The sequence below is a fragment of the Rhea pennata genome, chromosome 3, assembly GCF_028389875.1.
Source record: "Rhea pennata isolate bPtePen1 chromosome 3, bPtePen1.pri, whole genome shotgun sequence".
Classification (NCBI taxonomy): Eukaryota; Metazoa; Chordata; class Aves; order Rheiformes; family Rheidae; genus Rhea; species Rhea pennata.
The window spans coordinates 122,642,472-122,786,650 of NC_084665.1; the positions used below are offsets into that span (position 1 = coordinate 122,642,472).

Genomic DNA, 144,179 nt, shown 5'->3' on the forward strand with positions numbered 1-144,179 from the left:
TGCACGTAGCCCATTCCTATGGATCTCTGCATTGTTTGCAGGTATCCTCTGCTCCCACTAAAGTCTTAAAGTAAGGCTCCTGTTCACAGCATTTTAGTATTTGTTTTTAGCTGCTGTTCCAGAATAGTAGTAGTACTTATTAAAACTATAAAAATGACATGAAAAGCTGACATGAAGGAGGAATAAAATAAGAAGGAACACAATACTCTTTAAATTATCCCCATTAAACTTAGATGTTACATTCTAAAGATGCCATCAGCGCCAATAAAAATGAATCAGACCGAGAACTGTGAATCACAACCCCAGTAAAGCAACCACTCTGTAATTAGGTTTTCTTCCTCATGGCAGGCTCACTAAATAACTGGTGAAAGAAACACTAGCGGAATCGAGTGTCCGTGCTATCGCCACACCATAGCTACCCTGCCACCATGCAGCAGGATCTGGAGGTTACATAATTAAGGTGATATCCACTATGAGATGTAGGTTTTGGGTTGAAATCAGGCATTCTTATGCAGAACTAGCAACACTTTAACAGGCCACTATCCCTCAAGCTCTCTCCTAGCTATCTTATCTGGGATGATAACTGGTCATTATAGCAGTCCTACTGCATTTCAGTCCGAAGTGAACTCTGATTTTTAGAAGTGCCTGTCAGTCCTTTCAGTACTTTTCAGGGAGAAGTACCCAGCTATTGCATAAGCAAATATTCATTGTGTGTATTTACTGTAGCATCAATAAAGTTAATGTAGCTTTTTAGGTCGTATGTAGTGACTTTCAGACATAAGCTGGAAATGATGTAAGTCAAGAATAGTAACAGATCAAAAAATCTACTTAGAAATTTAAATGTGTGTTACATTGTATAATTAGTAGCTAGTTTACGCTCAAAATTTAAGTTTTACACAAAAAAGTGGTCAATGTACTGGAAAGAAATCTTAGCTAATTGACCTGAGTTCAAAGACTACTTTTGAAAGTTTTCAGAAGATCTGCAAATAGAAACCTCAGCCTAATCACAAGTTCAGTGCCAGAAAAGGACGTCTCAGCATAGAAGCCTTCTTTTCTTATCTTATCACCTAATATAAAATCACCTGAATCTATGTGAAATAAACAGGCGTTATTCGTACTAATATCTTAATCTGTATACAGAAGATACAGATGCAGCCATTATGTTATTCTGAAAATAGTAAACAAGCACATCTCAAACAAGTTGTCTTTCTTAACTCTACATGGGAAAAGCCCCAACCCATCACTTACTTTTGAATCTTTTCACTTCCCATGTTTTCTTGCCATCTTCATTTCCTCTTGCCTTGGCTAAAGTAAGAGCTTTTCACTGACATTTTATCAAATTATTTTCCATATTGTTAACTTAAGCTATTTCTAATGTTAGAAATATATACTGGTTAGTATATGACGTGTACTAAATGAACTAAGATTAAATGATAGGTTGATATACTGCAGATGCATCAGAAAATCAATAGAAATTGTCCTGTAACACATAGTTAAACGCATTTAAACAACACAGAAAATAAGCACAAAATTAGTCAGCTAATCTTCACTGACAAACAGGGTTTCACAAAAATGTTATTCGGAAGGCTGTAACAAAGCTGGTTGATCTGAAATTGAGACCACGTGATCTTTCTGGGGCAGCATATGCATCCTGCATTCATTCCCCAGGAGATGAACAATGTAGAGCTCTATTAATCATAATAAGGATTGCAATAAATCATAACAAGGATTCTGTCCTAGCTAAGGAAGGAAGCAAACTCTGAATCCAGGGCTGAATGCGGAGACAAGTTAATTCATCAGTGAATTGTCAACAATGAATGTTCTTTAATCTTAATTACTGATAGACCACCATGTCAGAGCCCTGAAACATGTCTGGGTGTTAATACAAAGAGCAAACAAGGTGTCAGGACAGAGTGATGTTCTAATTTCGCATCCTGAGGTGATGCTGGCTATGCTCTGGTGTGCTTATTGGATTCTTGGGCACATTTAGCTCTCAAACAGCTAGCGCCCTTTATGTGCTAGGCTGCCTCAGCTGTAGCTTGTGGGCCAAGAGCAAAGTCCTTCCTTGTCTTCCAGGGAGGACACCTACAGATCTCAAGCTGCTAAGGAAATGGTATTTTCCAGTATTCCTTTGAGCGCAAGAGAGGGCATGTATGACAACGTAGTCTGTGCAATTTTGTGAATGGGTACCTGGTGGGGTATTCAGGTGAATGTAATTGACTGTAATGATTATTGTTACATATGAAACAACTATCTAGATTCCTTTTATAATAACGGGAATGGGAATGGGTCATTGTAAGGTGAAGTGCACCTTATCCTAAGGCAAGCATTAGAAGAGTCATGTCTTAAAAGCACTTATTTCTCTCCATGGGTAGCTCAGAGGCAGATATGTGCACAGATAAAGTTCTACAGTTAGGTGAGATGAATCTCACTTCTGGTTTCTTGAAGACTTTTTGCCTTTGACAGCGAATACTAGGTAATATGTTTACAGTTTCAATAGGGAACCACACTACATAGTCCAATGTTCCCACGACAGACAGAGAAATGCAGAGGAATGTCTCTATCTTTGTCTATCTCTTCACTCTTGGAAAGGTAAGACAACCGTTTTTTTTACTTGTCAAGTAGTTCTTAACAGCTAATAGAAGTCAAATTCATATATATGCAAATTCTACTATTTATTATCTGAGGTCTGTATTCTTTCTGTGACCAAAGTGATGCTAGCAGAGTAGGCCTTAAAACTGCTGTAGTTTTGTCTGTGTAAAACAAACATTTTTCTGTAGTCCTCAGATATCTATTCTTTACCTGTTTTTATCTCCAGTGTGCTAAGAAGGTCACTGAAGTATGATGATCTGGAGGCATTTAATCATCAACCAACCTGATTGCATCTGAGGGTAGTTTTCATTCAGGTGAAAAGAGTCTCCTTGATCTGTGACTGTGGAATAAAATTTTGCAATATGTATTTTTATCCCAAGAGCAAAATCTATGAGTCTGTGAGTGTTAAATACCTGAACTGTCACAGAAACCAGCTACCACTAGTTTCTGACCAGATGTGCTTTTTTCATAAAAGAATTAATCAGTCAATTCTTCTGTGCTTTCTCTTCAAGACCTTCCTCTTGACTAAATGCTTTCTTCAACAGTGAATTGTCAATGTCATTTATTTCTTTGTCTAAATAGTATACCAGAAACTTCTCTATCATTTTGGACTTTAATGTCAAACATATTCAGGAGATCTGAGTTGACTTATCAATTTCTACCTTATACACTTGCCCTTTTGGATATTAAGGGCTGAAAGCTGATGCAAAGCAATTATAGTACTTCTTTTAACTTGGGCATTTTTATTTGTACTTCACACTGTTTTTCTTTAAAATCTTTTTTTCCCTCATAACTGCATTGTTTATTTTTCTGAAGATTGAGAGTTGTTCCTTTTTAAGGTGACCTACAAAGAATTTTTTTAATTGGACTTCTACTTTGTCTCTTTCTGGTGTAAAAAGATATTCTTTCTTTTTGTTTATTTATTCACAGCAATTATTTTTTCTTGGCTATTTCAGGAATGTCACTGCTGGCCTTTTCTGATTTTTCTGGATGCTACTTTGAATTTTCCCAAGGACAGTTATTATTAGCTCTTACATTGCAGCCGATTGGGTATGGGTGCTGAAAGTTTAATCTCTAATCCCCAGAAACTATAATTACTTGTACCCACCAACCTTGAAACTAGCCCACATTTATATAAATTTTTCAGTGATAGTAAAATTTGCCAGCTACCCTTTATCTTCCAGAAAATTCTCCAACTTACTAGCTTCGTTAGATATATATCATGACTAAAACTCACTTTTTTATCCATATACAAGTACCTGACATATTAATAAAGTAAAATCTTGCAAACTTCCATTTCCTATTCCATAAAGAGTAGGAATATTGTATCTAATTTCTTTAAAATCTTCTCAGATGAGATTTCACTGACACTGTAGCGGTCTAGCTTGGAGTCTCTTGTCATAACACTAGTGTTTAAAACAGGTCAAACGAATCATACCTTAAACACCTATTTCTCTTCCTTGAGTATGAGGAGGACTGCTGGTTCTGTTTGCATCTTGTGAGGTGAGAAGAATCCCCCCTTTTGTCTCCATCTCAGGTTTCCTGTCCCCTGTATGCTCTCCCTACCCTTCCTGGGTAAGGATACATGGTTTAAATTAGATCATGCAGTATGGAAAGTACTCCACTGGTATTGACCTCTGTGCTGTCAGAAACATCATTCAGCTTGTGTATAACCTTGAAAATTTGATGGACAGTTTCGCCGACATACGTAGATGATATACAGTCTTTGCTACAGGAGTCCTATAAAATATGTGGCCAGGACATGCATTCCCTGCAGGCAGGCAGAAGTCAGACTGACCTGTCGTCCGTGTCGCCACAGTGAAACATTGCCTGAGGAAAAAGATTGCAGCTCCTCATGATTTTTGGTGACTATTTGGGAATTTAAGTTAAATAGTTCTTCTCACTCTCCACATTTATAGTTTGCACTGATGGATTCTCATCCCTCTTCTCTATTTTATTACACTGAATAATAAGCTTCTCTAGCTTCCTCTTAACATGGAGACTCTTTCTCTCATCTTTCTCGCAAAAGTTCCCTGGACCTTTTCAGCTTCGGTTTCTCTCCCTTGGTGATTCGTGACCAAGGACAGTATTCCAGATAAAGTTTTACATGGATTTCCTGCAGTGACATTATTATGAAATACCTCTTAAATAATATTGATACTTAACTAACGCTTAACTTTTCAATAAGAAAGTGGACATCACTGATGAAGAAATGTCTAGGACCGCTCCACCCAATGAAATGTCTTGTTGCTCTCCTCAAACCTTGCTGTTTCGATGCCATGCTGCCATTTACTGGAATAAATAGCAAACCTATGTTAAAATCAAGGAAGCTGCGTCTCTAATACCAGTGAAGAGAAGTAACTGTTGAATTATGTCCTCGGCTGCTGTGGTGGACAACCTCATTGATGGAGATAAATGTAAGTTTATTCAGTGTTACTGGTTCCACATTTTAGCCAAAATTGAAACCTTGCTTCTGACATGGCTGTCTGGAAGGATAAAATGTGAAGTGCGGGATCCATTCTCACCCACTTGCTTTGCTGAATGGTCTACAACTATGTTGGTATTCTGCATGCCAGGAGAAAGAGCTCCCTGATGTAGAAGCTAATCTTCTCAGAGGAAAAAACAACCTAAAACTGACCAAAGTCAAAAGCTCTGTAAAGGACAGTGAGCTTATGGCAAAAAAGTTGTTTTGAGACATGGGCTGGGCAATAAACAACATCAGTCAAACACAATTTCTTAAGGCAATCTAGCTCTTAAGAGTAAATGAAGAGAAATAGGAATTTTCAGGATATGATTCATTGGACCTGTGTTTATTTTTCACTTAGATATAAGGTTAGTAGTGCTGTAGAATCCCACCTCTCTCCACCAGTGGTGAAAGGAGTCCAGAATAATTAGCTTGTATGTGGACATCCATACTGCAGACATTTCATACCAATTCAGTTGCCTAAATGTAAGTGTCCAGTGCTATCTGGGATGCTCTGGGATACCCTGTCTGGCGTACAGTTACATACCCAGAGGACTGCATGTTTCCTCTATATCCTGTGTAATACCTGTCAGCCCATGCTAATGTGTTATATGTTCTGAAGCATCTCATATATCACTAGGCACTTACGTGGTAGAAAATGACTTGATTCCCTAATATACCGGACACCTAATTGTAAACTGTTAGATTTCAGTTTCTTTATCTCAGATTGAACCTCACCACTACACTTGGTCAGGCAAACTTTACCTCATACTAATGATATTTTGGAGACTGCTGCTTTGGAGGATACTCTGAGTCCAAACCTGACCTATAGCTCCTTCCTTGCATGGCCTTAACTGGAAGGAACATATTATTTGTTTATATATAGGATTATAAATGATATTTATGGCCAAGATTGTGGCTGTTTTAACCCTGTCTGTTCCAAGAACAGGTTGATTAGACAAAATATGATTCATTTTGTAAAATACTTCTTTTCTGTTTTATCTTAGAAAAACATTCATCCATACATTAGGAGAAACCCTAAAAATTTTCCTGCATTCCCAGAAAATCCTATCTGATCCTAAATAACCATTTCATTGCTAAGTGATGAGCATTTTTAGATACTATCCCCTTCAGTCATGGTTCTGGGTGCTCAGCTATTCTGAAAATTAGGCACACATTGCATGATGGAGAAAGTCCTACTTTATTCCTGTATATGAAATGAAGTGTCAAGATAGTCCATATTGGCCAGGCACTGTTTCCTATATTTTTGTCCCTTTGTCCATAATATCCATTGAGAATTTGGCTATATTTCTCATATGCTAAGTGTCCAATCGCTTATACTAACACTAATGCTGATATCAAATGCTTTGAATGTGATAAACATAAGCCACTATTAGACATAACCTATAGGAAAGCCCAGCTGAAAAGGGCTGAAGCTTTACATTGAGCTGGAGAGAGTGGTGAGGTAGTGCTAATACAGTTGTAGTTCTTCACCATTTTCCAAAGCTAGGATCCCTTTGTGTTGCCTGTTAGGTGATTCTTCAGTATTATGTATTACCTTTAGCTGTATTCAATTTGCTCCCATATGACCAGTGTCTGACAACAGCAAAAATGTGTTCTCTTAACAGCTTAGCCATTACGGTATCTTCTTTTATTGTCTGCTAGCTGCAGCGTGCTCTATTGCATTGCATGAAAAATAGTCTGTCTCTCCTGTGATTAGATAGAGAGGGAAGATGGGTGTTGTATTTTGTCAGAATTTACAGCAGCTGATAGTGGTAAATGAATAAAATATTCTAAGCCAGTGTTTACCTTTTTTCTCCCTTTACTGAATACGAAGCTTGCTTCATATTCTTTTCAGTTATATAATAGACATAGCTAAATGCACATTTTTCTAATCTTACTTCATCTTATTTAGTGAATGCCAGAACTTATGACAGTGAATCTAAACCTTTCATCAGAAAGCTCCTTTCTGAATGGGCTGGAGGAAGGGGAAAGGATTTTTTTCTGCATTCTTTGCAATAGACCATTTAAATAAAAGGGGTACAACTGATGACTAGTGCTAACACTTAAAATAGTCAATTTAAGTTAATCGCTTAGGATCATCACTGTCAGAATACTGTATTCTATGCTGATCTGCTTGTGGGCATGAAAGTGGAGTTGTTCTGTAACGGGATAAATATAAAGCCAAAAAACAGATGTGAAGATGTGAAACATATTTCCCCCCCCCCCCCCCCGAGATTTACTCTTAAATCAATGCATCATCTTCCTGTTTATGAGAAGGCTTTGGACCTCTTTCACATAAAAGCTGCCACAGTAAAGGGCCATAGGAAAAAAATGTAAGTCAAGTGTTCCTGCTATCTATTACCAACTCTGCAAGATGCTAGCCCAATAGAAAAATAACATGGCCTACATTTCCAAAGGAAACTAGTAGTTTGGGTGGCTCTAAATTTCAAAGCATCAAAAAATGCAGCCAAATTCCCTTAGAATCATTTTTGTCACCTCATCGTCAAGTCATATGTGTCTTCCTGTGGTCATGACACTATTTTTTTTCTCAAGCCTACAAAACAGATACTGCTTTGCAAATGTAGGAACTTTGCTGACTCTCAGGAGACAAAAGATTCCAGTCATGTAATGCAACTTCCCCCCCTCCCCTAAACTAGAAAGCAAAAACTCAAAGAGTAAAAAAAACTCAACTCTATAACCGAACCATTAGCTGTTTCCCATTTCTGATTAAGATGTCAGCCTGTCTCTAGTCTGACTTATGTCTCGGTTCAATTCCAACATTACTAAAACAACATTCCTAATCCCCAGCCTGCCCTGTACTTATGTTCTTCTCTCCTTTTCAGTCATTCTGAAAAATAACACCACCATCCATGTCAATCAGGCTTATCATTGGGCATGATATTTCACCCAGGCTTTTCTCTCTAAGACCTCACATCAAGCTGTTTCCAAATCTTGCAGACACTCCCTGAATAAGATGCATCTTTCTCATCCATCTGTGCAGTTAAAATGCATCCAGGCTTTAAGCATCAGATGTCTCAAGCTTCAATAAACATACTTTTATCTCATCATTGTCTATCTAGAATTTGACTGGAAAGGTCATTTTTCTACTGCATTATTTTAACAGTATAATTTATTTCTGTGTATATCTTTAACTATGCTCTGTCTTTTGTGTTGTTGAAGACGAATAGGAAATTTCTCTTGCTTTTCATGGTTTTAGCTCTCTCTAATTCACCTATTCTCTTTCACTTAATGGCGAGAGATTGACTTTCCTGCCTCTGTTTGACACATCAATGCTAACTGCCATTTTTATGTTTGTCCCTTACTTAGGAGAAGCTCCCCATAAAACAATCTTTAGTTTCATAGTAGTCTGAGTGTGATTAAAAGTCCAGAAAGCCAATATGACACAAGTCAATGAGTTAGATTAGTACTAGGGAGACTGTGATCAGCCAATGACATAGATTATATTACCAAATTCTGGTCTGGTATGTGGCACAGTGTCTGAAAAGGTAGACCGTTTTAGCACATGATTTCAGACAAAAAGAGGTTTTCATCTTGTTTATAGCACTGAGTTTAATAGAATAACCCACTCTCTACTTATGTCTGAAAAAAAAATCAGGCATGCAGACTATTTTTTTTTACAAGTGCTCATGTGACATATTATGAATATACAAACAACTGAGCTGATACACAAAGGAAAATGTTATTCAATAATTCTTATATGGCCAGTTGTGGCACAAGGCTATAGAAAAGGCTCACCTGATCCGTTAACATAATTGTGTATACAACCTAACACTATAAAGATTATCTGCCGATGACCATAGAAGCTAAAATAATATACCTAAATAGCAGCATCTGCCAATAATTTGCAAGGTCATGTCATTTTTCTCCTTTAAATTCTTTCTAACTCTCTTCTTTGCTGTGATGTCTATAAAAACTCGATAACATTTGGGTTAGTGGGATGCTGAAAACCACTGCCTATTATATCATCTGCTTTTATGACTTTCTACTCTCCTATTAGAGATTACCTTTTTTAAAACTTTCAAAAAAGGAATTTATTTTTCTTATGTATTTGTACAGTATCTGTAGGGACTAATAAGATTTAAAATACAACAATTGCATATAAACCCAGTTACTCAAGTCATTTCTAGAAGGGAACACCTTTAAAAAAATGCTAGAAAAACCCCACCTAGCTCAATTCTACCTCTTATGTCAGAGTAATCTTATGGGGGTAATCCCCATTGTTATTGAAGATAATGACCTTCAAATAAAGGAAAATCTGAAAACATTTGGAGTCATTCATCTCTGTAAAACTCCAAGGCACATATTTTTAGTTGGATGAATGTTTACCTCTCATCTTTACTGTTCTGATCATTTACTGTTTTATTCCAGCTTGGTTACTCTATAAAATGAAGCTAATGCCTTCTAATAATGGTTGGCATAGAACACTGTGCTGCCTGGACATGTTTACAGGAATTTTACATAAATGAATAAGTAAAGTAATGGTGGCTGTCAGTGGAATATTTATCATCACTTGCCGAATTGTGAGTGCATGTTTTAAAAGACATAACTTAGAGAGGAGCACAGGCTGCTCTAGAAAATGCCATCTTTTGTGATTTTAGCTTCAGCTGCAACCTAGTGGCTGGTTTTAAAAGCTATAGCTGGTTAAAGCTATAATTTATTTGTCATTAAAATAGAAAAAATCGAAAAAAAAACCCCGATGTCTGCAATATCATTGCTCTCCAGTATTGTGTCATTATGACCCTGAGCTAAAACCACCCTGAGCTAAAACCACTCTGGCATGCACTGAGTGAGGCTGGTGCCTCTCTGGAGCCCTCCCCAGGGAGAGGTGCAGAAAGGCCCTGGTGTCCCCTCAGGCCTCTGTCACATCTGCTAGTGCCATGCGCATGCCTGTGATGCTCCAGGGCATTTCTAACGCTACTATAACCTGATGTGTGAACCACTGTGTTGAGCTTCTGGGTCGTGCATAGACCTACCTGCCCATAGACACTCATATCTAAGCGCACTTCTAGATTGAGATACCATACTAGAAGTCTAGACCATGTTAACAGGCATGAATGACAGGTCTGAATGATAGTGGAAATGTAGCTATTCCCTGAAAACAAACCAGTTCCTCCTAGGATACAGGGAACGATCTGGGCATACACTGAGTTTTACATCTAGTTGACTAGGCTAAACCAGCGGTCTAACTGTTAGACATATAGCATTTGGAGAAGTGATTCCTGACCAAAAGCAAATAACAAGAAAATGGAACTCATTTTTATCTAAAAAAAATCTGACTGCCAACACAGAGACAACAGATAGAAGCAGGGGTCGTCAGTGCTGAAAGTGCAAGACTCTGTCAGATGAGCTGCAGAAATAGCTCCTGTGTTAGTCTGAGGCAGTTTTAATGGCCTAGAGGCTGTGTATAAGGAATATGTTTGCATGTGCTGAAGCCCAACATAATATGTGTGTATTCTCTTCATGTTGTAGAATTTCCCAGGTACTTGCAAATGTCTGAGTGGGACTCATCTTAAAAATGGGTATTTATATAACTTTAGAAGTCATTCCTGATGGGGTGAGAAGGTGAAAAATTAATCTTAACAGAACTTATTACTGAATCTAAATATGTATAATTTGAGTAAGAGAGTGAAACCAATCCTCCAGGTGGTAAGCCCAGCAAGAGATGACAGAAATTGATACCTGAACTAAATCTAACCTTTAGCAGCATTTCAGAGGAAAAATTACTGTCTAAAGTGTAGCCAAATATCCACCTTTTCTGTTGTGGTTGTTTTCAGTTTCCTTGTTTAGTGTTTCATAAGCAGAACAAGAAAGGCAGCACTAGCCCAGGTCCCAGAGTATATGCTTTAAGGACAGGATTCATTTTACTGAACTTTTGCTGTCCAGTAGTTATAGTTACCCATATAGTTTAAGGTGGTGGTCTCAACTTCTGCAAACAGTTTACCTCCAAGTAAGGATTTATTAAACTCCTAACAGCAACTGAGCTAGAGCTAAATAAAAGCCTGCAGCTCCACTTAAATGTACAAAGCTTGAGTTAAAAAGTGACAAACAACAGCGGATTCGCATTAATAGGATTTTCTTCTGTATATTTCCAAATGACATGGCCTGACATGATACTTAATAATTCTTAAATCTTTTTGCTAATTAAACTCTGAGTTGCCAAACGCCGGGACAACAGTCATATTCTCATTGACTCAGGCAAAGTCGAGAGAATATTGTGTTGAACTTGTCCCCAAGTTACATCCTATCTCGAGCCACTTTTAAGTTTAGTTCAGGTAGTTAATAAATCAGAGTGGAGTTTTAAAACTTTATTTGAATAGCTTGTTTTGATGAATAAGACTACTTCTTCTACCTGTGTAAACTGGAACCACTTGGGCTGTAGGTCAGTAATACACCAGGTGCTGAGATGTTCTCAGCCGGCCTGAGCAATGATATTTACACCCGCTCAGGATTTGTTCCTTTGAATATAACCAGAGCCTCTGTTTTCTCTGAGAACTGTAACGACTTGCAGTTAGTAAGGCTTTAGTAGATGTTTCCCTGGAAGCAACAGATTTCACATTGCTGCTTCCTATCTATGAACTAAACAGTCACATTTATTAATTTCTGTGCTATTAGGTTTGCAGTTTCAGTTCAGACAAGAAGTGCACCCGGAGCAGGAAGTAAATTTGTCATAATTCTCAGATAGAAGAAGAGATGCTGAGAAGGACAGATTTGTAGGCAGTGTCTCTGTAATTTTCTCTGCATGCAAAATGATCTGCTCTGAGTTACGTTGTTTAGCTGAGACATCACATTCAAAATGCAGAGCCAATATTTGATTGCACAGTTTATCACACCCCTGAGTTTAAATCAGGAGTAACACTCCCCTGTGCTTGTCATGACCACTGTGCCGCATATAAAGCCTACGCAGGGTCCTCCTCCCTGATGTAAAAGAAATCCACCTAAACATCAGCAATCAAGGTGGCAGGCCCAGCTGTGCTCCAGCTGTTCGTTAGCTCAAAGCTTATGCTCTTGTATAGACAAGTAATAAATAAGATCTCGTTATGTACCTAGTTAAACACAGAGTGTCTTCATCAGCCTTTCTACTGACTTACCTATGTACCTCCCATATGTTTTATTCTTGAAGGGGCAAGTGTTTTGTGGTCAACTGTATTTTGCATGGGGTCTACAGTATGCACAGCTGTGTACAGCAGTTCTTTTCCCCAGGAATTGTATTTTGGTCATATTTTCCTTCCAGATAACACAGAAAAAGGTCTCTCTGAGATTCTCTGAATACTGTTTGTCCACGGAGCAATATAATCCTCTCTACACTTTCTCGGTGATCTTTCCTGGATGTTCCACATTATGTGGAGGGCTCTCTGCAACAGACTGGGACAAATTATGAGACCCAGCTGCTGCAGGAGTAACCTAATCAACATACAAGGTCACTTTCAAAAGCTTGAATGCTACTTCCCAATTAGAGATATGTATCAGAAGGAAGGCAAGAGATTAAATATTGATGATTTTGTTCATTGGCTAGTGATCTTTTTTTTCAGACACAGTTACAGTTCCTTTGCAGGCTTCCATGTACAAGACACATTCTTCCACTGCATATTTTTCTTCCCTTAAGCTACTAAAATAAACCTCGGAGAAATTTTGAAAAAGTACCCAGCATTGGAGACAAACTCAGAGGTGAGTTTCTACATTATTCACATTGCGAGTTGAAACTGCAAAAATAATTGGTTACATTCTGTTTCCAATTACTTGTATTTCTATTCCACTGATACAGTTAGGGATTTCATAGATGCTGCAGAACAGAACTAAGTTCATAGCTTTTCAAGGTGGAAGGTGATCTGCACCACCTCATGTCATGTGCCAGTAGGCTGTGGATAGGAGAGGTTTCTGAGTAGGGAGGAGTAAATAGGATTTAGAGGCAAAACTGATGCACCAAAAACTGGGCTGAATCTGAGCACAGTGAAAGGCATTTGGTGTAAGGATGTTGGACCACACTGGCAGCAAGTGTCTATATTCCAGCACATGGGCATTTTCTTTTCCTCACTTCCACAGCAACATGACTTTTTTCCTCTTCTGCTTATAAAAGTGATATGACCAAGTATTTCAGTGACCAGAAGAGACTTTCAGGTTGTTTCTTTTATAGTACCTATTTCTGGGCAATGACAATCATCTATCTAGTGCTAACCTAGACCTGCTACTCATTGTTTTCCTGTTCTTTTGCCCATAATCCCTAATTTCCTGCCAGCTCTCAACATCCCTCATTTGTGCCATAGAAGAACAGGGTGATATCTTTCAGTGAATTGTAGACTCCTTGAGCAACAGCTCCAGAATTGTTTGAAAATGTGGGTACTATTTGGAGAACAATTTTTGACTAAAAACTTTGACATTTATTTGAAATTATTTTTTTGTTTTCAGACTGAAGTGTATGAAAAAATCAAAATGAACTTTCTGCTCCAGCCAGTCTTATGAAATAGTCTTAAGGAAATGACTAGAAAAGAATGCTGTAAATGTTTTATTTCAGGTCCACCTAAACTGACAATATAGCTTAGTCACAGGCCAATAGCTGAACTGAAAATTCTTGTTTGCAAGCTCTCATTCTTTGCTAAGACTCTTTGTTTGTTGATTACTGGGTTTTCTTGACGTAATAACTTGCTCACTGTGCAATTAATTTTACTGCACAATTCATTTGCACAGTTATTGCTTTGCATTACTCAAATTAATTCTCTGTAGCTGGTTCATGTTTTTTGTATATTCCCCATATTACTCCTGAATTGTCTTCACCTTGTTGAGGTGACTGCAACAGTCCTCTTCCCAGCCCTTTCTCATCTGTCCCTCTCTCATCCCTCTCTTTTTGTGATCTGGTCCTCAGCCCTTCAGCACCCTCCAGTCCTCATTCCTAACAAAGCAAAGATAACTTGTGTTCCTTGAGACACAGCCAGATGGATCTAATTGAAGGACATAGAGGAATGAATGGATGAGGCAGGCACAAGCCTTACTGGAGAATGGTTCAAGCTAATGCCTAGCTGGCTCTGAGCTTCTTGGCAATGGGAGAGTGGCTCCCAGGGAAAGCAGGATGAGCTGAAAATAAGGGTTTAGGAGGTCTGAGGTTAGGGGCTGGGAGGATTTTAGGAGACCTTATGAGCTTCCAAAGACTAGGAGTGAGTGAAGGGACTTAGGAGGGGACTTCAAGGTGCCCAGGAGAGGAAAGACAGGATGAGACCACTTAGCGGGTTTTCAGAGGGCAATTGGTAAAAAGGAGTCATTTCTTTTTCTCTGCTGCATAGGTTGAAGGGGAGAGAGGAAGGAGGGATAAGACCAGATGGAAACTGCTCCTACTGCCACCAGAAAATGACAACTGCTGCTCCTTGCAGAGGCTGTGCTCTCATTTCTTCTTCCACTACATTTGCTACATATCCCCAAATGCCTTCCTTCAGTGGAAGAGCTGAAGCAGAAGAAGAGTGAGGAAGTGAGAACCACTGAGTTCAGCAGCACTGTTCAAACAGCCAAGACCCTTTTTAATGCCCAGGAGAGACAAAGTATGTATTTTACCATTCTGTACCACTAACAACTCTGCCAAAGCCTAGGTAAATGACTGTGAACAGATAAACTGTGAAATCTCCTTGCTATGAAGGGCTTCAGAGCAGAGCAAGTTTGGCGTGCTCACTTCTAGGATGTTCAGCAAATATCTTTTTTTCTGAATCAGAATACTCAAGTCTGCTTTGTTGTGGTTTTACTTAAAATTTTGATATTCACAAAGCTTGCATTTGTTTCGCAAGACTGTTTGTTTCTCAAGAATAGAATTAAATCTCCTCTATATCTGTTTCTTAACTTCACAAAAATCAATTATCTACATTGTTACATTGATCGAGCATTACAAGTGAAGGAAAAATAGCTAAGAAACAATCAAATCAATGGTAGGGCAACAATTCTGTTTGTTTTTTTCTGTGTGATACTTTATACTGATCACTGTTAATAAGCAAATGGCTGCTTTGGTACAAACAAGAGTCATGGATGTTTTTGCTTTTTGGATTTTCAGAATTGAATGAGCTCATATACTTCTTGCTTTGGATAGGAGTTGTGCTGCTGTTACTCAGAGCAGACTTTTCATACTCCTTAGATGGTTACAGTTAGGTGAGATGGATCCTTCCAATGGTCTTATACAAGAATTTCATTAGTGAATTCTCATGTTTACAGGTTTGTGGATTTGTTTTCTGCAAATATTTTCTCTTTCCCCTTCAAACTCACTTTCTTCATGAAAATTTATGCCCTAAAGTTTGCTTGCTACAACATTCATCTAAAGGAAATGACAAAAAAGAAATCTCAAAGAGCAATATTTGCTGATTCCTTTGCTCTGTTCAAAGAGCATGATCCAAAGACTCCTGATGACTTTATTTGCCTTTGGATCAAGTTCTGACCGCAAAGCTTGTTTTTTCAGGCATATTTCTGAAGCAGAAGACTGTGTTCGAATCATCAGCTCAGAACAGATCCCTGCTTCAGGGGAAGTCAGTCAGAGATCAATTAAAAGATAATGTCCAGATTCTTTAAGCTTATGGAGACTATTGTGTTAGGGTAGAACTCACATCTCAATACGTCAGGGCTCATCTACCTTAAATAGTCCCTGATATTCCAAATATTAGGTTCTGAGTTGCTCATCTGAAATATTCCCAATAACCATCATTAGAAAAGTAATATACTTTTTAACTATTAATTCAAATATCACTGAAATTACTAAAAGTTTTAGGTTGAATACATCAGATCAGAGATGCATGCAATTAATCTTCAGTCTAGTCAGCTTGAAATGTGGACACAGAGTGAGCTCAGGTCTGCCTGTAAAAGATGCCGCAGCATCTTACACATTGTCCTCCATCAGCATTGTCTCTTATCAACAGGCAGAGGTCAAACATTTCTACAGTAAACATTTCAACTGCAAACATTCAGCCTCATCCTTTGAACAGCTCTGGAAAGACAGCCTCCTGTCAGTCATAGAGTACAACAAAAGATCTAATCCTTGGCTCTAGCAGAGGCACAAAACCTTTGTCACAGATACTGCTTAAGCAGACATCTTGATCAGTGCATTAGGAAGACTCATGATGCTCAGAAAGTCTGTCCTTGCTTATCCCTCATTAAAATAAGGTTTAATATTAAACTTATTTGAATGCATTAGCATACATATATTACCATTATTCGTTAATATTTTATCATGATAACAAATAGGATGGCTATAAATGGTGATTGAATCTCTGTTAGATGGAATTTCCTTGAACAAATACACTCACGCAGGACTCAAGCTTTCCCTCATCCCTAGGAGCATAGGCTACAGTCAATGACATTAAAAAAAAAAAAAAAAAAAAAAAAAAAGGTGAAAAAAGAGTGAAGATGGAAAAACAGAGGGCTTATGCTTGCTTGCCATGGAAACAGAAATGAAATTTTCAGTTCAAGAAAATTATAAATAAACAAATAAATAAATAGGAATCACAGAATCACAGAATGGCTGAGGTTGGAAGGGACCTGGCCCCATCCACTTGACACCCTCCCTTCAGGTACTTGTGCACATTGACAAGATCCCCCCTCAGTCTTCTCTTCCCCAGGCTAAACAGGCCCAGCTCTCACAGCCGTTCCTCAGAGGAGAGATGCTCCAGTCCTGTAATCATCTTTGTAGCCTTAAATGAAGAAAGCAAGGAAGTAATGGAAGTTTCACATTTACAAGTGAAGTCACAATTGCAATTTGTATAGATACCCATTTCTGGAAAGAAATATTTTTTCCTAGAGGGCAAGCTCCTATTTTCATCAGGAATATTGAAGCCATGTAAGCTCTTCAGGAGAAATCAATTTTCAACAAAGAATAAAAAATGAATTCCTGTGATAGTCTGTATTAACAGTGATGAAATTTGAGTTATATTTTGATTTTAATACAACCACATATTCAAAAGGAAAAAAAATGTTTCCAGTCAAAAAAATGTTGTTCAGTTTTGCTATTAACTACCAAAGTCTATCTTCTTTTTAACTTTTGGATTCCATTCAGATTACATCGTTCATACTTCTTACCATCTGAATACTCTGAATCTGGGAATAGCTATGACCTCCAGGAATGTCAAAACATATGGCTTCTTCATTAAAAATCCACCTAAAATTTTCATCTCATCTTAATTACTTTCATTTTCATAGCTAGCTTTTCAAGGGAAAATTTTTAGAAGATGTGAAGAAAACATTCATTTCACAGTCTTTATTCCTTTCTTCAAGACATGTTTTAGGCAGTGATGTTTTCTTCCTTCAATAGTCTCTCTCCCATGCTCTTCATTTACTTCTACATGACAAAATCATGTAATTTGTTACAGTTATTCTCACCAGTTAGGTGTGAAAACATATCATGGTTTACATTTTTGGTTTAAATATCCACACAGTATGGAATCTGATGCTTTTTGACATGTATTGATCTGTTAGTGCTTTCATGCCAGAAAGATTAAGAAGAAATCAGAGATTGGTAGCCTAGAGCTAGATTGTTTTCTTCCACACTCCTCTACTAGCTGTTTTGCATTATGTATTAGACTCTTTTAATGCATATAATCTTTACTGTCACAGGAAAGCTAAGGAGGAAGAAAAGGGAATATGTTTCAGTGTTGGATGGCAGCCAAAGTTTTGGCAGACCTGAATTGAGAAAGCTAAAGAGAATTTTCACAAATCTCTTTTTTAGATAGATGTTCTTAAAAAATTCTTTTTTGATTGCCTCAGGATATTCAAAAATACCAAAACTTTCAGAAGTAAATCCTGTCTTCGTTGAAATCCACAGCAAAACTCCCACTTTGTTTCAGTGTAAACTTTTTGATCAAGGAGGCTTTTGGCTGACAGAAGTAATTGCAGATGATCTATTAATTTGGATAGATAGCAATCAATTAAATGATGAAGGATGGCATAACGTTCTGCAGCCCAATGAAGAAAAGATTCTTAGTCTGCAAAAGAAGAACTATCAAGTCAGGTTTTCCATATGGAGAGCAGCTCTTCAGAGAAGGACCTGGGAGTGCTGGTGGATGACAAGTTGACCATGAACTAGCAATGTGCCCTTGTGGCCAAGAAGCCCAATGGTCTCCTGGGGTGCATTGGGAAGAATGTTGCCAGCAGGTCGAGGGAGGTGATCCTACCCCTCTCCTCAGCTCTGGGGAGGCCTCATCTCGAGTACTGTGTCCCGTTCTGGGCTCCCCAGGACAAGAGAGACATGGAGCTGCTGGAGAGAGTCCAGCGTGGGACTACAAAGATGATCAGAGGACTGGAGCACCTGCCCTATGGGGAACGGCTGTGAGAGCTGGGCCTCTTCAGCCTGGGGAAGAGAAGCCTGAGGGGGGATCTGATCAATGTGCACAAGTACCTGAAGGGAGGGTGTCAGGGGGACAGGGCCAAACTCTTTTCAGTTGTCCCATGTGACAAGAAAAGAGGCAATGGGCAGAAATTGAAGCACAGGAAGTTCTGCCTGACCGTGAGGGGGAATTTCTTCCCTGCGAGAGGGACGGAGCACTGGCACAGGTTGCCCAGAGAGATTGTGGAGTCTCCTTGTCTGGAGATCTTCAAGGCCCACCTGGATGTAACCCTGTCTAACATGCTCTAGGTGACCCTGCTGAGTGGGGAGGTTGGACTAGATGATCTTCAGAGGTCGCTTCCAATCTTACTGATTCTATGATTCTATGATATACAGCAAAATTTACCTCACTCAACCTTCAGTCTTTAAAAATCAGGCCTCTACTCTAAGCTTGTCATATTGACTGGGCTTTAGTTCCAGATTCAAACATTTAAGCGTAGGCAGCTGCATGTGGGTGCACAATCTCCATGTAAGTGTCTAAATTGCCACTATGCTGAGTAGAAACCTAGTCCATGCTGTCAAGCAACCTGCAAAGCGATTCAGCTCATGCTACACTAGATGATATAATGCCATTCCCACTCACTGGGAGTAAAGAAGTACCACTGGAGGGCAGTTCATCCCACCAACTTTGAGACGAGATGGATCATGCTCCCTGGCGGGTCATTCATTCCTCCACTGACCATACAGAGAGCTCAGACAACTAAATTGAAATTAGATTCTTGGCTTCTTCATGCAAAATCAAAATATCTTGACACATGGCAGGCTAATGCATCAATCAAATTGATTCCTAATTGTCACAAATGTACTTCTCTCCAATTGCTTCTTGGCAGATAGAAGATGGTGCTGGGATAACTGCCCAGGGCATAACCTCTGGCTGGAATAAACAGTATCAGAAAATTACTGGCATTGAAATTTTGAGATCATTAAGATGCTTGAGATTTCTGTGAATGAAATATACATGAACGTGTGTGCTGCCATTGAGCATCATAGCCACATAGCCTTACACTTTTTCCCAGGAAATATGGCTTAATCCTTTTCTCATGTTTGTTACCACCAAAATTTTGAGTATTTTTGTCCCTTGGTATGGGATTCCTTTTGTGTGTCATCTGACACCTAAGAATGATTCCTTAGTGTGTTTGAGAAGAGAAGATGGCTGAAAATAGAAGTAACATTGTCTTAAAAATAGGAAAGTTATTAAAAATAGGACACTACACCTTGAGTCAGGAATAGTTTTATAAGTAATAGCTATTTGTAAAAAGGTGACTCCATGAGTCTGACATTCACAGACTCTTCAATCTCAAATGCAGGAAATGAGGGATGTGGTACAGAAATAGAGTTTAGCTGTACATAACGAATGGATCCTGAAATGAGAAAAAAAGTAAAATAGACAAAACTCACCTTGTAATTTAAAAACATCACATGATATTTGATATCCAAAGAAAAACTATGCATTTTATTCACAACTAGACAAAACTACAAAGAACTTAGTGCCAACCTGTCCATTTCTTAAGTTGAGGAAAAGCAATCCTAAGGTGGTCAAAGAAAAAGGTACTACCGAGGTGCTAGAAACTAGAGCTGATGGGGGCAAGTATGCCAAGATTACCACCTTAGCAAGAAGGAAATGGCATGAAACTCTAAAAAGAAGATACTGTCGAGCTGTCAAATTTAGACTCGTAGCCTCTTTACTGCGGCAGCATGTCATACACCAGAAATACGGTCTCTCAGCAGGAAAAGCAGCTTTCCTAATAAAACAAGAGAACATTGCCTCTGCTTCTAATGAACATCAATAATGCTAATAGCAGGGCACCGTGGCTTAGTTGGTTAAAGCGCCTGTCTAGTAAACAGGAGATCCTGGGTTCGAATCCCAGCGGTGCCTCTGTGGGGCGGTGCCAGCCTTTGGGGTTAGGTTTAGCTGAGTTGGTTAGAGCGTGGTGTTAATAATTCCAAGGTCACGGGTTCGATCCCTGTACGGGCCAATTGTTTGAGGGTTGGACTAGATGATCTCCAGAGGTCCCTTCCAACCTTATCAGTTCTACGACACTCTATGTTCTGGCTGAAGGCTCACAAGCCTCTATGCATGGATTATGAAGAGTAGCAAGAGCAGGAAACTCAAGCTTCAGGTAAAGCAAAAATGCAAGTGGCCAAACTAGAGTGGGAACAGTTTTGCGAGGCTGGATATTAGAACATAATAGGAGGTAGGACTCACTCTATAGAAACTATGGTGCCTTTCATGAAGGAGACAGATGATCAAAAATATTCTCAGCACTGGAAGATTTTTGCTTATCTCTCTAGCTAGGTGATTCAGTTTATGCATTTTATTACTTGTCTGCAAAAGCCTGTGGTCACCACTTGTCATGGATTTGTTTTATTATGATGCCCTGCATGCAGTTCATGTGAGAAATCAGTAGTTAGGCTAACATAGCAGAAATGGAACGGTTCTTAAGCACTAGTGAACAGAGGAGCTTCTCTAAAACAATATATCTTTGAGATATTGAGAAACTGTTGTTTCTTTCAGGAACATATTTCTTGATGCATATTTCTTGATGCTTTAGCATGCTAAAAACGTGGCTTTTTGTTGAATTCACAGTTTAGTAGGTAGATTTGAAAGATTTTGTTTTTTGGCATTGGAAACAAAGCAAATACAATGAACATCATCCCACCATCTTCATTTTGTATTGGGCTTGTGTGGTCAGAAATAGTATATTATTTTTGTTGTACTGAGATGCTTAATTCTCAGTTGCTCTTTATGTGTGAGAGCAACTGGAATGTATTGGGCTCTGCCTAGGGGTGGATGAAGAGTGAGTCGAGAGCTTATGGGTAAAGATTAAAGTGCAGGCTAACACGGGGGACACTGTTGTGGATATCTACTACAAGCCACCTGATCAGGAAGGGGAAGTCAATGAGGCTTTCTACAAACAGCTGGAAGTAGCCTCACAGTCACAGGCCCTGGTTCTCATGGGGTACTTCAACCACCCTGATTTCTGCAGGAAGGAAAACACAGCTAGATGCAAACAGTCCAAGAGGCTCCTGTAGAGCATCGATGATAACTTTTTGACACAGATGATGGAGGAACCAACGAGGAGGGGTGTCCCGTTGGACCTTATACTAACAAACACAGAAGGACTGATTGGAGATATGAAGGTTAGGGGTAGCCTTGGCTTCAGTGACCATGAGATGCTGGATTTCAGGATCCTGTAGGAAAGAAGTAAGGCAACAAGCAGGATTGTAACCCTGGACTTTAGGAGAGTGGACTTTGGCCTCTTCACTGACCTACTTGGAGGAAGCCCATGGGTTAACACCCTGGAGGGAAGGGGGGTCCAGGAGAGCTGGCTAGTACTCAAACATCACTTCCTCCAAGCTCAAGAGTGGTGCATCCCTATGAGTAAGAAGTCCAGCAAAGGGGGCAGCAGACCTGCGTGGATGAGCAAGGAGCTCCTGGCAAAACTCAGACAGAAAAAGAAAGTACACAGAATGTGGAAGGGGGGACAGGCCACTTGGGAGGGTTATAAGAATGTTGTCAGAGTATTCTGGGACAGAAGGGAGGGTGTCAAGAAGATGGGGCCAGACTCATTTCAGTGGTGCCAAGTGACAGGACAAGAGGCAACGGGCACAAACTGAAACACAGGAAGTTCCACCTGAATATAAGGAAGAACTTCTTTCCTGTGAGAGTGACGGAGCACTGGAAAAGGTTGTCCAGAGAGGTTGTGGAGTCTCCTTCTCTGGAGATATTCAAAACTCATCTGGATGCAACCCTGTCTAACATGCTATAGGTGACCCTGCTTGAGCATTGGGGTTGGACTAGATGATCTCCAGAGGTTTCTTCCAACCTCAGCCATTCTGTGATTCTGTGATATACGAGACACAGAACTTTCAATTCTGATCGACTCCCTGCCCAATCTTAAAATCTTTTATCTTCATGCAGAAGTTAATTGATGCAAATTAACTACGTTTTTTGTTTTACATCATTTTTAAAATTTTTAAAATTTTGTTCCTGGGCGCATGCTTAGAGTGATAATCCCACATAAGATGAACAATGTTACAATAGTGATATGAAGTCACAGAGCCAACTAATATATTCTTGTGCTTTGTATCCAAGCACAGTAAAAGAATTATTAGCATCTCTAGGGATACTGTTATTCTGAGGTGACAGAAATTTGTTCCAAACTGTTTATGGCACAGAGAAGCAGTGTAACAAGCTTTGATGTGGTGCAAGGAAGGAAATAGAAGTGTTCTTTCTACCCAATTGCCAGCATTTTCCCCACCAGCACTTGTTTTCCATTACCATATAGCTGAGCTGGTCCTTCTGGTGAACCTTAATGCCGTGACATCGCCTGTGTATTCAATGGCCTGCCCTGCTTCACTCCGAGCTTTCAGCAGTGCAAGGCTGAAAATATCCACAGAACTGTAAATTCAGTATCAGAATTTGCTAAAGAGATAATGTCAGTGCAATACAACGCAATGACAGGATAATGGTTTCCTAACACAATAAACACTGCCAAAAAAAAGCCAAGCAGTTTATAGATAATAAATGTCAAGATGGAGGTAGATGTTTATTTTCAGAGAAACTCAAGCCTGTTCTCCTGTCAGACCTCCTGTTTTGATTTCTTTATTTCCATTTTACTAAATGAACAAGCCAGTTCAGCCCGATGATGCCAGCAGTTCACTTCTACATGCATCTTTATTGAGAAGCTGCCTTGCTTTGAACGGCTGATATGATGGTCTTCAGATGAACAAAAGTCCTGCTGCCTCTTCCAGGAGCTGTTTAACAGCCAGCAAAAAAAAATCAGTGCTGTCAAACTCATCATTTCGTGGAAGAGGGAAACGTGGAGGAAACAAGGAGAAATGCTTTCTCCCTGCATTACACTGGCGTCTGCGTCAACTTGGCAGACATCAGCATTAGATGGATATTTGGAGGTGGTTTGGAGGGTTATAGCCAGAGCCAAATAGACATATTTATGTGGGTATAATGGCCACTAATTACTAGAAGGGGATAACAGATATCTTCATTTATGTCCAGATGTTAGTAGGTATGGGTTGAATAGATCCAACACCATCTTTTATCTTCACATATATTTCCTCAGATGAGCATTTTACAGCATTCACTCATCTTTTGTTCTTGTCGTTGTTATTTTGCACTAAGTACATGTACGGAATTGAGTGGAAAGAATAATTCCTGCTTGAAAGATAGTACTGTCTGGAAGTGAAAGAAATCTTATATATTGCTGCAGAAATATATACCTTGAGGGCACAAGGAGGTGGTTGTGCTTTTTATTTGTTGTTGCATTTAACAAATAAAATTCAGAGGTCCTGTAGTGGGTAAGATACCATGAAAAGGCCACAGTGAAGTAGGTTTTGAGAATGGATCTAAAGGAAAGCAAATAGGAGTACCTGGAATGGGTTAAAAAATGTTTCCAAAGTAAAATATACTGAGAAGGAGACACTTCTTGCAAGTAGAGTGCTGTGGAGTCATTTGGCCTCACAGATATTATTTATTTCGTGTGCAGCTTTCCATTTACCAGCTAAGTGAAGTCAAATGGCCTCCAGAAAAAGCAGCATGATAAAAGAAACTTTTGGCAGCTTTTCTGTGCAGAGAATGCCAAGGGCATGGTATTACCCTTCAGACTTCCTGCTGGTCCCTTCCTCCTCCATTGCCTGCTTTCTTGAGGCTGCTCCACTTTCACTCAGGAGAGTGGCATTACACTAGCATTTTTACTGTCCTTCTTTCTTTATGACTGAAAAAAAAAACCATCCAAAATAAAAAACCTGCACAGAAAAGCACTCATTTGGAGATGAGCCCTGATCTTCTCTGGACAGCAGACTGGGCTTTAAGTCATGTTCTGCCCAGGAATGCCTGGATGTCCGATGATTGACATGTGAAAATGTGTTTCTGAGGGAAGACTGATATGGGGACCAAGGAAAAATGTCAATCTGTTGCGATGAAGCTATACCAGAATTATTTCGTGATAGATACATGTAGTCTATTGGATTTGCTGCAAATTATAATAGTTTCTGATCACAGAGCTGTCTTACATCGACACAAAAGGGCAATAGACTTGCTGAAACACTCCCCATCTTTCGTGCCCATCCTGATTGGGATTTTTATCCTTATTGCAGCGAGTGATTTATTTGGTAGAGCACCAGGCTAAATGACGGGTGCTCACAACAAAAGTGATGCCTATATTCCCTATGAGTGAGTTCATCTTGTCTGTCTTCAGCCATCTGAAAGTCAGGCACCTGGTCTGAACTAGCTGTCCAAGCTCCACTGACCCTACACACAGACAGACATGCCCAAGGGCTATTCCATTCCATATTGACAAAAGGGTCTCTAAAAAGCCTAAGATGGATCTTCTCATGAAAATTTCTTCTCATTGATTATTAAGGGACCTACCTAACTGGATGAGACAACTTTTAAATAGCTGATTTGAGGTGAGTGGTATCCACTTCAAATGAATTGAATGACTACATATTATATATTATTTCAACGTTGCAATATAAAATACATCATATATTGAAATCATGAGAAGAGATAGATGATTAAATGATAAATTATTTTAGATAAAATGATTTTTAAATTATGTTGTTATTTCAATAATAAATGTCCTTAACATTTAATACAAAATTGTAAAAACCTCTGTTAAGCTACTCTGAATAGCCTAGAATTGAGATATATAGTTATTGACATTTATATAAATCATGTAAACTTAAACAATTTCAAGCAGTGCAGAGTTTTTACTAGAGTCATAAAAATGTGAAACCATTTAACCTGTGAAAAGCACTAAACAGGCAACAGGAAATGGGGTTTGTTAAAGAGCTAAATCAGTGCTGATGCCAGTGAGCTTTGTCTCAGTGCAGAATATTTCCTTCCTTCCACTAGTATAGCCAGCTTGTTTAGGTGCTCTGTCTAGTTTGTTCAAAATTAAGAAATCAACTATGAACCAAAAAAGGGGAAATTTCTTTATTCTAATCTGAAAGGATGAGATCTAATATGTTTAAATCTTGCAGGGTGTGAGGTTCAGAAGCAATCAATTCAATTTTTTTGTACAGATAATAGTTTAATTTCATCCTGAATGCAAAATGTTATTAAAAGCTATTCTGGTTTACTGGCTCGTTCTAGTATAGTTCAGATAATTTTGTTAACTAATAAAAAGTTATTTTTAAGATCCTTGGTTTCTGTACTTTGATTGAATTCTAGGATCCGTGTGAAAGATATTTGGCACATATTATAAATGGGGAAAAATTAACAAATTTTTCTAAATACAAGATTTATGATTTATACTCTTTGGACAAAACAGAAATGAAAGAAAAAACTAAATGTAGGCTACTCTGGGTTATTCTATGTATTTGCTTAAATAAATGAATATAGATAGAGAATATCCAATATCTGCAAAAGTGTATCCCAGATTTTACTGGTCATTGAAGACAATCATAATAACATATATATTATAAATGGAGTTTTCTTTCTTTTCCTGCTTTGGAGGAGGACTGCCATCTAGGTTTTCAGTTTTGTATGCTGTTATTTTGTGTTTTCCTGAGAAGAGCGAGATTGAAGAAATGCGTTTTGACTGATGGCTGGTGAGTTTTGCACCCTTACTCCTTCATTAAGAGGAACGTCAAAAAAGGTACTCCTAGGAAACTCACAGTAGGCTCATAAAACCCTTGAGAGATGGAGGTTGAACCACTTCTCGGAGCAGTCAGTTCTAGTGCTTAACTGTTCATGTTAGAAAATTTTGGTACAGTATCTAACCACAATCTTCTTGTGAAAGTTTAGTAAATAGAATCAAATGGACATGCAGAACATAGTCATCCTTACTTCTTTTGCAGCTAAGTTGCACATATTTGAAACCCATTATCATGTCTCCTTCATCTTTTGCCTTTGCGTATGCATACTGCAAGGAATATTTGCCTAGAGGGAGTAATATTGTCTCAGGAGGGAGGTAAATATGTAGAGCATGAAGAATTGAGAAGCTTGTAGCAGGAAGAAGATTTAGAGTTAGGGAGAAATCTCATAAGTATTGGGGGAAAGAAAGGGGGAGTAATGGAAACAGAAGGGAAAGGAAGGGAAGTGATATTCTCAGAGTATCATGGCATATTTAAGATGTTGGTCCTAACATGCAGAGCACTCAGGATCTTGGCATGGCATTCCTGAAGGACAATATAATTTTCTTCTTCTAGCAAGCTGGAACAGTTCACAGCACAGAGAAGGCAACCAGGGCAGCTTACAGCAGAGCCACTGTGCAATTTGCTTACTCAAATTCTGCTTCAGACTCCCTACCCACAGGACAGTTAGTAACCGGAATCAGCTCAACAAAGTTTGAAGAGGCAACTAAAGGGTTTCATAGCTACTGACATTTCAGTAGGGCAACTTGACTTCACAGGAAGCAGAACCAGATATATTTAACAGAGATAAATTTGCTTTTGAAAACTTTTATTTATCTTTAATGCAATTTAATTAAAAGCCATTGATACCAAATGATGAGGTTTCTGCTCTGATGGTTACTCAGGCAATCATTTTCATGCTGATGATGACAGAATCTTGAAGTCAAACCCAATAATTAAATTCAGCAAAGAACATCAGAGGAAAAATATTGACTGAAGCATCAATTCATGTTTTTTTTCAGGAACTACAATATCTCATGCACTGCAGCAGAATCTGCTTGTAGTGAAGTCAACTCAATGCATATCTTGGGTAAGCATTGTGACAGAAGTGGGTGCTGATTCCTGAAACTTCCTGTTATATGGACTTGATTTGCAAGGGAGAGAGGAAGAAGGTGCTATTTGAATGCAAGAGGTTTCTGCAACTTCAGGACAATAAGGACACAGTGATGCTTTGTGTCCTCTTTGGGATTCAAAAACGGAGGTAGTCACATTGCCTAAAGATAGACACCAAGCTTAGTGGTTCCCGTATGGTTTCTTCTGTATGAGCAACAGAAACAGTCCTTCAACAAATGATTCAAAGGTGAGTCTTTTTTTTTTTTTTTTTTTTTTTTTTTTTTTTTTTTTTTGCCAACAGGTAGAAATTAAAGCTCAGAGTAGACCAGCTGTTGTGAAATGGCACTGAGGATCTTTCATACAATGTCTTGGCCTTGAATTGTGCCCTCAGAATTAAAGCTCCAAGTCTGGACTGCTTTCTACAGTGGCCAAGACAAAAGTATTCCTGGTTCATCTCTTTGTGTGTTAAACATCACTGAGATCAATCCATATCAGGCTTTAAATCATCGTGTACGTAGAAGGAACATGTGACATGTCTTAGTGACACTTCCCAAATGATGTTTGTCCATTTTGAGAATTGCCTGAATTCATGTTAAAACATGTCCAGATTGTGATGCACTACACCACCCATCTTCAAAAATACTTATTCATCCAGATGTTCTCCATTCTGTCTGTAGTTATTAACTTTATCTGATTATACACATGTGCATTTATTCTACATCAATTGCATGTATTTCTTCCAGTCTATTTTGATTTCTACCCCATTCTCCAGTCCTTTCAGTCCCCATTCAAGTTTGGTGCCATTTACAAATCGTATTTTATCATATTCATTGTTTGATCAACAAAGGCATAACTGAAAATATTCAGTAATATCTGACCAAAGAGAAGGTCTTGAGAAATCTATCATAACAATCCATTTGGAAAATGAGCCAGTCATATTTAATCTTAGTTAGTCATTTTCTAACCAGTTTTTCACCCACCTTACTATAATTTTATCAGGAAAATTCACAGAGTGCCTAAGGGTCGCTAGACATTCATCTTGCAAAAGCATAGAATCCAGGAGATGTTCCAAATGGTGGAAAAACTGCTTATGTGTGTCAGTAATAAAAAAAAAAAAGATGAAGGACATGTCCTGGAAAAATGAACATAACATCAATAATAGAGCTGATAAAGGGAAAAAAAGGTCAAAATTAGTACAAGATTAATAAGATTAATAAAGAATAAAGAATTAATAGGAAATATAATTAATTAATACTAGTCAACAAAATTTTATAGAAAATACATCTCATAAAATGAATTCAATTTAAATCTTTGATGATATTCCAAGGCTGGTTAATTAAGGCGATACCACAGTTGTAATACATTTAGACTTTGGTATGGTGTTTGACTTTTTGCTGCCTAACATTTTGATTAAAAAATTAGCTTCACACAATATCAATAAGGCACATGTTAAGGAAATTAAGAACCAGATAATTCAAGAATCTGAAAAAGGTTTATATCTTACATGTTATACAGCTAACAGCGAGGAGGGATGGGGAGAAGTACTGTCAGGGGTTAGCAAGTGCACAACTCAACAGGAGCAGTGGTGTGTCAGAAAGCAGGCTGTGACCTTTGCAAAGAGGAGACTATCAAATAGGTGTAAGGAGGTGAGTCTTTGCTGAAGGACATACTTCCCCCTTCACTGCCATCCCAATACTTACATGTGATTTTCCTGATACACCTTGTCCTCAGGATGAACCCGGTTTGTCTGGCTTGACTGTCTAAGCGACACCTCTGTTTTTGAGTCCTATTAAAGCAGTCTTAAAGCAAGTACCTAAGTTTCCATGCTATCAGTGATGATAGATGCCTTGAAGGCCTCCAAAGGCCTTTGTCTGTTGTAGGTGATTAAGCTCAGATGGGCAAGGCCTCTCCTCAGATACCTGCAGAAGTCACTGCCTTTTTCCTCTGACTGCAGAGGGAATTTCAGCTCCTTGGCTGGGAGGATTGCTTTATCAGGAACCTGGCTCTGAGTCAGGAAAACTAAACCACTCTCCACGTGGAGTCATTTGGCCTATAGAAGATATATAGTATATATATATATTTTTTTTTCTCTACCGACATGGGGATCTGCATTGTTTATTCACAGGTATTGGCTAAAGTAGCCTTTGTTGTTATAAAACCACTAAACGAGTCCTATGAAACAAAATCCAGATCCCACACATGAAAATCATCTTTACTATATACAGTGCATATACTGTATCAAAAGTTATGAGCATTTACGAATTTCCATTATCATCAACAAATGCCATGAATGAAATTCATGTTTTTCAAGCAGTTTGGGCCCTGAAGACCAAATTTCCAGCTGGTGTAAACGGGCTTAGAATCACTGAGTTCCCTGTTTTATGGAGATGTAGTAAGTAATGGTGTCTCTTTTTTTTAACCATATGCTTTCCTCTTTACCATTCTCTGAGTTTCAGTCATTCATAATCTACTCTTCTATTTTTCTGTTTTATAGCTATCCCACAGGAGTAATGTGAAACATAATCAATCAGTATTTGTAAAGCACTCTGAGACTATCAGGTGGAAGGAAGAGTATAAATGCAAATTGTTATGATTGCTGTTACACTATTGCCAAGGGACCTGCAAACAGAATCAGGCCCTGGAATACTCAGAGATCCACAGACCTAGTCACTCCTTCAGAAAGCAGCCAGAAGATGAAACTTAAGGAAGCAGTAGGAAAACAGAAGTGTAATGAAACGTAGGAAAGGATGATTTGGGGACTGTGTAACTGGTTTAAGATTGAATCTTTTGCTCTGCCACAGATTTTGGCCTAGTTTTGTGTCTATCACTAACTAAGGTACCTACGGATGTAGGTAATTACTCTAGGTTTTCTATATTGGTCTACACTGTCTGTACTAGATGGCACTTTCAAAAGATCATTCAGGTCGCTTAGGACTTCAGGAGCCCTCCAGAGACGCCCCCTTCTAAAGAGGGAAAGGAAACCTGTGGTCTCCATGCTCCTCATCTAGGCACTTCAATTAGGTGAGAAAAGTAACGTGGGATGACACCAGACCTAGATGTGCGTTTTTTTATGCTCTGACTTTAAAGTAAAGATACTTTGATCTGATTTAATACAAGGCAGTTACCCTGATCCTGGTCACCCTAGGTTTATCTATTGTCAATGAAGAGAGATGTCTTCAAAGGGTGGTTTAATCAACCCATCTATCTAGTGGGCCTACACTAGATGATAACTGGGGGCATGAATCTGAATCTTATTTATTTTTAAAATGGAAATAAATAAAACTTTCTTACCTCTTATGGGTGGTAGTGAAGATATATTTTCTTAGATAATGCAGGATTTCTTATGTGTATGCTGAAAGGCTTATGGTATTTATAATAGCGTTAGTATATTATCTCTTGGTAAAGTTCTTTGTCAATTCTTATAGTAAGACTCTGTCTTCAGCTGCTACAATCTTTCCTGTACTTTAGTCATTTGGGCTGAAATTTTTCATGACAGATATTTGTTCCAGAATCTTCTCAGAAATTTTCTGTCAAAACGTTTTCAGACAACTTCTGCAGCACTCAGTGCTTGTAATAAACACAGTGCCCAACTAATGAGCAACTGCCCAAATACTTTATTTATTTATTTACTTATGTTCATTAAATGTTGATAAGCCTCTCATACTGCATACTATTCAAGTGCTTTTTAAGAACCAGAGTGATTAACTTTTGCAGGGGTCCAACGTCCAAAGGAGATAATGGTATTATGAATAATAAGAATGTGGTTTCAGAAGGTCCTCTGAGGTTAGAGATGAGATTGGCTCCGCTTTACAGGGGAACCAACACACGTAAGGAAAGGTCTAAAACCTCTGCTAGCGGTAGCATCTCCGTAGTTCACCTGAGTTTGCATCGAAAGTGCAAAAAGTAATTGTTTGCAGACAGCAAGTCTGCAGTGAGCCCTTGGAGCTGGGAGGGTGGAGTAAGGATACAAATATGGGGAGAGGTAGGGGCAACAGGGTGAGCTGGTCATAGTTCCTTGTGTTACCTCCTATGCTATGCTTTCTGTAAGACCATTATACAACCGTATAACATGCTGGAAGCAGGAGGTGGGTATAATTCATCTTATTTTAGAAGTTCATAATGTAGTACCTCGTCTTTCTGGGTTCCTTTTACAGTCAATGTGTCTGATGCAGTTTTTATGGTGTGCTTCAGGTGAGCTTTATTAGATATCCACTGTAGAATAAATAGATCTGATATGATGAGATCAGTTATGCCCCAGGTGTTTCTCTCTTTTGACTGTAAGGTAGACCCAAACAACTGTCTCAAATATAAGCATCTATATTTGATTAAGCAAATCTCATCCTATAATCACCTCTGTAAGCAAACTGAATAGCGCCAGGGAACATTCCCAGGCACTGGAATGCACTCGTCTATATCCTTCAATTTTTAGAATTGTCTTTGGGATAATTTTGGCCCAGGCCATCTCGTACTTTCCCAAACAAATACAGAGCATGGTTCAGGATTCAGCACCAGCCAGGGACCATTCTGAATCGTCAGTTTGAATGCAGCTACCCTATTCTGGAGACTAAGACAGTTTAACACTATAGACACAGCCAGGCTGTGCCAGCTGTCTCCAAGGATGGAAAATGGGCCCTGGCACTGCTTAGTTTACTAGCACAATCATATCCACAGCACAACTTCCATTTTAACTGTAGCTGAGAGTGCTCAATGTTTCGTCAAAATAGACCTGATGTTCCCAAGTTGATAGGACATTTAAAGCTTGGCTGGATATAAGCCATTTGAGTAGGCTAACATAGGACCTCTAGTAGAGGCAGGACTAGAATCTGGTTCCCTCCAAACAGGATTCAGTTGTTTCTCATTGCTGCAGCCTCCCCCCTCCCTTTCTTTTCTTTTCTTTTCTTTCTTTCTTTTTTTCTTTCTTTCTTTTTTTTTTTTTTTTTTTTTTTTGAATTCTACAACAGTGTATAAAAGGCAGAAAGAAAGAAGCTGGACTTAGACATTTTGGCTGGATTCATGATCACATAGGTTTGTTCTTCATGAAACATGTCCTACTTGACCCCTACTGTTGTGTCTTAAGGCAATGCAGCTTTTGGAAATAATAAAGGGCTTTATCTTGAATAAAGGTAATAAATTCATTAATCTTCATGCTCCTTTTCCCCCCTTTGTTGAAAATACTGTACTCTTCATGGCACTAAACAGCCAGCAACATCACTAGAAGAGCTTTATTGCATTATCTCTGATTTCATGTCAGTGTCAGCGTAAAGAAATAAAGTTCTAATGTTGACCATACGCTCCTATAGAACAAGTACCTTTACTTCTTCGCTGAGAAGAAGTTTCTGTACCATGCTGCCTCCATAGGAATTGCAGCAAAAGCCAGGTTGGGCCATCTCTGAAAAAAAGGATCGAAGCTGACAAAATTTGCAGAGGCGGTCTCCAATATAGAAGTACAAAGTGCCTTAGGAGAAAGTTTTATAAGGTGATCTCTTCTACAAGACCTATAGCATTGCATTTTCCTTTGGAACTCACTTTTGTAAATATAAAATAACAGAGCTGTCTTGCACTTTCCTCTGAACTGGGCTAAATAACAACACTACCCTCAATTTGGAATAGAGAAGTCAAATAATTCAAGGAAAGTCAGAATCAGGATCAACTCCTTTTACTTTCTTACCGGAATTCCTGTACTTAGAAATCTCTTTTCCAGCTTCCTTCAGATCTGTAGCATTGAAAATGCATTACATAGCATCACAGGGTTGGCCTGAAAGCCCACAGGACGGATATAGGCTGTGTATGGAGCCCTTAGGAAGAACAACAGAGCAGGTAGACTTTGTAGTTCCACAGATTTCAACCTAGATACGGGCTGTAGCAGACACCTTTGTTTTCAAAGCAATAAGTACTTTTCCAAATAGACAGGAACATGAAAATAAAGACATATGGTGACTGAAGAAATGAATATTCATTGTTAGCCTTTTATGATAACAGAAAGCATAGTAACAAGAGTTGAAAAGGTGTGTACTAATTTTTGCAGAAGTGATAAGGAGAAGCACATCTGGGAGCATATGTGTTTGATTTTTTTTCTCGCATCTGAGGTGGCTTCTTCAGTCATTTCCATTTTCTCCAGCTGAATCCATATTTTCTCTCTTACAAAAGAAAACAAAACCACAACCTAACCTCTCCACCCACACAAAACATATTACTTAGCAGTTTTTACTGCCTGCTGCTCCCAGCTATCTTTGCAAGCTGTATTCTTTTAGCATTTAATTCCTCAGTTCTCTCAAGAAGTATAATATGTTAACATTATACATCTTACGATGCTCTTATTTGTAACAGATCTCACAGCTCCTTGTTAACACTGGAGACTTTTAAAAGGTAGCAGTGTGAATTAGCTATATCTGCTTAGAAAATAGGAAAGCTCGACAGGAGCAAAAACTATTTATTTCTAAAAAATTTCTAATAAATTTTCCATTTTTGGTGAAAAATAAACTTTAAATAATATATTTTAATCCTCTCACAAAAGCTTGTTTTTTTTGGTTAATAGTTTTTGCTTTTCAAAACAAAAACATTATTTTCTGTAAAAGAGACAAACAATCCAGTGAATATAGACTGAAATAATAGTTTTAAACAGAACTTAATACTTGTTTTTCATATGTGAAAATGTTGTCTAATTTTATTCAGCAAATACTCACTATTTTAAAGCCCTGACTTAGAAGTCTTTACTTATGTGAGTAGGCTGTTATTCTTTTTATGAATAAATGAAATGTTATTTCATTTTAGCTTCTTCACCAGCTGCTATGTAGATACTTAAGGAAATAAAACCCAGTTTGAAGAATAAAACTTTTATAATAAGAATGAACATTCAAAAATAGATCAATATATGTAAAGGATCTGACACTTGCTTCCACCTGTACAAGAATTTCAAAGACTACTAAGTACCTACTTCTGTAATTTCCATTACTTCCTTGTATGTCTTTCCTTATGTACCTCACTCTCCAGGCTTTACACTAACCTCAGGTGCTTGTGCATAAGCTCTCCAAAATTTTTGGTCATGTTTTCTCTGTACTGTTAGAGTCGACAAAGCCTCAGAAAGACATGAAGCACCTTTATGTTTCATACCCTATTTCTGCAAATGGGAGGATTTTCTCCACTATTTTCAAAACTACTACCATACACAAGACCAAAAGAGCAAACACAACCACTGTAACCACAGCCTTTTTTCCTGGAGTTTTGTCCAAACTTTTACATTCTTTCTTCAGTGCCCTTGTCCTCTTGTATCGTGTATGGGTCAACTCTGACTCTCTTCCCACTCCTGCCCTCCCTGCCCAGCTCCTGGGTACTGCAGGCCCTGTGGTTTGAGGGAGTTTAGAATTTAATGGAGAATTTTTAAGAACTGATTTTCTCTTAAAATACATATTTCTAAAATTAAATTCACAGCCAAGCTGGAGTTTTTCTCCACTCTATTTTGAAGGAGAAAGCATTTAAACATATGGACACAAACTGTAACATGCCAGTCGGTCTAAAGTCTATTTTATTTACTCTAACATCCACAGCCTCTGTGGCTATTCTAAATCATTCCTCCGGTTCTTCACTGTTGAAAGTCTTTTAGTATCCTTAATTGTTATTATATCCACCCAGCTATTAAACTACAATAACTTAAAATCACTATGTCAATAAGACTATTTGTAGCTTTACTTACTCTCTATGAATAAACGTATGGCAATCTGACTCTCAGGCATCAGACTCAACTTTCTTCTGTACCTAATCAGTGCACCTATGTGCACCCTGCAGCCCCTTGATGATTTTTATTTACGCTATCTGCAGGTTTCCTGCATCTCATGGACACTCTAATACTCGGATTCCCTTTTTCCCAATATTGTCTCTTTTTTTTGGGGGGGATTATTTTCCATACTTTACTCCATACTTTAGCAATGCCATAGCTGAACTTTTCACCCCTCTATCCTGTTGGATAGAAAATGACCAAGACTCAGAGAACCTCAAGACAAAAGTCAGTCTTGCTACTTTAGGGTACCTTATTTAGAGGGACCTATCCCACGGTGATCCAGATTCCTTGTGTGAAGCTTCTGAACTCTTCATGTGGTCAACAGGAAGATCTGGCCAACCTGCTGAGCAATGATCAGTTCTGTGGAGAGCTTGCTGGGCATGGCCACGGCAACCAAGAGGTGCAACTGCAGCTTTCTCCCTCCCAAACTAGGCACCAACACTGTATAAGCCATAGAGGTAATGAACGAACAACAGGTACCCCAGGGCTCCAGGCAGAGCTTCTTATGCTGAAACCCACAGTGCTAAGCTTTCATTGATGATCACACTCATAGCTTAGATATGGTGCCATATGCTGTCAGAGGCTATTATAAGCCTGCTTGTGCAGTAGTGAGGAATCAGGTTCTGATTTCTCACTCAAGGTCTCACTCATGTGTGTAAGTACAAAGGCTTAATAAAGCCTTTACATTTAGACTTTATTCACTGGGAGCACTCAACCATTGGCCTAAGTGCATCATAAAATAGATAAAGAACTGTAATTTGTACCAATGGAGATCAGCGTTTTCTGAAGTTGCTGAGGCAGATTTCCATCATGGGCAATGCTTTAAGTTGAGCAAGTGGGAGACTGACAGGGTCTTTTGTACAAAATTTCCCACCTTCAACCATTTCTTCTTGCTCCCTGTAGGAATTTCAGCCCACATTTGCAAGTGCCTTCAGATCTGGATATCTAGGCCACTAAATAAAAACAGCCTGAATTTGAAAAGCATGCTGTGCTTGCAGCACTCATTCAAATATCTAAAAACTAAGTCGGTTTTACTAAGGTGCTGTGAATCTTGGCCACTGACTTTAGCCAGGTAGGTTTCCAAGCCAATCCTTCCAGTCTCCCTATCACATCACCTAGAGGAAGTTCATGTTTCCGTTTCCCTCAGGACCTTGATGGCCTCCAGCTCCCAAACCATGTCACTGGCTCTATGACCAAACACAAGCCCTTCAAAACTCTCACAGATTAACTCTTTTTCTATATGTCCTGTCCATCCAAACAGAAGGGAGAATGGAGGGAAGTCAGAATGAAAGGGATTGCTGAATAAACTGTTTTTCTCTAAAACACTGACAATTACCTCAAACTGAGCACAGACACTGCTAGTCCAGCCTTGGAGCAGGCAGAGTCTACTAACTAACAGTTTCAACTGACAGTCTCAAGCTCCTCAGTTTCCAGTCTCCTTCCTTCTGTTTCAATATTTTTTTTCAGAAGAACCTTGCTCTCTCAGGCTTTTCACAGTGTCCTTGGACCAGTCCCAGTTTTATTTGGCAAAACTAGCTAAAATGTAGCAGGAATTTGGTAGAGGGGGAGGCATCAAGCAGATTTTTTTTTAATTATATCACTCTGACATAGACTTACGAGCTAAATACAAAGCTCCTGCAAAGCAATCCTGCCTTTTCTCTCACCTGTCCTGCAAGGGGCTGTAGAGCTGGACCTGCTGTCCCATGCACTCCTCACTGAAGCTTCTGAAAGAGCAGAGCTTTGTGTCTGTAGAGTTGGTGCGCAGCTGCCCTGCTGTAAACACATGCATTTCTCTGCTGCTTTCCTCTGGTCCTGGGAGCTGCAGAATTTCTCTGCTCTTATGTAATGGGCTGCTGGAGGCTTTCTTTGGAAAACCTCTTTTCCAGATGGAGGGTGATAGGAGCCTGGTCCTATCCTTCTTGGGTCACCATTCATGAAGCTGCAGGCAGATCGAGGGGCAAGAGCAGTTAGTCTTTCTAACAGCAGAAGACAGTAGCTGGGGAATGAACTCTCTTTTCTCCTCCTTACCCCAGGTCTTTCCTAGAGCGGCTCTCCCCTTCTTAGGAGCATGGGGCAGCTCTGGCTGGATGACCTCAGGCTGTAGATGGGGGAAAGGGGGGAGATATCTGGCTGTGTGGGCGCTTTGCCCAGAGAGGTGCGTCCCCCTCCAGCCACAGCAGGGCTGCGTGTAGCGGGGGGATGCAGCAGCGGGACCGCGCTGGCGGGCGGAGGGACGGGGAGCAGAGCTGGGCAAAGCGCAGAAGAAAGTAGCGGGGCGAAGCCCGGCTCCGGCAGCCGGGGAGGAGCGGGAGCAGCTCACTGCGGAGGGGCAGATGCACGGCGGGGTCGGGAGATGCTAAAATGCATGATCATCCTCGCCCCCCCTCGGCCCCCCCGGCCCCGGCAATTCCCCCCGTGCGTGGGTCGGAGTGCGGGGAGGAAGGGAAGCGGCGGCGCTTGGCAGCGAGGAGGGGGCTCCCCGCTGCCGGCACGGCTGGGAGAAGCCCGCGGCGACATCCCGGCGCGGCCGTGGCCGTGGCCGTGGCCGCGGCCTCCCGCGGGGCTGGGCGGAGCGGGCGCGGGCGCGCAGCGGGCGCGGCCCCGGGCGCGGAGCGGGGCGGCCGCGGGCACTGCAGAGCCCGCGGCGCTGCCGGTGCAACGCGTGAGCCGAGAGGGGGGCACCCGGGAGGGGGTGTGTGTGTGATGCTGTTTGACTGGGGGGCGGGGGGGGGAGGAGAGAAAAAAGAAAAAAGAGCCGAAAAAACCCTCAAGGACCCCCCCGCCCCAGTCCCTTCCACTCCGACACACACACACACACACACACACCCCATTGATCAATATTTGGCTGTCTTGCTGCAACTTGCTGCAGTCTTTTAAAGGAGTAGTAGAGGGAGAGAGGGAGAGAGAAAGGGGAACTGACAGGAAGGGGTAAGGAGCTACACATGTCACATGTGCTTTCTAAGACGACCAGGAGCATCTGCAGGCTGGATCTGGTGGAGGATGCTGCGGCAGGTGATACACAGAGGGCTCCAGTCGTTTTTCTACAAGCTGGGCTTATTCGTGAGCAGGCATCCGGTGTTTTTCCTCACTGTGCCCGCAGTCCTGACCATCATCTTCGGCTTCAGCCTGCTCAACCGCTTCCAGCCTGACACTGACCTGGAGAGCCTGGTAGCCCCCAGCCACAGCCTGGCCAAGATCGAGAGGAGCTTAGCCAGCAGCCTTTTCTCCCTCGATCAATCCAAAAGCCAGCTATATTCGGACTTGCACACCCCGGGGAGGTATGGCAGGGTGATTCTCCTCTCCAAACCCGGAGGCAATATTTTGCATCAGGCTGATGTGATCCTGCAGATCCACCGAGCTGTGCTGGAAATGAAGGTGAACTACAAAGGCTATAATTATACTTTTTCCCATCTGTGTGTGTTGAGAAATCAGGATAAGAAATGCGTGCTGGATGATATTATTTCAGTGCTAGAGGATCTGAGGCAGGCTGCCCTCTCCAATAAGACAACAGCCAGGGTGCAAGTGAGCTATCCCAACACTAAATTAAAGGTATGCTCTTACTGCATGCTTTTGCCAATTAAAGAGGCAGCACTTCATTTCTTGTCCTAAACAGCAAAGAGAAATATAATCATATCTATCTCTCTATATATAGATATGTGTAATATGAGCTTTCCTCGGGAAGCAGCTGAAACTGGTGCCTTGCTATTGTTCGGTACGAGGAGGGAGGGTGGGGGGACCGGACGCTAACAAACCCGGAGAAGCAGTAAGTGGAGAAGAGCTTTGGGACTGTGAGACCTTGCAATGTGTTGAAGGGTTAATGCATCACGAAAAAGGGGCAGGAGGTCTGTAACTTGGTGGAGGATTGAAAGCTGGGGGCTTCACTAACACCTATTCTGATCCCCGTGCTGTGGTAGCATGATTTGTCTTTAACATGGCCAGAAAAGGCTTTCCTCAAATGCACGGTGAGCTCCTGTGTCTCCTTGCCTCTGTGAGTGCCACAGAAGCAGCAGGAGGCTTGACCAGGAGTGATTTCAGGTGTCCTGCTGTCTTTTTCTTTTTCTTTACCTGCATGCAAAAAAAGGGGAAGGGAAGTGGAATTTTTTCTCTCAGTGTGAAAGTAATTAGCTCTGCCACTGATGGATGGGGTGGAGTTTTGGGACGGAGCCCATCAGGCTTCCGGCAAAGGCGAAACAAGGTAAAAGGTAAAAGAAGTTTCAGTCTTTCTGATTGCAAGAATAGACAGTTCAGTACAAAAGATCTTGGGGGTGCTTCCCTGGCACGCAAGACTACACCAGCTTTCCCTCTCATTGGGACCAATCTGGTTCACTAGGACTAACCTGCTGTGAGCAAAATAGGTGCAAAGTTTTGCAGGTGACTGGTGGAAGACGTTTTCACAAATTATAGCAAATCTCCAGCCTCCTCTAAGCACTGCACCAGCAGCAGGTTTTATTTAACTGAGTTTAACAAAATCCCGTGGCACACAGTTAGGCATGGATCAGGTCCTAGGGAAGGGGATATTGTCCTTCTAAGCCAGAGAAGCTCCTAGTGGGTACCTATCCCCTCTTTTGTCAAAGAGATCTTTGGGGATGAGAGAGGTAGTGTCGTTGAAAGTCCTGGTCAGATCCTGGAGTTATCATTTATTTACTACTGCTCAATTATCAGTTAAAAAAGACAAGCCGTTCTCAAACCACGTTCCAAGAAATAGATAGATTTTATTGATCTTTTGGAGAAAAAATGGGTAGAGTGAGACACTTGGGATTTGGTCGCATTGTACTAGATGTTCCAGTAGTTGCTCTGTGTGGAGTTGTGACCGAGTTGAGTGTGTGGAACTCCAAAGGTGTCCTTGCTGCTGCCCGAAAGTCCTGAGTGCAAGGAGTGCTAGGAAGCACAGGGAGTTATCTTGGATTAAATATCCTTGAATACATTGTGTCTTTTAATTCACTGTGAAGACAATCCTGCTATTACATAATAAAAGTGCCTTCTTTCTGTTTTGATTGCTTTTAAAGTCAAGATTAAGCTAATTCAGTGGAGACACCGATAATCTGGACAAACTTTGTCAGCAACTGGCCTTATAAAGAAATGATCATTCTACCTCTCCTAATCCAGATTAATTTCCTTGTGCAGAGAAACCCTAACTGAGCATATGAAAACTAGATGGCATCATCTACTATTTGTTTTTTTTTTTTTTTTTTTTTGTTTGTTTGTTTTTTTTAATTAGGGCAATGTCTATAGCTTCCTAGATTTGAAAAGAGAAAAGAAAGACAGAAAGGAACATGTCTTGGATTAGAGATTTAATGGAATAAAAGTGATAGGTAGACAGAGGAAGATTTTCCCAAATCATGAAGGTCTGACTCTGAGGGATGCTAAATATCAGTCTGACATTTCTAACCCCCCCCCCCCATAGCTATTGCATATCATTTTCCAAGTGAGGGAATATATGCCTTTAAGTATCTGCCTTTAAAGTTGGACAGAGCTGGGAGCTTTCTATCCACTTCTCAGTAAAGGGAGGTAATGCAGCCAAAATCTGTGACTGCACTTCAGAGAAAAGCTAATGGTTACAATCAGTTTGTAACTGAAACACACTTTGGCAGGGCTTTCTCTTTCCCGTTTGGTAAGGACTTGTCTGCGGTGCTGTAGCCAACCTGGGCTGCCTTCAGTGACCGAGCATCCAGAAAGCCACTTCCTCTGGTCTCTCTGGCTCCAACTGCTGCCAGTAAATTATTTTTACTCCTTTGCATGGATAATTTGCTTGGTGAGCCCCCTTTTCTGTCATCTCTGTGCCTTCTATACCAAGGCGGTAGGTTAGGAAGCTGTGGGTGAACGTCTCTTGATCTCCTTCAAGCTATGGCCAAGATCCTGGTTTGAGTGGGGCTCCTGGGCGTGTTTGCTGCTTCCTCTCTGCATCTCCGAGCAGAGGCCTCTGCCGCTTGCCCTGGTGTCGTGTTTAGACAGAAATACTTTGGATGCTGCACCTGCAAGGGAACAATGTCTCTGGCAGTAGTTACAAGAGGTTTGTTTTAATTTATTTTTACCTGAATCATGAAAGGAGAAAACAGTTACAGTTGGACCTAATGGGAATGCAAAACAGAGGGCTAAATCTGGCTACCTTTACTCAGTGTGGAACAGGGCTTGTCACCCATGTCCCTGGGATCTTTCTCAGTTAAACTTCCAGGCAGCCATAAGGACCCATCAGGGTCTTCCAGGCTCATTCGTATTCTCAAAGGCCATGCTACTTATTTAATACTCATAGATTTTACTATGTCTTGTTTTCTAATAATGGCCTCAGATAGAATAAAATTCTCCTAAGAACAATACAGTGAGTTCATAAACTGGGAAGGTGTCCCAGGCGTGCTTATTCTGCAGCCAACGTGGGGCAAGCGTTGGTCTGTACTTGTCTGAGACCCAAAACGACAATCTCAAGCCACTCTAATCCCTCTTCTGCTTCCTCTGAGAGTTGTAGAAGCTTCTTGTAGTTTTGGGGATTTTTTTCCCCTGAAGTGCTGTGAGTCGCTCACACCTAGTCCCTCTTTTTGCCTCCTGCTGGAGCCCAAGTGTATTAGATCAGCTCAGGTAGGTGAGGACAACTGAAGGCTGATTGTAAATGAGCTCTTGCCAGATCTTTCATGGGAGCTTTGTGTGAGCAGTGTGAGCAGGTTTCAGCAGACTGCTCTGGTTGTGAAACAGCTGTTTTAGGGGCTGCAAAATATAATGAAAGTGCTTGGATTTTCCTGAGAAAATCTGTTTGTGAAGGGTAATGATCATTTAAGTGTTACTTGTTGTAGTATCAGAACAGCTTACTGCCTGAATATATCTAGCTTCACAAGCCCTCTGTCAATAGGAAAGTCCTATTCTCTCCATTTGACAGTGGAGTGGAGGAGCAAGGTACTTCCACAGTGCAGACTGCAGCATAGTTTCAAATATCTGAGAAGGGTTTATTTCTGCTGTGGCAATGGAGGGGTCACCATAGGCTAGTTTATTCTTCTGAGAGGCCAAATAAACCAAGCTGTACAGACATGCCTGCTCCCCTTGCTTTCAGGGCCCAGGAAGCTTGTTTATGGTTATTGCTATGCTACGCTGCAGTCTGCAGCCCAGCCAGAGGAGTGACTTGCCCAAGGTCACACTGATAGCCTGTGGCAGAACAGGAAACCAGAGCTGGATGTCTGGAGTCTTGGATGGAGCCTTTTCCTTAAGTCCTGGAGCAAGACTGTGTTTTCCCCAGCCCAGGCAACAGCAATATTCTTGTACTTGAAGTCTGGATTGTTCCCTAATCTCAAAGACAGGATAAATCTGCACTGAGCACTGGCCCCCAATCATCAAATTGTTAAATTGCAAGTGTGGTCCCTGGCAGAAATTTTGTCAATGGGCAGTCTTCCAGGATATTGGCATGGCTTGGGAGCTAGCATGCATCAGGGTCCGATCCCAGTGTGTCTACTCTGTTCTAGGGATAAAAGAGTGCATCTGCATGGTTATGTTGTGCCCTTGCCCTCAGGGCCAGAGTATGGTCTGTAGTACATTTTATTTATTAGTATAGATGAAATTATTGATTATAGTGGGATTACTTTACATGTGCTCTCAGATACCAGGAAAGGGACTGTTTTTTCACTCTGATTTGTCAGTGACCCCACCAAATTTGCTGTCCTTTTTTGGTAAAATAAAACACTAAAAACACAGTCCGAACCTGGAGAAAAATGCAACCTCACAAGCATTCTTTTTTCTTGTATTTCATCTTTACTGTTTCTCTTTATGTTTATTTGTTAGTTTTTCTGAGAAAAGATGATAACTTAGAACTTCTTACCTATCTGGGATCAGACTGAATGGGGCAACCGCTAGTTAAAAGGAGCTTTTGTAAGCAGATTGGTTTTTGTAATACTGCCTCCAATTAATTAAATATCAGTCATTTATGAGCACTAGGCTAAACAGCAGCCAATAAAAGAGACATCTCTATTACCGCAATTGCGATAAGCACATCAGCTGAATATTGAATCCTTTATTGCTAAGTAGAAAAGTAGCTTGCATTCACTCAGCATCTCAAAATCTACAATTGTAGATTCAGTACTGGCCAGATTCTCAACTGTTCTCATGCTAATAGCTGTAGTTTTAAATGACTCTTACTCCATTTGCATTTGAGGAGTCTTTCCTGATGGTCTAAAATTAGTCCCTCCTTAGATGACTCTGAGGCACCAGCCACCAAAATGGGGTGGAGAGTATGTAGATCCTTTGGACCAGAGTAGGCATATGCATGTAAGTAATACAAACTGATTACTCCCTCTGTGAAGCTGATCCAACGTGTGAGATTGAGCTCACTTCAGAGACAAACGTCTGGGCTGGGCAAATGTCCTCCAGATGCTTCCTCTGAGGCAATGAGGCTCTGAACCAGCTGTGATACCATCCGTCCCAAGCCAAGCCTATGGCTCAGGATCCTGCGAAATGCCCTGGTGGCTGACAAAAGCCACTAAGTCAAATCGTACTTACAAACTGTGAGCAGGGAGAGGATCAGGAGAGGAAAGCTGGAGGCAACAGATAGTTTTGATCTCAGTCTTTCAGATCAAGACAGGATCAAGCAGGCTGAGGACAGAGTGTGAAAGTAAGACAGAAAATGTTTGTCGGCAAGTAGCTTCTTCTGGTTCACAAAACCCTCTTCCTCCTCAAATCGTGTTTCTGCACTCTCCAACAGCACTAACACAGGGTCCTCTGGTATGCGATATGGCAAAATGAGTGCTTGGTGAACCTCCCCGCTGGGTAGGAGCGTCCCCGTGCCCACCTTGCCACTGGCGCTTGCATCAGCTTAGCTCTCCGCCCTTGCTGGGAGAGCTTTTTACTACAGCTAATGGCTCTTGAGGACACAGCCAGACAGCCTGCCTGCTCTGTGTGGGCAAGAAATGAAGCATTTCCTGGCAAGGTTAGGGAAATTCTCCTCTCCGTTCTTTCTTAGCTCTGCTAGACCAGCTGTTAAAACATTATCCTTGCCTAAAAGGAAGGCCAGGCTATCGGCTCTGACTGGGCTGAGGGCACCAAACCGGACTAACTTGTATAAGGACAAGCTGCCAGAAATTAAAGAAACCTTGGAAAGACAGCAGAGCCCTATTGAAGCAACAGTGGAATCTGGATTCTAGGGGGCTCTTTTTGCTCTGCCATTCCTCAGGGAAATCTATTACAAACTTAGTTTTCCTTACCGCTCTGGGGTAAATTCCATTTTCATCCCACAGGGCTGCAGATAGCATATTCACTGGGTGTGTGGCTCTTTCCTTTCCCGTTCATAGATGAGATTAGTGGCCACGTTGATGTCTGGGAAGAAGAAAATTCTCCATTTGTTCAGGGCTTCCACAATGCAAACCTTGTGTGATACCTCAGTTTCTTACATGAAGGGCTGACCACAGGTAGGTACAAAAGTTTTAAAACTCCTTCAGTCCTTATAACTAGGATTACTAATAGGATCCAATTATATGATGATCTCTCAACCTTATTATTACTGTTCAAACATAGTACACACTATGCAGGTATGTAAAGAGACAAAATTTGAGAATTAGGCAGCCATGAGATGTACTGTAACGCAGACAGGGAAGGGTATGGAGGTCACAGTCCCATCTAATGTGGCAGACACTGGTTTTAACTTTGTCTTTGTCCTTGGCCTTTCAGATGTCCTTAGTCAGGTGCTTCATGCCTTCCCATCCCAGCTATTCCACTTTTTCATTAGCTCTCCCTGGGAACGATGGCCTTTTATGCTGTGCCAGGCCTTCTGGAGACCTTGCCATGATGTGAATAATAATAATAATAAAGAAGCAATTGGAAGGTTGTTTGGGTAGAGAGGGAAAAAAAAAGATTTAAGTTCGAGTCTCATCAGCTGTAGAAACTGCTCATCATGAATCTGGGCTAGATGTCAACCAGTTGCCAAAAGTTCAGCAACAGTTTAACTTCCAACAATAGCTATTCCTCTGTGGACAGAAAAATCTTTTTTTATCTCATTTACTAAATATTCAGAGTTAAACTTTTGACTTGGTCCTATAACGCTCAGGATGCTAAAAATGCCTGCACACCTCTGGGTGTGCTCAACCTGCACTTCTGCTCTAACATAACAGCTCCTCCTAAGCTCACGCCCCCCTATTCTTTTCTTTCCAAAATCAAAGCCCTTTACTGCACTGGTTATGTGGACTGATGGAGGGCTCTGAACTCCTTCTTCCGGACTGGTGCAGGTTGGATCTGCAATGGTTGCTGTTCTTGCTGCCTGGTAATTTCAGATTCCACCACGCTATCAAAGTGAGAAAAGACAACTGATGAGCTTTAGTAGAGAAGACATGTAATCTTCCTAGCTAGAGGAAAGATGTTTTGAGGAGCAGAGCAGAGTGGAGTGGAGAGGAAAGGAGATCCTTAAAACAACATTAACTGACATTACCTGATGATCAAATGTGCAGTGTGTGATAAAAGTGGAAGGAACATTGTAAAGAGAATACTGGAAAAAATAAATACATCCAGAAAAAAAGTTCATATATTCTTTAATGTTCTTTATATGTATATGTGTATGCATGTGTTTCACACATATCTTTCTTAACTGGTTAGCGGGAAAATGATGTAGATAAGGTGTGTGCTAGACTTTTTGAAAATACTAATCTTAGAACAAAAACCATATTAAATCTTATCAGCTGTTAAGAGATAATAAAGCCCTATGCAGAGCTCTGCATGGTTATTACTAAAGAAGTCATGGTGAAAAAAACCCACTGCCTGGTTTTATGAGAGGAGCGAAATGAATTTTTAAGACCGATCTTGCATTTCAACAGGAAGCCTTCAATTTTTTCATACTCCATGCATGCTCATGGTGAGATATGCTGTGTGTGACTGAGACTCTAGGACTGAAAAGCACCTTTAAATAATGGATAAAAACAAAGTATTTAGCATCTTAGGAAAGCTTGTGTAATGGAAAAGAGAGGGGGCAACAAGATGGGGAAAGGGTTAGGTATAAACCTTTATACCTCTGTTGCTCACTACATTAGTGCTGATCTCTGATTTCTTACTTACTGTGGTGCAAGACGCTCCCTCAGGGAATAGGTAGAAAAGAGAAGTGCTGGATAGGTTGGCAGCGGGGCCGTGAAGCAAACTAAGATGGGAATGAGCAGTGAAAGAGTTCTTCAGTATTGCAGGGTTCTGGGAGCCGGGGTGTTTCCGAGATGGTCACACGCAGAATACCGTTGCCCTGATGCCCAGGATTCATCTGGTGTGTATTAGCCTCACATTTTCATTGCACAAGCAGGTTTGAGAGTTTCAGTTGAAGTGCTTGGAAGACTGATGATATGAAGCAAGTGTGATCTGGGTGGCAATAGGAAGATTTCCAGCTATAAGGAATTATTACGGAGCTGACTCAAGAACAAACAGTATTAATTGTCAGTAGACCACTCTGGTAGGTCACAGAGATTTTGCTGCAGCTTTGTCTCTCCTTAGCCCCACTGACATCTCGATGCTGCATTCCCAAACGGTCTCAGGTCTGCATGGCCAGGAGCAGCTCTATGAGATGGCAGCCAGGCCTTTCACAGCCTTGAAATGGCCAGATCAGCCTTTCACACTGGTTTTGCTTTCAGACTCAAAAAAGGACCTTATCCAGTACACTCTGCTGGCCAAGTGGCACAGCCCCGAAGGAGCTGATGAGGAGACCACAAGCTATGCAAACTGCACGTTGGTACCTGACTTAGAGTACAGAATGGTTTTGGCCTGATAATGGACTGCAGCTAAGAGGGAAAAAGACAGCCCCATACATCTGTGATGTTTCATATATATGCATGAGGGCAAAAATGTAGGCATCTCACAGAGCAATTCTTCTTTAAAAATATCCATTGCTCCTACACCGAGGCTGGAGTGCTTGCCAGCACTGAGAGCATCTGGGAAGACAAGGGGCACTCCTGCCTGTCTCACCTGTGGCAACAAAGGCAATGCCACACAGCAGGGATTTGAGTATAATCCAAACCACTAAATTAAGGTACCTAATTTGGGATTAAAGATGAAGCTCCCAGTGAGTCAGTCTGCAGTGTGCAGTTACTGAGAGATCTGGGAGGTGCCACTGAACAGCTCCACAGGGAAGCTGAGCCCAAACACCTAGCCAACATCCTCCAGCAATATAGGGAACATAAACATCACCTATAGCACTGGTTCAGTAGGCACATAGAACTTAGGCACATTAGGTGACTAAACAAGAGAGAAAAGAAGCCCTTGAATGAAATAGAGTCTCACTTTTCTTGCACCTTGTGTAGTTGTTTCCACCAGTGTAAAACAAGTGTTGTCATGCTGCTGGGGAAGTGCTATATTTACCACTCATGGTGCATTTTAGCACGGGTGTGAACAGCTACACAAAGCGCACTACGATTCGGAAGTGGTCACAGGCTGTTTTGCTGCTTTTGTGCTAAATCACTTGCCCGTGTTGCACGTAGAGTGAGCCCACAAACCCTCAGCTGGATCATTTTCTATCAGAAGTTACAGTATTCTTGAAATCAAAACCTTCTGTAAAATTATGTCTATCTTGCCCTTAATTTTGTCTTGGAGGGAGAAAAGAGAACGGCATGTTCTGATAATCCTTCATTTTGTTTATTGTTTATAAAACACATTTTCCACCCACTACCCAGGCCTCGCAACCAATATCTAGCGGTCCAGTTTGGTGTATGCTGGCCCAGCATACAGCGAGAGACATCTCTGTCCTGGCATGACAGGCGAAGGGATCCTTGCATCCAGATGTCCAAACATATTTAGTTTGTGAAATACTGCAGTTCATTACATGGAAAGATTTTGTTAGCAGTGCTTCATTATGCAACCTGATATCTTGTTTGAAGGGGCTTGAGACTTAAAAATAGATCTCCTTTTTCCTAAGCATTTTCCATGATTAGTTTTAACTCATTATCTAAATACATTATCAAATTCAATGTTGAGCAAACACAACACAGAGATATTAATCTGTTTTTTTCTCCATAAAACTGACATTTGATTGTATTTTTGATTCATGTTCCACTGAGTGAGACTTGATTCACAGATGAGTACAAAATATCCCCCAGAAGATACTGTATCATACACACTTCATGACCTATACGGCAAAGCTGCTTCTCTTCAGGAGTATTTGTGTGGTGTGGTATTAAAGCTTTACCTGTGGTGTTTCTTTCTTAATAGTGTTTCTTTCTTAACTAGTATTAATTTTCCTGTGCCTGGCTTATTTTCCATCTGTTGCACAAAAGTCACTGGTCAACCAGCTGATGCACAGCATATCAGTCATTGCAAACTACATAGAAAACTGGGACATCAGAAAAGAAATGTGCATTTTGAATATTTATAAATGTCTTTCCAACATATTCTTTCATCAAGCTTCAACAATAGCAAAAGCATTAGGTTTTACGTACATCCCCAAAAATAAAATTCACAAGTCTGATGAGTTTAAGAGCTCCTCTGTTCTCCTGAAGTATTTTGTGATGTTTTATTTTTTGTGGAGAATTTAATTTTAAAGATTTTTTTTTCCCTTAAGAGATTAACGTTTGTATTGTTACAGCTTTTACCATCTTCTTACCCCCTACTGTAACATTTTGGAGGTACGAGGAGGAGACATATGACATCTTTGAAGATAAAATATGTTATATAAATGCCAGCTGCACTTGCATATGTTCAATGGTCTTTTCATCAGAATACTCACCTCAGAGGAGTCATTTGTCACTACTTAACAGATCTGAACAATATTCCTTTAGAAATAATTTGGATACTTTTTTGTGGAAAACCCAACCACTCTTTGCAGTACTAAAAATGACAGGGAAAGAAAAAGGGCCAAATAGAACATGTTTTTCCTTACCTTAGAGCAGCTAAATAAAAGGTAACCAGAATAAAGAGCAGCCCAGAAAGAAGCTCAGGGAACCAAGAACACCCTCAGACTGCTCTTTCTGTAAGATCAGTTTGACATGAGCCTTTCCTATTTCAAGGAGAAAAGAGTGGACAGAAAGGACAGCACTTCATACGCTGTTTTGTGAAGGGACACGCTAGAGAGTGGGATGGTGATTCTGACGTGAGACTGAGTATTCAAATACTCCTATTCTGCCGTGACCCAGATGCTCCTCTCCCGTATGTTGGTTTTCCCCTGTAAAGGCCTGTTGTGGCGCAGCTGGAGAAATTCAGTCAAAGAGGGCAATTGCACACCTCTTCATCATAACACCGAGAAGTTAGAAATCTAAAAGGTTTATAAACTCAGACTAGCTCATTCCTTGGCCAGTGTAGGATTATGAGGAAATTCTAACTGAAAAATTAATTCAGATTGACTTGGATGGGAAATCAGTCGTGTGGGTTGGAAACTGGCTGGAAGACTATAAACAAAGAATCATGATAAATGATAATGTAACAAGTTTATGGGAGCTATCTTTCAGGGTATCTAGAGAATTTGTGTTAGGTCTGGTCTCATCTAACATCTCTATTAATTATCAGGAAGTGGAATTGAATTGCACAGGAATGACATTCACAGATAATATTAAACAGGGAGGAGTTGTCAGCACCAGCTGGGTCAGTGAATTTACGCAGTCAGAACCGGAGCAGTTAGAAACCTGAGCAGAAAGTAAAACAATTTTCTGAAGAGCTTTCTTTAGCTTCTGCTCCCCACAGCGCTAAGACCCTCGCCATACACCCTTTAGAAACAAATTCCTATTAACTGAATTTTCCAGGCGCAGAATTCAAGATACAATGTTTAAACGATTTGACCAAGGTCAGAGATGAGGTTGATGTTGGAGTTGGGGTTTTGCAGCCCCTACAGATAGGGCACCTGATCCTATTTCTGACTCTGACGCTGCTTTGTGATTATGGACATCACTACTTGGTGCTGCCCTTCATCCTTCCTCTTTTTGAGCCCACTGTAGGAAAAGACCAATCTGTATCTTAAGTTTGAACAGTGGAGTCTTTAAATAACATGTTGAATAATCAGTGGAGCCTTGATAAATTTTGTGTTTCCTTTGTCTTTTTGTTATCTTTCTGGAATGAAGTCAGTCTTCTACTGTAGTTCTAGGTTGATTAGCAGTATCTTAGATGGGCAAGACTTGAAGCTGTTTTGCCATGTTGTGCTTTCATGCTAATTTTCCTGGTCTTGCTCACTGGATGAGCTGTAGAGGACTATTCCCCAGGACTCCAAATTCAAACACCTTCATGCCTCTAAGGTCAGAAATTAGCTTCATTTTGTCCCTGTTGAATTTTTTCATTCATTACTGAGATTGTGCTTGTGCCAGAGAAAAATTCTCATAGGCAGAGTCTTAAAACTCCGTTGAGCAGGGTGGTTAAAAGCGTCAACTGGGACGCTTCTGCTTCTTCTCCTTAGCAAACATGCACAACATCAGCACGTTTGCTGCAGTGGATGGTCCACGGACCAGACCACAACCCTTCCCTGCCACCAAGTGTGCATCATGTACCAGGTTGTGGAGGCTTGTATGGAAAGTCAGTGAGGGAAACCCACCTCAGATACGAAAGATGGGATACATTTCTCCTGGTCGTAGCCTTTTCGTATTAGTCATCTAGGGGAGAGGGAAGGATACAGCCTTGAAGCAATGCATTCCCCCTATTCTAACTACCTACAGCAGGAGGGGACGGACTTGCCCTTTAAAGACATCGTGGACCACAGAGGGAACACTTAGCTTGTTCATTTAACTTTCAGTTAGTTCAGTTGGTTTCAGCCAGTTCAAATCACCAGAACAAAAAAAACAAACAAAAAAACAAACAAACAAAAAAAAAAAAAAAAACACCGAATTTACCAAAGCACAAGAACATGCTAAATCTGGTTATCTTTATAGCACACTCACATTGGGTAAAATGTCTCTAAATGACCTAGGGGATAGTCTGTGTTTGTACTGAGTTGAGTGAACACCTCTTAGGGTTATTTCACAGGGAAAGTCCAGGCTCTTGCTCTGCCTCTCTACCCCACTGCAGCATTGTCCCTCACTTGCCTCTGTGACAGGGCTTTAGAAGACTCTCTTGGAAATTTTCATGAGACAGTTGCAAAAGATCTCAAATATATTCATCTGAATAAGAAATTAGCTTCCACAGGAAGAACTAGAATTAAATGCGATGCCATCCTCCCACAAAATAAATTGTCAGATATTGGCTGTTTATTGCAGTGGGGAGACTGAGATTATGCAGATAAACACTGAGATTCTCTCCGGCAATATTTTACTATCTGATTACTCTTTGGCTTACTTCATCAGTATTTTCTCTAAATATTTGCTTCTTTGACATCCAAAGGTGGCTGGTTTACCACAAAGTCCCACCATCTACAACATTTTTTTATATATTAATAGGCCAATTCTTCCTGTTTTACCAGGACCAAAACCTTTCCAAATAGATTATGCTAATATAAATTGCAAAATAACTTTGCACTCTAGGGGACTTTGAAAAGCCTTCTTTTTTTAACATATATAATATGAAACTAACTTTAAAATGCCTATTTGGGAAAAATATTTTGAAGTCTTACAGGGAAATGTCCCAGATAAGTTCAAAACTTTTTTTTTATTATTGTTACTATATACAATGAACTTTTCATCAGAGGCGCTTATGGCAACTAAATACTCATCCTTCCTGATATCTTGAAGTCATTCTTAACAATAGCACTACATTAGCATAAATGTAGAAACATATATAACCTAAAATTAAGCATTTAATGAAGGTACTTAAATTAGGGTTTGAGTCATCCCAAGCTTTAGGGGACTAAGCACCGTAAGTGTGAGATTCAGCCCATATAAAATGAAAATTGCCCTCTGGAGATGCCCCATTTTTCTGTTCTTCCTAAAAGGGGGCCCAATAGTGTTGACATTTCTAACTTAGAAGGCTTAATTAGGGAAGGTGATTCAGAGTCTCAGAATCTAAATCCTGGCTTTTCATGTTTAAAGTCTGGTTCTGGTTGAAGAGACACATCCCAATCAAAAACTGTGCTTGAAGTTAATAGCAACTGTGCACTTGCACTAAAGAACAAATACTCAGCTGTGAAATATAGCCACATTGAGAATGAAATTATTTGGGTGTCGCAAAGCAGATACCACCATCTCCAGACCACCGGATCTGAGGACAAGAAATAAAGAACCCCTGAGCCAGCTGGCAGGGTGGAGGAGACACAATCTTGTCTTCCTTCCCACTGAGTTTGTGTTCGCCCAGATTGGTTCACCAGTCCAATTCACCACATGCCACACAACCTGCTGCTCAGGAATGAGAGGGAAGGGACCCCTCTTTTGAAAGCACCAGCAGCTTTTGCTGTCAAATATAATGACTAATGGGGCTCCAGCATCAGATGGGAAGATTTGAGCATGGGCAACTCCTCCAGTTGGGTGTTTGCACAGCACCTTGTGCAGCAGAGCCCTGGATCATGCCAGACCTCCATGGTGAGCAGTCTTAGTAGGGCCCTCAGCATTTGCTGTGTCTAATGTGGGTCCTCCAAGACCCTCTGCAGTGCAAAAGCAGCATCAAGATAAATTTCTGCTAGCATGCAGAGTGTGATAAGTGGCAATTGTTAGTAGCTCTAGCAACCTCTTGACAAGGGTTTTGATCTGATGCAAAGTTTGCAGGTTGTTGTTCAACACTTGCTTATCATTGCTCATCAGGTCATCTGATCCTTGGTGTGAAAGATGATACCCTCTCCCATGGATTATGGCTGAAAGAATAAAGAAATGCTGGCCCTTGTAATGTCAGCAAACTTCCAGTGGGAGACTTCTCTATGGTGGGAGACAATGAGGAGCCCGGAGTGGAGATGCCACTGCTTTCTTTTTTTCAAATCAGGCTAATAATTAAAGATAATATATTAGGGAAGTACACTTGACACCACATTCAGCTCTATGGGCTAGTACGAACAAAAGATTTTATAATGGGGGTGTGCTTCATGGGGTGATCTTGGGATAGGTTTTGTAAAAATAAAAATAGCTTGCTGATATTCATATTTAGGCTGAAAAATCTATTTGAACTTGTTGAATTCAAAAGTACCTTAGGTGGGAGTAAGCTACCTCATATGCAGATCCAGAATCACAGCATAAGTTATATTTTAGCACATAAATATAGACCAACTTAAATGCCTTATTCTCACTCCTCCTTTCAAGATTGTGGTCCAATGTTCACGAAAAAAAGTTGAAAAGCATCTGAAACTAGACATTTTTTTGGCTTTCCATGGCTAGCCAATGGCCAAACTCATTAAAAATCAGTGTGTGCAAAAAGGGAGAGGGAATGCTTTAGAGTTGAGAAACTGCTTCACAATGTCCTGTTCGAGATTAAAAAAAAAAGGGGGGCGGGGGGAAGGAAGATTGATTAATTATCCCCTAAAGAGGAGGACTTTTCAACTAGAAGTGTTAAACATCCTTAATATTAGCTGCTTTGTGCAATACCTTGTTATACTCTTATTGAGTACCGTAACTATGATACTTCCTAAGTAGGACTTGGGGTAGTAGATACAACAGCAACCAGCCTTCAAAACCAGGGCTTTGTTAAGCCTGCAAACTGCATGATGCTTGGCTAGAAGTTAACCTCAAAACCATGCTAGCCCAGAAATCTCAGCATCTCACACTTGGCTCTGTCTGATTCTCAGTGTTTCCTCTTTTCTTTGATAAAACATTATCATAACATTTCAGCACTTTGGCTGCTGGTCCCCAGAGAAATCAGGAAGAGCAGAGACAAGAAAAGAATTAGAGATGTTTGCCAGCATAAAACATAACTTAAAAAGAAAAAAAAAACTCATTATTGAAACTTCAGCTTTACTCCTCGCTTTTTCTTCTCTGTTGTTTACTTTTTAATGTTTTCTTCAGATGGACTAATAAAACCAGGCAGATCTGTTTCTTTTTGTTTCTGGTTTTCTTCCAATTTCTTGTGTATATCGGACTTCAGACAGTGTAGGGAAAATGATTAGAAGAGGGGCATATGGAGATACACACAAAGAGAGGGGGTCTACGGACCTGTTAGTGAAAATACGTGACCTGTTTTTAGATCTCCTTTTAAGGACAACTACTGTTTCCCATTCTTGTCCCTCAGACTGTATTCGTGCTCTAGATTCCTACGGTTTGGCAAATACAGAAGTTGGTAAAGGTGGTCTTTGTATCCATGCCTGCATAGGTGCACGAGTGTATTTATTTTATATATATATGTGTGTGTGTATATATATATTTATGTATGTACACACATAAATATTGGTGTTTTGCACATCTTCCTTGGGACATGTTGCAAGTGCTCCTTCCTTAATGATTCATTCTTACATTTCTCCTCGGCACAAACAAAGTCTCCTGGGAGAAGCAGTAGTTCTGCACTCAGCTTAAGCCCAACTTTTTTAATTGGATCTGGGTAGCTGAGTTCTTCCCGGCTATGCACCTGGCAGAGGGTGGGAGGTGGTCCTAGTTTTCATAGCTGGATAGCCATAACCATGTCCTGCAATGCAGGAGCTTGCGTTTCCCCTCCTAAAGCCAAGCAGCACTTTCCAGCAAAAGTCTGTAGCAAAGCAGGAGGTAAATATATAAAAAATATGAATGCTGCTCTACTTGGTAATGTGGAGAAGTGCAAAGGTGCTGGGATAGCAAAGTGGTTCTTGGGGAAATCCCTATACCTCAGATGGTGGTGGGAAAGAAACGGAAAAGGAGAAACATCGCTCTGACAGAGTAAGAAGTACAATTACTGCTGGTAGTAATCCCTCCAGCTACTCTGCTCCATTATCTCTGCTTCAGTGCAAAGCTCCAGATCGCTGCTGTTCAGAGGCCACACATACCGCAGGAAGAACCACGTATGCAAATCTCCAGTGACAAGGCTGTGGCTCCTGAGCTTGACTTGGCCAGAGGAAGCCACTGACCTGTGAACTGAGTCCCTGCCTCTTCTCAGATCTGAGACAGAGCCTGAGTTACTGGTGCCACCCCTTCCCCCTCCCCAGCCCGTTAACCCTTTGTAGGTCAACCTATTACAGGACATGGGGGAAGCCCTCTGGAGCTGGGATGGGGTTTGGACACTCCACGCTGTTTCAGTCCCTCCAAACATGGGTTCTGCAACGGGGGTTGCAGCGCTGCAGGGGACACGAGCTAGAAGTCTGGGAGCAGATAGGTGCTGGTGGGAAGAAATAACACGTGTGCTACTTGCAGTGTGAGGCACAGCTCCTGGGGCTGAAATGCCTGAAATTGCCCCTGTTCTGCTGGAGAGTGGGGGTCAGCTGAGGATGGCTCTGAATGACGGGTTTCGGCGGGTGCTGCTGCGCTGCCAGGAGCAGTGCTGGGTGGTGGGAAGGAGCGAGGCTGGAGGGGGATGGGAAAGCAGCGGAGCCAGAGCGGAGACTGCAGTGCAGTGCGCTCCTGAGCAGGGCTGTGCCTGGCTGCTCCCGCCCGGCATAGAGGCACGGGGAGCCCTGCAAGAGAGCCAGCTCTGCTTCGTGCAGCCGTATGGCAAAGCAGCCTGCTCCCTCCTCTACAGCCCCTTTTCCCACCCTTTTCCCAGGTGCTCAGGTTTCCACAGCAGGCTGCAGTGATGACTGCTGCTTTCATTATTCCTCAGCCTATATTTTCTCCCTTGTTGGTTCCCTCTCTTTTCCTGCCTCCAAGCACCTTAACCCCCCCACTTTTCTTTAACCACCGCTGCCACCCCCACTTCATTGCACCGCTGACCATTTTCTTTCTACGTAAATACCTCCTCAGTGCACACTCCTCATCTGCTTAATTTTTCCATAGCAATGCCTCGGACATTAATTCATTTATGAATGTGTAGGGAGATCTCTGCTGGTTTGTGATGATTATTTTTACCGTCATCCTTCATCTTGGGGGATTTAGGGGCTATGGTGCTGGGAAGCAACGTGACATTTTTGCTCTGTGATACAAGTGAAGCAACACTCATGGAAGAAGGCTGTCAGAAGGAGAGGGCTGAGCGCAAGGTGACTGCCTTGAGGGCTTGCAATCCTGGATGAGGCAGAACGTGAACTGGAAGGACAATATACTGGCGAGGACAGAGCTGTGGCTCTATGCCTGCTGGAAAAAAGAGGATAGCAAATTTTCAGACCTGACTTGGTAGATTTACACATGGAAACTCACCCAGGATTGGAGAGGTCCTGCTGACACAGACCTCCTGTGTAAGGTGGCCTGGTGTCACTGAGAGCAAGCAGTGCTGAGTTACCCACCACACGGCTCCCTCTTCCACCTTGCAAACCATCTGGGTCATTCTCCCATCTGCTGAGCACCTGAAACCAGTCTTGTCCTTCACTCTTGGATCCTTCTCTCAAGACCAGGTTGCAGCCACCCATTCTCCTGCCACTGCATGAACTATCAGCAACAGAGTTATTTCACTGCTGTGGTTGGGATCCTGCTCTCTGTTGAGGGCACAGGAAGACAAAAGGCAGATAGGTCAGCATCCCCCAGGAATCATCTCTCAGTGCTAGCCGTCCTGACTGTACCATCTGTAATTCCCATCTTCTAATAACCCTCCCCACAGAGGGTGTGTGTGTAACCACAGCCAGCACAGGTATTGCTCAGCATCTTCAAGGACACGACTGTGTCCTTGCATGCATGGGTGCAGTTTAGGACAACCAGAGATAAAACTGTGCTGGGGCCTAAACTAGGCAGTAAATCCATCACTCTTCTGTCAGAAAAACCAGGATCTGAGATGGATCAAAGAGGTGTTTGACCTTGGAAATGAATGAGTCAGTCAAGCAATGAAGAGCTTGAAGGACAAAGAGTGTAAAAGACTCATAAAGGGTATAAAGGTGAAATATAATCAAGCAGAGAAGCCATAGTGTGGTGCAAGCAGGTGTTGAAGTGAGGGGGCTTATCCTGGATTTTAATTCCTAAAGGGATGGACAGAGGGAGAAGAAGATAGAGGCCTGGCCTTTTCCATTTTCCCTCTGGCTTCCTCTCTTGAAAGCCTCCTCTGGACAGAGGTCACCAGCTTAAAAACCCTATGGGAAAATACTGATAGAGTAAAGCAGGGTAGACCAATCAGGAGTACAGCACGTATAGCACCCATCATATTAAAGCTTCTCCACATCACCAGTCCTCTAATAGCAATCACACTTTATTATTGCATCCTTATGAATACCTTCGTAATTTGACTCACTTGGAAGAAACGGATCTGCATTAGGAACATTTCTGTCATTCTGTCTTATTAGTCCTCAAGTATATAAATCTCTTGAAATACGCTTTTCCAATTTCTTTTCAGATTATCTGACTGAAAACTAAAAATCCAAAGCTGTAAAGGAAAGAAGCATGAACCCAGACTCATTAGAAGGATATACCAGGCAGTTCTCTTTGCCTTTGAATTGTTCTGGGTACGTGTCATTTAAAAGTCATACTACCAGTCCTTAATCTTCCTGAGAGGAGGCTCAAGATCTTTGTGTTTGTGAGGACCTGCTTGTAAAGAGGCCAGCATGGACTGAAGGTTACATCAGAATTCAGCTAGTTTTGTTTTTGCATCTCCTAACTTCTTAACCTGGAGATAGGCACCTGCAGAGGGCTTGTCTGTTTTCAACACTTACCTTAGGGTGGGATGGATGACTAGCTGGTGAGCTGAATCTCGTCATTCACACCTGGCAATACCTGAATTGCTCATTGTGCTGCTGTAGCAGAGGCCTAGAGGATTACCTCCTGGGTAGCTTCTGGTGGCCAGTTGCTGAGTGGACCGGACCACATGGCCATTGCTGTGTCTCTATTCCCAGTCACTGGAGTGGCAGATTTACCTAAAATTGCCCACTGTGCTCACTTGCTCTGAATTCTCCACCTGAAGCTGAGCCGTACAGAATAGCTACAGATTTTCCCTGGGTGCCCCAGGACAAATGCAGCAAGAGGTGTGGTAGGTATATGAGAGCATCTACATAGCTCTGAGGGCAGGAAAACTGCTACATTGACACAAATCGGTGTTGCTCGTGACCATTTAAAATGAATGCTTCAGGAATTGTTGGTAATTGGTGGCTGCATAGTATGGATCAACCGATATGAGGTGTCCGTGGGTAACTGTACTAAGGACAGAGAGATGAGTTCAGCTGGGGAGAAAAAAAAGAAAATTTCCCGTCAAAGTTTTACAGTGAGACTAAAGGGAGGATGGAAAAACTCAGTATTTTAAACTTGAAATGATGTTTCAAAGAATGAGGACATTTTTAACCTTGACAACTTTAGGTGAACTAAAGCAACTCACTTCATCTTAACCTCCATGGATTTTAGTGTAATACTCACTCTGAGTTGCCTTTGGTAGAGCAGAGATGTCCTTATCATCGGAAGAAACAACGGAACTGATCTCATTAGGATGTTTATCACACAATATATTTCAACAGACATCCCTGGCAGTCCTCTATAGAATATTTTAAAGCTATTAAGATAAAATACAGTTTAACCAGCATTGTGTGCTTTATCCTAATGTTTCTATAATGTAGCTTAATAATTATCCATCACTCCAGTTGATAACAGGTAGTAGTTAAAAAGCAAAATAGAAATAAACTTGCTAACAAAGATCCTGAAAATATACTTGGCATAAGAATGATCTGGATGTCAGGTACCAGGGCTCCACTGCTCCTTGTCAGGAACCTAAACTAGATGTTCCCTTTTGTGAGCCTCGTCTTCCACTGCCAAGGTGGGACAGCAGGAGACGACACTGCTTTTACCTCTCCCCAAAACATGCTAAATTCTCCAGCATCCCTGTGAGAGGGAAGTCAGCGGAGGTTGCTGCCAGTCGGAGCAGGAAGGAGAAGGAGCCCTGTGCGTGGCTTGCTGCAACGGCACGCAGCGATCGCGCGGGAGCAGAGGGGTGTGAGCGAGCTGGCACCAGGCAGGACCAGGCACTGCCTTCAGTCATGATTTCAGCCGTGGTGCTGTAATTGCTCGGCAAACAGAAAAGGTCCCAGAGTAATTTAATGATAAGGAAGTATTACCGGTACCCCTCTGGGCTGTATTTACAGAGGATCTGTGCCTATTATCACACAAGCAAAGGCTATTTAGTTCAGTAGTAGCAGCTGTTTTTGTTTAGTCCATGAAGTCCTGCGCTCAGCTTTGAAGTATGTCAAATTTCAAAGCTTTTTAGGATGGTAAGGATACTTAGGATATTCAGGTGTCCTTTAAAGAAAGATTTCTAGCATGAAATACTGTAGATGATGGTTCAGGGGTTTTCTTTGCATCCATCCTCTCAACATAAGTAATTTTTTACTTGAACGGACAAGGAGCACTGATTTTCAAACTCATGCAAGGCAAGGTCTGCATAAACGCAGATGGCAAAATCCATCATTCTGGAGGAGAGGGAGGACAACGGTTTTGATGTCTGTTGCCTCTCACCTCTCTGAGAGTCCTTAGCTCTCCTCCACCTTGATTTCAGAGTCTGAATTTGCTGAACAGTTTTGTTTGGGTGTTCAGAAAAAAAGGGGGGGAGTATGTATAAAACAATTTAATGCTCTCTATTAAAGCAAAAGTTTTTGCTTGGCCCCGGGATCAGGTGTCGCATGTTCCATCAAATCATTTATATTTTATGTCATTTTTAAAGATGCTCAGATTAGGATCGAATTAACTGTCATCAGAATGGTTGATTGGCCTTTTTGTCCTCTGGGAGAACAGAGACAGTGAAGTGCTAATTAGACAGACAGAAAGAAAGAGAGAGAGAGAAAGATGGAAAGACAGAAAGACAGACACATAGATGCAGTCTGGGAGTTGAAGTTCGGGTTCTTGCCATGCTACTTGGGAAAGACAGTCATTATCTTCTGTTGTAAATTCCATGGAGACACAAAGATGTAAAATGGTGTATACCCACTAAGTGTTATTATTACATTATTTGATTTTGCTTTCCTATGGAAAAGATCAGGGAGTAGGAATATAGGCAGGCAAAACATGTAAGGGATCTGTTACAGGCAGCATCATGTAGAGACATACCAGGAATGAGGTGCTAATTGACCTCAGAAAGTTTATTTATTTATTTATTTATTTTCCTTGGGGAAGTAGGTAGATGAGAGGATCCTGTTCAATATCTGTCCTGTCTTCAGGCATCGTTTTTTCAGGTCACTGCGACCTCATTTGTTCCCCAAACCCTAGGCCTGTCCTAGTAGCCCAGCTATCCATGTCTCCTTCCTTTGCCAAGGCAGTCCCAGAGGACAGCTGAGCACTCAGGCTGGCTGAGTAATTCCCGTACAGCTCCTATTACTGTCAGTCACGGAGAAGCAGCTGGGTTCCTAACTCAGATGTCTCTGTGAAATGCTGAAGGTTAAGCTGGCTATACTGGACCTTCGTTTTAGCACACTGCAGTCTCTGTCTATAAAGTGGGATAAATGAAAATGTTTTTTTCACATTTTTTCGCCTGTCTTACTCACTGAGGTTGGAAACACTGATCATTGATCAAGCCCTGCATATCACAACAGGACTTTAATGTCTAGTAAAGCATCTAGGCAAAGCCAGCATGTGAGTTGTACTAGAAAATGTCCCCATTTTCCCAGAGGCCACGGTTCTTTTTTGCATCTTTTAAAAGCACAAAAGGCAAAACTCTTACATACATAGGAAACAATCTTCCTTTGGAAGGAAGGGGATGGACAAAAATGTCCTCAGAGCAATTCAGCATCTGTGATTTTCTTGTTTCTGCCTGAAAGCCGTGTATTTTGTTGACATACGAGCGGGGTGCCCTACTGTACATCAGTGTAATAAATAGCTGTTATCTTCTGTTTTGTGGAAGATACAGCAGAATGTGATTTATTTGTGACTGTTCTGTTGCCTTCTTTGAAATGTTGCTGTCGTTTGGTGCACCGTTCACAGAGGAAGGCAGATGGCCATCACAAAGTTTCCAGTAACCTTGTGGTGCATGCTGCATAGTGAATCAGTGGTGTCTGAATTGCAGTCCGTTGTCTCAGACGAGAGCTGTGTTGCTACAGTGTCCTGCAGTGGCTAAAAACATTTGAATATCAACACCGCATATATACTGGGGAAACATGATACTTCTCCCTAAAATTTTGAAGCAATGCCAAAGGGGATTTTTAACTGTGAACTTGCATCTGATACAAACTGGGGCTACATTGTGCAAGCCTTAATTACCAGCTTTGAAACATACTTCTTGTGAGTGTGTGTGTTAGGTATGACCCTCCTTAGAAAACCTAGAAATAATGAGTCAAAATAGGATTCTAACATGATACGCTAGAAATTAGGATTTTTGGACCCAAACAGCACCAGCTGCCCCTACGTGCCAGCTGTCTCTGCTTATATGACATTCGTAATGAGGCTTCAGGTGATTTGAGAAGCTGGCATTAGACTGCAAATCACCTTTTATCTCAGCTTATGCCAGGACATCTTGCCAGAAGCCATTATTTCAATGGGAAATAACAACTGGGAATACAGAAAAAATGAGCTTCTGAAAATCATTTCATCATATTCCCTGGATTGTGGCAAGCTAATGCTGAAAACAGTGCAAGTTCTTGCCATGAAAGCAAGCAGTTAGATATTTTTCTGTGAGAGGATTACCTCCTTTACATACTAGAGACAAGACAAGGTGAGTATATAAAACATCTTGAGAATTGTCTCTCAGATTCTGATATTTATTACTCAAAGAGCAGACATCTCAGAAGACATTTATGTTTCATACAGTCTGGTACTTTGCTTCATTGATTTTTCGTAAGAATAGGAAATCATTATGAACATAAGGTCTGACCTTCTGCATAGCACAGGCCTGGGAATTCCAGGTGGTGACCTGCATGCCACACAAGTGTTTTCTAGAAATGGTTAATGTTGGTCATGAAAGAAGTTGAAAGTGTCTCCTCCAAATGCTTCTGGCTTTTTGCAGATGAGTGCTTCCATGTGTATGTGTAGGACAGAGTGTTTCCCAAATTCAAGCTGTCAGTTAGCTCATTCCCATAATATCTCCAGACAGAGACTAATATCATCTCATGTGACTCATGCCTGAAAGGTATTTTATATATTAACTGACTTGTTATGATTTTTTTAAATACAAAAGGAAAGAAAACTGAAAATTTTTAATCCTATTCACGGAAAAAGAAGTGAAGGTCTGTTATTTGGTTTAAAGTAGACATTTAATCCCTGGTTTTAAAGTTTTTTGATCAAAGAAATTACTTGTACTAGGATATTTTTATCCAATCTGTTGAGTCTTCTTACTTAACTTACATCTGGGGTTTGATCTCCTAACTTGATAGGGGCAGACTGCAATTATTCTAGAGCACTAGAAAAACCAATTCCTTAAAAAAAAATCCTATTAAACTTTTTTGCCGAACAAGAAACAAAACATTTGATCAGGATTAGATATTTCTACAGAAAGTGGTCAGGTCCTGTAAATACATTGGTGCAGATCCTGAGTGCATCTAATGCATCTTCAGCAGATTTTCATGGAGTTTACCACTCTGTCCTAGCATACTGAAATAAGGGAGACCAGAGTAAGGTTTATGTTCTTGAGAATTTTGTACAGAAAAATCTGAGCTGAATTGAGGACTAGAATAGATTCTTATCTTTTCCCGTGATAGAAATTCATCAAATAAACTGTTCAAAAAGTCCAATTTAACTGCATTTTTCTAGAGCTACAGTAGCTGTATTAAATGTTGTGGATCCATCTATATGTACATCTGCGTACCAAGGTTGGAATTGGTGCCTTTTTTTCTGTTAAAAAAAAAATTCTGTAAAATTGTTTTTTTTTCAAAAAGCAGCTGCAGAGTGCCAGGAAATCACAAGTGTTCCATAAATTGACTTTCTTCTCAAATGTTTTGCACTTCAGTAATTGGAGATTCGTTGTTGTCTGTCACAGTTAAAATGCGGAAAAGCGAACCCCTCCCCCGGGTGAGGAGCTTGCACGCAACATTTCAGTCTCTGAACATCTGGGTCTGCCATGAGTATCTGGGCAGTCCCTGAACTGCAGCACAGAGCTGCAGATGAGTCTATAATGAATAAGAAAGAGAGAAAGAGAGGGAACAGGAATGCAAACCAAAGCCCACTGAAGTGAATGGCAAGACTCCTATTGACTGCAGTGGCCTTTGAATCACGCTCTCAGCATGTACCGGAAAGAAAAGTAGAGTCAAACAGTATCACTGTAACACATCTTTTGCAGGATAACCACATGCTCATCTTTTTACTTTCCCTCCCAGGATGGAAGGAGCAGTTTTATTGGCCACCAGCTCGGAGGGGTCATGGAAGTGCCAAACAGCAAGGACCAGAGAGTCAAATCAGCTAGAGCCATCCAAATCACTTACTACCTCCAAACGTATGGCTCTGTCACCCAGGACCTCATTGGGGAGAGATGGGAGAGTGAATTCTGTAAACTGATGCACAAGATGCAGCTGGATCACCAAGATCTGCAGCTCTACTCCCTAGCGTCCTTTAGCCTCTGGAAGGACTTCCACAAGACCAGTCTCTTGGCCAGGGGCAAGATTTTGGTGAGCCTGATGCTGATTCTCCTGACTGCTACCCTCTCGAGCTCCATGAAGGACTGCCTACGTAGCAAACCTTTCCTGGGACTCTTGGGAGTACTCACTATCTGTATTTCCAGTGTCACTGCGGCAGGGATATTTTTCATTACTGATGGAAAATATAATTCTACTCTGTTGGGAATCCCTTTCTTCGCTATGGGTAATTATTTATCTTCATAATAATAGGATTAACTGAGCTTAATGACAGGATTGTAAATTACATCCTGGGTTATAAAGTGCAGATTTTACCTTGAGTGAAAGTCTAAGTTGTTTTCATCTTGTTAAATTGATCTGTGCCTTGCCAAAAAAAAAAAAAAAAAAAAAAAAAAAGAAAAAAGAAAAGGGGGTGGGGGAGGAAAGCAAAATAAAGCAGTAGCAACAATGAAGAGCGAATGACGTTGGTGAAACTTCGGCCAATGTGAGAGGGGCAGTTTTACTGATTTCTGTTACAAAATGAAGGAGAAATTGTTATTGAAAACTAGTCAGCTCAGCATAGAAAATGGATATGTGTTAACCTGGTTCTGATGGCATGCCAGCTGAAAGAGTCAGTTAGAACAGGAGGGAGACGAGGAAGGAAAGGAAAGGTTTTAGCATCCTTCCTGATGAGGGCTTCTCTTCCAGTTCTGCATGAGAGGAGAGAGCAGAATGGTTTTGTGTAAGAACAAGATTGATGGACTTTATCTCACAGAGGAGATTATAGTGGTGGTGTTTGCAAGGCTGTAAGCAAAGGGGCCTGTCAGTATCTGTAGTGCCTAATCCCTCGGTTTGTGAATTCTGAGATCAGCTGCAGAGATTTGCTTTTGTTACACCAGGACAGGAGAAGGTGCAGCTGAAGAACAAACATACAATCCAATTCCTTTAGCAGGAGAATTGTTTTCACTCTTTTTGTTCTTGTTGCTGTTCCAGCACATTTAACATGTTTGTGTGGTTAATTAGTTTGTTAGGAAGGTGTGTTGAAAGGAAAGAGGAAAATGTGCCCCCAAAGGCTTGCTGAAGGAACATTGTTCTGTGCAATCGCGTCCCTGTTGGTCATAATTTCACCATATCATGAATCTGAACAGCAGTGATGACCCACTATGCAAAATTTCTGCAAGGCAGCCCAGACCCCAAAACCTTCATACTGGCTTTTTTATGGCTAGAAATCATCTGGACCCAGTTCTCCTCCTCTTTTCAGATAATTTCTTGATCTCCACTCGTTTTTTGTTGTACCTATACTCAGTCCTGTGCTACAGTGAGAGACAGATAAATATGCAAAGCTGCAAACTAGAGCCAAGGTTTGGAGGAGGCTCCTACAATTTTATTAAGACAAAAAAAACTGTACCCCCAAATAACACATTTGCTTGTTCCTCATCTCCAGAAAAGTCCTACAGGCCTGCACCTGCCCAACTCTCTGCCTTCTATTTTCTCCATCCTCTGTCTGTGCATCCATCTCGTAGGTCTGGCATCCAGGGTGTCTGGAGCAGCTGGACAAGATAGCTTGGTGGGAAGGAGCTGATGGGCCAAATTCCAGAAGGGAAGACTGAGGCAGAAGACTCCAAAGAATTGAATGGCTGGCTCAGCCTCATTCGTACTAATAATTAACAAAACAGTGTTGGAGCCTCTCATTTGCTCATCCGCACTCTTAAATTGTGACAGTGGTCCCTGGCACAGTTTGGCCTCTGCCAGCTCTCACTCCTCCACACCTATCCCAGGAACACACTGGTTAGCTGAGATGATGTGGTTTGGATGCAGCACCTGTTTGGGGAAAAGGGGGAGTTTAGCTGTATGGATATGGCCAGACCATGCCTGTTGGCTTCAGGTCCAGGGAATGGGCCCTGACACTGCTTTGTTTATTAGTGCAGATTGAGCATCTGAGGCTCCTCTACTGCTTACATCAGAGAGAGAAACTTTTTGATGGGAAGGCAAGTGTGTCTGGCTCTTCAGACACCATGCACAGCACCACAGTGAAGTGGAAGACCTTTTCCAGGCTTTGCTCACAGGAAGGTGCTGGGAAGGGCAAGCAAAGGACCTCAGCAAGACATGCAGCGCTGTGATCAGGATGGGTTCCCAACTGAATGAGGGGTGTAGGCACAGGAAAAAGAGTTCTGCATGGCAGGATGGAGAGAAGGAGAAAGATGAAGCTCACTCACGCTTGCTGCCAGATTCTGGCAACCTTTACTGCTGGGTTTCAGGAGGCTTGTGTCCAAAAGCAGGCCCATGTGGCACTGCCTTGCTTGTGAAGCAAGTTGAAGTAAAAGCACAAAATGCTGAAGTGCCAAAAAGCCACTTCCCTCAATTGCTTGTTCCTCTGCTGATGTTCATTTTCAGATGGCTGTAGAGATTGGTGGCCCACACATTTTGCTTTACAGATCCCAGATTCATCTCTCACAGGGAGCCCCAAACAGTGCCTGCACATAAAATTTGTCTTCGAATAGACTATAAAACGTCATATTCGTAGGTCCTGAGTGCATCAACTGAAACAGTAGTTTCATTTCCTTCAATTTGACTATAGACTGCTGTCACAAGAAGTAGTTAGGAGTATGAATTTCTGAAAGCAGAGTGACTCAGTTTCCCATTTAGGATGGTGGAAATTTAGGAGCTGGTTTTCTGAGTAAGCTAGCTAGAAAAAGTAATGTTTATAACTTCCTGTGGTGTTTTCTGTTGTCACTCTTGTCATAGCAACTGCCTACAGCAAAAGAAAAAGAACACTCTCTTCAAGTGACATACTTGCAAGGATTGCTTCCGTAACAGCATATTGAGCTTGCTTCACATTAAAAAAAGAAAACATTTAAGTAGCCCTTTACAGAAATTTCATCCAGGAATCTCAAACTGATCTGGAAATATCGTTAGACAACAGCTTATTGTTCCTAGGAACTGCTGTTGGTAAATAACAATGCAACAGCTTTAAAGCTTGATAAACTAAAAGACAGGAAGTATGAGTTACCAAAGTCATGTTGGGTTACACGCTACAAAGTGCCATGTGCTTTTAGTTCTTTAAATAATAAAGCCAGCTACTGGTGCGTTGGACTGCCCAGGACCTCACAAAATTGGTCCTTGCGTGATGGTTTTCTATAAAGCCTGGTTTACTCCACAAGCTGTTGGCAGCAGATCCAACAACTTAGATGTAACACTATGAAATCTCAGCGATGTCCCAAGCAGATTGCCTGGAGCTGATGGGCAATACCAGAGAACAGGGCCTGCCAGTCCTTTTACTTCTTCTAAGTATTAATTTTCTCATCAGATTTTGCTGTCACCTTTCTCTCCCTATCTGTTCCTCCTGTATTGCCTATTAATTACAGTTAAGCAGGCCGAATCCAGGAAAGACTCCCCTGGGTTTCCACAGACTTGGATCCACTGAAGCCTCTCAAGACTGTTAACTCTGGGGAGCTCCACACAACCCATGGTCCATGTTGCACGTGGGAGCGCTAGCAGGCTCTCACAGCAAATAATAAAGCTGAACAATAATTATGTTAATATAAATGAACATGTCCATTAAAAGTCCATGAGGTAGAGTTTCCCAGAATTACAGATGCCAGATTTACAAATCAGCCTTCCAGCATCAAACAATAAAGATTCGATAAAAAGCAAAGCAGACAATTGCACGAGCAACAGCCACAAAGTGCAAGCAAGTGCTGTGCCGTCCAGGATGCACAGGCAATCTTAATTCTGGCTGCTCCTGACTTTGGGCTGTCCCAGTATGACATCTACAAAATATCCATTAAAAATATATACATATCTCTATATATATATTTTTAAATATGCAGTTTCTTCTGAATTTCTTTTTTAAAGGAAAGAGTGAAAGGAAATTCCATGATGTTCATCTGCACTTGACCTTTTTCCTGCACAGGAGGATATTGCCATCAGCATGACAGGAATACTTGTACAAACTACATATTAGATACACAATTCCTTTAGGTGAAGAGCTCCTGTGGGTCTCAATAGATGTTAGATGCCAATATAGAAATCAAATATTTAATATTTTTGCAAATTTGGACATTAATTATTTATGGTAGTCCTGCAGTGAGGGAATGGTCTGCTGAGATAAAGCACCAGCACTCAGGAATTCTAGGGGAAGAGCCTTGGCTCTGACTGTCCCTTTCTTCTCTTTATTCTTGAATGGGAGAAACTTTAGCCTCAAGTTAGGCATGAGGATAATGGTGGAAAATCCTCCTTGGCCAGAGTCCATTATGCTCCCTCTTCTAAAACAGCTACCTCCAGAAACCCAGTTTCCCCAGCAAAGTGTCCACTGTTGCCTTTTTGGCATCATTGAGGGCAAACTCAGGATCTCCAGCAAACAGCAGGAGGTACAAACGTTTAGCTGTTCACATGGTAGTCAAACAAATAAATGAACTGTGCTGAGCTAAAGAGAAAGTGCTGCTTTAGTTTCATGGCTTCCTCCTCCTGAAACTCAAAGTCCTTCTAGAAGTAATGGACGGATCTGAGCTCCTTGAAATAATGTTATAATACTTTTTGTGATGGGAAGTGATATGTGATTTAAATATATGCATTATCATCAGTACCCTTTCACTAAAAGGGCTCTATTGAAAAAATCAGTTTAATGCATGGTGAGTTACAATTAGATCTAGATTTTTGTTTGTTTTTTGACTTTAAAAAGTCATGTTTTATTAATTGCTGTGTGAATTTGGGGAAGACTTACCTTGTATCTACTGATGATTCCTCTTCTGGGACAGTTACCAACTGCAATTTCTTCTGCAAATTTGACACCAGCAGAGCTATCCCAATTAGAAGTGTTTTAGATAAGAGATAGAGAGTCAAACCATTGAGTTTCTGATTTTTTCTGGACCTGAGAAATGTACGTAGTTAGGTGTTCACATCTGCCTTTTGTGTTTGAATTCACAATACAATTTCAAAGGGATGTTATGTATGTGACACAATTATGATTTCCCTTGTCTAATCATCACTAATTAATATAACGAGAAGGTTAACTACATAATTGAGGTATTATTGCTCCCATGATTTGCTTTTTAACACTCAGGAACCAGACTGATATCATCAGAGAGATGGTGATTTAACTCAGCTGGGGATCCAACTGTATACTTTTAAAATGCAGGTATATTTAAGTAATTTTATACCATAATTATTCTTGAGCAATCAATGAAGCATCTCATTATAGAGTTTATAGACGTTATAGAGATCTCATTATAGTTAAAAATGTAACTACAATGTAACTAGACTAGTTATGCAGTATGTTATGTAGTTACGTAGTTACATGGAGTTATGTAGTTACCTAGTTATGTATTACAAAGTATACTTATTTCTTAGAAGGCTGGATTAACAATGACTGGATGAAATAAATACTTCCTGCTTTTTGTACGTCCAGTCTACGAAGACTGTGAGATCTTCATGGGAGAGTCTATTTTTCATTTAGCATTTCGATTACATTAAGCTCCATGGATACTTCACAATGCACCGTAATATTATAACTACTACTGGCATCAGTAATAATTCTGTTAGTAACAGTGTTGTGGAGAGGTGCAAAATCTTTAGCAAGCAATAGACTAACTGTTTCTCATAATAACCCCATGCCTGATGTGAGAGTACAAAACGGATGGCAAAGATTTTACCTATGGTGCAGATTTTTTTGTTAAGATTCTTCATCATTCCTTCCACCGACTCAGTTTTTTAGATGGAAGGAGGAGGCAAGACAAAGCAGACAGACTTCAGGCAGTTATCGTTATTTTAGACTATTTCAGTCATCTAACATCTTTAAGATGACAACTCTAGCAGTTGTTGAAATAATGGCAGGTGATCACCTCAAAGTAAATTTGAGATGTCCTGTTATTATCGTTAGTAGTGATGTCAGGGGAAATTACAGAAAAAAAAATGTTCTAGTACAGATGATGAAAGTATTATTTTTTTTTTAATCCCAGAAGACAAATTTGAGGGCTAACGTGCATGCTAGCTGTATGTTACCTGTACTCAAAGTATCACATTATTCCTAACCTTTGCTTCAAGCAATGGACTTTCTCATTACAGCTGCAACTTAGAAATAATATTCCAAGAGGAAACTGTGACTTTGTTTTTGTCCTTTTGATGTATCAGGAAAGCAAATCCCATATGAATTTCATGTTACATCATCATCTCCTGGCTGTTTGAGCTACAGCTCCTATCCTCGTATGGAGGAAAGATGAGGGTATCGCACTCAGGTCCTTTGGACATTCCCACCCCGTGCAGAGAGGAACAGGAACTGCACAACCTGCCTTAGGTCCAAGAGCAGGGTTTATATCACCTGACTGCAGCTGTCTCAAATGTTTCTGCAACTGAATTGATATAACCTGAATTTACTTCATAATCAATGGAGAGAAATAGGCATCTCCATAGTCATTTGGACCACCACTGAGAACATGTAGATGAGGCGAGTTAGTCTCTGCAGACATCTATCTTCCTCTATACAAGATCCAAAAGAGGAGCCTAGGTTGACTGCTTAGACTTCAGCAATAAAGTTATACACTTAAACTATACATGTATAGCATATATACACAAACTGACTTGACATACAGATTGTAGACTAGCTCTTTTCCTCTGGAGCCTAAAGGGAAAGTTCTTTTTCCTCTTACCAACTCAGAGGTCCTCAGCACAGTTACTCCACCCCAGGAGGTGGATCTTCAGGTCTCTTGCTCAGTGATTTGGTGGCCCAGCTCAGGTCTAAGCATTTGTCCTTGGACCATTATCCAAGCATACAGCGCTGATACCAGTTTGCAGTGTGCTCTGAGGTCCCCTATAATGACAGAAGAAATGCAGAAGATATTGTATGGGTTTGCTGTTTGACAATGGCCAACTATACACTCCTTCCTACTGACTCCAATGAGAATTGAATTAATCCCTTTGTCCAAGGTGAGGTCTCCAAATGCCTTTTTTTTTTTTTTTTTTTTTTTTTTTTTTTAGTTAAAACAGCTTCTTCAGCTCTCCATCTGCAGCTAACAGACTGGTAGCTGTCATTTGAGCTGCTTCCAAATTAACTATGAGCATTTCTGCAGGTCCTTTGAAAAAGTGGATCTGATTAAGGAAGAATGCATATTTTCAGTAAAAAAATCCAAGGCTAAAAGGCACAGTTTTCTTTCACACTTGAAAATATATTTAATACTCTTAATCAATAAAAATATTCTTTGCAGAAAGTAAAGGATATTTCCTTTTCAAAAATCTTACACAATTGTCTGAACTCACCTCACTTTCATTTTTATACTGTTTCATGGCAATGCTCATTCTGATGTCTGGCTTATTTAAGGTTCTTTATTGGATACACCTTTTCCGTGTGTTGATCTCATTTAGCAGGAGTTTCGTTCCTTGTACTTAGTATGTATCAATGAACATCACATTTACGTTTGGCTCATTTGGGCTGGAAAGGAGCTGCATCATGGCAGAAATTATTTAGCTCCATGTATATCATCCCTAATAGGGCAATGTCAAATTCAGCCTTGAATAGCACCATTGCTGGCAATTCTATAACCTGCCTTGACAGCTTATTCCAGTGCTTAAATGGCCATACATTTATAAAGATATTTCTTAATATTTTCCTTGCTGCAGCTTATGCCTATAACTTCAGAGTCTGTCTAGCCTGACTTTGGAGTGTAATTTTTTACAGTGTCTCTTTATGTATTTGCAGATACTTTTAGGATATTTTATGTGTAGGGCTGTGCATACCTCATCTCGGATATCATTTCCTACCAGATCTTTTTCTGTATATCTTTTACTCTAGTTCATACTTTCTTGTTAAATCCACCAGATTGATAGATGGATGGTGGCTTGTAACTTCTGATCACAGCTGGAGCACTACAGATCTGCAGCTAAGAGCAGATATGGGATGGGCTGAGCCTTGGAAGAGCATGTCCTTGGCGTGTGGAGGAAAGTTGCTGTATTATACTGGCCTTTTCCTTCTGCTGGGAAGGAGAGGTGGGCTCTACTACCTGAGGAAGCAAAGAATGAATGATCCTGCATTCTGTCAACCACACAGTCTGCTCTTCTTGATTACTTTGTGCTTTTACAGGAAAATCCAAAGTTATGCTTCTGTTTCTTCCAGTGAAAACAAAAGGCAGCAAATGCATTTACTTTCTCTTGGAATATATTTTATGTACAATTAGCCTGTGGAACTCACTGGTGTAGGGTAAGTTTGCGGCCACAGATTCAACCTGATTCAGTAAAGGTTGAAGTTTTTTAAATTGTTATGAATCCAATTGCAACATTAAAAGCTAATAGTAAGGAAGAAGTATAAAATTTAATGACCACATTCGCAAGCCCAGTTAGAAAATGGACACGAAGAAAATTCACTTGTGGAGTTTTCCCATTGCTGCCCTCTTGCAGTTTGATTATTTACCCCTAAAGAACCAGGAACAGGATACAGAACTCAATGAACTGTTTGCCAAATGTTAGAAATCAATATTTGTCTACCATATTCAACTTTAATGGCACAAACTGCACAGTATTAAAAACTTTAAAAGTCTATTGCAGAGGCAAAAACAACAGTAAAAAGACTTTACTGGCTATCCTATCTTTTATACAGTCTCCTCTGTACAATCACTAGTCAGTCACAGTTGTAATAATTCAGTTTTATTCCATTTCCAGTCCTTTCTTTCTCTCCATTTCTTTCCCATGAAGGAATTTCTAGTCTCTGGTGGAATAACTGCCTGCAGTAACATATTGCACACTGAAGCCACACTGGCTCCTGCCTCTTTGCTCGTCATCCATGAGTGACTCAAGTAATAACAGCAACTTGTGTTATTCAACCGGTGTCTTCCATATCACTGGCATAACTGTGTGTTACTGGCCTTCAGACAGAGATATACTCAGATATTGCAGCTGTGACTTTCTACACAGTAATCGTGCTGGATGTGGTGAACCACGCATTTGGTGATTCATCCACACCTGGCTAATTGTAAGACGAGGAAGAACGTGCTATTCTGGATGCTCAAAGAGGTGGTGAGAGTTGTGCCAGTGAAAGGTGTAGGCATGGAGCTGCCGGTAGCACCACCAACTGAACAAGCTGAAAACTTCAGGCCTTTGCAGCTTCAGGTCACTAAAGATGCTCTTTAATTTTTGTTCTGCATGGTTGGATATACTGTCCTGAGCCTCGGCTGAATTCCAGTGTGCATAATTGCACTGCTATCTTTTTCAAATTCCCCCAGCTGTGCAGGTTAGATACGATATTCATAAGCACTGCCTGGTTCCAAATACTACGCAGGTGGTGCTCAGTTAAACAGCGCTGTTCTTTCCCCAGAGATGGCTGAATTTCACTAGTGAATGAAGTGACCACATAACATGGTTAGACAATCATTCCATGTACCTTGAGCATGCAACTATGTCCTGGCATGTGGTCATTGCATTTCCTGCTGCGATCTGTGTTATTTTAGCAGTAGAGAATGCTATGATTGAAGGAAGATTTTTGGATTTTTGAAATCCAAGCACTTTCTAACAGTTTGATATGACTCTTAGACCTGCCTAACATAGACATCGTAACTCACATTCAAATGCAAATCAGCAACAAAGATTTTAAGTGCTATAGCTTTTTCTGGTGTTGTAGATTCAACTGTCATTGATATGTATATAGAGGGAACTACTTTGATAGCTTAGCCATTAAACCAATTAGTACTATTAGTATAAAATGATAACTTTGCAAATTTTCCATTAATTCAGAAACTGCAGGTAAGTTAACTAGAGGGAGCACTTGCATTGCTTTATGAAGAGATGGAGCAAGAGATTACGGCACACCCTGTGAAACTCTAACGAGTGAAGTCTTGTGTTTCTTTAGTTTTTAGTTGATACTTTTACTATTACTGTTGAGAAATACAATTTTCAAGGGAGGATACAGAGCTGCAGAAGCAGAAGGCAAAGAGGTGTTGTGCATACTGAACACAGAGCATGGAACCTCTTGTCCTTCTGCAGTAACTTTTAAGGCAGTCTAGCACAAAAGTTTTTCGTTAAAGTAATTTAAAGCTTGTGAAACTAGACTGAGAGCCCTGGGGAAAAAAGAAAGAAAGGAAAAAAAAAAAGCTGTTTGTGCTCAGTGTAGATACCACAGTAAAAGGAAAGTATGTGAACAACAAAATCAAACCTCCTTTAAATGCTCATTCTTCTCCTGGGAGCAGCTGAAAGAGAGAAGACCTCACACGAGAGATGTTAGCCCACTACTGAAAGCATTACCAAAGAGTGTTATACTGGGGCTGTACAAAAGTGGAATATATTAGGCAAAAAACAGTACAAAAATCCCTCCGCTCACACTGTCCGTGAGCTTCAAGAACCATTTTCAGAAGAAGGAGCTGTTGGACTGCTCCAGTCCTTGGCTCTCTGCAAGGGTACAGCTCAGTGCCTTTTGTGAAGGTAATTGCTGTGTGAGCTTTCAGTGTCTCTCCCATCAGAGCTAAGGAACAGTAAGAGTTTTATTGTGTAGCTAGCCTGCTTTTAAAGCAATAACCTTGGTTGGATATTGAGGGATGGAAGGCTTTACAAATCATAGATAGAAATGTTCTTCCTCTTTCTTAGATCATTTGAAGTCAAATTCTGAACACTGCAGCTCATGAAGCACATTCCAGAAGAGCCCTTATGTGGATTTTGACCTCTAATATACCTACTTTTTCCCTAAAGGCAAAGTGATAGAATCTATTTATGGTCTAATTCCCCGAAAAATTGTAAGAAGAAATTGTGACTAAAATCTCTTCTGCTCTGTTCGCAACTTTTGAAAGTGATCAGGATATGTTATCTGTGGCCAAGGACAGACAGACGAACATGGATGCATGCACAAACATAGAATAAGATGTAAAATGACACAAAAGTGTTAATTCCCATTTCTTATATTTAAGAAAAAAGAAAAAGTAAAAGCTTTCACAATAATTAAATCACATCCACTGGAGAGTTTTATTCAAAAGTTAATTCTGGAAAAAAATATTTTGTCAACATTAAAATGCAAAAATATTTTCTGTGCTTCAGGAGACCTTGGCTTGCCTTTTATGACCTCTTCTACTCAACTCTTTCATGACTGTGTACCATTTCCCTGGGGATCTGACACTGTGTTGCAAAACACACACCAACGATGCATTCCTTATGAAACTTTATCTGTTAGCTGTTGATAATCTTTCCTTGGAATTTATTCAATGTTTCTTTAATAAGATAGAGGTATCTTTAGTTTCCTTAGTCAGTGGTCAGTGATATATTTATTGTCTTTTATGGGAACAGATTGCAAGGCTCGTTTTTTTTTTTTTTTTTTTTTTTTTTTTTTTTTTTACCCTTAGAAAGGAGTTATTTGACCTGCCACTGGTATGGAAAAGCAAAAGCATCATTAAAACTGTCAAAAAACCTGCATATCAGGTTCTTCCATGACTTTTCCCTTAATAATGTGTGTAAGGGGTCACTGATTCACTGATCATTTGAATGGGCAAGTGGAGAACATAGTTCATGCTGGAGTTCCCTTATTAGCAAGGTTAAGCAGAAGTCATTAGGAATGGACTTTTTTTCCTCTTTTTTTTTTCTTTTTTTCACATAGAGAAGACTTGATTCAAATTTATGTGACAAAATAAAGGTGATATGTTTCAAGATTGTAAGTTTTAGCTCCAGACCCCTGTACTGAGTTCAGTATGTGTAGTAATGGAGTGATGGAACTGAAAGGAAGTCCTAGATCATTGAATCCAACTTCTTGTGACTGCAAAGTCAGGATTTTAAGATTTCTTAAACCTGAATCTGAATGAGGAAGTATCACCTCATCTAACTTTAATCTTCTAAAATTTGGGCATCTATTCTAAACTCGAGGGTGATTTCTCCTGTCATAAGTGTAAAGAAGCTAAGAATGACTCTATGAGGTCAAGCCAAGGCTTCATCAAATTGAGTATCCTATCTCTAGCAATGGTAAATAACAAATGGCTTGGAAAGAAGAGCAGGAAAGGGTAAGTGTACAATGGCTCAGGAAACTAAAGATGATGTCTTTGTAGTTAGCAGCTCTTAATAGATTTTTCTCTTAAGGGTTTTGTCCAGCTGCTTTTTTGCCACGTAAACTTGTAGCAACCCCAGCACTCCTAGAAGTTCCATTGCTTAAAACCACGTTGAATGAAGAGTTACCTCCTTAGGTTTGTTTTAATTCCATTGCCTGTTAAGTTCACTGATGACCTTGGCTCTTGTATTGGAAGAGACAGTGAAAGAGTTCTTCCCTGTAGAGCTTCTCCATATCATTCATGATTTTATAATCCTTTCATCCATCAGGCTTGTGAGGTCCCGGCTGTTTATACATCTCTCATATGAATCCATTTCATATGTTTTTGATCATACTAGATTCTTTAGCTCTACTAATTTTTAATGAAATTTGGAATGCAAATTCTCTGAAAACTCTTTGAAAATCCAGAGCCACATATTTGGAGGAGTCCCAAGTTTGTAAAGGAAAAATGCTAGCATGCAGACTTTACAGCTTAGAGAAAGATAATGTGGCTCAGAGGCATAGCATCCAGCTCATGTACAAGTCTTGGTATCCAAAAATGTACAGAGAAATATCTACTTTTCTCTTTGAGTTCCTGAAAAGAAAGCAAATACACAGTTTCTGGAAAAAATAGACAAACTGGCACTGCATTCTAGAAATGTAGTTGGAACCTAAACAGTTATAGTTGACCTAAAACAGGCACCGATATCTAGGCAGCCAAAAGCATCACGAAGCAGCATGAGAGAATTGCTCAGATCTTTCCAAGTCCCTGGTTGGATTTTGTAGCTCCTGGTGAACCACTATAGTCAGCACATCCTAACTGACCCTTGTCAGTATCTGGATTAGTATAAAGTTATTGAGAGCCATATGAGCTTTATCTACACGTCTAGATCACCAAGGGACAACGAACAATTAAAATCATTCCTTTATAATATTGATACTCTTCAAAAAGAAGAGCCCTCCCCTCCAGTCCCCAGGACCTGGAGAAGCACAGTACTGCTGTGGGACACTGCCACAGACCACTGAAAGACCTGGCTGGTTAGGGGAGATTCAGCTTACAACAATTCCTACATGATCTTAGATTATCTCTTTGTCCTTTAGAGGACTGCAGTTGGTAAAATGACCTTGACTATGTTGTTTATCTGTGCTTTAATTGGATTTTAATGGGTGAAATTTTGCCATGGGCTACAGAAGCAGTGTTGCTAGTTGCTTAAGTGGTGTCCACTTGTGCTCCTTCAGGCAGAATTTGCCCCCTAGGTTTTACTTACCCTCCTCTTCTCCCAAGACAGTCAAATGCCTGCAGCAGGGACCTCTATGGACCGGAGTGAGTTCTGAGGAGCTCTAGGTTATGCAACTCTCCTCCACAGGAGGACCCCACCCGTCCCTGCCCTTTCTGCTCTGTAATGTCTGGCTCAGGAGGAACTTGTTAGTTTGGTCCTGATGTGAGCAGAGAAGTACATTATGAAAAAGGAGAGCTTGTTGAACCAGTTACTTTTGGATGCTTGCCTACAAGGTGTTTGTATTTTTCTGTGAGAAAAAAGATATTATTAGTTTTGTACTGAGACATAATGTGTGTTATTTGTCAGAAAGGGACTCTGCTACTTGACTCTCCATGAATCTTCCCCCCTTCTCAAAACCCTTCTCAATAAATCAATACAACAATGACAAAAATCAAACCCTTGTCTCCCTCCCTCCCTGTCATGACTGAATTAACGGTACAGTTTATCAAAGTCAGTGGAATTGCCTCAGAAATTAGTTTGACTGGGATTTCTTGAAACAGATATGCTGTCGGCTTCTGCTTTTATTATGCCTGCGCTGGTTGCATGGTGAGGTATCAGCATGGCCCCGTAGTGTGAGACCCATTCCAGCACAGGCCCGGAAGGCCCTACAACATAAGCACACTAGAGAAACAGAGAGATGGGAAAAGAGAAGGATTTGACCAATGTCACAGATCCAACCTGGGTTTCAAAATTTAACACAGCCCTTCTTTGTCTTATGTGTATGGTCTATCTGTTGGATGACACCATCCATCTGCTATAAAAGAAGGGTGGGGAGTGACCATGGAGGAGGCCAGATATGTGCTTGGAAATGTGACAGGGGCTTCCTACCCATGTGAAAAGAGAAGAGAACAATCCACTGTACTATTTTGTGATTAAAATACTTTAGCTCACTACCAATTATTTATTTCTGATAAATGCAACTGAATTCAGTTGGAACTTGGCCGCTAGCACTTTGGCTAAGGAGGGTCTTCCTGTAGTGGTGGAAGTGCATTCCACCACTGAGGTACAGCTGCTCACTCCACGTTTTGACCGCAAGCAGCCACCAAGATCCTCTCAAGAGGACTGAAAATCATGCTAAAGCTATACATGCTTGTGCTATTCACTCTGAGACGTCCATTCAAATGCAAATTAGCATTTAAAGATGATGGGAAAAGGAGGAGGCATGCTCACCTGCTGATCTGCCCCCAAACATGCCTACCAAAAGAGTTACAAGCAAGTAAGAATAACCATATCGTCTTAGGAGATCCATAATGATATTGGGGAAGGTCAGAGCTTTACTGGAAATACATTTGACCTACTAGAAGCTGGCTGATAAGGATGAAAGAGGAAAACTCTATTGCTCAATGAAAAAAATAAATGAGTATCAGCCATAGTGCCAGCAGAATTGCTACAGGCATCGGCTTCACAAGTGAAGTAGCAGCAGCAATAGAAAATAATAATAATAATCCCTCGCTGATATCAGCACCAGTCTGTTCAAGTATCTAGCTAAAGTCACAGCATAATTAACCTTGACTGGGCTATATGATGAGCAATGTCCCGAGGAGACAGCACTGAAAGAATATATACTCACACACATGAGTAGGGAAATCATATAAAAATCTTATCAGTAGTTTTGTGTTATGACATTTCACAGCTAAATATGAGAGCTTATAGGAATGAGATATATTAAAAGTGAGAGGTATGGCCTGAGCATCAATCTCTTTGCAAGAGAACTAGTACATCTTTACATCTCTGAAGTAAGTGCATCCAGAGGCACAAGCAGGATGAGGCTCAGCTACATACTTTCATGGTTACCAGAATCCTATTGATTTCTTGTATTCCTCCTTAATACACAGCGCTTTCACACAAAAAAGCACTGCCTCCCCAGGAAACACCAGGAGGCAGATTGACATGGCTGTTGCTTGGCTGTGCAGTTGTTCCGGGAGGAGCCCCACACCTTTTCTCTAAGTGGCTGCAGCACCCTGCTTGCAAGGCTTGTGATAAGGCTTTATCCTGCTTCCTCACGCATTGCAATGTAGTTAGAAAGCAAAAGCTCCGAACTTTCCACTTAAATACAGATTAATTAAAACCAGATTTTCTTCTTTAAAAATGTTTGATTTAGTAGGTAAGAAGGTTAAACCTTGGAAATTTACTGACTATGCATTCTTTTGGTCTGAGAAGCAAGCCTGGAATAGAACAAGCAACCGTAAGCAGCTTTATGCTCCTCTGCCAATAACACTTTCTTGCATGAAAATGGAGCATTCATCTAGTAGGGAGAAAATGTGGGGAGAAATAATTTAGATTAAAGGGTGTCCTTGGATGGGAAAGGTCTGCTGGCAAAGAGACTCAGGCTGAGGTTCAGGTAAGGAAAAAAAAAAGAGAGAGAGAGAAAGAGAGAGAGAGAAAAAGAGAGAAAGAGAGAGAGAAAGAAACAAAGAAAGAAAAGGAAAAAACACCTCAAAAGAAGCAACCACATTCTGAATCATTTGCCAGCTCTGGTGAATTTTAATTACTAAAGTGTCTTTATGTTAGTTAAAATATTTTTATTGCCTTTCTATACAATGAATTTCTGCTCTGAGGGAAGAAAATGCATAAGTTTTTTATTCTCAGAAACAGCTACTATAATTACACTGTGGTTATAAGGAGATGATAACATAGATATACGGCAATTAACTTTGAGATACTTTTCATACCCATTTTTCACAGAACTGACGGTTCTTCTGCATGATGGAGTTATTGATTTCCTTCTCTATTTGTTTCATGCTTAATAAGCACAGTTTGTGGCACAGAACTAGTAACAAAAGTGTTTTAGTCTAAAATATAGTTATACAGAAACAACTTTACAAGTGCAGCATAATTGAGATACTATTACCTTCTAAAAGCAGTTGTTGTGTAATTAAGTGTGCAGCCATGAATGTATAACTGATAACTTCTGAAGTGATCTGATACTACGGTGGTGAGCGCTATCTCCTTGCAGGAGAAGGAAGACTGATACTCAAAAAATATTGGAGAGTTTTCCTTTGGCATGTTGGTTCCACGGAAGGGCATACTCTCAAAAGGTGCAATTCATTCTTCCTAATTTGTTTTAAACAGAACATTCATAACATGTTAATCTGTAGTTTATCGTCTGCTCAGCTTATTGAGTTTCTGCTCACCTGAGTATTTAAATATAATCTCAACTTTAATTTTCTGTTCTTTGAACATACTTTTTAGTATCACTAGGAACAAACTAAAAGTGAGTATCTTTGACTTACGAATCAGATTGAGTCTAATAATTAATGAATTACAGTAGCAACATTGCTGACTCTTCTTAGTCGAATGAAATAAAGAGGCTAGGGGGATTCTTTAATAGTAACAAACATAGCTCTAATTCCTTTTTACGCTCTGTGAAACAAAAAACCTAATAAAAATAATTGCATTCAATGTCCTATTTTTGGAGAAATGCATAGCTGCTATTTAGGAGACTCTTATTGCTCTGATTTATCTATTAATGAACAAAACCTAGTTAATTACCTAATTTGCATGATATTTTGCATCCACACAGATGCTGGTATGAGTGTTAGGGAGAAGTTTTGTATCAATACATTTTTTATAAGGTAATGAAATCGACTGGCCTGACTCTGCAGATGAAGCCATTGGGTGCTTCTCTCCTATTGGACTGAAAATCTGTAAATCAAGGCATAAATCAAATGAACTTGTGATCCAGGAAAGACAGGAACTTTACCCCTCCACTGCCAAAGCTCTGCTACTGTACTGGAGCTGAAAATTACTAAACTACTTGTGGTTCCAAATTATTTTTCTGTGGTCTTGAGTGAAGGCAGTGAAGAGGATAGTGTAGCTTCCTATCTCTCACCTCTTTTTATTTTATTTTTGCCCCCTGGCTCCAGTGCACAACTGCTCTGTAACAGCATCTGACCTCCCCAGAGCAACCAGCTGGAGCTGGTTCAGCAACACCAGGGCAGAATGTGGTGGGTCTGTCGCTGCCCTCCCACCTCCGTCACCTCTTACATGGCATCTTCTGTGCACAGCTCCATGGTATTGCTTCCCACTGTCTTTCTCTGACACTTCTCTGTCTCCTCATGTTGGAGAGCTTTTTCTCTACCCACCTACCCTCCCCTCCACGCGTGCTTGACCTCTCTGAACTTTGTGTGTCTGTAACGGGGAGAGCCAAGCCCTCCAGAAAGAAAATTTATAAAGTTTTCCCTGATGTCTTCCCAAGTCCTGTGCAGAAGAGGATATGATTTGCCATGTAAAGATAACTTGCAAAATAATACATCTCTAACATTAGCCATTTACAACTTGGGCAACTAGCTTGAGATAGTTGCCTAGGCTGGACCCACAGTCAACAGACAAAGCCCTGCTTCCAGGGAATGTTTTTTTCTCATCCTAAGTAGGAGATGAAAAAGCTTTGAACCCCCTCTTCAGTGTTCTTCTCCCTCTCTGTTGACAAGAGAGGGAGCCAAGAGAGAGGACAAGTAATTCAGATTAGACAAGAAATTCTACAAGGCAAAATTTAGGAAGGATTAATTTCATCCTTTGGGTCTTTTGAAAAACGGCCATATGCTCTCTGCAAGCACAAAGAAAGCATCAAAACACTAAAGAAAGCTCATGAAACAAACTGGGTCTTAAAATACAAACATCTGCAATTGCAGAAATGCAGAGAATTGGCAGGAAAAAGCTCTCTAAAGAACAGTTCACAGTCTTCCAATCTGTGCTGCTTCAAGTAACAGCTACAATATATGATCCATTTAATACAGAAAAGAAGGCAGATTCTCATCAGCAGAGATAAATTAGTAGTTCTGGAGACTCAGATACGACATAAAAGTAACAACCAGCTAAAAAAAATATTGTCCTAATTACACTGGGTCATATATTGAAATATGGTAATTTGAGGGCTGAGTCACCAACAGCACTGAAAAAAAGTTTCTGCTATAAAACTAAATTGGTGAAATTCATGTTTTCATTTTTTAAAAAGTTCAGTGTCAATGGAAGATGGTAGAAATTCTATTAACTTCAGTCAGTTTTTGCATCAATATACCAATAATTCAAGGAAACGTCTCTATGAAAGTATTTAACACTGGTGTTAAATGTGACATAAATAAAACACTCTTGAAGAAGAAAATTTTCAGCACATACTTAATTGCTGTGATGAATTAACGCCTTTTGGGTGACACTAGAGGACAGGAGAATCATGAAATGATCTTTTTCATGAAAAGCAGTTATAGCATGCTAAGGATATGCCTGAACTCCTCACACTGACTTGTTTCTACAGTTGGTGGCGAGAAGCAGGCAGCTCCAAGGCACAAGAATCCCATGCCAGTGTCTCAGGAGGACACAGGGAACCTGCTACTCATCTGCTGTGGAGGAACAACCTTCCCTGTGTTTTGACATCTCTCCTAGAAGTAGCAGTGAGGGCAGAGGAATTTCATTTCCAGGGCCCAGAGCTTGTGATGGCATTTGCACTCCAGCTGTGTAACCATGCGCTCTTTGGATGAAGACATCATCCTTCTTCCATATTTTAACCTGTGCTTCTTTTCTGGGTTTTTACTTTAGTAATTACTGCAATAAGTGTAGGCTTTTTCGTTTGCCTAACATCGTGTAAGGGAGAATAAATATCATCTGATAATATAAAAAGAAAGCAGGATGATAAAACTCTCAATACAGTTCTGAGGGTAATCACCACATTTCCTTGCTTTCTAAATGCTTCCTTGAGCACCGTTTGATAATTGTCTGTGGATACTTTTCAAATTTTGATCTGAATTACTTAGCAACCAGAAAAATGATGAAATGGGGTTAGATTATGAAGAAAAGAAAAATAAAACTCAGCAAAAGATTTCAGTATTATCATAATACAGAACTGAAATCCAAAATTCTGCAGCAATATTTGCATACTCTCCTTCCCATTTTAAATTTTGATGCTCTTGATGAATGACATAAAATTTCCAGCCTGATTAGGCTAAAATTTCCAGTTTAAAGTAGCACACAAGTGTGTGGCAGAGCTAGCATAAATCAGACACATTCTGATGAAGTGTGGGATGAATCAAGCTCTGGTGTTTTGCCCAAGCATTTTTCCCTGACCATTACTTTCAGTGCTGGACAAAGTCCAGATGGAGCCCGTTGCTTCATAGAAGACATGCTCACAGATACATGTATGTTCATCAGCACTGCTCCACATCTGAACCAGGGCAGCATCACTACCAAGTATTAATGGGTTCAGTTTTGTACCATAATACTGGAAAGTTACCCAGAAAAAAGAAAAAACAGCAGAAAAAGACTTCACCTTTAAAATTGAATGGGTAGTACGCTTGTAACTGAAGGCAATCTCTGTCGGTAAATAGACATATACAAAAAAATACAGAGAGGAGTTCATCCATTAAAACTCTTCTCCTCTCTCCCCTCTTCTTTAACTATCTTTCACTGATATTTTAAATTCACTATAAAAGTCACCACTGGGAATAATAGGCCAGGCATCCCTGAGCTTAAGCTCTGCTTGAGAGCAAAATGATGCGATTCCTCTCTAATTGCTATAAACTTAACACACTTAGTGCAGCTAAATGTGAAAAAATTAAACTCGCTAATCAGACTGGCATATAGTTACTCTATTCAATGAGGTGGGAAAATGATCTTGAAATAGTGGTAAGGGTATAAATATATGTTTGTATTTGTGAGGATAGAATGAAATATGCCGTATCATTTATGAAAGCCTGCCATATTTTCAACAGTTAAATCTGAGATTTGACAAAGTGAGAACATGCTCTCTGGGATGATAAGACCAAGTGAATTCCACAACCTCGGCAGATTAGTGCTGCAGGTCTCCTAACACAGGAGGGATGTACACTCCACACCGAGGGGGTGGGAGAGGATTATTTTATGTTTTATAAGAGTTGGGTTTTTTATAAAGGTTCCATTGTCATATTACTTTGTGTTACGAAGAGATACCATAATGATTCTTTCTTCATGAGAAGACAGGAAAGTAGCTGACACTCTGGCATTTTCCAAGCAAAATTCTTTATAGGACAGAATGACAAAAGAGACTATTATGTGGTGTGACCTCCTTCACAGGAGCAACAATAAGAACCCTTGCATTTCTTGAATAGCTGAATAAAGCAAAAAATAATGAAAGACGTGTTGTTCTCATCCTTGTGGTGGTGTTAATTACCTTAACTCCACTGAGTCAGGATGAGTTTTAGATTCTTGGCACCTTGAGAAAATCACAGGTAGAGGTTTTTCAAGGCGAGTAACCAAAAGTGAGTGAAAACTTCTGAAAGAGTAGATTATAATCATCTTATTCTCTGAACCCATTGTGTTGAGTCAGGCAGAAGGACAACAGGAAATAGAGAGGGAGTAGCTGGGAAGGAAGATAACCATAGGGAATAAACTCACTCATGAGGAGGACATAGGAGAGGAGAGAAGCCCCAGTGGGTACAATTCCCAGAGGATTATCACCAAGGAAAGCTAAACCTTACATGATAAAAAAGAATGCAGAAGGAACTTGCATAAAGAACAAGAGAATTAGGCCATAGGAAAGCAGAATGGAGCATCATTAAGGGCTGGTCATTGATGCTTGAATAGATAGAGATGGAGACATCTGCTAGAGAGAAGAAGGGGATGACAGTAGGGAGTAAACACTCCAAGCTCCTCAACCAGCTCATAGACCTTGATAACAAGTATCCCCTTGCTTAAAATGCACCACTGTCATCGTCATTTCTGAGTCCTGTTGCTATGAGTATCTGTCCTGCAGTCCTTGGGCCATGGGGGAGTGGCTATGGCTGGAAGGTGCTTCAAGGCCTGATGACAGCAATGTGCACAGCTCCGGCTGGCTAAAAGCACCACAGCAGTACCATGACATCATAGCCTTTGCAAGAAGTGTGTTTCTCCTTTCTGTCATAAGCTCATTTCTCTTTCATTCATTTTTAAACTCAGTTGCACCTGGCTCCATTAATGATTAGACAATGATTCACACAGAAAAGTACCTCTTAAAACAAATACTCCATTATAGCACAAGGAGTTAATTTACCAGGGTAAATTTTGACATAACCAGATGCTACCTTTTCCATGGTGAACATACTTTTCAGATACTATTCTAGTCTCTTTGCCTCATACTTTATTATTTTTAAAGCATGCTACAAACTTTGCTTTTTGAAGACAAAAGTTGTCATGAACTACCTCTTAAATAGACCCTTTCCTCAGCCCACAGTCATATCACCTTTTCAACACATTCCCCTGAGACATCCTGAGGCTCGTGCTCCTCTCACCTAACTTTAAGCACTTAGATGATGTGTCTAATTTAGATATCTATTCACCTAATACTCCCTCCATAGCCAAAGGGAAAGAGGCATCTCCATGCGTTTCTGATCTTATGAACTTGTGTCTCTTCAGGAATTATAAGAAAGCCTCAGGTAAACAAAAGCTATTGTAGGCACCTCTTAGTTGCCTGTAATTAGGTGGGATGAAGCCAGGCTTCAGCATCTAAAAATGAATATCACATTACATGTGGAAGGTATATGGAGGAACACTGTATTTTCCCCATCCCTTAGGCTACTGGTAACCTGAACTGGATGGGCCTTTTTTTGGAACAGTGCAATACCAAAAACATCTACTCACTCTGACCTTCTCCAGCACTGTCATGACTTGGGTTTCACTATGTGTGTTCGTTCTTTTCTATGTGTATTTGGCTCTTTTTTCTATGTATTTCTGTACTATGTGTATTTAATTCTTTTTTCCCACTTGTTATCAGATTACCATTTTCATCAAAAATATTTCTCTTGATTTCTGCTGTCTATCAAAACAGTTCTGTGGAGTTTTGCTGATAGAGTTTTTGAGACAGTCAAAGCAGGCTGGGAGAAAAGAGATAGAATGTAAATAGATAAATTCCTTTGTAATGAGGTAGAAGCTCCACCGTACTTGGTAAAAATCAAGAACTTTTATTCCTCAGTGTCTCCAAAACTCCATTTACTCAGTTTTTCAGTTACTGAATCATATGTACAGCTGTGGTCAATGAAGCTGGAACCAGAAAGTTCTAAACTAGACTAAAGTATGAAAGGAAAAAAAAAAAAAAAAAAAAAAAAAGCACTTTACAGTAGAGCTGGGAGATGGTGTAGTTGTTATCACATCTGCTTTACATACTGAAGGTCCTGGGTTCAAGTCCTGGTGGAACCAGCACCAGGAAATCTTTGGGAGGTTGGACTAGATGGTCTCCAGAAGTCCCTTCCAGCCTTACTAATTCTGTGATGTCTGGGAGTGGGAAATGTGTGGAGGATGCTGTTATTTCTCCAACAGGGGAGCGGTTATATAGTAGACTCTTCTATGATAGTTGCATCCAATATCATTCACCACTACTAGAGAATATTCCATGATTTGTCACTTTAGTCTATTTCTTTGTTGCCAGCTTGTGCCGAGAGGAAAATCAGATCTTTGAATCAGATGTTTGGCTGATCTGAACAGGAACATCTCTATTTAAATCTGTAGGATCACGTTTTCTAACACCTTATTGCAACTACAGTGCTATTTATTGCTAGTGGAAGAATAAATAAATGCAACAAAATAATGTATTTATGGAATAACACACACCTGTGGTCCTGTAAGACCCAAGTCCCATGCTTCCAGTAAAATATTTTCCTTAATGTGAAATAATACAAGCTGTTGAATATCATAAAACCCAATATCAATATTAATAACAAGATAACCTTTTGTGCAATTGAGAATATCTGCTTTTGACTAAATTTTTTTTTTTTTTTTTTTTTTTTTTCATTTATTCCACACTGGATGCTTTGAGGGGAGGTCAAGCAAAAAGTTCACTATTTTTGGATTGGAAAGTGGAAGGGGAGAAGTGTATTGTATTAGTAACCATATTATCTCAGTTGGTGTCACAAGGGTAACTATCTCTTTAGTATAAGTGAAAGCTCATCTTATTTATATATATTAATAATTGAGAAAAGGTTAAGCAAGCTGTTCTGTAAAAGTGAAAACTTACATAATACTTTCTTTAAACTTCAAGGTATTGGTAGGCCTCTAAAGAAAAACATAGACACACAAATTTATGTCATCATAATTTTATAACATATGTCTCTGACAGGTGGCACATTTTAACGAGGTTGAAAAATCCCTATCGGCTCAAAAGAAGAACATGTAGCATAACAAACATTTCATAAGCAAGCTAAATCTAATATACTTAAACAACAGAAGAAGAAATTCTTCTGGTAGCCAACCTATATACTGAACGATTTTATTCTCAGGGGTCTGTAAAATAAAACAAACCCCAAACATTTTGAATGTGCTTGAAAATCCTTTTTAATCTTTCTTCTAGGAGCTCTCCTCTAAGATGTTTCTCATAAGTGTTTTACCTTTCGTTTCCCCCATAAGCATGCTTGAAGAATTCTGTAGAGACTTACAAAAAGTGACAGTGTATTTATATTTCCTAAGGGCTATGACAAAAAAAAAAAAAAAAAAAAAAAAGAAAAGAAAAAAGAAAAAAAAAGAAAAAAGAAAAACTCAAAAAACACCAGAAAACCTCTCCTCTAGTTTCCCCATGACAGTGAAATCAGCTGTGACCTAGCTCTATCCCTGGTGCAACTTCTCTGATGACTAGAGATCTACTTTGAAAAAAAAGAAGGTTGAATCAACGGAATTAGATCCTGTTGTCATTTATACAGGAGTAAATCAAAAGTAATTTAGGTGATTTCAGCAGATGTACTTGGGTTTAAGGAAATGTAATTAAAATGGCAATTCACAGATGCATTTAAGCGCAGATATAACTCCATCTCGGCTCATGTTTAACTTCAGACGTGTTCAAATCCAATCACTTAAGCACATGCTTAAGTGCCTTCTTGAATGGTGATGGTTTCTTGAATCACAATCTAAAAAGATGTTCACATTTTATGATGTGTAGTATATTTAGTTAATGCCATACTTTATAGGCAATTGAAATTGAAAACTTAAAGCGGCAGTGATGCTTTAGAACGACCTCATCAGTGCTTATCATGCAAACATTACTTGTGGCTCCATACTAAAGGCTACGTTGACTTGTTTTTCTACTCAGAAAAAGAATTCACATTCCTTATCTTTTTCCAGAAGTTTAGTTACTTCATCATTATATTTTGAACTTTTAATCTTCACAGCCCCATGGATTATGACAAGGAAAATCAGGAGGTATCTGCTATATGACAATCACTGTATACGGAATTTCAGCTGTAGCACATTCCTACTGGAATACCTTGTCAAGTCTAAAATGTTAACTACTAAAGTAGTCACTTTTGTTCTCCATCCAAAAATTTTAAAAGTACTCTCTTGGCATGCAAATGTTACCTATTTTTTTTTTCATAGATTCTGAAAATTCAGACCTCACCCACAGATTGGTCTTCATAAGGACTATTTTGACAGGTTAATTTCTTTAAAGATACCAGTCATTACAGAGAAGAGGGTATAATACATGATAATGTAACACAATGAAGTCTTTGGATATCATTTTAAAACAAATGGCATAGTTATTACTTCTAACTTGTTCTTTAATATTCCTCAGTGGAGAGAAAGAGGCACTTATCTTAGATCCTAGAGCATCTCCTTTCTCTCTCCAGTGATCAGAGAGATGATCACTTTGAATTAGGTTCCTTCCTTCCCACTGAGCTGAAACTATTCAGCCTGGAGAAAAGGCTGAGGGCAGATCTTATCAACGTGTGTAAGTATCTGAAGAGAGAGTGTAAAGAGGATGGGAATGGACTCTTCTCAGTGATAACCAGAGATAGGACAAGAAGCAACAGGCACAAAATGAAACACAGGAAGCTCAGTCTCAACATGAGGAAAACTTCTTTATTGTAAGGGTGATCGAGCACTGGAACAAGTTGCCCAGAGAGGTTGTAGAGTCTCCTTCCATAGAGATATTCAAAAGCAATCTGGACACAATCCCAAGCAACATATTCTAGGTGACTCTAGGTGAGAATGGGGTTGGACTAGAAGATCTCCAGAGATCCTTCCCAGCCTGAACCGTTCTGTGATTCTGTGATAGAGAAGATGACTCCAAACCACCCTTGGCATCCATAATGTTGTCTTGGCTATGGACTGGTCCATTACTGCAGTAGAGTCGCCTCCATTTCCACTCTTCTAGATGTTCTCAGACCACAAGCCTGTACCTGAAGAAGCATGACATAAAGTCATACTTTATTATGACATTTATACAAGGATCTTTTGGGGATTTGCATTTGTTGCCTCATCTTTTCTTTCTAGAACACAATTGATAAGAAAATCGTTTGTTAAAACAGTTCTCAACCGAAGAATTTCTGTATGAAAAGCATATGCTTTATTCTTGGCGAAATGTTTGATAAAAACAAAAGAAAACCGTTGACTGTGCTTTTCTGAAAATACTCATTTTTAAGCAAAAAGCAACACATTTTGACCTCTACACATCTGTTAGTTTCTGGGTATCTCAAAGTGGTCACAAGTTCCAGTTACTTGACACCAGAAACCATGCAAAAACAAAAAGACATCAACCGAAAACAACAAAAAAGGAACTCTTTTACATAAAATAACTTGTTTTTCTTACTGAATCTGTTTGAAATTATGAACTTTTTATATTCTTTTAGCTGTATCTTCTTGAAACCCTCAACAATCTTTATCTGAATGAGATTTGCTGATGATTTTTTTGGAAAAGCTTCTGTTCTGTTCACCTATATCTGTTTAGCTATCTTAAATAAGAAAAGAAAGTGGGCTGATATTTCTTCATGCTTCAGGCTTTTTGTGTTCTCTATGCCTTCATAATTCTGAACTGATACTGTTACTGGTACCACTACCACAACTCTGCAGCTGAATAAATACTCTTGGCTATTTTTGTTTAGATTAATGTTGTGGAAGATAATTCCTTCGTTTCTTGGCGTTTGAAACTCTTCACGCTCTTTATAAAGGACCTACACTAATGCATTTTTAATCCTGATAGATGTCTCTGGACAGTATTTTAATGAAATATATTTATTGCCAAACGACTTTTCAAACATAACTGTCCATTGTTAATAATGATATCTTATGGTAATTTGAGCTCTTTCGGAATTTAGGACACTTCAACGTACAATAGTGTAACCTCATCAGAAAGAAAAGAGAATTGAAGTGGTATGCTTTTCTAGTTGCAAAATTACAACTTCAATTCAAATTGCACCCTTTTGTCCCGCAAAGCTTGATTTGTTTTGCTAAAGAAACGCACAATAAAAGAAGATGCTTAAATTCCCAAAATATGTTTTCCAAATTCCTTTTTATTAAAGGTCATCGTATATTTAGCTAACCCAATATCCAAAAGAGAAATACTTTGGGGATTACATAGCCTCTCTTTTATGAATATTTTGGAAATCAGATCCAACTATAGTGGGAAAAGGGAAAAATACAAAGGAGTTTTGCCTGCCTCACATTACAGCATGCATACAGCATACTGTAACGTGGCATTTAGTAGGACATCTTATTTCATCTGTCACTTTCTTACACTCCAACCTCTGCTATCAATTTGTGACCTTTTGTGATCTGAACTCATGTTAAAGCACACAAACATGAGGAGATGCTGCACACTTGCCGTTATGCTGAGCTATGGGATTAGATCAAAGCAAACACTTGCAGAAGATATGAAAAACAACATTCTGTCATATCTCTTATCTCATCTTTATAAAGATAGGAAGGAGAAAATAAAAACATTCTTTGATCTTTTTTCCTGTGGTTATAAATCAAGTTAAGCCCAAGATTGTTGAATTAAACTTTTCCATTTATTTGTGCTCTTTCCACTCTTCCTATTGTGTGCGAGACTCTGTCAATGTTTGCTGACCTCATAGAAACTACTTGCTGAGTATTGATTGAAAAACTTGGCTTAGAGACATTTTAATTAGGATGGATTCAATTTTTATTGTAAGGTATACAAAGCTTATAAAAAATCACCTTGGGAGATCGTCATATTGCACCAAGAACTTATTCCTACACCTTTTTCCATTCTTTCTCAGAACATATTGCAGTAAAAAACTTCATTATGCAAGCTGAAGGGCAAAATCCAGGAAAAAGGAGAAGGAGGAAATTCTTCTTTGTCTTTTAAGGAAAAAGGCAAAAATTAATGCCTAATGCATTAATTTTCCACATGATCCTACTGACTGCTGAAGAGCTGCACTGGTAGAAAAAAGCAAGTTGCACAGAGGAACATTGAAAAATGAGTGGAAGGGCCAGAAAAACATCACTTGTGGAATGTGATACCTGCTAAAGCCAGTGAGAGTGGCTTCCAAACAGCATTCAGGCAACCACCACAGAGCAGGGAGCCTTTGGGTCATCCTAGTTTTTGGGAAACAAAGATCTAGCTCTTGCCTCCCCTCTTGTTTCATATGGCACACAATTGAGCATGAGAAGATAAAAACCAACCAAACCCACTTACTTACATTTCCTACCTGACCATCATTGTCATCAATATAATTTTCTTCTCTTTTTATCTCCTTCTGCTCTTGGCATTTTCTGTAGTCATCGTCATATATTCGTCTTGATTATTTTCCTCTTCCTGAGTATTAGATTAAGGCATAGAGGTTACATAAGTCCCTCTTCAACGTTAGGTCTGTCCCAGTAGCCCTGATAAGGAAGCTAAAAGTCCAAGTGGATCCTCCATGAAGAAGACTCTTGCCTCAGTGAATGCTTCCTGATGGCCAGGCAATCCCACCCCTTGCTCTTGCTCGGGTCCTGCTGTTGGAGAACTAGAGAGGGGTTGTAGGGTTGTCCAGTACCAGGAGGGTGAAGAATGCAGGAACTGTCACAGAGAGGTTGGAAAATCAGCTCTCTGTCCCTCCAGTTTAATCTTTATTTGTACACATAAACATGCAAAGCCCATCCCAACACGGCGGGGTGCATGGGTGAGGTCAGCCCCTATCCTGAATGAGAAAACAAGGCATTCATAAAGTCTCCTTACAAATTCCTATGTAGACTTCTCCTTACTAGGATCTGTTCTGAGACCTGCTGCCTCTGTCAGCCCTCCCCTCCTCATTTAATCTCACCAGTTTGCTGGTGGTTTTCAACAGTTCTTCATGGCCTTTATTTTAAAGTCCTATTTTTAAGCACAAAAGATAAAGTCTCTCTATCTTACTAGTTGTCCAGGTCTGAGAGATGATGCCAATAATCACCAGCATTTTCTGAGGAGATTTTCCTGCCACCAAAACAGTAACTTAATTGAACCTATCAATGACATGGCACTTCACGGGCTCTCTCATCCTCCTTTAGCCCCTTCAAGCCTTTGTCAGCCAGCTGCACATTTTAAGACCACAACATTTGCAGAGGGACAATAACATCCACTATTTCATAATACTAGAGGAGGAGAATCAGGACCAACATGGGAGGAGAAGAAGAGGAGAGAATGGTAAACTGAACCAGAGGAAGTGAAGTCAAGTATTAGAAGAGATTTGTATGAAACCTAAATGGTTTTAAAATACACCTGACAACTTTATCCTTTGCAGAAATCTCCAGCTTCTTTATGGAAGAGTTCACTTGAGTTTTAGGTTCTGTCAGGGAAACCTCTATAAACTTACAAAGCTGTTCACTATTTACTCATCCAGCAACATTCAAGCAAAACACAAGAATAAAAGAAACATCTTCTCTAGGCCTTCAAGTCAGAGAAAAAGTATCACTCAATCCAGGAAAGATAATGTGGTAGAAACCCAGCTCCTCAAAGTTCTTTAGATGTGTCACCCCACTGATATCAGTTAGAGTTAAGTTCCTAAGCACTGCTGAGGATTTAGGAAAGATCAGAAGATTTTTTATTCATAGGACTTTACTACAACTCAGTTATGGGGAGGAAAAGTAGCACAGAATTGCTGAATGGTGCTAATCACTAGTTCTGACACTCTGAACAAGCAATTGAACTGAGACAGTTTGGGAGTTTCTGTTGACTAATAGAGGATAAATAATCAAGAGCTTAAAGGCAAGAAGTGAGCTGAGAGTGAGTGAGTTGAATTTACTACACTAAGATGTTTATTAGCATTTTATTGCTCTTTGGTCTTTATCTATGAAAAATGACAGTTTGGAAAGGCTTTAGAATTGATAGGAAGACTCTGAAACTAAAATTGTTAACACAGTAAAAAGTTGAAGGGAAAATCCTAATATAAAACAGATAACATGTACAATGATTATCATTCTTAAACAAAATATGAACTGGAGGAACGAGAAAGAAATAAGGTAACTAGAGGAAGAATTACTTAAAAAATCGAAAACTAAAAATGAATTACACAGGATAAAACATTTGTTATCACAAAGACCTAGAAAAACAACAGACTGATCTCCAGCATGATTTAATTGCTTTCAGTCCTATGATACAAACTGACTCTTGCTGAACAGTGAAAGCTTTGTAAAGACCATATTAGAAGGCAGAATTGAAATCCTGAAATTCACAAGTTTACCGAGCCAAAGGAAATAAAGGGTGAGATTCAGCTCTCACAGCTGTTTGAGTTAGTTTCTGAGCTAGTCACTGTAGACTGCCTCTATAGTCAGTGGTATGAAATATGCATTTCTAGGACATGATTTATCTGACCTATTTTCAAGGCCTCCTTAAGCTGAAAAGGATTGTGCCCTAAAAACATTATTCTTTCATTGACTGTAAAGAGTTAACTTAAAGCTGTTCAGACAAACACCGTTCTAAATGTTTTGTAAATGAATAAAATTCCAAGGCAAAAAAATAAGGTCTGTTACTGGCTGTGAAGCTCTGAAATACTGGCTTTCAGAGAGAGTGCCAGGGTAGTTAAAAGCCAGCATGTGCTCCCAAGTTAAAACAAACATGACCTAGATGGTTGCTACCAGGCTCTCCCTAATATCAACGTAAATTTTCGTGGTACAGAATAACTGCAGCACAAAGCAAGCTTCGCTTATGGTAGAATGATATTTCAGTAAAAACGATATTCTAAAATGAAAATTCCTGGTAGAAGAAAAGTATAGAGAGAATAGTAGATTTTTAACCTGTCTTGAGCAATACGAGTTGATTTAGATGACTAAACATAAATGGCTGCTCTTGCTTGAGACATGATAAGGGACATTATTTTAGAGGAGCTATGGTAAAACCATACTTTTCTTGAATCACAGGTAGAAGTCTACCACACTATCTGTCCTATGGCATCTTTAATGTCATGGGACACCTATGCAAGGGCACCTGAAATAAGCCCAAGCTGCTTGGCTCCCATTTTATCAATGAAGGGCAAATATGGTATTCAACTCCTTAAACATAGGCCTCTTGTGTTATTTAAGATGCTCTAGGATGTTCTATCTGGCCTCCAATTGCTAAACCTCAAGGACATGAAGAGGTCCTCTGTCCCTCTATCCTATCTTTGTGGATGTGTAGGATGCATCTCAAATGCCAATAGAGGCCTATGTTTAGGCAACTGGATTTCACCATTAGTGAATACGGTAGAGTCTAGAGAGCTTTTCAACTAATCAGATCTGAACAGCTACTTCAGGTTGTGTTGAATATTCTTCTAGATTTCACTACTTATTCACTATCCATGGTTTTGCTGACCATGACAAGATCTTTAATATTTAACTCATGAGTACACATCTAAAACGTATATACCTGAATTTAAGTACGTGAATCTGCATACAAATTTCACTCTTTCCTATGGATGTCTGTATCAATAGATTTCTGAATTAACAAATAAATTCCACTTTCAGAACTCAGTTCAATTTTCTGAGCTTATAAATCCTGTCAGTCATGCGTGGCTATTTCAAATGCACTAGACACCTATGTTTAGGACACTGAATCACAGAATCAAATCTCTAGTGATTTTTGGCAACCAAATGCTGTCAGGTAAGATGAATGTCCCAAAGCCAACTGATACTAATGATATTTATTGTCAAATGTTCAAAGAAATGGCTGAAATAATCTTGTAATCTGTAGCGATTATTTCCTTAGAACTTGTGAAGGACAGGACAGGTCCCAGAGGACTGGAGAAAGGCAAGCATAATGCTCATCTTTAAACAGCAGCCAAACTAGAAAATCCAGAAACTTATAGACCTAACTGTGAAAGTCACAAAAGCTAGGGAAAAAGATTGTTAAACAATCACTTTGCAAACACTTGTAAGATAATGAGGAGATAAGAAACAGCTAACATGTATTTGTCAAGAACAGGTCACATTCAACCAATCTGATATCATTCCCTGACAATAGCTATTCCAGGGAGAAATAGGAAGCAGTAAAAGCAATTTTTCTTGACTTTTTTAAGTTTCACCACACTTTCTCAAATGACATTCACATAGGTAAACAGGAGAGATTTGACCTAGATTAACCTGTCACATTGGTATGCAGGGTGAGCAAACAGCTTGTTGGAAAAAAAAAAAAAGAAAAAAAAAGAAAATGATAAAGAATAGCTTTCGGTAATTTGTCATCACATCAAGAGGAAACACCAGGTGAGAGTCCTAGGAGGGTTTTTCTGTGGTCAACATTTTAATGATTTTCCACAAGGACCAGAGAGTGCTCATATACACTCTGTGGATGGCAATTTAGGTAGAGTAGCAAGCAGTTTGGATTCCTCACCAGTCAGGAACCTCTTGAAGTTATGATGGTAAAATGCAGTTTATGTGAGAAACAATTTGGTTCTAATCCTCGTTTTGGGCCATTACACAGAGACGGATTTCATCCAGTGGAAGAAATCCAAAGTTTAATGTGAAAAAGGCATATAAAGTGATTTTTTTTAGTGGTTCTTGCATTTATTTTCATTTTCCCATAAATAATGTTTGCCAGATCATTAGTTTCCCTTCATGTGCTTTTTATGTCTTGCATGTGGCAAATGCCTCTGTTTAATGTGTGGTGTATTTCCTGGGAAACATAATACTGCTAATTGACACTGTACAGTAATTTTCATAACTTGGCAAAACTGATGTGAGGCACTTAGTGCCAGAATTTATGATTGAAGTACTGTCATCCTGAGAAATTGTTCTCATCCTTGAGGGATTCCCCCTTCCTGAATCACCATTCTATAATTGTTTCTCCACTGGTCAATATTTATCAGTTAATCACAGTCTATACTGATGTTATTAGCCTGATTCTTCTAGCACTTATACTTGTACTCAAAATGTGATTTGCTTAAATGCAATAATTTTTGAATTGCTCTAGGGTGAAAGAGAGATGGACCAGGATCTCTGAATTACAGAAACCATATTAAATTCAATAGTCCTTTTAGAGCAAATAGAAGGGCTTTCAGTCTTCAGTAGTAAAATGATTTATGAAGGTCCAAAGAAACTCCTCAGGATTTAATACAAAAAGTATTGACTAATGTTTTAGAAAGCCCAAGGCTTCAATCTTAATGCTTTTCTGCTAAAGATGTTATAAGGTAAATGTCTGCAGTGTTTAACTATTTTTCGCTCCAGGACTATCATGGTGGAATTTTCAGTATGGTTTGTTAATCATAATATTTCCTTGCAGGAAACCTACACTGAATTATAAGTAGTCTTCTAGTAAAGAATTCAGGAGTTAAAAAGATGTATAAATACTAAATACTGGGCTACAGTTTGGTATATTCATCTTCCTCAGTCTTTAGATTCTCAAGACTTTCTCAGCTTTTAGGTAAAATGATTTTTCAGAAAAATTGGTAAGGTAACATTTGGGAAGTGGAGCATAAGTCAAAATAAGTGTCTAAGGGAAAACTGACAAATTTTTAGTGCCTATACATGCAGACAGGCTCTTAATGGGATTTTCAAAAATGCCTTTGAGATAAATGGTGAAAGGACTTAGAGGTCCATCAGTCACTGTGGATGTCTGCATGCCTTTAGTTGCTATTGCTACAATCTCCGTGTTACCTCACTAAATCTAGCAATCTGAAAATTAGATTCCTAGACTCCCTCAACAGTCCTTCAATGTGAGGCAGGGGACCACAGAAGACAATCTGTCCCTCCTGTCTTAAGGTGTGATGAATCAGTCTTTGTCTAAAGAGGCAGCTCAGGTGCCTAACTTGGGCTTAAAGACTTTTTAAAAAAATTAGAAATATCATAGCCCACCATGTACAATCTTGCAGAGAAAACAGCGGGAGGTAGGAACTGAGGAAACATTTGGCTGACTGTCTTCCAGTTTACTTAATTATGACCTGAAAAATGACCGTGAACAAGCTAGGCATACAAAATGTCAGGGTGGGCCCATGTGTTTTTTAGGGCATCTAAAATTTAGGTGAAAGTCAGTATCTGGTGAAGTAATTCTCCAGTAGAGAAATGTACAGGTTCTTGTTACAGTCCTGTAAATAGATGTCTTTTGAAGTTCTCCAACAAGAGAATCTATCAACTTAAATTTAAGTGCCTATGAACTTTCCATAGGATATCTGCTTCATGGATTTGAAAAAAAAAATAGTAGGGAGTGTAAGTTTGAAAGACCTGGATCTAACTCTCCATCTTTTTTCTTGCCAAAGCACTGAAAAAAAGGTATTTAACATAAAACATTCAATGCAGCTGGAATCAAAGCACTTCTTCAGACTCTTGGGGGAAAAAAAGTAAAAAGAGAAAAGGAAAAAAAAGGAAAGGAAAAAGCTGTATTAACAAATGATAAAAAGTATCCCTTTCTTGTGAATAAAGTTCAATGAAGAGAGCATCAGTACATGCTCTCCAAGATCTCTTGTCTGTCTGAGAGCATCAATACCTACTCCTTTCACAGTCCAGCACCGTCTCCAAATACCAATGCAGTAAGAGTACTGAGGGCGAGACAGTATCTATCTAGGTGCACTTGTCTGTCCTGATAATGTTTGTTGAATCACGAAGGGACGGTGTCAAGGGGACGGGGACAAACCCTTTTCGGTTGTCCCATGTGACAGGACAAGAGGCAATGGGCAGAAATTGAAGCATAGGACGTTCCGCCTGAACGTGAGGGGGAATTTCTTCACTGTGAGAGTGACGGAGCCTGGAACAGGTTGCCCAGAGAGGTTGTGGAGTCTCCTTCTCTGGAGATCTTCAAGGCCCGCCTGGATGTAACCCTGTCTAACATGCTGTAGGTGACCCTGCTGAGCAGGAAGGTTGGACTAGGTGATCTCCAGAGGTCCCTTCCAACCTTACTGATTCTATGATTCTATGAATTCAATTCCAGCTGAGTAAGGTAATCATTATGAAAACAATGATTATCTGTTTTTTCACTTTGTCTCATCTCACTTGATTTATTAATTTGAAAGATCAGCACCTACCCTAAGCTGTGCCTGCAGTCGAAATGGTGGCTTTACGTAGGATAGATATGTTTCTTTCTTTTTGTTACCTCTGAAATCAGGCTGGTCTGCTTCCAGCTCTGCATTGCTTTCACTGACCATGGGCGAGATTTTTATAGCCTTAGGGCCTTGGGGCTTTGCCCCATCTCTTACCATCCCATGCCTGTGCCTGCACTCTTTTGTGTTGCATCCTCTGACTCCACATCCCAAGGTTTCTGCTGTCATTCTGGGCCTCTACTCCCCATTCTGCACAACAAGACACATACACTAAGTAACTTCCAAAATCTGTATTTTATAGTTTGTGTGCTTGCTTTACCTTTGTAGCTCAAGAAGTTAAAACCTCTCCTTCCATTGAAGAAAACGAGTGAGTTCCATCTGAAGGTTTTCTTCTTTAAAGGAAAGTTCAGGATGAATGGATCAGCTCTAGGCATTATGCTTTAGCAGCCAAAAATGGGGGTCGCAGCGCAAGCACTGCTGCCTATAGCAAGGCCGGGTTTGTTTCCATCTGTGCTGCAAGCATCACTGCAGTGGGAATCGCCACGCACCAAGAGAAATGGGCAGATGCCACTGAATGCCCTTCTGCCAGTAAGTAGATGCTGCAGAAGCAGCCTACACATGCAAGAACAAATCTATTTGTCAAAGGCAATTGAGAAATGTCTCTTGATCACCTGTGCTAAAGTTCTTCTCCATGCATATAAATACTTAAGATGGATATGAGACAGGGAAAGAGAAATATATATATATACATATATATATATATATATATATAGGGCCAAAAGTGAGAACAGTGGTGCATTTTCTTTCCTGTGCTACTCAGTCCATGCATGAAAACCTAGAAAATAGACAAAGAAGAGGTAAATGGGCACATCCTGCCTTAATCTGGGCTGCTGGCAAGTCTGCCTGGGCATACTACCTCGTGTTCTACTCTTCCAGAAGTATTAAAATTTTCCATCATTATCCTGCTAGTGACACAGGCAAAAAAGTTTTCTACAGAATGGGTTATAGAAAAATTAATTGATGACAGACTTCTTGGCAGCTTGCAACCGTAACATTTGTATGATGTGCTGACGTAATAGTTTTATTCTCTGCTAATCAGACATTGCTCTTTTTACTAAGCAAAGACATCTCTTCTAGCTATTGTTGGCAGGGAAATGGCAGTCCTCCTGACAAGAATTAGTCCATAGCAACTTTCATATTTCAGCAAGTTCACATCAGTATGTATTTTATAAGGTCTCAGAACACTCCCCAGAAACAATCCCAGCACAAAACAGCCAAAATCTGACAAACTGCCTGACCACTTCATGGAATGGAAATCCAACTTTGCCAGGCTTCTACTTGACTTGACTGCAAATCACTGTCTCACCAAATGAGTGACCAAATGAGTCTCTTCTTGCAAAGAGTCTATCTAGACCTTTACTTACATAGGCTTGAAGTCATCCCACCAGACATAATTGAGTTATCCATATTTGAAACTCTGTCTTCTCAAGCTCCCTTCTTCCTACCTCCAAACTGTCAGGTCAGCTCCACACCCTCCCACTACGCTCCTAACCCTCCTTACGTCTCACCTTGCCCAATGCCTTCTACTCTCCATCTACTTAAACAGTACTCCGAAGTCTTTCCTGGTCCCTTATGTCCTGCTACTAAAATACCCCCATCTCCTTCCCTTTTATTTCACATTTCTCTCCATACCATAGCTCAGCCATGTTCTTGTTTCTCATAAACACAGTGTTCCCAGAAACGTCACATTTTCATTCATTCTCCAGGTCTCCTGCAAAAGCAATGAAGGAGATCATCTCCAGCAAAGCTGGTCTTCACGTACTTCCTCACGCTGGCAACGGTAGAAGTGACTGCAGCTCTAAAACTAGCCCTGTGCTGGACTCCAGTAGGTCATATGTGACCTCCTTTCAATCATTCATCTACAGAACATCTCACAAATATTTTGATGTCAATCCCAAATTGAGTCCAGACCTCTCCCCCTCTCCTCCCATGATATGGTGAACCACCCAGAACAGATACTATAATTGATTTAGAGAAATGCCTGGCAAGGATGGGCATACTGGCTGGCCAGGAGGCATCACCGGGCAGAATAAATAAGAATAAATAAGAGGAAAGCTCCCTCCCTGCCTTGTCCTGAAAGGAGGCCCTGAGGAAACCTGCAGCCTCTACTCAGTGCCTAATTCTTGTGAGACTTGTAGAAAACTATCGTCTCTGACTGCTCTCCCTGGAGTTAAATTTGACTGAAATTGGCCAACTGGCTCAAGTTATTAGGTAGGGCACTGACAAGCAAAAGAGTAGATTTCCAAAGATACCAGGCAAAAACTCTAACTTAAAAGCAAGAATTGAGTCTGCTGTGGTAATCATGGAAGATAGCTGTGGGGAAAAAAAGGTGATAAGTGCAATAAGTTTCTGTCATCTTTACTGAAGCTAATAAACACTTTTTATGGGCCATTATCCACTGAAATCAAAGCAGCTGAGGTGAAGTTGTTTGGTTTGCTACTTAACTGATATTCAGGAGAGAAAATAGATATATTAAAGGAGAGAGACCTCTTACATTCCACAGACAAATTTTAAGACAGTAAACAGTTTCTAATTAGAAAAGAGATCCTTGAGGGAATGCTCAATTCCAGTTTACTGGAATTTATCCAGATATAAGAGAAGTGCTTCCAAATCAGTTGGTCCCAGAAAAAGATTTGATACAGTGAGAGTTTTTGTAGCAGAATTCATCATGAAATTGGCTTCAAATTTCTAAAACTTGGAAAGGGGAAGAGAAGAAGGAAAAAAAGCTAATATTTGTAACCTTTTTCTGCTCTTTTAATATTCTGGGATCAGACTTGGGGACTTTTCTTGCAAACTATGAGTGCTGAAAATTTCATTTTGCTCAGCTGAGAATCGGGATTCCAGCACAGTCACAGGACGTCACAAACTGGAGCCACTAGAAGAATCTCTTGCGTCATTGCAAATCTTCAGAAAACTATAAGAGGTAGCAATAATCTGGTATTATACCAGCACAATTCCATTTATGATGAGAGCAACACTACATAAGGCTTTCACTTTCCCATTTTAAAATAAAAGGTATTTAATACTAACACTACATCCGTAGGAATAAGATTATATCTAAAAAGAGGTTGCAAGATGCAGCTTATGTAGCATTATTTTTATGGGCAAACATTTGTTTTAGGAACTTACTCCTTCTCTTGAAAAATACACTTTGGAAGACACAACACATCTTACAGGTCACAGATAATATTACTATAAATGAATTTTAATATTCCTCGTTGCTTTGTTTTTAACTTTTGGCCTAGTGTTCTGCTTTGCATTTAACAGTCTTATAATTTTCACAGCACAGCTGAAGCCTTGTGAATAAAAACACCATTATAATACTCACTTGCCAGCTTGAGCGGTAGAATCAATCTCTACAAATTTCTGGCTCAGTCTTATAATGATAACTCATGACAACATCTGAAATCACTTTTAGTTCTTTAAAACTGAAGGAAAACAGTAATTTGCCATGCCATAGTTTGGATGAATGAGCAACATTCTCAGAATCAATTGTCTGAAATGAACTGATATATATAGTTTCCTGTAGGAGACAAACAATCTTTAAATCTCTTTTTAAAACAAAACATAACTTTGCATTCTGTCCCTCATTTAAATTGCAGTGATTTATATGTATAGTTTGTTCATTTTATATTTATTGTTATTTGCCTTTCTGAGTAAATTCGATGCACTGAAAGCACATTGCTAAATGCTATTTGTAAAGCTTTGCTGACATAAAAGTGATATAAAGAGAAGCACATCCTGAGATCAGTGATTCATAGAGAATAGTTAGCACCTTGCTTCCTGTACAGATTATCATTTTCCTTCTGATCTTAGCAAGCTCTTTGACTAACACACTGAAAAACTTCTTTCCAGCTTTTTTTTTTTTTTTTTTTTTAAGTCTCTCACTTACAACTATCGAGCAATTAAATGTGATCTATAGCCTGGCCTCAGGCTATCTCTATTTCACTTCCTTTGCAGTGACTGGCTCTGCCACAATTTTTAAAGATCACTAAAAGTGGAGAGATTGGAGCAGCTGGATCTAGCAGTTTTCTCATTCCTCCTTTTTCTTTCACAGCACTAGGCTTGCTATAAGGTTTAATTTCCTGCTTATCAGTCTCTTTAGAGAAGAAATCACCTGAATCAGCATGTCAGGTCTCCTATTTCTTTTACTGTGCAAAACTCGACCTTTTCTTGATGGTTAGAGAAATAACTGAATGCAAGCACAAGTAAGGTGGGAGTCACAGGCTCAGAATATCTGAGGGTTCAAGTCCTAAAGCCTGCGCTGGCAACGTGCTCTTGTGCCAGCTGCACTATAAAATAAGGCAATCCATCCCCATCCCTCAAATGCAGCTGTAAATACTTCCAATGAGTGTAGCCATCCCTATAAAAGAAAGATAAATTGAATATTATGCTTTCTCCCAGTTCCACAAAGGGATTAAGACCCCTCACCATATTTATGGATATAAATATTAAAGTTAGGTACTTCAACGGCACCAAGGAACTTCAGTATCGATGCAGTCCTTGTGCAGGTGTAGTGGCAGAACAGCATCACCCTTGGGCTAAAGCCTGTGTTAGAAAGTTGAACAGGGCCAGACGTATGACTGTCTATACTGTTAAAATGCTAGCATGTTCCCTGGCATGCTTTTGGCCTGTCCTTGGCACTTTCCCAAATAATTTCCAGCCACAAATTAGGGTTTGGATGTTGCTGCTTTGTTCTGGAGGCTAAGGGCATATAACATCTTAGTAGTGCATTGGACTGGACAAGCTGGATTTAGTGGCAGAGAACGATCCCTAGATCAATTTAATTTATTAGTCTGGATGTAGACCAGGAATCTTGAACAAATGCTGTAGAGACCTATGCACAGCAATAAATTAATCAGAGAAATCATTCCCTCTCCAGTCCTTTTCTCACCGTTTTCTTCCTTAAGTTATTAGGAAAACAGACATTCAAGCTAATTCACATTCAAAATTATTCACATCTGAAATTACAAATATTCGAAATAATAATCTGGTCTAACACTCGATATGAATTACAGAAGAATGATACATGGCTATATTGACTGACACCAGGCTTTGAGCATATTAAGTGAAATAAAAGTTCTCTGTTACACAAGAACATCAAGGCTTTACCAGCTCTTTGTGAACATTGATGGATCATAGTGATATTTTTAAACCTTAATTTCTGTTTTGCCTCAATTTCACTCTCAAAATTGGGGTAGTAACCATAACAATTTCACAGAGGTCACGATTCATTAACACACGTAGCACACGTGGGAAAGAATGTATGCACCATGGTATCAGCCCACAGCAACTGAATCTATTTATATTCAGTGGTGTATTCAAATGGTGAAGGTGAATAGGACCTGAAATCGCAGTGAATGAAGCAAGCATTCATATAAATTCAAAGACAAGCTTCTAAGTGGTGTTAACACTGAAGTTAGTAATGTCAAAAAATCAGGGGAGAGAATATGTCAGAATTAGGGATAGGAAGAGTTGCACAGCTTTAATTCATTCTTCATGTACGTACGGATTTTAATGCGATCAGTCCCATGAATACGCATGAGGACATAAAAGCATTCACACTGATTCAGGGCAAAGGGTTTTCATAGAAACGTAGAATCAGTAAGGCTGGAAGCGACCTCTGGAGATCACCTAGTCCAACCTCCCTGCTCAGCAGGGTCACCTACAGCATGTTAGATAGGGTTGCATCCAAGCAGGCCTTGAAGATCTCCACAGAAGGAGACTCCACAACCTTCCTGGGCAACCTGTTCCAGTGCTCCATCACTCTCACAGGGAAGAAGTTCTTCTTTATATTCAGGCGGAACTGCCTGTGCTTCAATTTCTGCTCGTTGCCTCTTGTCCTGTCACATGGGACAACTGAAAAGAGTTTGTCCCCGTCCCCTTGACACCCTCCCTTCAGGTACTTGTACACATTGATCAGATCCCCCGTCAGTCTGCTCTTCCCCAGGCTGAAGAGGCCCAGCTCTCGCAGCCGTTCCTCATAGGGCAGATGCTCCAGCCCTCTGATCATCTTTGCAGCCCTACGCTGGACTCTCTCCAGCAGCTCTATGTCTCTCTTGTCCTGGGGCGCCCAGAACGGGACACAGGACTCCAGATGAGGCCTCCCCAGGGCTGAGGAGAGGGGAAGAATCACCTCCCTCGACCTGCTGGCAACATTCTTCCCAATGCAACCCAAGAGACCTTTGGCCTTCTTGGCCACAAGGGCACATTGCTGGTTCATGGTCAACCTGTCATCCACCAGCACTCCCAGGACCCTCTCTGCAGAGCTTCTCTCCAGAAGGTCAGCCCACAGCTTGTACTGGTGCCTAGGGTGATTTTTCCCTAGGTGCAGGACTCTGCACTTGCTGAACCTCAGGAGGTTCCTCTCCGCCCAACTCTCCAGCCTGTCCAGGTCTCTCTGAATGGCAGCACAGCCCTCAGGTATGTCAGCCACTCCTCCCAGCTTGGTAGCATCAGCAAACTTTCTGAGGAGGCACTCCATCCCCTCATCCAGGTCATTGATGAAGAAGTTGAACAGGATGGGACCCAGTCCTGAGCCCTGGGGGACACCACTAGCCACAGGCCTCTAACTAGACTCCATGCCACTGACGACGACCCTCTGAGCTCTGCCTTTCAGCCAGTTCTGCATCCACCTCACTGTCCACTCATCTAACCCACATTTCCTGAGCTTACCTCGGAGGTTGTTATGGGAGACAGTGTCAAAAGCCTTGCCGAAGTCAAGGTACACAATGTCCACTGCTCTCCCCTCCTCTACCCTGCCAGTCATTCCATCATGGAAGCTATCAGCTTGGTTAAGCAGGATTTCCCCTTGGTGAATCCATGCTGGCTACTCCTGATCACCTTCTTTTCCTCCATATGCCTGGAGATGACATCAAGAAGGATCTGTTCCATCGTCTTTCCAGGGATGGAGGTGAGGCCTATAGTTGCCTGGGTCCTCCTTCTTGCCCTTCTTGAAGACTGCAGTGACACTGGGGTTCTTCCAGCCCTCAGGCACCTCTCCAATTCTCCAGGACCTTTCCAAGATGATGGAGAGTGGCCTGGCAACAACATCCGCCAGCTCCCTCAGTCCCCGTGGGTGCACCCCATCCAGGCCCATGGATTTGTGGATGTCTAGCCTGCCCAGAAGGTCTCTAATCCTTTCCTCCTCCACCAAAGGAAAGTCTTCCCTTCTCCAGACTTTCTCCCTCACATCCAGGCTGCAGGATTCCTGAGGGCTGCCCTTAGCAGTGAAGACTGAAGCAAAGGCGGCGTTCAGTAATTCTGTCTTCTCTGTATCCCTTGTCACCAGGACCCTGCCCCATTCAGTAGTGGGCCCACATTTTCTCGAGTCCTCCTCTTGCTGCTGATGTGTTTGAAGAAGCCCTTCCTGTTGTCCTTGACATCCCTTGCCAGACTCAGTTCCAGCTGAGCCTTAGCCTTCCTCGCCGCATCTCTACATACTCTGACGGCATTCCTGTAATTCTCCCAAGCAGCCTGTCCCTTCTTCCACATTCTGTGTATTTTCTTCTTCTGTCTGAATTTGGCCAGGAGCTCCTTGCTCACCCATGCGGGTCTCCTGCCCCTTTTGCTGCACTTCTTTCTCAACGGATGCACTGCTCTTGAGCTTGGAGGAAGTGATGCTTGACTAGTAGCCAGCTCTCCTGAACCCCCTTCCTTTTTGGGCCTTAACCCATAAGATTCCACCAAGTAGGTCTCTGAAGAGCCCAAAGTCCGCTCTCCTGAAGTCCAGGGTTGCAATCCTGCTTGTTGCCTTACTTCTTTCCTGCAGGATCCTGAACCCCACCACCTCATGGTCACTGTAGCCAAGGCTGCCCCCAACCTTCACATCTCTAACCAGTCCCTCTCTGCTGGTAAGGACAAGGTCCAGCAGGACACCCTTCCTCAGAGGCTCTGCCACCATTTGTGACAAGAAGTTATCATCAAGGCATTGCAGGAGCCTCTTGGACCGTTTGTGTCCAGCTGTGCTGTCCCTCCAGCAGATGTCAGGGCGGTTGAAGTCCCCCATGGGAACCAGGGCCTGTGATCTTGAGGCTGCCTCCAGCTGTCTGTAGAAGGCCTCATCAACCTTCTCTTGCTGGTCAGGTGGCCTGTAGTAGACACCCACAGGTGTCCCCCGTGTTGGCCTGCCCTTTGATCTTTACGCATAAGCTGTCAACTGCCTCCTCCTCCTCCACCCCTAGGCAGTTCAGCATCCTGTCTCTGACTGTAGCTTAAAATCAGGTAGAACAGCAGAGCAAGGATAAAGTCACACTTTCCCAGGATACTCCCAGGCTTCAGGGCTTCCTCACTCACTCATTTCCACAGCCAGACCTATTGTCGTTGAGTTTAATAACCCTTCCACCCAGTCTTCCTCCATGAATTTATGAAAGTATACTTAACTTCCTGAACCACCCATATGACATAGTGTTAGAGCTTTTTAAATAATCTTGATATGTGTCTAGTTGAAAGTCATGGAGCAGCCAGATTATCAGCTCTATGTTGCGGTTAGAATTTTCCAGTATAGCTGCATAGTGAGTTGTAATTGGTAAGATTTTATTCGGATGATTGGAATCATCTATTGGTTCTCTCATTGCTTTTTCCTCTTTTTCTAGCAACATAGAGAGTTAATTTTTATGTCCAGAAATGGTCTCTCGCCCATACAAAGGCATGCTGAGGATCAATATAATAGTCTAGCAGCCTTCCTCCATCCACCACTCCCAGGCACAGCTGATGGTTTGATGGCATTTGTGTGATCTACAGATCCTGGATCTATAAACCATGATCCCTAGAGCAGATTTACAAGGACAAGCTGGGACTATCCGAGGAGTCTGTTGTGCCTCTGCAGAGATATTGGCGGAGCAGCAAAACCTGTGTATCGCAATCTAGGGCAGCAGCCCTGTCGCTGCATCATCTGCTTGGCAGCTGCCTCTGTCCTGCAGCTGAACACAGCTCGCTTTGGAGGAGGCTTTCCCGTGTGAATAATCCTGCCGGTGGGTCTACCTGAGCCAGAGCTGCAGTGCTCTGGCAGGAAGTGCAAAGCCAGGCTCTGCAGTGCACCTCTCGCCTGGGTTTTGAACACTGTCTTGGTCTTGGCAGCAGCAGCAGATCAGCCTTCCTCCACATTCTTGTGCAATGCAGAACTCAGACGTGTATTTTGGGGAAGGGGAAAGGGAAATTTACTTCCTTTTTTAGAAGCTGCTGAGTCAGTGTTCTGTGTTTTCTTCACGCCCAGCAAAGAGAAGTAAAAGGCTAACGCTGCCTCCTCACGCTGCCTTTTCATCCCTTCTCTGAGGTAAATAAATGTCAGCAAATCCTGCACTAACAGCGTTGTTGAAAATACCACCCTGTCAGCAGATGGGCTCTCTCACTTCAGCGTGGCACTCTCTCTCCATTGCACAAAAGGTGTGTTGTTACCAGGTTTGATGGAAACCTCAGTGGCCGAGAGGAGAGCAGGCATTCTGCACCGCAGTGGCACCAGTTGGAATAACTTCTGAATTTTTCTGCATTAACTATTATGATAAAAAATTATTCCCACTTTCCTCAGCTAGAAGCTGACTCTGGCGTACCAGTCTCAGGTGAGCTATCATGGCCAAGATGCAGTACTCACGCTCCTTAATATATTATAAAACCAATAAACCAAGCTAACTAGAGGGCCAGACCTTCAGCTAGTATAAACAGAGAGTGCTCCATTAGCCTTCAGGGATATACGACACATATATCAGTCTGCTTATACCCCTTGCAAAGGAAGATAAATCCCTACAAAGCTCTGACCAGGCTAGTTTCAAGCAAAGGGACAGTTGTACCCTGATAATGTCCAGTTTTTCTAGGGAAAGAAAGGGTGGTCTTTTTTCTGGTTATTTCCTCTTCCCTCTGGCATCCTGTAGTTCAGAAACTTCAATGCGTCGCATCACTGAAAAGCAAAAATTTTCCCCTTTCACAATTGTATCTTATCATGGAAAATGTTATACAAGTCTCAGGGGTATCTACAGAAACTCATCACATTACTTTAAACACATATGCCATCTTCATTTTTTCAAATATACAAATGCACTGGCATTTTCATGCATTTTCAGGTCATTTTTCAGACAATTCAGACAATTATTCATTCACGCCTTTTATTTGGTGCACCAAATCTTTAATCATTTCATTACTTTTCTTTGGAGAACACATAGGTGTTCTCTCTATGCCAGAAAGTAGCAAAAAGCCAAATTTCTTGCTTCTATAATGCTTCTCTAACATTTAGAGTATTTCTTCTGGGTCCAAGAATGCATACTAGACCAAAGCACTTTTATTTTTTGAGACTCGCTGGCATGTTATTGATCTAATTTTCTTTTGAATGTTACTAGTCAGATATTGTACTCACAAAGCTTGTGATCACTGTCACAAGCTCATCTTGTGTTTTTACTATAAATGAATAAATAATTAATTCATTAACAGCTTTATCGAAATTAATTCCCTTGTCTTCTATATGTCACTTAAATCCCTATCAACGGATGGCGATTTCCTCTTGTTTATACTGTTCATTAAAATGCTTAGATGAGAAAAGGAAAAAAAGCATTTTAATTCAGTGCTAAGCACAGCAGAAAGCTAAGTGGGATTCCAAGTTTATATACAATTTGTAAACAGTATATGTTAGCTCAAACATAAATCACACATAACAAGCTGTGCAGTTTAATGATTAATCACATTCCTTGAAATATTTTCTGTGTATAGTTCTGTTTCAATGCATGGGGTAGGGGTAAGGGGTTGCTATTAAATATTTCAGATCTTTCTATCAAGAAAAAGATGACCTTCTATGCATGAAAAGTTGTTAAACTGGACCTTAAAATGCACTATGGGAAACCAACATTGAATATAAAGTTGTGTCACTACGGCTCAGTTAGAAACACATTTGTTTCTGGATTAGCAGGTCTTTGGCTCATCTCCAATGCTAAACCCTGGGCTTCTGCCCAGGGCTGCTGGTGGTTGGTGTAGCTCTCAAAAGACCTTGTCAACAAGTAAGATCTGTAAATAAGATTCAAAATCAAAGATGCCAAATTCATATTAGCATTAATTACTCTTAATTCAAATCAAGATCAAGGTCCCATTGTGCTGGTCTCCATGCAAACAGGGTAACAGTGTTTGACTTGGAGGGTCTGTGATATAAGAAACAGAAACTGATGAAAGACTGAGGATGGGGAGAAGGGATGTGACATGTAAGTAAATGATCACCATGTGCTTTAGCCCAGTTATCATTGTTGCATGCTCACGTCTGGGTTTCTTTATCATTTTGAGGTGGGCAGGAAAAGAGAGTGAAAGAGGCTGACGAGGACTGTGCAGCTGGTTAGCTGAAGGGAGCATTAAGACTAAAAGACCAAGTGAACCATCGTTTTTTGTCTGAGTTCTTAAAATAACAGAAGATCAGTGTTAATGTAACTTACAGACTGGCATTCTTCAGAATCTTGGAAATTAAACTAACAGAGGACTCCACTATGATTTGTATTTCATTACATCATTTTCTTGTTCTACAAGTATATGCTTCTGTATATGCTTTCTTCTGCCATTGGAGGATTTAAGAAATCAGGATAGAGATAGAGGTATTTTCAGTCATGTAAATAGATAACCTTAGACTAAAGCAGTCAGTCTCCTGCTGTAATGACTGCAGAGAGATCTACAGCTCTGGCTGTAGTGTGCAATTATTTGATGGGAGTAGTGTTAGACTGATACTGAGCTGTGAAGTGCTAATATACAGGAAACACAAGACAGAACTAATGCTTGCCTCTTTCTTCATTGCTTTTCAGCCTCAGACACTGACAGGATTGCCATCAGTCAGGCTCCACTGAAATGCCCGTGAGGAAACTAACTCTTTTATGTTTTGGTCTCATCAGCAATTCTCAGAATTATTTAAAAGGCTTTTGGAAGTGTTCATGAGAACAGGAAAAAGAGGCAATCAGCTGGAGCACACATGAAGACATCAGTCATAGTCTGCATGTTTATCAGGAGCGCCCCACCACACACGTTAGGATTGTAGCTGTTGTTTTCTTAATGGCGTTCACATATCACTAGGGATACGCTACTGCTGAGGACCTAGGAGGCACCGATGTTCAGGCCTGCCACGTGCTCATAGGCTGGCAGAAATATAGTTAAGGAAATGGGAATATCTATTAGGCGTAATGGATTTCATTTACGATATTACCAATAGCATCAAGTCCTTTTACTGTGTTTACCCAAAGTGCTAACATCTAACAACGCCAACACCCTTGCATTGCACTGGAGATTTCCCTGGAGGTCCTCGTTGCTCAAGATGCGTGGCTCAGCAGGCTGAGGTTTCATTGCACTGCATTAAGCACTCCTGCTATAGAGCCCGGCTCTGTAAATTAGCCAATTTATTATGATAGGGATTTGTGGCTTAAAAGAACAATCCTACCCTGTGTACTTTTCAAGATGGAAAGGCACAGCAGGGTGTAAATTTTTCTGTCAGCATGTCTGTATAAATCCAGTTACCTCAAATGGGAAAAAGCACACCTGCTACAGCCTCACAAGGTGAATGTATCTAGAAATGATTTAACTTCTCTATTTAGATGTGCTTTGTATGCAGCCTTGAAACAGTCACAAAATGTCATGTCTCAAATATGGTATAGAATCATATGGTCAGTCAAAACAAAATTTCTGCAGGAGCTTCATCAGCTGACCTTTATAAGTTTGCTCCTCATATTTGTAGCTATAAGCTAAGTGATATTCACAAGTTACAAATATTATATCATTGATAATTTCTATGGTTCAAGGAATCTCTTCCACATGGACAACACTAGCAAGCAGAAGACACTGACTCCACAGTAGCATCTTCTGCTCCTAAAATCTGAACTATTCCCAGCATTTTAAGGTGGGATAAGAGTCTGTTCTACTTCTTGTGTTAAGCTTGTAGGGAGAGACAGAACCACTAATCACTCTGAGAGTAATTTAGCCCCTCACCTGCATGATCAGACCCTTTTAACTACAGAACTTACCACTAACACAGAACAACAGTTAAGATAAAAGTAAATAAAGAAGATATGTATGTACAGCAATTCAATTGAATGGATAATCAAATTACAATCATATTAGAGGTATATGGAGAGAAATAAGATGAAAGCCATGTTTTTAGTACCTATATTTTGTTTGTTACAAAAGGTACTCTATCTTTTCTTCTCTTTAATCAGCCTTCTTGCCAAGGTCCCTCTTTTGCCCAAATACATTGTCTTGAGATATACTGCTGCTGAATAACATCCCTGGGGTTCCACTAAGCTTCAAATCTTATTTTCCTTGCGCACCACGGATTCCAAGGATTTATTGACTCTCCGTATAGCAACAGTTTAAATTTCCTTTCTATTTTCTTCTTCCCTGCTGAAATGTGGATGGTCTTTGGCCATGGAAGACACAATCAGCTCCTGTCCATACAGGCAAGAAAGTCTTTTAACAAGTGTTCTGGTATTGACTAAACTATATAAAAATCATTAACCTTCATGGCAGAGGGAGAGTCAATGCTTGTGAAAAGGTTTTCATGTACTTAAACTCACATAACACTTAAATCTGCAATGTCATTGTCAAACTTTACACCTGACAGTTAATACAATGGTTGTGAGAAGTTGATTGATGAAGAATAGACATGACAGAAAGAAAACAGTTTGGTATGATGATGAGTTAGAGAGCATAGCTTTGGACTTTGACTTTAAGAGATCCTACAAAAATTGGTATTTCACTATACTACTAGCAAGTGTTTTCCCACCATCTCCAGTGGGCATCTTTCTTCAAATAAGTTTGATTTTCTGGTAAAATTATAACTTTTTACATGAATACAAACAAAATGAGGTCTGTTCCTTGCCCAGCTGAGTACTTTAATTAACAAGTACCACTGTCTGTGTGACTGTGATCAATTTACTTAATCTCTTTGTGCTTTGGTTTCCTGAATGTAAGTGGGAGTAGTAACATTAGTGATTAGGCACAAGAGCAAATGAATCCTAAATTGCTAAAGTAGAAAGTTTCTCCTCTTTTTTTTTTTTTTTAAAAAAAGGGATTATGTGAGCCTAAACTATCTAAAATGACCTATTTTTAAATCAATAGGCTTGGATAAGTTCATAGTTTCCTAAGTAGTTCATAAAGTTCAAGGCTAGAAGAGAACATTAGATCACTTAGCCTCACCTCCCGAATACAGCAGGCTGTTAAGATTCATCCAGACTACATTGGCTCAAAACATTTACTTAGACAGCGAATAGGTCATGTCAATATGCTGCTAATGGCCATGGCCCTTGCTATTATGGGGATCCATTAGCTGAAGCATGCTCAGATGTTCCAGGAGATGAACTGGGCTCTTTAGTGTTCAGGAAGGAAAAATTTCCATGTTCTCTGTTCATCTATTCCCAGAGGAAAATATCATGATTCCCATCTCCTTCTCAGAGAGCTATAGGTTGTTATTCTAGATGAAATAATAAAAAGATCATTTCCTATAAACTAGCAACTGAGAATTTTAAACCAAAAATGTTCTTAGTGCCCACCAGTCTGATTTCAAAGAAAGCAGTCCTTGCTTTGTATATATGGCAAGATTACATGTGTGATTCTTAGGTTTCCTGGCAGAGTTGAGTAAAATTGTGTTTGGGCACCAAACTTTAATGGTATTTTCCTATGATTAAAACCTGTATGACTTTTTCCTGTTATTGAAAGCGCTATTATAGTACCCATTTCAGGTTTGATTTGAAATATAACAGAGACAACATGAATTTATATAGTTATCACCTATATAAGCAAACTCTCTTCCTTATTCCTTGACCCAAAAGAGTATGTAGTGCCAGGCTGGCCATGTTTCCTAGATTTACAGAAGCTGGCAATATACAGCCTCTCCTCCAAAGCACCTAGTGAATTTTGACAGCAACTGAGGCCTTGATATAAAGTTGAATGATAAATTCAGATGAAATTCCAAGTGCAAAGAGTTGAGAGGTTACAGCAACAGCAACACACGAATGCTGAACAAGCATGCTTTTTTTTAAGACAGTATCCAAGGGTACCTGGTTTACAGGCTTAAGTATCATTGTTGGTCAAAGTTAGGTAGGATTATACAAATGCAGAGATGAGAGAAACCTCAGGATAGATTAGAGTCAAAATAGAGTCCATCTCACAGCACTAAGACAGGACATACCCAGATCTCCATTGACTTTTATTAGCCTAACCTGTTTTTCAAGCTTGCAATGAAGAAGACTTTACAATCTCCTTAGGCAGTCTGTTCTAGTGTTTAATGATCCTTAGAGGAAAAAAGATTTCTTTTTCTCATATCTGACCTAAATCCCTTTTTTCTGCAAATGAAGCCAATGACTTTTTGTCCTCCTCCCAGTAGACATGAGGAATAATTGATTGCTGTCCTCTTCATAGCAACCTTTCTAATGTTGAAGGACTGCTATCAAGTCTGCATCAGCATTTCATACTGCAGGAAAAAAAAGAAAAAGAAAAATCAGAACAATTCATTCAGCTTTTCCTTGCATTTTTCATCTTTTACAACAAAGATATTGTTTGTCGTTTTTATTCCCCAAGGCATTCACCCATTTCTTTGCACATCTTTTTCAAAATATCATGCCTCAGCTCAAAATGGTACCCCACCGTATGCCTCCATAACATCAGAATAAGCATAATTATTACCTTCAAAATCTTACATGTTATTACTGTTAATTCAGCTAAAATAAGCTTTGTATATGTTTCAACAAAAGTATGTTTGGGGTATATCCCCTTTGCAGTTCACTGTAGCCCCTAAATAATCTGTCTTGCTTCTCCCTCTGCTGCTACTGTTTATTAGGTATTTCTTTCATCTGATTTCCTAAAGCAAAGCTTATCACTTTGCATTAGTCAGCATTAAATATAATCTTACTGACTTTTGACTATTTTTCCAAGTTTACATTCTGATCTTGCTCTACACAAGATTTGCATTCCTCCCCAGTTCAGTCTTACACACAAATTCTGTAAGTGTCCAAATCATTAATTGAAAATATTAAATAAAACAAGGCCCCAGATGGACCTCTGACTTGATCTTCCTTGAAATGTCTTCTCCAATTTGAAAAAACATTGCCAAAAACTTTGCACTTGCATTCTTTCAACTGATTGAATATTTATTTCCTTTTTTTTTCCCCTCTTCTGGATAGTATTCTCTTAATTTGTTTGTGAGAATGTCAAGTACAGTAGTACAAAAAAACTTGAGTCCTGTAAAAAAGTATTAATAACTGTATTAAGTTAGATATCTTCTTCTCTTTTCCCATTATGCTAGGTACTTTTCAAAGGAATTAGGCTGAACTGGTATAATTTATTTTTGATAAATCTATATTGACTTTTTCTGATCACTTTCTTGTCTCTCTCAGCAACTATAAATTAGTTTCCTATTGCTTATTCTTTTATCTTTTGAGATAAAAATTAAGCTGACGGGCCTTAAGTTCTGTAGGTCTTTTACTCTCTCCTTTTTGAAGATAGATACTATGCTTGCTCTCTCCATTCTTCATGGACCTGGACCATCCCATCTACATAAATTCTCTAAGGTAATCGGTAATACTTTGGAGATTGTTTTGGCTCAGTTTTTTATTTGATTAATTTCTCCAAGCTCTTGCAACCTCAATAAACTTAACTGAATGAAGTGGTCTTTAATTTGTTATTTCACTCAGAGAGGTTGTAGAATGTCCATCCTTGGAGATATTCAAACCCCGGCTGGGCATGGTCCTGAGCAACCTGCTCCAGCTGACCCTGCTTGAGCAGGGGGATTGCACCAGATGATCTCCAGAGGTCCCTTCCAATCCCAAATCACAGAATTCTGCAGTTCTGAAATTCGGTAATTCTTCTGGTCTCTGTACCTATCCTCTTAAAACTCCCTTTAAATATGTGCTCATAACTAATCTTTTGTTCTGAAGATTGAAACAGAAAGAGCTTTAAATATTTCCATCTTCCCTGTGGCCTGCCTTATTTACTCTCCCCAAAATAATGGACTTTATCTGTCTTCTCTCTTCTTTAGTAGTCATAGGTTGTTGCTTGTCTCGTAAATATCGAATTGCAGCATTTATTTCTTTCATGTCATGTTAGTACTAGGGAGACCTGGCAGTTTTGACCCAGAGCCAAGGACCCTGTGAACCTCCTAGAACTGCCCAGGGAAGTTAACACTGTCAATTTTGCCAGGATATTAGCAGCGAAGTTGAAGGAATAGAATTTCACAGAGTCACTCTAGTGTCTGAATCATTGGAAATGTCAGAAAAATATTAGCTTCTGTCCAATACAGACAAAAAAGTGTTTCCCTCCCCCCCCCCCCTTTGTGAGGAAGAGGGATGGACCTGCTCATCTGGAGAAAAGAACAGATACTGACTAAAAAACTTGGTAACACTGTGATGATTTGGTAAAACCAGTCAAGAAAAGGTTTGTGGGGTCCATACAGAATCTTTAGTGATAAAGTACCCATTCCATCAAATATGTATCTAGTAAAAACAGAAGATTTGCACACATATGCACAAGCAGAATGCTGGGTTTTGCAGGATCTGGACCCCTTCGGTGCTGTTGTGCCTTCTAGCTGTGCTTTGTGATCTGAAGAGGAGAAGCAGAGCTTCATTTATTTTCCTTACAGAACAAAGCTGATTTCCCCACTGAGCAAAAGGAAAGCAGTGTCTGGGAGAGCAAATTTCCAGGGCTCTACTAACATACAATTTTTACCATAGTAGTAAATACACTGTTGAAAATATTCCTTGTTATGAAATTTAAATGCAAATTACACTATTTTGTATAAAAAGGTAGGAGTTCTCTTCCCTTTTAAAAGCATTCTCAAATTCCTGAAATCCCTGCATTGAATGTCATCACCAGATCTTCTAGTGGGAGCAAGAGAAATATTGCACAGTATTCCTAATTCCCATTTTTTTTGTGATACAGCAGAAGTTATATAGAAAGGAGGGATAATTAGAAAGTTTACATTTGTGAAATAATAAGAAAAGTAGTGCCAAGTTTCATTCTCAAAGAGGATTGCAAACATCAATGTTTTATTTCTCAAAATATTACTCATTCCGTTAGAAAAAAATCTAGAGTTTGATTTTAACTATTTTAACAGAGTTTTAACTCAGGTTAGTGAAAACACATTAGTATATACTCTTGGGTAGTCTTTGTATACATATTTCAGAAGGAAGAACCTTTTTATTAGTCAATATATACCTACCTTAAGATTAAATGCAATCAGGCACAAATTACTGAGAACTTGATATACTACAGTTTAAAACTGAATAAAAATAAAACTATGGTATAGATGCAAGACGGAACACAACCTCGCAGGCTGTCAGATGAGTGAGACTCTGTAATAAGCAGAGAAAAAGTCAATACTACTGTAAATTGATGATAGAGCTGGTAGAGCATTTCTTCACCTAAGACCTCTTTGGGAGAGTGCCCATTCATCGTGACTCAAATTGTTTGTGTGAAAAGACTTGCTCTGACAATTTTCTGATTTAAAAACATCAAAGTGATCCACCCTACCCATTTTAATATTTCTAAACTGTTGGAGGTTTTATTTGATTTTATGATTCACTTTCAGCTTTCTTTCCTAATAAGAGGCTCCCACAATTATGTGGATTCGAAAAGGGATTAGATAAATTCATGAAGATCCATCAATGTCTGCAAACACGATGTTGCCAATGCAGCCACTGATTTTGGCAGGCCTTTCACTATGGACTGCCAAACTCTCAGAAGCTAAACTGGGAAAGAATGACTCTGTAGGTGCCCTGCTTCCAATACCCTTTTCTTAAAAATCTATCCCTATTCTTTGTCAGGTCAACTAGACAGACGTAGAGCAACCCTTGGTTTTACCCAATGTGCCTGCAGCTTTGCTGTTGAAGGAATGAGAGGATTTGGAGAAGAAAGACAATTTTCAAATCTCATTCAGACCCTAAGTAATTGTTCCCAAAGTGATGTCTGCAGACCACAGTTTCCCTTAATCCTAGATGGCAGGAGATCCCTTGGAGAGTGGAGGAAGCTCCACACGGTCACTCTGTCCTCTCTGGGAGAGGCTGGTGGAGAAGGGAAGACAGGAGAAATGCCATCTGCAATCAGAGCACAACTGCCTATCTCCCTCAGACTTCCTCATAAGAGAAGAAAAAAAGAAAAGAGAGTAAGAGAGAGAGAAAGAAAGAAGGAATACCTAAAGCTGGAAGAGAAGGGACAAAGAATATCAGGAGCTGAGTGGGAGAGGGAAAGGTATTACAGCCATACATATGGGACAGACAAGTTTCAAGAGGTACAATCAGATGCTAGAGGGACCTTGACAGAAACATCTGGAAAGAAATGGTCCAGAATCAACCAGAAGATGGCAAAGGGTCGAGCACAGATATCTGAGGAAAAGCATTATGCTCTAGTGTTTTCAAAACAGAATTAAACACAGCATCTATACCATTAAATTAAACAGAGCCAAGACATGGGCACTGGAACAGAATCACCTTTATTGATGACCAGTGAGCATGGTCCACACACTGGAGGGTATTTACATGCTTTCTTTAAATATAAGATGAATTTGCACCAAGTCACTGGATTCTGTAACTGTACTCAGACTAAGGAGCCAGTTTTTCTGCTAGACAGTCTCAATGTGACAATGTGCCAGAATGCCATGCCCTGGGAATTTGAACTGACTTGCCCTAAACTTGCCAGGAAATCCAAGGTCCGTCCCAAAGCAAGATACTGATTCATAAGACAGAAACATTTCCACAAAGATTTTTTTTGCTAACTTCAAGAATTTTGTAACAAAGTGTGTTTATCTTTCACTGGGGACGCTAATTTGCAGTAAAACAGGTAGCATTCACAGAATTTGACAGCTTGTGCTGTAATTTGCTTTGTCTAGAACGGCTGTCAGGAGGCTGCTTTGGACAACGTAAGTAGCAGTATGCCTCTGAACAATTTAAATCAAAAGAGAAACTCAACAGACTTTTTGTTCACTGTTACATACTTCATTATTTGCAAATCTCCTGCTGTCATATTTTGGTTTAGTTACAAGAATATTACCTCCTGCTTTGCTGCATGCAATTCTGTTGTCACACAGACTGAATGTGTACGGAGATGGAGGGGCTGTTTCTCCTGCTTCCTCTGCCCAGTGGTGTATCTCCTTACCTTGTTCAAAATTTTGTTAGGGCTTGATCGAAAGTGTGAAAACTGAGTAAGTCTTTCCACTGATATCACTGAGTTTTGGATGAGATTTCTGTTATGAGAGCTTAAAAAGCAGAGGACTGAAAACTGAGAATTGGTTCTCAGTTGATAGGAGTGGGAGTTAGAGGATTCATCTTTCCTGAGGGATCATGATGAGGTTAAGGCTGCCAAACTTTGCATGTTGGCTAATGTTAAGGAAGCCCCAGAAAGAATAGCTGTGTAGTAATTTAAGGTAACTTAAGGCAGCAGTAGGAAAAGGTAGGAGAACTCTGGTAGCTATTGGGCCAATCCATTTCTGAGGCATCTTATCTGCATTCCTCTGTTTCTTTTTCTATAGAGGAAATCTTTGTGTCCTGCTCAGACTGATACAGAGTGTGAGGGTGACAGTGATCCCACCAAGACAATCACAACTGATAGTCAATGAGGAGGAAGTTAACAGTCCACCTCTCCCTAAATTAGGGACCTACATTTGGTCAAAATCTCTGGAAGCATTTTTTTTCCCCTCCAGTGAAGATGAAAAAAGCCTATGATGACCACTTCAGATGCACACATGTAAACATACAGACGTCTAGGGAGTGATTCAGATCTCCTCCATATCTAGTACTATTTGAGACACCCTAGGACATCCAAGATATCAGCTCAGGGATACTGTGACTCTTTTCTGAATGTCCTCCCACTGAAGGAATTCCACTTTACCAGTAGAAGCCTTTGATAGCTGAGAGAGAGAGAGACAGAAAGATATGATCATGAAGAAAGCATAAGTTTTCCAGACAATTAATGTGGACTAATGATGTAGCAAATATTGTATTCTTTGTCATCATCACCATCGTGTCAGGTAGCGACAGGTGGGGAAGCTTGCAGACAACAGCTGAGGCTTTCCAATTTCACACAGTAGGTAGAGAACCATTATATAAGGTGTTCTCATTATGTATATTTAATAATGGTATTTATTTTTCCTTTGTTGATTACCAAGAATCAAGGTGTCCATATCTTGCTTAGACCTACTCACTTCTCAGGTAACACTATTAATTTATACTGTGGAAGAAATGTTGCTTCTTGCATTATTCACTTGTCAAAATGAATCTTTTAAACTTCGAAAGATGCAGTAAGCTGCTACAAGGAATTCCAAGAATGAATCCCAGACTTAAGGTAAACTTAATATCCTGCTTTGTCCTGTATAGACAGTTAATTTGGCCGTTAATTCAATGGCTATTAAAATCAGTGAGTCTCTTTTCAAAGTGTATTTTTTCATTCAGGACAGGGGTGCTGAACATGGAGAATCTGAGAATATCAGGCCATTTATTTAAGCACCTGCACATGAGTCCTGGTATCTACCTTTAGACAGACACATGTGAACATTTTACTTTTGTTTAACTGATGAGAAAATCATAACTTAGTTTACAATATTTTTAACTGTTACAGGACAAAAAAAATGTGTTATCTATACAGATATGTATTTTTTGTTTTATCCTTTCAGGTCATGGAACCAAAGGAGTGTTTGAACTTCTTTCAGGATGGCGTCGAACCAGAGAGAATCTGCCATTCAAGGATAGAGTAGCAGATGCCTACTCAGATGTCATGGTCTCCTATACAATGACAAGCTCCTTGTACTTCATAGCCTTTGGCATGGGTGCCAGCCCTTTCACCAACATCGAAGCTGTAAAAGTCTTTTGCCAGAATATGTGTGTCTCCGTTCTGTTGAATTACTTCTACATCTTCTCCTTCTTTGGCTCTTGCCTGGTCTTTGCTGGCCAGTTGGAGCAGAACCGTTATCACAGCATCTTCTGCTGTAAAATCCCTTCAGCAGAATACCTGGACCGGAAACCTGTGTGGTTCCAGACTATGATGAATGATGGCCATCATCATACTTCTCATCACGAGACCAACCCATACCAGCATCACTTTATCCAGCATTTTCTCCGAGAACATTACAATGAGTGGATTACCAACATCTATGTCAAGCCATTTGTGGTGATACTGTATCTCATCTATGCCTCTTTCTCTTTTATGGGGTGCTTACAGATTAATGATGGAGCCAACATTATCAATCTTCTTGCCAGTGAGTCTCCAAGTGTCTCCTATGCCCTCATCCAGCAAAAGTATTTCAGCAACTACAGCCCAGTGATAGGATTCTACATTTATGAACCTCTGGAGTACTGGAATGGCACTGTGCAAGAAGACCTGAAAACACTGAGCCAGGGGTTCAATACAGTATCCTGGATTGAACAGTATTACCAGTACCTTCGAGTGGGTAATATCACTGCAACCAACAAAAGTGACTTTATCAGCATCCTCCAGAGCTCCTTTTTAAAAAAGCCAGAATTCCAGCACTTCAAAAATGACATCATTTTCTCCAAGGCTGGAGACGAGAACAACATAATTGCTTCTCGTTTGTACCTGGTGGCCAGGACTAGTGAAAACACCCAGAGGGAGGCGGTGCAATTGTTAGAGAAGTTAAGGCCCCTCTCTCTTATACAGAGCATCAAGTTCATTGTGTTCAATCCCACCTTTGTCTTCATGGACCACTATGGTTTATCAGTAACTATGCCTGTCCTGATTTCTGGTTTTGGCATCCTGCTGGTGTTAATACTGACCTTTTTCCTGGTTATCCATCCTCTGGGAAATTTCTGGTTAATTCTCAGTGTCACCTCAATAGAGCTGGGTGTCCTTGGCTTGATGACCTTATGGAATGTAGACATGGATTGCATTTCTATACTGTGCCTTATCTACACTTTGAATTTTGCCATAGATCACTGTGCACCCCTGCTTTATACATTTGTACTAGCTACGGAGCACACCCGAACTCAGTGTATAAAGAACTCCCTCCAAGAGCATGGGACAGCCATTTTGCAAAATGTTACTTCTTTTCTTATTGGGTTGGTCCCCCTTCTCTTTGTGCCTTCAAACTTGACCTTCACACTGTTCAAATGCTTGCTGCTTGCCGGCAGTTGCACACTTCTGCACTGTTTTGTTATTTTGCCCGTCTTTCTAACCTTTTTCCCACCTTCCAAAAAGCACCACAAGAAAAAGAAACGGGCCAAAAGGAAGGAACGAGAAGAGATCGAATGCATAGAGATTCAGGAGAATCCTGATCATGTGACAGCAGTCTGAAAGGCTTAGAAAAAAATAATATATTCTCTTTTTAAAAAAGCGTTGCACAGAGATGCAGGGAAAATAGAGCAAAGATCTCAGCTGCTTGTGCTGGCCAGGTCTGACAAGGCAAAGGAAGATCAAGAAGGGGTGTTCATGACACATCAAGGTGCAAACTTTTTTTAACAAAAATAATGAAAGTAAAACTAATATCAAATGTTTCCTTTGAATCCTCATTCTCCACTAAGGAAGAGTCTGTTGGCCAATAAGTGTTCCTGAATCTCAGACTTACCTTTAATGGGAATTGCTTGATCTGTCACATGTAAGACTGAAGCAAGGGAGAAAAAAGAGTTACCATTGAGCTATTAGTAGGGAAAAAGGCAGAATAGTTTGATAAAGTTGTCCACAGAAAAGCATAAATATTTCAACTGAGAAAAGGGAACAAAACCAAGAGAGTTAAAAAACAGTATGGTATTTTTTCCTTTCTTGGACAAGTTGGTTAAAACAAAAGCTATGCACTTGGGAAGTAGATGTTTAAAACAATCTAAGCCAAAGTACTTCCCAATTCTAGTATACGATGTGTATCTATAACACCGCAATTAAAGCGTTTTTGTGAATTTAGGTGGCAAAGTTATACTGCCAAGAGATAGATGTACTGTTTGTATAGGAGAAGAAATAATCATAGGCCATTTGGAAACTTAATATTTTGTTCCTTAAAAATTGACATATGACCTTTATTCCAAGTAGTCACAACTGTTGGTCATCACCTTACCTACATTTTGGTACTTTTGAACTGTGAAATTGCCCTTGAATTAATAGATCTCATGAAATTAACCCAGACTATTACCACCACAACAGTATTTGCAGTTCCTGCAGTGTAACACTTCAGACTCCTAAGTTTTTAGTGTTAGCATTAAATACTGAATATTAATCAAGCAGTCGCTTTAAGAGCAATGATGGGTGGCATGTCACAGATATAATAATGTGATCGTGGAATAGCTGAGTCAGCTCTGGAGCACCCGCACAGTATTAGCATTATCTATTTGGTCCAATGGACAAAGGAATTTGTTTGCTGGTCCCTGCAATACGCTGCAGGAAGTGGGATTTTCCCCTTCCTTAAGCAAAATATCAGTCAAATACTTGCCACATACAAAAAGGGTTCACATGGGGCTGAGTAAAACCCTACCTGGAAAAAGACGGATCAGTCCCCTGTAGGAAGGGGAGGTGAGGGCGGAATGTCTTTATTATTATTATTATTATTATTATTATTATTCCTAAATATTTGAGTGTTGATTGTCTGCAACATAAAGCTTTGTTCTGGCAGTTGAAATTTCATAGAAAAAGTGCAGTAAATCCGCAGTTACTACATGACACTAGAAACTGTACTGTAAAGAATTACGAATGACTCTCTCTGCTTTGTAAACTATACAGCTTAGTAGCGCAAGAGAAGGGATGAAAAGAGATCTAGCCATTTCAGTTTGCTCTTGGCCCAGTCCTGCGCTGGAGCTTGCCATGTCCATCTCCCCTTTTGGTGTTTTAAAAGGGCTTGCTTTCTATTCTCTGGAATATGGCATAGCATCACCTACATGAGCAATGTCTTCCTGAATATATAGTATCCATGAGGACACTATGTAAAGATATCACTATATGGAGTGCTTATGTCTACTTTGTATTTCTTGTGGATTCCTTTAAAAGTGTCTGGAAGCTGTTTGCCTTCCAAAATGTGTATACATGTTTTTTTTGTGACTGGTTAACTCAGTCTCAGACCTGCAGAGTTTGCTGATGAGGGCGTGTACATACGTTTCACTTAAAAGCTCTCTGCAAGAAGTTTATTCTTTGCTCTGTGCCATCTCCCATCCCTTCCTACAGTTTCATATTTAGGGAAAGCTGGGGAAAGTTCACTTGCCATACAAAAAGCCATTTGAACATTGGTTCTAATGTTCATCAGCTGCTTCTGTTTTCAAGAAATGCAATTTTTCCTCTTCCCTGTACTTCCTGTACTTTGCCATTTTCATTTGCCAAAAATGACCTCTGTGTTCTAGGAGTGGTCAAAGTTCTTAATAGTTCAAAAGTCCTTTTGGATGCAATAGGATTTAAAGAAAGGAGAACTTTCTAGATAGAAAAGGCTTCCAAAGTTTGAATTCCAATCTAAACTTCAGGTGGATCTACATCCAAGTTACTATTTTGACCCAAGATGTAAAGCTGAGGTCTAAATAGTTTAGTAAGACTTATAAGCAGGGATGTTTAATGTTGGAATATGGCTGAGATATGTCTCTAATTGGAAGGTGTTACTGGCTTGGATTTACATCTTGAAGATTTTGTGCAATATTCATCCTTTTTAAAACAGTCACTTACGAATGTCAAGCTTTCCATACCTCATCTTACATTTCCCTTCTGCATTGTCTGTACAAAATCTGAACTATTATAGCATAACTGTGATCCCTGGGTGCCACTTCTGGAGGTTTCCTTTTTCACACCCACCCTGTCTGTCTCACTGAAAGCTGCTTGTGTCCTCTTGTACTGTGCAGATGTATCCCAGGGATCTCTGGCATGCATTGTATCGAAGAAAGTAGCATTTTCCAAAGTCACCAAAGCTGGGAGTCATCTCATCTAACTTTAGACATTGACAATGTAGATATTTATAACTGAGCTTCTTTTATAGCCATAGGAGAGGAACAGGCACTTCTAGGATGAGATTCATCTGACCCATTTTACAAGTCTGCATCAGGATTAAATGAATCGTACCTTTTAAGTGCCTATTTCTGTGCATTGGTAATAAAGGGAGCTCAGGACAAATAGCTCAGACACAGACTTTACAATGCAGAATCATCCACATCTGGTGAGTTTAATCCCACTTAAAATGTCCAAATATCAAGTGAAAGAGAAAAGAATAAAACTTTTGCAACTCACCTCCCAAACGTCTATTTTAGGGACAATTTCCCAGTGTAACTCAGATCAAATTTTGTTTGGCTTTTATGCAGAACAGACCTTTTAAAAATTGGCACTGGCTTCCTCTTAGCAGGGAATGATGAGCTAAGAAATCAGAGGATGACACTATTGAGGACAGGTCCACACAAGGTGATTCTGATGGTATGGTACATTGAAATGAGCTAGAGTATGATGAGATGTTAAACCAGCTTCTCTATGAATATCAGACATGTACACTAGCACTTGCATATACCAGACACAAGATAAATCAATCACAAACTGGAATCAGGAATTTTAAATTTCTATGTCAACATGTAATGTAGAGCAGAAAAAAAAATAGACTTTCCATACATATTATCTTGTTATTTTACTTATCAACTGTTTTCCAGACCCACTGAGAAAGGCAATTGCAACTTGTTAAGTTTGCAGATATGTCAGTCTCTATGGACTAATGAAAAGTTTCATCTCAAGCTCAGAAAAGATTATTTTCTTCTATAATCCAGTTCTCATTGGAATCGTTTGGATAGCATATGCATGTGGAGGTAGCTCACATTTTTACTTTCTTTTCCTTTTGTTCACTTTGCTTTTGGTGCTTTTCAATAAATTCTGCCCTCTTCTGCAGCCACATGACCCCTGCTCAGCTCAACTGGAGCTACATAAGCACCTGTAAAGACAGAACAGAGCCCACAGAAAGCAATTTGACATCTTCATACATGGTGCATATTGGATCTTCATACATACTTTTTCTTTTTTTCTAACAAGTTACCAGAATTCACCTGGGATATTGCGCATATTCCTTTAGTGTCTGTTTTTATATATGGTCTGTGTAAACCAGCAAGAACCCTGTGTCCATTTTCCTCTCTGATTTGGTTTCATTTTCTCAAAATACATTGTTTCAAATTCATAGCTGAGTAACTCTGTCGAAGTCAGCAGATTTATGGCCATGATATATCTGGCTTTGCATGTTTTCTATCTGGTAAGAAGTGAGATCATGACAAACGAACCTCTTACGTTTTTTATATGCTTGTTAAACATTATATCTGTCTATAATATATAACCATTGTTGCATGCTGCGTTCAGGAGGCTCCAGTGAAGATACTTTTCCTTTTGTAATTTCTGCATTAAGCTTTCCCATATTGGATATTTTAACTTTAACTAGTCACCTCTGCGGTCCAGTACTTGATGTTGCACAAACCTATTATCTAAGAAAGCAATATACTTTTTATGGCCACAATAGGTATGGATGCATGGCACCTTGCATGTATAATTTAAAACTATGTTCATTTTAAAGAGATTATCTTCAGGGCTATCATTTTTAGCTTTTTATTTCAAACAGCTCCTACCTACCACACGTTAAATTTATCTGAATTTACTTGCACAACTCTAGTTTTTAAATTTTATCCAGTGGGAAGGAAAGGAAAAAGTGGGGAAGGAAGAAATACGAAGTAAAATAGTTGAATAATCAGTGTTCTTTTTTCTCAGAAGGCTCTTACTGCTCTGTTCTTAATTAAGTCACACTGTATGGTGACTCAAGCATAATTAAGATTTATTTCAATTGAGTTATTCCATATTTCACTATGACAAGTGCTTGGCTCATGTTAGTCTCTTTGATTAATTTTACTGCAATTATAAACTTTAATAAGTTCTTTTTCATTGCAACACTAAGTTTTTGAGTACCTCAAGCTCTCATTTGATGTCCTGGGAAACACTAAAAGCAAGCAAAGTTAGGCACTTAGTTAATTAAATACATGAAATGTTGGGGAAAAGGGATACTTCACAAAGAGGTGGTGTAGCCTCCAACAAGGCTCTAAGCAAAACATGATGTTACAACAATTGCAGAAGTGTGTTAACTTTGATGGGAAGTCTCATATTAAAGTGAAGCGGAAACTGAGTGAGTGGAGGTCCATGTAACCAAATTATAGACAGTTGAAACTTTGAATCTTGGTCCACCCTATTTTACTCAAGAAAAAGGCATTTGAATAGGGAAGGAAATTTAGATTTGAATGAAGAAAGAAGCTTATCCACCACGTAGAATACTTCTTTCACCATAGACTTGCAAAAATGGATATCATGGACGAAGAAAAGGGATATCACGGATGAAGTGAGTGGAGGTTTTCCCACCCCAGTGTGGGCTTCTCAAGCATCAGATTCATCTAGACTTTCACTTACCTTTGGGAAGGAGATTCAGAGTTGCTAGCTCACCCGAGAAAGCTGATAACGGATACCTGGAGTCACAACCTTTGTTTACTTTCCACCTTCCTGTGAGCAGGAGCATTTTTAATCCTCAAGGATTTCTTTTTCCTAGATGTTTCTAGCTCCTTTGGGGCTTAGAAGCAAAAAATATAATGTGAGAGATGCTCTTCCTGCCCTTGGTGGTGCCTCATATTGCTGCTTAACCACATGGCTGATGTGTTTTCAGGTCCACCGTAAGGACCTATCTGGCCTTCTTCCTCACATGGTATGGATGAGCAAGTGCAGTCAGAATCCTGTTGAAATCAAATAACTGTGAAGAAGTTCTGACCCTCATCTCTCTTTGCTTCCTGTGTTTCCCTTCTAATGCACCAGTGTGCTCACAGCACTCTTCTTATTTTCATAGAATCACAGAAATATAGAGTCAGTAAGGTTGGAAGGGACCTCCAGAGATCATCTAGTCCAACCTCCCAGCTCAGCAGTATCACCTAGAGCATGTTAGACAGGGTCCAAGCAGGCCTTGAATACCTCCAGAGTGAAGAAATTCCACCTAACGTTCAGGCAGAACTTCCTGTGTTTCAATTTCTGCCCGTTGCCTCTTGTCCTGTCACATGGGACAACTGAAAAGAGTTTGTCCCCGTCCCCTCGACACCCTCCCTTCAGGTACTTGAACACATTGATCAGATCCCCCCTCAGTCTGCTCTTCCCCAGGCTGAAGAGGCCCAGCTCTCACAGCCGTTCCTCGTAGGGCAGGTGCTGCAGCCCTCTGATTATCTTCGAAGCCCTACGCTGGACTCCCTCCAGTAGCTCCATGTCTCTCTTGTCCTAGGGAGCTCAGAACTGGATGCAGGACTCAAGATGAGGCCTCCCCAGGGCTGAGTAGAGGGGCAGGATCACCTCCCTCCACCTGCTGGCAACACTCTTCCCAATGCAGCACAGGAGACCTTTGGCCTTTCTGGCCACAAGGGCACATTGCTGGTTCATGGTCAACCTGTCATCCACCAGCACTCCCAGGACCTTCTCTGCAGAGCTGCTCTCCAGAAGGTCAGCCCACAGCTTGTACTGGTGCCTAGGGTGATTTTTCCCAGGTGCAGGACTCTGCACTTGCATTTGTTGAACCTCAGGAGGTTCCTCTCCGCCCAACTCTCCAGCCTCTCCAGGTCTCTCTGAATGGCAGCACAGCCCTCTGGTGTGTCAGCCACTCCTCCCAGCTTGGTAGCATCAGTAAACTTTCTGAGGAGGCACTCTGTCCCCTCATCCAGGTCATTGATGAAGAAGTTGAACAGGATGGGACCCAGTCCTGAGCCCTGGGGGACACCACTAGCCACAGGCCTCCAACTAGACTCCATGCCACCAAAGACGAACCTCTGAGCTCTGCCTTTCAGCCAGTTCTGAATCCACCTCACTGTCCACTTATCTAACCCACATTTCCTGAGCTTACCTCGGAGGCTGTTATGGGAGACAGTGTCAAAAGCCTTGCCGAAGTCAAGGTACACAATGTCCACTGCTCTCTCCTCATCTACCCCGCCAGTCACTCCATCATGGAAGCTATCAGCTTGGTTAAGCAGTATTTCCCCTTGGTGAATCCATGCTGGCTACTCCTGATCACCTTCTTCTCCTCCATATGCCTGGAGATGACATCGAGAAGGATCTGTTCCATCGCCTTTCCAGGGATGGAGGTGACACTGATGGGCCTATAGTTGCTCGGGTCCTCCTTCTTGCCCTTCTTGAAGACTGCAGTGACACTGGGGTTCTTCCAGCCCTCAGGCACCTCTCCAATTCTCCAGGACCTTTCCAAGATGATGGAGAGTGGCCTGGCAACAACATCCGCCAGCTCCCTCAGTCCCCGTGGGTGCACCCCATCCAGGCCCATGGATTTGTGGATGTCTAGCCTGCCCAGAAGGTCTCTGATCCTATCCTCCTCCACCAAAGGAAAGTCTTCCCTTCTCCAGACTTTCTCCCTCACATCCAGGCTGCAGGATTCCTGGGGCCTGCCCTTAGCAGTGAAGACTGAAGCAAAGGCGGCGTTCAGTAATTCTGCCTTCTCTGTATCCCTTGTCACCAGGGCCCTCCACCACTCCCCATTCAGTAGTGGGCCCACATTTTCCCGAGTCCTCCTCTTGCTGCTGATGTGTTTGAAGAAGCCCTTCCTGTTGTCCTTGACATCCCTTGCCAGACTCAATTCCAACTGGGCCTTAGCCTTCCTCGCCGCATCTCTACATACTCTGGCTGCATTCCCATAATTCTCCCAAGTAGCCTGTCCCTTCTTCCACATTCTGTGTATTTTCTTCTTCTGTCTGAATTTAGCCAGGAACTCCTTGCTCACCCATGCAGGTCTCCTGCCCCTTTTACTGCACTTCTTTCTCAAGAGATGCACTGCTCTTGAGCTTGGAGGAAGTGATGCTTGACTAGTAGCCAGCTCTCCTGAACCCTCTTCATTTTTGGGCCTTAACCTGTGAGACTCCACCAAGTAGGTCTCTGAAGAGCCCAAAGTCCGCTCTCCTGAAGTCCAGGGTTGCAATCCTACTTGTTGCTTTACTTCTTTCCTGCAGGATCCTGAACCCCACCACCTCATGGTCACTGTAGCCAAGGCTGCCCCCCACCTTCACATCTCTAACCAGTCCCTCTCTGTTGGTAAGGACAAGGTCCAGCAGGACACCCTTCCTCAGAGGCTCCTCCACCCTTTGTGACAAGAGGTTATCACCGAAGTGTTGCAGGAGCCTCTTGGACTGTTTGTGTCCTGCTGTGCTGTCCCTCCAGCAGATGTCAGGGCGGTTGAAGTCCCCCATGGGAACCAGGGCCTGTGATCTTGAGGCTGCCTCCAGCTGTCTGTAGAAGGCCTCATCAACCTTCTCTTCCTGGTCAGGTGGCCTGTAGTAGACACCCACAACAGTGTCCCCCGTGTTGGCCTGTCCTTTGATCTTTACCCATAAGCTGTCAACTGCCTCCTCCTCCTCCCTGCCTAGGCAGAGCTCGATGCGTTCCAGTTGCTCTCTCACATAAAGAGCAACTCCACCACCTCGCCTCCCTGGCCTGTCTCTCCTAAAAAGCACATAGCCATCCATGACAGCATTCCAGTCATGGGAGCTATCCCACCATGTCTCTGTGAATGCAATGAGATCATGGCCCTGTGATTGCACACAGATCTCCAGCTCCTCCAGCTCGTTCCCCATGCTGCGTGCATTGGTGTACAGGCATTTCGCAGAGGTGGTCATGCCTGCAGGTTTCCCAGGAAAGGTGTACGGGGGTCGCCCATAGCCATGGCCCAAACGCACATCCCCAGCTGCATGCACCCGTTGGAGGCCCCCCAACCCAACTTGTGCTTGTTGTCTACCCTGTCTCTATGACTCCCCCCTCCCCCCTCCTACCTAGTTTAAAGCCCTCTTAAGGCTTCCTTGTTAAAGAAAATTGTTTCCCCTGCCCACTCTCTAATGATGTCTTTCCTTTGAAGCTTAACTTACTTTATACTTCAGTCTTCTGTGTGCACTCTCAAACTCTTGAAAAATTTCCTATTTATTTTTGAAAACTCTGAGAGTATAACCCCATTGAAATAAATGAAAGATGCTTGGATGTATTGGAGTGCAGTCTCTCACAGAACTAGCCAATTTATAACAACACCCAAACAGCTGCAAAACTCTCTTCATCCAGAAAAGTGTCTATAAGAAAGCCCAGGAAATAATTAAGCCTAAATTTCCATTTTTCTCCACTTTTTAATCTTATAAACTTCTACTTTTACTTTTCTTTATGATGTGGACATTTCTTTCAGCACACATTTATCTTAGAAATTCATTTTTTTTCTGTGCTTTTCTATCTTAGAAACAAAACTAAACAGATTTTTCTTCATGCCCCCAAAGAGATCATTGACCTGCTAGGTGTGTGAAAATGTTGTCCATAGTACAGTTCTGGGGCTAAATTATACAGAATCACAGAATCAGTAAGGTTGGAAGGGACCTCTGGAGATCTTCTAGTCCAGCCTCCCTGCCCAAGCAGGGTCACCTAGAGCATGTTAGACAGGGTTGCATCCAGAGAAAGAGACTCCATAACCTCTCTGGGCAACCTGGTCCAGTGCTCCGTCACTCTCACAGGGAAGAAATTCCCCCTCACTTTCAGGCGGAGCTGCCTGTGCTTCAATTTGTGCCTGTTGCCTTTTGTCCTTTCACATGGCACCACTGAGAAGAGTTCAGCCCCATCCCCTTGACACCTTTCCTTCAGATACTTAAATACAATATACAAGTCTCTGGTAACAAGTATTTCTAATGGAAATGCCAATAAGGAGAAACATTAGCAGCAGCATATTGCTTAACTTTAGCACTTCTGTGTCAGCTGTCTGGATACTCCAGGCTGTATTTCTATCACAGGTTGTTAATGTGCACCAGTACTTGCAAAACCAGTATTTTGGCAGTATCAGCTGTGTATTATTCCTCTGATGTGAGCACACATCAGAGCCTACCTTGATTGTGTACTAAAGTCCTGAACAGACCTGCACAGTTTCTGCAGGAGAAGGGATATATTCCAGGAGAAGGCAGTGTGGTAGCCCTGTACTGTGATTGCCATCATCTCTGTCCAAAATAAATTGTTTTCTTTTTCTATTGTAATTCTGGCATGATACTTCTATGATCTTGTTTCCTTTCACCAATAAGGCCTAGACTTCAAGAAACTTATCACACTGAAGATAGTTCCTGAATTATGAAAATATCTTTTTTGCCAGAATCAGTCTTCTATCGGAGGAAATCTCATTATTTTCTACTCCATATCAAAATAGATTCTGTAGCTTCTGGCATAGTAAAAATGTTAGTATACACCTATTCAAATAGGCCCTTATTCTTAATGTGCAGATCTAAATACAAAATATGAAGAATTTGTGGGATATATGACTTTGTTTTGCCTCTACAGAAAACAAAAGAGGTTGTTTCAAAATTTAGCTTTGCAGCCAGATAACTCTCCACTGTGAGGTGACAGGCAAGGAGCTACCAGGATGTTAATCTCATTGCAGTTATTGCTCATCATCTAACTATAAAAGGCTAAACAGTAACAGTACCTGTGCCAGAACAAGATTTTTTTCTCTTCTTACTACCTCAGAGAGCCATGTAAATATAGACTGCTATTGAACAGCACAGTAAAACCCAGTCCAAGTGCTGGGTGTGACAACAGCTAGTTGAAGCACAGAACTTAGGGTACAACCTTGAAAGACCAAGACTGTTATCTTTGGATGTGATTATTGGCTATACCTATACCAGTAAATTAGCCAACACCATGGCATGACCCAGCCACAAGAATTAATACTCAGCACTATTAAATTGTTAGCAGAGTCCCTGGCACAGCTTTGGGCCAGAAAACTAGCACTTTCCCAGGCACAATCTGAGTGCCAGCATGGCCCATTCCCACCAGACAATTTGGTTGCAATTACCCTTGTTTTGGAATATAGGAGAATTTAGTAGTATGGACATTTGCAGCCCATGCCGGTTGCCTTCAGGACCAGAGAACATCCCCCGACATTGCTCGGTTTGCTAGCAGAGCTGTAACGTTAGACACTGATGCAGCCTGTACTCATACTGATATTTACTTCTGGAGACCTTAATCTGGCAAAGTACGCAAGCAGATGACTTAATCAAATGCTTCAGTCTCCTGGACCAGAACATCCTTAAATTTAAACATGTGTTTAAGTACTGAGCTAAATAAAGATGCAGCTTATCTAAGCGCTTCAAGTTAAATACAAGCTTTGCTGAGAATGGGGCCTTAAAAGAAAAGGCCATTTTCCATAAAATACTAAATCCTACAATTATAGTAGCAATTTCACAATATATAGAAACACCGTGCAAAGCACATATATTTTTTCAGGGTTTCAATTTCCCTTACGTGAGACATCTCAGGGACATTTTAGTGATTTGTTACAGTCATGTAATACTCAGACAAGAACAAAGCCTTGCTGAACACTTCCTGGAAAAATAACAAGATATTTGACTCAAAATAAGAATACAGTATTTTACCAAGTAAAAGCTCAATTTAGGGTTTACTTTAAAAGAAAAAATGATTTTTTTCATTTGAGATCATTCACTATTTTTCTTCCAAGTGATACCCTGGAGCAGTGCTGGATGTTCCTCTGTTTTGAGTATGAGAGGAATTGCTTTGTAAAGTTGAATCCAGCTTTGCTGGGCAAAAAAAGTACTGTCTTTGTTCCCATTGTAAAACTTGCCATGGCATCATCTATTGCTTTGTAATTAAACAGAATATGAATGGTGACATGAATGGTACAGAAGTAGGGGATCCCTGGTCCACCTCTGATGCAAAAGGCTCATATACACCAGGAACAGGGATCAAGTTTTCATTCTTGTAAAAACAGATGCAGCCGCCAAGCCATACACATTGTCGATGGTCCCAACAGCTTCAGTGAAGCCATCAGGATGTATATGAAGATGTGCACCTAAGTCTTTGCCAGACTGAAGAGTAAGAGGAGCAGGTAATCTACTCTTAAAAGGAGACAGACGGTCTTAAATCGGGCATTTCTTCTGCTTCCTTAAAAAGCTTCAGTGTAACTGATCCCTGTTCCTCAAAAGAACAATGCATTTTCAAAAACTTTGCCCTAAAGTATTGAGCTCAATAGAATTATAAGCATTTAAGATTCTAGTAACAAGTAGTATCTTTGAAGAAAATGGCTCTTCCTCTGTGATGTTTGTATCCAATATGTTACCAAAAAGCACAATGGCATTGAAAGCAAAGTATGGAATATATCTGTCCTTACCCAGACTTGTAAAATTACATATCAAAGACCTCCACTCAAAGGCTATAATCAAAGAAGAGAAACACGTACTACAATTTGTCTAGCTCACATACCTACTTCAGGATAAGAACCTAAGGGAGCTACCAAAACAGGTACAAAACAGCTAAAGGAAGGAAAGTGCTACAGAAGGGAGCTAATAACTAGGATAACTAGCTCCCATACCTGAGTGCACATGTCTAAAGTGGGGTGGATTCATCCCTCTGGGACAACCACGGTCATTGTAACTTCAGTGAAAATCGTGACAAATAGTTTTCAAATGATGGGCAATAATCAGTGTTTGTTTTGGGGAGAGAGGTTAGGATGGGTTGTTAGAGCTCCAGGGTGGCAGCTTGGTGATGGGAACGCTTTAAACAGTGTAATTGTGAGCAGCCAAGAATCGGAACAGAAAGAATATAAAAAGGACTGACGTAAGTCAAGCACTGTAGGGTGAGATGAAGGCCATTTTTTCCAGCTGTTATTTATATCCATTTACAACTTAAATAAAGGTAATGTTTGTTCTTTTTTTTTTTCAACCCATGATGGTTAGCTTTTCTATATCCCTTTCAGTTGCAGAGTTTGTTTAACCTTAGCTTGTATTAATTTTACATTTGGTGTTTAATTACTAGAATTTCTCAGGTGTAGCACACTTTACTATGCTATGAATAAACACAACAGGTCAATATTGTTTGTTCTCCCTCCTAAAACTCCCTTGTTGCTGAAAACTGTTAATATCTTCCAAGATTATACCATGACCATATTTGTACAACAGCCTTTTACTGAGCGTGAAATTCTATACCAAATATTTATGTCTTTGAAAGACTGAAATCTTCAATAAAATATGTTATTATTTATTGTTAGATTTTTTCCCTTTCTTCAGTAGAAAGATATTCAGTGATAATGCATATTACAACACTATTCTATCAGGTATCTGGTCCCTCATGTACGCTTTTAAAGGAAATGCACTTTTTTTTTTTTTTTTTTTTTAAGAACGAATATGGAGCTAAGATCTTAGGCAGCTCGAGGAATTGGCACCTCCTTCCTCATGAGGTGTGCAGGGGATAGGCATCTCAGGGACAGGGAAGAACTGGTCCAAATCAGGGAAGAGCAAGCATTGGCAACCGTGAGCTGGCATATGGTCCCTCCCAGATTACTCCAGATAGACAATTTACAGCTGCCCTGAAGCGCTGCTGAATGTGACCAAATATTTAGCTTTCCCAGATGGAGCTGACTAGATAATTGCCTCTTTATAACATATCCTAGTTTCTTTCTTTATCTCTCACTCATACCGATAGCTCCTTACTCACTAAATTCTCTCTTCCTTTCTGGCTCTGGCTTCTCCCTTCTCATCTGCTTCACTGGTAGCTCTCAGCTTCTCTTCCCGCTGTGGTGGGGCTGAGAGTTTAAGCCATTTCATTGCACAGGCACCGCTTTTTTCACAACTTTTCTCCGGTGTATGGTTTTCTCAGACTTTTTTTGATCAGCTCTGAGAGGCCAGTGTAAACTTGCCCCCATCTCGTGCAGAACTGCCCCACAGGTACAGGATCTACTTCTGCCTCTGTGTTATCCCTTCTCTTGCTCATGGTAATGAAGATACCGGCACATGCATCTCTCTGGTCCTTGAGTGAGTACTGAGCTTACAAGGACACCTTAAATTGTGCACTTCATGCGCAGAAAGCCCTCTCCCATCAAACACGAACTGTAATCTTTGAGTTTTGCCCTGAAGTTTCTGGCTGTGTCCTGAAGTCCTCATCCTCAGGACTCCAGTCCAGGAGAACCTACTGGATTGAAGCTCTCTGCTTACCCACAGAAGTGCTTTTCTTTCAAAAGAAATTCAAGGAATGATTCATATCCCTGTCTGGGCAGGGTCAGGGGACAAGCTTGTCAGTCACGTTAGCGAGGAGACCTGACTCAGCATAGGCCTGTCCCTCTTTGTCACGTTATTTTCCACAATCATATTTATTCTCCATTTCTAGACCAAATACCAATTATCCAAGTGGGTTTTCCAGCTAGTGGCCCCAAAAGGCACTGAAAGAGCAACTAGAAGGCACGAAAAAAGGCACTGACAGAATTTTTTTTCTGCCAGTTGGTGCTGGACAGGGTGCATGACTTCCACATGCTTGTCCAGTCTGTGCCTGTGTCATGCTAGAGAAACTCTCCTTGGTTATCATTTCGTGTGATGAAGTGGTAGATGTCTTTGTGCTGCAATACACCTCCACTGCCAGACACGGGCAATAGTAAATGCAAGAAATGTATGTTAGTAGCATAACACTCAAGTTATTCAGTTTACTCACAAGTCAAGAAATGACTTCAATAGAAATGTTAATTCCCATTAGCATTTTACAGTGCATATTGCAAATTATTAGTCATATTACAGCAGTTTACCAAGTCTCTGGCTAGAAATTCAGGACTACCAAGTATTGCAAATTATGGTCACAGTTAGCCTCTATAACAAACATTCAGCAGTAGCAACATATCTGTACTGGCCCAATGTCAGTTGTCCCTGGATGTCAATCATTGTCATGAAGACTCCACTCTTCTGGAAATCAAGATAATTAATTAGCTTATCTGAATGATTCCTGCATGTACAGCCAAGAATCTCAGATGATGTAAGTCATCATGAATCATATAGTTGCAAATGCATTTTCTCACCTATGGAGGACTTTGTCCTCAACTTTCTAAATCTGATTTAAGGTTGTCATATCACAAATATTTAACCAGCTCATTCACTCACATTACTATAAGAGTTTCTTCTTTCTTTTTTTCTTTTTTCATTTTCTGTTCTTCTTTTATTTAACTGATTGGTGTAAACTAATTACTTATTTTTTCTTCCTCAGCTAGATTCATTATTTGAAGACGAAATGAAAATAATTTTCCTTGCTTATATCATTGATTTTCACTTGGTCTTAACTAGACTAGCATGTTCACACTACTCAAGGTGAATGAGGCAGAGAGCTACTGTTCCTGCCTCTGAGGCTCTGGTTTTCCAGAAGACTGGGAGGAGAAGTCAAAATTATTTCTCTTGACCTAAGATATGTGCTGCCATGTCTGCTTCTGCTGATGCTATGCTAATTTCACTTTTATGAAGGAGGAAGAAAATTTGATTCAAAGTGATAGAGGTACCTTACAGAATAAATACCTACCCTGGAAATGTCATAAATCGCTAAGACTAAGAAAAGGTATCTTAGGAAAGGTAGCAAAAATACCTCCTTTTCATTGCCAAAGAAACAGAGAAGCTTGGCAAAGCTTCCTGTGCATGTTGCAGATGAGACATGTAAAGTCCCATTTAAACCAACAAGACCTCAGACTCTGCTGAGGTCAAAGGAAAAGAATGATGTACATCTGGCTGTAAGAGAGAGATCAAGAGAGGTCTTGGGGTCGCATTCAAGTTTCCTAGTAACAATAACAAGAGGTGGGATTTTACAGCTATATTTTCTCTTAAGATTAGAAAGAAATTCTTAATGAAAATTTCAGTTCTCATTCTAAAATTTTAGTCAATTCTTGTCTAAAACATAAAAACGAAGTTCTACATTTATCTTCGTTTATTATTTTTGAAAAATTGGAAGTAAATGTTGATCAAATTATTGTGAAAAACACAGGTAGAGTACAGACATGAATATTAAAAATACATAAATACATAATTTTGGACCTAGTAAAGTTAAACTGTTGCTGATCGATGAGATTTTCAGTTCATTTTCTTTCTTTACCTAAGTTACCTTTGTAGTTCCAGTTCTGGTGAAAAAATGGTAGCTTTTGTTGTTATTCTTACTGAAAATAACTCTAGTCTAATAATAATAACCTTCAGTGTTGAACCCTTTCAGTTTTTGATGGTGTACTGATTCATAGGCCTTACACCCATGTCAGAAGCAGATTCGCATAGGTTATAGTGATCTCTGCAGTAGGCAAAATTAAGTTGCATTGGTGCCTATTGCCCTTAAATAGAAGGAGTTAATTTTTGCAACAGTTGCTGAGGTATTCAGCCAGGGTAGGTCCCCTAGAAAGATGGATCTGTCTTCTCTGCAGAAAGATGCTACTCTGCTAGCAGGAAGCTCTACTGTGCAAGGAGGCAAGTATCTAGATACTGAATATCAAATTCTTATCTTGAACTTAGATTAATTCTCGGGGATAAGTTAGTGTGTGGTGTGAAAGACAGGTAGTATCTTCATAGCAGTGTATGGAAAAATGACGCAGTGTCCTATCATTTGATGTTTCTAAGAGCTCACAGAATCTTGCCTAGGCATTACAAATTACAAAATATGTGTAGGGTTCTGATATTCCCAGGCTTGGTGGAATCTCTTACATCCGTGAAAAGGGTCCAAGAGCATTATCTATAGTGCTGCTATAAGAATCTATCATCTGCAATAAATTGTCTTATATCCTGGCTGATTGTAGGTGAGTGCATTCAACCACGGGCATCAGAGAGTGGACAACTTTCAGAGAATTTTTCTCTGCCCATCTTATTCATGATCATTTGGGGCTTTCTAACTATAATTTACATTCTGCTTGGAAGTGTTACAGATTTCCTTATGGTTGTATCTCCATCTATCCTTTAAAGTAGTGTAACTACTCAGTGCTCAGAATAGGCATGTCTTTCCCAAGATGCATCACAGAGAAATGGTTGTAGCTCATACAGACGTATCTGAACTAGTTTTAGAGTACGTGATGCAAGCAAAACACTCTTGAGAAGCTGGGTAAGTACTTAAGTGATTGGCTGTGCTGAAATCCCTTCTGTGCCGGTTATCATAGCAGCTATGTTATTGCTGTTGAAACTAAATTAAATTGCAGCTCCAGCAAGCATTGCAGCACTCTGGTTTTGTACGGTGCTTGGCACAACAGGGCAGGTCAGATGCACTGCAGCGGCCTAAATCTGAAAGAGGTGCCCTGACTTTCCCTTGGGGAAGTCAATGAGAAATGGCAATTTAATTTAGCAGGTCTATGATCAATTCAGGCTAAGCAGCTTTTCAACTAAAATGATCCAGAACTAAACAGATGTCCACTCTCAGAGGACCAGTGTGAGGTGTTGTGTCAGCAAGATGCCAACATATGGCATGAAATGGCTTCTTGTTCTTTACAGGAATGGGTGGTAATTTTATCGATCCTTTTGGACTAGACTTCCCTGTAACAGTGTTGAACAAGTGTTTGAACAGGACTACATGACATTCAGGTAGAAATTTTCTATGCAATTATATTCACTGAAAAAGTCTGTGGAGCATTATCAGGGTTTATTGGATTTTGTTTTGTTTTTCTATAGCTAATTCAGGAACTGCTGATGTTAACAGCATACTTGAAGGTAGCTCTGAAGAACAGGTCCAGTGATGGAAAAATACAAGACTTAAAACCACACAAACAGTTTTTACATCCTTTTCACTACTGCAGCTGCCCTCCTAATCATCCTAATCTGGGACAGGTTAATTAGAACCTTCCTGGCCATGAGTCAGCCTCATACATTTTCTGCATCCTTGCTAATTAAGAAAATTTTCACCTTTTATGGTTGTTTTAGTATTCAGAGCAGTTTGCCGTGGGCTAATTATAATCATTGAGTGATAGCTATAGAATTTCATGTTTGCAATGACATTTTATCACATTAAATTGGAATCCCATAACGCTTCTTGAGCTATGAGTGATATACAAGTAGGTCATTTCTATGCTTTGTGCTGATATTAGGCATCTACTGCATTTCTGCAAATAAACGCATTTAGCACCAACACAATCTCTTCTACTCTTTTGCTGAAAGGATTAGAAATCCAGCTGATTATTTATAGAGGAGCACAAAAATATCTAGTTCAAGATCCAGGGCACAGGCAATTTATTTTCATCCTACAGACGCTCACTCTTCGTGTGATTCAGAAGAAGCGGATACCAGGGTGCCGAGCAGCTGCAAGAAAGGTGCCAAGGACACACGTTTTTCATGATGTTGCTCCTGCAGTTCCAAATCCATAACATTTTAAGAGTTTAATCATTGATTCAGCATAGAAAGTCTTGATCTGAGGAGCAATTAAAGGAGCTCAGTCTTGCAATGCAGTCTTTGCTTTTTACAATCAGTATTGTGTAATGGCTTGTAACGACTTTCCCCCACACTCTGTGAAAACTCCTGCAGTAGTGCTCAGGGACTTCCCAGCACTGATGCTTCACTAGAGTAAAGCAGAATAATTTTCAAGGCTACCAGCCAAGAGAACTTAATAGCAAACTCCTCAAATGTTCCCTGTGCTGTACAGCTTAGAACTTCACTGCTCGTCACTTGAGTTGGTCTAATGCAATCACTGGGCTTTCGATTCAAATTTTACAAAGCTAGGCATAGCCAAATCAGGGTAAAACATAGAAGAAACATCACAGACTAAGTTTACTTGAACACATCCTGTTGAGAGCACAGGAATATACTGACGGAATTCAAAATCTGCACAAACCCTTAGTGTCTCTGAGCAGTGCCGCATGGACAAGAAGTATCTGAACTGGCTCTGGATGACATAACCTTGCAAGGATAGGTCCACAGCTCTGTCAGCACGGTGCTGTACCAGCGCTAATAGTTCCTGTTAGGCTAAATTGCCTGGGGAGTAGCATCACAACTATGCTACTTTCAGCACCAGTCTATTACCCTTACACATATCCTCTACAGCTTACATTAGTATCTCTAGCCTGGCATGGCTTTGCAAGCATAAATATTGCCATTTTCACTCATATCTTTCCAGCACAGGCTCACATCTCACTAGTGTCTGTGGAAGAGAAGCATGTGCTTATGAGCTTTGTTCACTTTGTTTGTGCAGGATTTGAGGAGTTTATTGGGCTATAAACAGCTGGATATTTAATTCCTACTAAGGCAGCAATAAAGATCAGTTGCAAATGGGATTTGCTTAGTTCATGGTTGAGGGGAAAAAAACTATAAAGCTAAAAATGAAATTTAGCAAAGCAAAATAGCAGTTATATCAAAAACATGCTGCTATTTCTTCTTTGCTTCTTGTTAGGAGAGTAAATGTTTCTGGGTACGAATGCTAAAATTGAGGAAATAACTCAGAGAAAATCAGAAGTCATTAGTCTTCTCTTCTGCTCATATAATGCCAGGGCTTGGTTTTCTTGATTTTCAGATAGTCTTGAAAATTTGTATTTAAGGAGTTTTCTTGCCAAGGAAATGATGGCAAGCGTAATGACTGGGTAACAGCCAGAAATTTGAAGCTTGTGTGTCCTTTACGACTGACCATATATATCAACCTTGAATTTCTTCTGTCCTCAGATTGGGTAAATATTGCTTATATCTCTCTGCCACTGTTAATGTCACGCTATAACGAAGACAATCAGTTCTAAGTCGCTGACAAAATATAATCCCATAACTGTGTGTGTAGACCAACATGAATTTCACTTGGCTTGTTTAGTTTCTTCTGTGCCAGAAGGCCACGACACAGGCAAGCAAACACTTTCCTGTGTGTCAGCTCAAAGCTGTGTTACTTAAGGAATGAATATTATTTTTGAAGATAATAGTGTCAGCAGAGCTCAGGAGAAACAGGTTTGAACAAATCTCTGAAAAATACTGCTAAGTATCTGCTTGCTTAGGGCTGTTCAATATAATATGTAACAGCGGTGGCAATACATAATTGCTATCCTAGAAAAATGCTCTAGGCCCTTGCATTTTCAGAATAGCATTTCAGAGTTATACGGCATTTTCTTTAAAAGACACTTGCAAATATCTGTCATCAAACGGCTGGGAGTGAACAGTCCTAACCATTTTCTCGGAGTATATCTTAAAAAAAAAGAATGTTTCTGAAGGAGTTCACTGCCCTCAGAATTTTAGTAAATCTAGAGCTGCATCAGGCAGGGGAAAACTTATTCCCTTCTCACATATATAATGTCTAAGACGAGCCAACAAAAAGAGTAATAGGAACTGAGAGGAGCAGATCTATTTTTAGAATTTTTGCTTTAACGTCTTCTTCTTTTTTTTTTCCTGGCAATTATCCAAATTTTGGAGGTTGCAGTCATTTCAGTTGGCAGGAGAAATCGATAATGAATTCAGATATTTCTTTAGTGTCCTCTTCTTTCATCTGCAAAGAATGTGAAAGACTCTGTCTCCCTGAAGGCAGCAGGAATCAGGCAGGAGGAAGCAGAATCACTGTGCAAACTCCTGGGATCCCACCAAGAATTTGCCAATAGGCGTTTTACAGACTGTGTTTCTGTATTCTTGGCTGTTTTTCTGCCTCTGCTTTCCTGGTGTCTCCTCTATATTTCCTGCCTGCCTTTCCCTGCTGTGCAGACCCTCAAAGACCCCAAATCAGCCAAGTCACCCCTTCCTATATAAGCTTTGCTCCCTCTGGATAGCATCATGGGCCAGTGATTAATGGAGATGCATCTTCAACTACTTGGTTCAGCAGGTCAGCTACATACTTCATTTTACTGTCTCAGCCTTCTTTGCTTTTCTCCTGAGGCACATTTTATGTGATCAGTCGTGAAATGAGGTTGAGTGCAGGTTTGATATTTGGATAGCACATTGCTCTCTTCCCCTCGGTTCTGCAGGTGCACTGCACTGCACTGGTCTGTCTCAGGCTGCACTAATTGTTTCGGAGACCTCTTGGATGGTTTAATAGCCTGAGTATGCAGGCATAGTCTTTTATTTTCACTTCAAAAATATAAAGTTGATTATCAGAGAAACAACAAACATATCTCAACTGTCATTTAGGTCATTCCCAAGCTGAGATCATTTGGGCTCAGGGATCTGGTTTCACTCATTACAAAGCTAGGGATTAGAGGTAAAATTCTGCCCCTTGTACAATCTGAGCTCGTGGCTTCCCCTCCCGTTTTAAGATTTGGGAACCAGCTGGATCTGGAGGTCTGATGTCAGAAGCTGAAAATCACATAAAAGCAGAACAAAGAACATCAGTTTGCTGAATGCCTTTTATTTGAGTAAGCCAAGGCAACAAAAGGAATTTTTCACTGTGGTCTGAAAATCAATGAAGTTCAAAACAGAGCAAAGCAAAATAGGAACCTACTTTCTAATTACATTAAGCAGATAGAGGAAAAAGAGAAAACCACTTCTAAACCAGCAGCCACCATCAAGAATATATTTTACTGGTTTCTCTGACATAAATAGAATCATAAAGCAAAACCTTTGAGTTTTGCTCCTTTGAGTTGCAACCTTTGAGTTTTGCAACCTTTAAGGAATGAGAGGACTGTGAATGAGGGGACACAGGGAACTTGACAAACTTAACTACACACTATTTACATCCACAGTGTAATCAGAAGTGGCAGAGAGAAATCCTGGACATGGTGTATTTCTCCTGTGGGTTGTGATGTCCAAACATCATTAATTTCTCCAAGATCAATAAGATCAAAAGAATTCAAAATTTCTGGAGTGTGTGAAGAGCTGCATTTGAGACATTGGAGGTGAGCATATTAGAAATTTATTTCTTTTTATGTGAGCTCAGTGAAAATTGATGGATTGACAGTCCTAGAAACATAATTCCTTGATATAGCCGGAGAGGAGATACAGCATGAAATGCCAGATAAGACAGTGAGGAGTGCGGTAAGAAGGTGAAGGAATATAGAGTAGATAATGAAAGAATGAAAAGATAGGTAGCAACAGAATAGGAGAACATTGTTAGACTTAATCTGCATGAGCTGCTTCTTGAAGGAATTGTAAAGAGTCATGCCTAGTGGGTGCACCGAATTATTTTGGCCTGTAATAGATTATGCTTGAAAGATACTCATGTACTCCTCAATGTGAATCTCTCTCCACTTTTTTTTTTAATTGTCTGTGGTGTTGTATTTGCATGAACACTTCTGGGTGACTGTAGGTAAGGTACAAATACGATGCCCAGCTTTGGAATAAGGTTCTCCTGGATAAAGCAGCTTTGCTTTGGTAGCTGTTGAAAAATTTTTTCTACATTGAAAGATATGATTATTTATGTGTTGGCAGTGCAAATGCTTCCTGTGCGGAGAGGGGTGTGTACGTGACTGCCTGTGTATGTGCACACATGCAAGGCCAGTTTTAGCTTAGTAATTTTTTCACTTATTAACTGACATGATTGTAGGGTTGTCTTTTGCTGCACTGCACTCAGCAACTAACCTGTGAAATTTTCTCTGTGTGGAGTCTGAACAAAGATGTAGTAATAAATACAGTGGTCACTCACTGGTAAAATCACACGTCGGAAGACTCCTTGGTCGAGCTGCTGTGAAATTCGGAAGGCAGCAGTGGAGTTTCGTCTCCCACCGAGGCTCATGACCTGACAGCTCCTGGCAGATCTGGTAGGATTTCCCATCAGATGCAGTAACCTACGTCTTGACATCAGTGTGATGTTAAGCTACGTTTGCTGATGATGTTTAGTGCCTTGTGAGAGTTATTGTGCAAAGATCTATCTCTCCATCACGTATGGGTCAGGCTCTGCAGCCAGATGGCATATCTCGTGGGGTACCAATGTGGTTTGTCCCCTCTATAAGAGGGGTCACAGGAGTCTTAGATCCCAGTGGACATGTGCTAGCATTGTGAGAGATGAGGTCCAGCACCAAGCCAGCCAGCAGGCTCAAACTATGACTTGTACTTTAATGTCCTAAAGACAAGAAAAGTAACAATTTGATTAAGTTGAACCAACTGAAACAGAACATTCTGAGGCTGAAATATTAAAATGCTCCATCCCACTTGAAAAATGCCAGAATGGAATATTTCTAAATCTATCTCTTCCAGGATTTAATTTTAAAAAAATGTTACCTGGTATGTAATAATATTAATAGTAAACTATCAAATTTTCATCCTGATCTGTAAGACAAGCAAATGCTGATAAAACAGCATTTTCAAAGGCCTAACAACTGGTTTGTGCTGAACTGTAACTAGTATTGCTATCACAAAACAAAAAATTGCACCAAGGCAGGAACAGCCCCAGGGAGGGCAGACTGATAAAGAAACATAGGGTGAGTTAGAGGAAATAATGAGACAGCGCTGGTAATAGCTGCTGATTCAATCTCCCATACTGAACCACCTGATTTATGTTATATCTCTCCAGCACCGGTAAAATTTAAATCAGCAGATATGCAATAGATTTATTTTGGCAAAAAAATTAGCAGAGATTCAGCCCTCACGTTTTCCTTATACTTTTATAATTGTCTCAGGTTTTCCCTAGGGTACTGGAAAATTCTTTCCACCACACGATTTGTGGAACTAAACTGTGTTCAACAGAAAGACTAAAAAATAATAGCAAAAGTAAAGGATCAGAAACCCATTTATTCTCTGCTTGAAAGCATGGGAAAAAAAAGCATTGTGTGTTTTCCTCTCTGTGCAGAGAGTGCATTGATTTGCTCTGGATCAAAATTTAGGGAAGGAAGGACACCAGGGATTTTATCTCAGAACATAATGATGTACAGCACAGGCAGGAAAAGTTTCAGTGAAATTTTGCATGTCTGTGCTTGTTTTCCACTGCAGGGATAAATAATGGATAAGCAGCCTCATGTTTTATTGCCAAGTGTTAATAAATGATTCATTCACTTTATATGTGTATATACACATATACATACATATATATATGTATATATATAAACGACTGTTTTT

General features: G+C 40.4%; 1 protein-coding gene and 1 non-coding gene across 3 annotated transcripts; both read left to right on the forward strand.

The window, feature by feature from the left end:
• The first annotated feature begins 20,218 nt into the window (after positions 1-20,218).
• TRNAT-AGU (transfer RNA threonine (anticodon AGU)) lies at positions 20,219-20,292 on the forward strand. The gene has a single exon. It is a non-coding gene; the product is annotated as a tRNA-Thr (tRNA).
• Positions 20,293-37,848: 17,556 nt separating this feature from the next.
• On the forward strand, positions 37,849-120,810 carry PTCHD4 (patched domain containing 4). Of its 2 annotated transcripts, none has more exons than XM_062571196.1 (3): positions 37,849-38,448; positions 62,906-63,386; positions 119,177-120,810. In XM_062571196.1, the coding sequence occupies exons 1-3, from the start codon at positions 37,849-37,851 to the stop codon at positions 120,808-120,810; spliced, it is 2,715 nt and encodes a 904-aa protein (XP_062427180.1). The 2 variants fall into 2 exon arrangements, with proteins under 2 accessions (XP_062427180.1, XP_062427181.1); XM_062571197.1 differs by having other exon boundaries at positions 37,849-38,274.
• The last annotated feature ends 23,369 nt before the right edge of the window (positions 120,811-144,179 follow it).

What these genes read in the sequence shown, in the direction of transcription:
- PTCHD4 (XM_062571196.1), top strand. Translation starts at nt 37,849, where the DNA reads ATGTGCTTTCTAAGACGACCAGGAGCATCTGCAGGCTGGATCTGGTGG. An exon ending in ATCCCAACACTAAATTAAAG is followed by an intron (nt 38,449 to 62,905) that starts GTATGCTCTTAC and finishes TTTCCCTCCCAG; the next exon opens with GATGGAAGGAGCAGTTTTAT. An exon ending in AATCCCTTTCTTCGCTATGG is followed by an intron (nt 63,387 to 119,176) that starts GTAATTATTTAT and finishes TTATCCTTTCAG; the next exon opens with GTCATGGAACCAAAGGAGTG.